Source organism: Natrix helvetica (assembly GCF_964273705.1).
Source record: "Natrix helvetica genome assembly, chromosome: Z".
Classification (NCBI taxonomy): Eukaryota; Metazoa; Chordata; class Lepidosauria; order Squamata; family Natricidae; genus Natrix; species Natrix helvetica.
In genome coordinates, this window is record NC_138554.1 from 35924335 (window position 1) to 36068513 (window position 144179).

The following is a 144179-nucleotide window of genomic DNA, read 5'->3' on the forward strand; positions in this document are numbered from 1 at the left end:
ACAGGAAGCCATAGATTTTATGCCTCTATATAAGCTACAAATCCTGGGAATGTGAAAAAAGGCAATGAAATGTCAGAATATTGTATTCAGTATGACCAACATTATATACTGAAGGACACTGATGGTATTAACAGGGAGTATGGATTCCAGCAGTAATTCCAGTTAGGTTCTCTAGATGGACAGACATTGTTCATTATTTCAGGTACATTAATCTGAGCTTATCTTTTCCCCCAGACTCTGCAGTTTAGAATCTGAACTTCATAATGTAAAGAGACAGTGCCTTTAGACAATCATAAATCTTACTTGGGAATGAAATAAATGAATCCTCAGTTTAATAGACTAATGAAAAGAAAAGTGTGTTAAAGTAGAATGTCTATTAAATGTCAATGGGGTTGCCACTTGCATAAAATAGCAAAAAGATTTTTAGGGGTGTGTATGTATAAAATGAGATTTAATATATGGTATTTTACCTAAAATTTGGGAAAGGATTTTACATATGCACAGAAACCTATAGCGTATTGAAGGAGTTAGTCTATTTCAGTTGAATTTTTTTAAGTGTTTACTCCATACTTTAAAATTGCATTATTAAATAATCAATTGGCTGTCCTGACTTTAAAAGCGGTCTTTTTAAAAATAAAACAACATAACAGTAATTAGGACAGTCCTGCAGTTTTACAATTGTAGACTACAATTTTATGATTCAGCTCTTAACTGTACACAATTCAAAAGCAAAGTCAGTAAAGTCTTCAGGTTCAGTTCTCTGTACTGGCTGCTAATTCTTGTTTGTTATTTACCAGGCCATCTTCCACACTAGATCATAATTTCTTTGTCAAATTGTCTGGTTCATTCCTTTAGCTTTGATATGTTGGTGATTCACAATTCCCAGAAACCCAAGATAGAATTGCCAATGCTAAGAATTGCAGATATTTCCCAAGATCATAGATTATTCCTGTATCTTATTCCTGAATTTTATTCAATATTGCTCTAAAGCACAAATCAATCAGAAAAATCACTTTAGTTATTTCCTTTTCTTTGGTTAAAGCTGATACAAACTGCCTTGCAAATCGAATCCAAAATAAAATTATTCTGAACTGAACAAACATATTGATGATCTGCAAAGATACATGCAAATGGGATAATGTAAATAAAGTTAACCCCTAAAACAATGGTAGTGCTAAATAAACTTGAAAGACAGTTTCTAGCATTCTTCTTTTCAGAGATTCAAAAGAGATTCAAAAGGTTGCCACACCATGTGAGGATGGGCTATATTGAAAAGCAGTTTGCTGTTTGAGAGAAAAGAAATATTTCTCCCTAATGCTACGAATCCATCCTACAAAATGTTTCTAGGTAGCAAAAATGTTGATTTCAAGGAAGACGTTTTTAAATACTTATGTTCTGAAGACTAGTGTATTTTCAAAGGAAGTCATTGCTGAAAAGGAAAGAGCTGTTTGTTCCTTTGAGGATCTTGTAATCGCTCTCTAGAGATAAATCACACATAGCAACAAGCAGGGTTTAAAGCAGTTTTCATTGTTGTCTTTTTACATTATCCACCCATGGGGTTTTGTTGGTGAAATACAGTGCCTTCTTTGCAGCAAGAATTTATGATATGATTATCTATCTCCGGTATCTTCCTTTGGCTGGGCAGTTGGAATGACCTCCACATCTTCTGGAAATAAATATTCCTGGCATATACCCCTGGAATTCTTCACTTATCCGTTCACTTTACGCCCATCTGCTTTCCTGCTACAATAAGGCAGAAGGGCTTGAGGAAGAGAACAACTGACCTAAAATCTTCTAACCAGGTTGGTTCCGGCAGTCACTACTGGTTTGCTCATGACTGCGCCGTGTGCGCACACGTGCTTGATGCGCATACATGCACAGTGCAATAAAAATTGTTCTGTGCAGAAGCAAAAAACAAGATGGCAGCGCCTCCTGCACCGCCCAGAAAACCGGTTCAGGGGCGTGGCAGGCCTGAGTAGCTGCCAGTTCCAGCGATCCAGGCCGCCAAACCACTGCCATTCTGCCAAACCTGTCTGAACTGGTAGGAATCCACTACTGCATCTAACAGTCTTCCATGCTTAAAGGAAAACTAGAAGTCATGTTTCTCAGGTTCTAATCCAGTAGCTGGACTACTACAATAAAGTGATTCTCAGATGGATCATTTAATTTTAACTGAAGACACAAGTGATCAGACTTAAATTATTGTATTTTAGATACTTCAGGCAAATCCCTGTTTCCCTGAAAATAAGACCTCCCTGGATAATAAGTCCAATTGGGCTTTTGAGCACTAAAATAAGCCCTCCTCTGAAAATAAGCCCTCTCTGAAAATATTGCAGCAGAGGAGCAGCCATGAGGTGACCACACTCTCTGCCTCCTGCACCTCAAAAATAATAATACCTTCCCAAACATAAGGCCAAGTGCTTATTTCAGGGGTCAAAGGAAGATAAGACCCTTTCTTATTTTTGAGGAAGTACGGTACCTCATATTTGCAAACACTGGGAATACTTACCAAATTTAAGACTCCTGATAATCATTCCTGTTAGCATTACTCAAATGATACACAAGCGAACATCTACTTAAATTATTGTATTTTAGATACTTCAGGCAAATCCCTGTTTCCCTGAAAATAAGACCTCCCTGGATAATAAGTCCAATTGGGCTTTTGAGCACTAAAATAAGCCCTCCTCTGAAAATAAGCACTCTCTGAAAATATTGCAGCAGAGGTGACCACACTCTCTGCCTCCTGCACCTCAAAAATAATAATACCTTCCCAAACATAAGGCCAAGTGCTTATTTCAGGGGTCATCTACATGACATCTACATGTTTGGGAAGGACATCTGTTGGGGGGAAACCTTCACATTAGCAGTCATGGGAGGTTTGCTTTTTGTACAAATCATAACTCTTGCACTATCACCCAACATCATGCGCACATGGTTGCATACAAAGTTTTTCCTTTTGTAAAGAAATACGCTAAAACTATGGATATCTCTAGGAGATGGTATAATTTAAATTATGTTGAATGTAGTTTTAAAATAAGCATTATGCATTTCTATGTCAATTGATACTTCTAATAGAAAAGACACTAAAATAATACCTGTAATGATTTGTTAAATATTGTGCAGAAAGAAAGTAAAAATCTTTGCATTTGTGTTAGGAAGAATGTCTACCTTATTTTGTGTAGAAATATATATGACCTTTTTCCGTGCCGTTGTAACTTTGAATGATCAGTAAATGAACTGTCGAGGACTACCTGTATTAACTTTGGTGATAAACCAAGGATATGGAAAAACAGTATTTTCTGCACAGTATTTTCTATCCAACTAGTTCCTAGAATTATTTCATTTGGAGATTGTTTCACACCCTATATCAGGAGTGTCCAAACTTGGGAACTTTAAGACTTGTGGACTTCAACTCAATTGCAATTGTTATATTTGTTGATTATACTTTTGATGAAAGCTGGATTTCATTTCTCTCTATTCAATAATACAATCAAAGATAGAGAAAAAGGTCAACATGAAATTGAGAAACAAAAAATATGGGTCTGTCAAAAAGAGAGATGCCTATTTCAGGTTGTTGCAAGTCCAGACTTTTTTTGAAGAGCAAGGAACACGACAAGCATTTCAATTTCAGAAAGTTTCCCATGATAGGTACATTAAGATTATAAAAGGAAGTTGTAATGGCAAAATGTTTAGGACCCCTGCTCTAGAGAAATAGGACTTAAGGACCAGTGGTGGGTTGCCAATTTTTTTACTACTGGTTTGGGCGCTTTTATATATTCTGTACGGGTATTCAATATGAGAGTCAGAGGCGTTTAACGGAACGGCTTATTCACCACTGCTTCAGAACGAATACAACAAACTGGGTTGACAGTTTATTTAAACCCACAGCTGTCAACCTGTTAACCAATAGGAACACAGCTTAACGTTAACCAGTAGAAACACAGCTTAACCCATGCTTAACCAATGTATGTCCAAAGCTGTGCTGATTGACAGCTGGGACATAACACTACTTTTCCCCCCGTAACGCGCATGCGTAATCTGAGAGATACACCGGCCTGCGCCGGGTCCTCTCTGAACGCCGTACCAGGAACCCTGGCCTTGGTGCTGAAAGTGTATGAGTTGGAGCTGTCAATGGAAAAGGTATCGTCTGTGGTTGAGAGTCCAGCTCATGTTGTTGAGACGACTCAGCCGGATCTTCAGTTGTGAGCAGTGCGGCGTTACGATTCTGTCGGTCGGCAGCAGGGTATGCGGTAGCACATTCACCGGTGTTTGGGTCTTCGTTTCCGCACCACTTGTGGTTTCTCGGCGGTGCATCTGATCTACGTGTCTCCGCCAAACCTGACCATTGCTTAGTAGGACCCTGTAAGAGCTGGGTCCTGTTACCTCTATTATTGTCCCTGGCACCCATTTAGGAGACCCCCCAAAATTCTGGGCAAAGTCCAAAACATTGTTATGGAACTACTGCTGTGTGGCCATTATTAAGGGGCTTTTACTAGTGGCGTAATTAGGGTGCAATCTATCCAAAGTTGTTTGCAGTCTCCTTCCCATGAGGATTTCTGCGGGCGTTTTGTTGTTCAATGGGCACTGGGTAGTGTGCTGCCTAAAAACATAGCTATTTTATCCTGCAAGCTTCCTGTCTCCATCCTCCTCAACGCTTCCTTGACTGATCTGACCGCCCGTTCAGCACAGCCATTGCTTGCTGGGTGGTATGGAGCTGTTAGAGCCTGCCTAATGCCCAAGAAGGCTAAGAATGTTTGAAATATGGCTGCTGTCCATTGTGGTCCATTATCCGTGACCACAATGTCTGGCAGCCCATGGCATGCAAATAATTTCTTTAAGGCACTGATCGTGGCTTCTGTCGTAGTTGAGCCCATTGGTATTACTTCAATCCATTTGGACAAGGCATCCACTACCACTAATATCATGGTTCCTTGTATTGGGCCGGCAATGTCTAGATGTAATCTAGACCAAGGGGAAGAAGAAGTCTCCCATAACCGAGGCTCCGCTTTAGGTGGAGCAGATCGTGTAGCCTGACATTGAGGACACTGGCTCACGCATGTCTGAATGGCCTCGTCCATCCTCGGCCACCAGACTGCGCTACCGGCCAACGCTTTCATGTGTACAATGCCCGGGTGTCCCTCATGTAATCTTGTCAATACTCGGTTTCAAAGAGCTTGTGGCACGGCTGCCCCATAACACACACCTATGAAGGGTGGACAGTTCTGTTCGTCTATGATAATACGGCTGTAATTCTTCCTTTATGATTTCTGCTGGCCACCCTCTTCGTATATAGTCAATAACCCGAGATAGCACCTCACCCAAATTAGAGCTAGCTGCAATGTCCGTCGCTGTGAGTGGTAATTCCTCAATGGCTAGGACTGTGGACATAGGAGCGGGGTCTGTAACCGGTATGGGCAAGGGGCAGCGACTTAACGCGTCAGCATGTCCCAAGTCTTTACCTGGCTGGTGTTCTAGTCGGTATGAATAAGATGCCAGGAATTCTGACCAGCGTAACATTCTTGGTGAAAGTATCTGGGGCATTTGTCGGTCACCTGCCAGAGTGCCCAGTAGTGGTTTATGGTTGGTGACCAACAAGAACTGGCGGCCGTACAAATACTCATGGAATTGTTTGACTCCCACCACAGCCGCCAGTGCCTCCTTATTGATTTGCCCATAATTACGTTCGGTACTCGATAGGGTGCACGAGAAGTAAGCTATAGCACCAACGCCATAAGGTGAAGCGTCACACGTCAGTGTTAGAGGCAGTCGCTCGTTATACTGCACGAGGACCGCCGATGAAGTGAGTGCCTTAACCTTAGCGAAAGCTGCAGCTTCCTTCTCGCCCCAATGCCAGGTAGCAGCACCATCCAGCAGACGGTGTAGGGGCTCAGCCACGGAAGCCTTATGCGGTAGGAAAACTGCGTGAAAGTTCAGTAGCCCAAGGAATGCTTGAAGCTCACTTTTTGATTTAGGGGTAGGGGCATTGTGGATACTCCACCTTAGACTTGGTGGGATGAATGCCCTTAGCATCAATGCGGAACCCTAGGAAATCAACTGATGGTACTCCCAGGTGACATTTACTCTTTTTTAGACGTAGTCCAGCATTCCTGAATCTCTGTAACACTGCCCTCAATTTGTGGATTAGGTCTGCCCCATCTCTTGCTGCCACTAACACGTCGTCAAAATAAGGGACTACCCCGTTCAGACCATGGAGTAGCCTCTCCATTAGGCATTGGAAAATTCCCGGGGCAACACAGATTCCGAATTGAAGCCTCCGGCAGCGGAATGCCCCCTTATGGGTCACAATTGTCTGTGCATTGGCGGTTGCCTCATCCACAGGCAATTGTTGATAAGCCTGTGCCATGTCTAACTTAGCGAAGATCTGTCCCTGTCCCAGGGAATGCAGCAAGTGCTGCACCACTGGTACAGGGTACGGGTTAGATTGTAGGGCTCTATTTAATGTATTTTTGTAGTCCGCGCAGATCCTAATGGACCCATCTGCCTTTACAGGGATTACAATCGGGGTATCCCATTGTGAATAATCTACAGGTTCCAGGATCCCTTGGCGGACCAATTTATCCAATTCTGCCTCCACTTTAGCTTTAAGAGCAAATGGTACCCTCCTAGCCTTCAATCTAACTGGGGTTACCTGTGGATCTAAATTAAGTGTAATAGGGGTAACCTTATATTTACCCAATGTCCCATCAAACACATCGTCATATTCTCTTGTGAGCTTGTCAAAGTCATCATCAACAGAAGAAGCGTGAATGCCAGTAATATTCAAACCCAATGGTTCAAACCACTCAGTACCCAGCAGGCTAGCCAAGGGGTTGGCAATGACAATGAGTGGTAAATTGCCTTCAAACTTTTTGTACTCTACCAACACCGACATCTTTCCCATTACTGGAATGAAGTTCCCTTGGTAATCTCGCAATCTGCAACTGCAATGAGAAAGAGATTCTTTAGATAGGTTAGGTAATATGTGTTTGAGAGTGTGCCAGGAGACCATTGTTTTGGCAGAACCAGTAGCAATGTAAGGTAGAATCTTTTTCCTTTCACTGCTTCCTCTCTAGCGGACTGCACCTCCCAATTGTCTGGAGGCTGGTCATCCACAGAAACGGCGCAGGATGCCTTGTTTCTTCCCGGTTACCAGGCAGTCTTCCTTTCTCAGAAACTGTTCCTTGCGGTGTTGGGGTTGGGCGAGGAAGCTCGGCAAACTTTAGCTAAATGGCCCTTTTTTTGACAGCGCCTGCACACAACGTCTTTGAATCGGCAGTTTGACTGGTAATGATTGCCTCCACAGCTGAGACAACCCTCCTGAGGCCGTCTGACCGATCTAGTTTTGAGGCAGTCAATTTCTTCAGGGCTCATGTCTCTTTCTTCCTTTGGGCTGCTTTGCTTGTTAACAGCAGCCGATTTCAGTACTGAGGAGCTGGCAGCCCAGTAACGCTGAATCTGAACTGTCGACTTCTCAGCCATTTTGGCGGCCTTGGCTTCGTCAACGGCTATCTGGAGGTTGATTTCAGAATGCGCTAATAACCATCGCTGCAGGTGCAAGTCCCTGATTCCACACACAAACTGTTCCAGCAAAGCATCCTCTAATACAGGGAACTCGCAATTAATCGCTTCTCTGCGAAGCGTAGCCATATATTGACTAATGGATTCTCCCTCTTTTTGTAAACATTGCCGAAAGGCATGCCTTCTTGTAATCTTTGACTGGGCTGGAGCGTAATGACCCTTTAATTTAGACAAAAGGAGCTCCCACGGAACTGTATTTACAGACATTGGGGCTGACAGCGCTCTGGCTGTCCCAAACATTTCTGTCCTGCAAGCACTCAGGAAATAACCTTTTTTTCTGTCTCCCGATACTTCAGCCAGTTTATTTAACCCACAGCTGTCAACCTGTTAACCAATAAGAACGTTAACCAGTAGAAACACAACTTAATCCATGCTTAACCAATGTATGTCCAAAGCTGTGCTGATTGACAGCTGGGACATAACAGGCACAGTTTGTCAAACTGGGAGCAACCCACCTCTGTTAGGGCTACATTTGGTGAACTATATATATACTCATGGATGTGCTAAACAAGATGCCTGAGAAGAGGTAAAGCACTCACTGCAGTTTGTAAGTGCAAAATCAGTGAACAGTTATTTGATAAACTGGTGGGTGAAATGAGCATCACCTCATTTGGAAAATATGAGCATTACTTTAAAAAATATTATTTTCCTGTATACGTTTGCTGCATATTCCTCTGACATTACCTGTACAACAGTTTTCTCTATTATAATAATCAAATGAGAGAAACTAAAAAAACTGGCAATTCCAACATCACTGCTTATGTTGAAAGTCAGCTGTCATAAAACCTATTCAGAATTCCTCAATATATTCCATAAAAACAAAATGAACATGCTTATTTTATAAAACAATGAGTTCTACATAGAATAGTTTAGAGCAAGGGGTGTCAAACTCAAGTCATCATGGCAGCATCACGTGACGTATCAGGACTTTTGTCCCCTTCGCTAAACAGGGCCTGGCTAGCACATGACACATTCAGCCCATGGGGCAGGAGATTAACAGCCATGGTTTAGAGCAATGATTCCAGGCTTCGGATGATTTGGATGTGGGGAAATAATAAGTTGTGTATTAATATTCAAAAATATGTAAATTCATATAAATTAATATTTCCCAATCTTACTCTTGGAAATCTGATTAACCTAGGCATTCAGCATGTCTGAAAGAGCATACAGGTAGTCCTTGACTTACAACAATTCATTTAGTGACCGGCACTGGAAAATTAACATGATCATTTTTTACATAACTGCTGTAGCATCCCCATGGTTACATTAAGGCAGGACATAAAGCGAGATTTTGGACATCCCAGTGAACATGAAATGGGGTCAGACTAGAGGATCTCCTGGAGGACCCATTTATCTCTTCTAGTTATACATTTACTGAGTCTTGAAGTAAAACAGGAAGTTTGAACTCAGGAAAATTGAATGTCAAACTACAACATCTGTGTAGATCAGGTCAGCTTGCGAGTCAAACGTTATAGCTTAACCACATGTCAGAATGAAACTGGTGTTTTCTGCATGCCAACTGCAGCCTAGACATGAAAGGGCAGCACAATATAATCTGTTTAGCCAATAGAAATGTTTTAAGATATTTCCGTGTTAGCTGTTTTGAGGAAGTTAGTAAGAACACGCTTCTCCCTAAGAACCTCGCTCAGACGTCAAATGGGGGTTTACACTGTCTGAGTCATTTGGCCAACTAAAGCTATTTCTTGATCTCACAGTCCAAATCTCCTGATTTTCTGCAACATGATCAAAACTCAGACACTTAGCAACTATCTCATATTTATGACAGTTAGTGCCCTATGATCATGTAATCACTTTGTCACCTGACATGCAGTCAATGGGGAAGGCAGATTTACTTAACAACCATGCTATTAACTTAATAACTGCAGTGATTCACTTAATAACTGTGGCAATAAAGGTCAGAAAATGGGGCAAAACTCACTTTAAAATATCTAACTTTGCAAATAAATTTTGTGATTGTAACTGCATTCTGTTCTCTGTTTCTGGACAGCAACATAATTTCTCCCAGCAGGAAAAAAATTGAAATTGAAATTACTTATTATTGTTGTTACACCAGAATGTCTCTTATGTATGGGACTGTATTTTAAGGGCACAAGACATAACCCATATACATATACATATATACATACCTACATACCTACATACACATACATACACATACACACACAAATAATTTCTTTAACACACATGTTCGGTTCTTATCTTAAGAACTTGATGTTATCTCAAAATTAGAATTGAGTTTTTAAAAGGTTTGATGAAGGAATACGCAAATAGGTGCTAGCCGCCATTCTTTATTGCGCATGCGTTTTCCAAATCTCTCTGTGTGGCTTCCTCCCTTTTTCTCATTTCCAGCTCGACTTGTAGGGGAAGCTGGCGCGTGGCTTTGTGGTCGGCAGGGAGAGGGTTAAAACCATCGAGCTGGATCTGTCAAGCAAAGCGGAGGCGGGGGACAGGATAGACTCGAGGGGTGCTTTCCTGTGCTTGAACCCGCCACTGCCTACACACAGGCACGGGAGTGCCTCTTTCGTTCCCGGGCCTGCGGTTGGCGAAGGCGTGCAAACCCCGCTTGGATCCCTGCAGTGAGAATGAATCGGTGAGATTCCGCGGACAGATCCAGCCGTGTGGAGACCGATTTATGGGGAGAAGGACGGGCATTCTTAAGAACATCCATTTCTGGGGAGGGGTGGGGGGGACGCCTGTAAGAAGGGCAGCTTCATCCACTCCACCCACCGCCTCCATTCACTCTTCATCTGTCTCCTAGAGTAGTTCGCAGCGGGGAGGATCTGCTGTGGAAAGTCCTGTCTATATTTCTTTTACGGCTTTTTCTTCTTTATTTTATCTATTTCTGAGACTAGAGCACGATTGATATTGAGCACGATCCATTACTTATACTTGTGTAGTATGGTGGGCAGTGTTGGCTATTACCTGTTTCTTCTAGGTTGTAGCTATAACGCATACCAAAAAAATACAAATACTTATTTCTTTGTAAGGATATCAGTGCCGTTCATAGAAATGTTTGATTTAATTCTTCCAATCTCTTTTCTCATTAGCCATTTAAAAATTAATTTATCTTGTGGCGTTTATTTTATATATTTGCATATCAAACTTTTATTAATTTTATAAATAATTCAAGGAGGAGGATACCCCCTTATCCTATTTTCCCCACAATAACAACCCTGTGAGGTGGATTGGGATAAGATGGGGTGATTGCCTCAATGTCATTCAGCCAGCTTTCATGCCTAAAACAAGACTAAAATTAAGGGTTTCCCAGTTTCTGGTCTGGTGTCTTAACCACTAGATCAAACTTATTGACAAATGCCTCTGTTTGTTTAGGTAACTTTTTATAGAGAGAAGGAAAGCACTGAAGTCAGGTCAGGACTGTTTGTCTGTCTTAACAAATGCTGAATGCTCCAAGAGCAGAATGATGGAATATGAATTATATAAATAATAACAGCATTAAATATTAATCTAATGGGGAACAATATTCTGGACTGTCAGGTACACATTTTTCTATTTGAACATTTTGAAATGCAAAAAAAAAAAAAAGTTGAACTTCTAATATCTCTAACAATACAGTATCATGTCAGAATAAAAAAAAAAATCTGTAGAGATATAACCATCAAACAAAGTGGTGCCAAATGAATGGTAACAGTGCAATATTCCAGAGGCTAGAATTGCAGATTCTTTAAGAGAACACAATTTTCAATATATTTTCAAAAGAAATCCAAAATATCTTTCTTTTAAAAAGTACATTTGTTCCAACACATAATAAAAAAAATACTTTTCTAAAATTTTGATTGAAACATTGTGGCAACATAACAGGGCAATATCAAAACTTCTTTGGAAGTGATTTCCTGATTTCCTCTACTTAAATTGCAGAATTTAATTATAGTAAGTGCATTTATAATTAATTTAGTATCAGAAGACATATTAATGCAATCAGCTGCTCCTATTAATTACATTTTTATATTCTCAGGCAACAAAGTTGATAAGTACTTTCCCCCTTTTTTTCGTCCTAGGGAAAACTGCACAGAAACCCTATAGGTTTACTTAAAAAGAAAGCCTATCCAATCATTTAGAGGATTTTATTTTCAGATGGAGTAAAAACCTAGGTGGCATATCAGACTGTCTGAATTACAACTCCAAACCTCCATCATCATTGGTCATGCTGCTGGAAGCACCTTTTTGGCAAAATTGGACCACAAGTACCTTACCCTTGCTGTCAGGCAAGCGAAGGACAGTAGCCTATAGAAATGATCAGGATCCAGAAGAGGCTAGCATATGATTTTTATGCAGCCACAGTTTCTTTATTTTGTGTATATTTAAAATGATACAATGATTTTGAAACCTGTCATTTTGAAAGAAGAAAAGTGAGTTGAATGAAGGATGAACCACTTCAGATTAATACAACTACATTTCACTGGCTTGGCTCCAGACTTAGTCATGCTTAGAATAAATTTATTAGACCCAAGAAAACACCTCAGTCATGGATCCCACTGATTTTCAACGAGCCTACTCTAGGCACGGCTAAATCTGGATCCAATCAGTAAAAACAAATAATCAGGGCCATTTATATTGATACCAATCATCCTGTTTTAATTTAAAGAACTTTCATCCTCAAAAAGAGAATATTCTGAACAAATGGCATCAACATATTTTAAAAAATAAACCATCTAGATTGTGTTTATGTGAATTACAGAGAAGATACGAATAAAATATATATTTTAAACTGCATATATATTATGTTATTTCCTTTCCACCCAAATTACTTAGATTTTGGCAGGATTTGTGTCCTTTTTCTTTCTCTTTTTTTGAAATTCTGTTTTTCTCCCCAGCAGGTTCTGAGGGCAAAGTTATATCCCAGGATATCAGAGATGTTTATCAAGATTTAGAAGAAAGCAAACATCCAGAAATTCACAACTGCTAACTCAGTTCAGAGGTGGAAGGTGTCTTTTGAGGTAGAGCACTTTAGCCTCCTGCCAGAGGAGCTGGCCTGAAGAGTGTCAAGTCAGGGTCTTCTTTTTCCTAGCACCACCACTTTCGCAAGACTGGCAACCATGGGGGAAAAGTCCCACACTTGCCCTTACTGTGGGAAAGGTTTCCGGCGAAACTCACACCTTACTCGCCATTTAGCTACCCACTCTGGACTGCAGCGCCCTTTAGGTGGGAAACGCCTGGGACAGCAAGTGCCAGAGGAAGACCGTCCCTTCAGCTGCAGCTACTGTGGGAAGACTTTTGCCCGCAGTGCCCACCTGGCCCGGCATCAGGAAACCCATTCTGGGGAGCGACCCTACAAGTGTACCTATTGTGGCAAAGCCTTTGGCCGCAATTCCCACTTGACCCGCCACCACAGCACTCACACTGGAGAGCGCCCCTATGAATGTGGTGTCTGCGGTAAAGCTTTCACCCGTAGTGCTCATGTCACTCGCCATCAAGGAACTCACACCGGAGAACGTCCTTTCCGCTGCACACGTTGTGGCAAGTGCTTCACCCGTAGTGCCCATCTCCAGCGCCATCAGGGCATCCACAGTGGGGACAAGCCCTTCTCGTGCAGAGACTGTGGAAAGGGGTTCACACGTTATGCACACCTTGAGCGTCACCGTGCTACACATTCAGGAGAGAAACCCTTCAAATGTGCCAGCTGTGGTAAAGGGTTTGGGGCTGCCTCTCACCTTGTAAGACACCAGAAAACTCATAAAGTTTAACGGCTGGGTTTTGTGCCTGCTGCAATCCAAACAAATATGAGAATTGGCCAGTATGAAGTACTTGGACTTACCCTTTAACTTTATATCTCTTTTCTCCATTCTAAAATCTACTTTTAGAAGGAAATGAGTTCAACCCACTCAACAATATTTACACCTGGTCTGCAGACAAATTGAGGTACTTTGAGCTTTTGCCACTTCAGTTCAGTAGCACCCATAGCAAAAACAATTTTAGATAGTAAAACAGCAAATTTTTCTAATTTTTTTCCTTTGGGGGAAAAAAAAATCTCAGAGCTGCCAGTCACTCATGGTTTTGTTTACTCAGTTATATAAATAAATGCTGTATTTAATTCCACCTTTTCTGGTAAGAAAGATGCCAGACTTATGCATTTATGGCTCCCTGGCAGGTATTTCAAAATCCTCTGCCTTGTCCTCCAGCATTATCTACGTTATGCAGTTATGATGTAAATGTGACAATCTGAATCAACAGAAGTATCTTTTTGCAATTCCCTTGGAATGTAATTGGAGAAATTATTTCATCAGCTTTGGATTTTGATCCTGTGGCCTGATCATATTGTTATTAGAACTATGTGCCATGCTCACCTAAGAGACTAGCATTGGAATAGGGAGTTATTGTGCCTGCATCTTAAGCTCCTCAGTAGCCTGTAGCATCAGAAGGAAATGTTATTGAATCTGAAGAGATTTGTCTATCTCTTCCATGCCTCTCAAGACTTTGAGGCTTGATTTACATTCATCTAACTACAAGTGGTGCCTACAACACCATATTGCAGTATAGTTTATTCATAGACAACATAGCCATATCATCTTTCAGAGATAACGCAACTTATTTTTCCCTTCCTTTGAACTGTTTCATTTAATAGCATGTTGGAGCTCCTATGCAGGCTCTGTTATTGATTTTCTTTTTAATATTATTCTTTGGAAGGGAGGAAGTTATTGCCTTTGGATTTTATTTCTAATTATTTTTCTCTGTTTTTGCAAATTTTGGTATTGTGACATGCTGATAACTTCCCACTTATTTCTCAGTAGCCCCATTTGGGTTACATATCCATCATAAATGTACATGGGTTTACCAGAAATATTGATAGTTATTCATGTCTAGTACTAGATTTTTTTTTGTGGGAGAAACAAGGAATAGACCAAGACTTTTATCAAGTGAAACTACAATGTGAAACTGCAAATATTTCAAGTCTTTTCCATTGGGAGTATATGAGTTCTTACATCTTGTCTTGCATCTCCCAATCCTCCAGCTTTAGTGAATTTGAACAATTTTTTCTTTTTTTATAAATAATAATAGCTAGCAGAGTTACACTGATATTTTTTTTTTACCTAACAACAGTGTGTTCTAGTGTAGGTAAATAAATTAGACGCAAATTCAACAAATCGTTGAAAAATGTGCTTTAATTTTTTGTTTATTTAAATTTGTTCATATTTTTTAATGGAGAAAGAAGATTTTAAATAATTGCTGTCTCAATAGAAAGGGAACTGTAGAAGAAATGTATGAAGACAGCTGGAACCTTTAGCAGAAATTTAAAGTATAACTTTGAATGTCCTGCTGTTCTGAAGTGCATCAGAAAACCAGCCGAGGCAGCAGGTAGTTTTTTTAGCTGGAATTCCAGATAAACTATGGTTACCCAAACTTTTTCTGTTTTGATCCTTCTGGGGGAACTTGCTAAGTTATCACAGCAATTTATTGTCTGTTGCTGATTCTCGTCTGCATCCTGATCTGTGGGATTCCCAGAATGTTTAGAAGCTCTGATCATGCAAGAACCTGATGATTTTCTTACATCAAGGATGCTTGTACAGAGTGTTCACCATGCCAATGATTTAAGTTATATATGACATTTGGACCTGGAAACAGCTATAGGCCACTTGCTTCTGTTGTATGGACTGGTAATAACGTGGGCTGTTTGAAACCAGAGAAACTCAGCAGTAAGACTGCAGTTGTGCAGCAAAACTGTCAAAAAGGATTTTCAAAAAAGAAATGAACAAATAATGGATAGGAATAATTGGAAATAAGAACTAATTACAACTTGCAAAATATGTATGATTTTACTTGAATGCCAAATAAGCAGGACTTTTAGCCTAAGGGAATTGTATTTGAAGGAGCCTTATAAAATATATGGTCAACTATTCTGAATTCATTCTAGTTACCAGATGGAGGAACCATTTCCTGTATATTCCAGCACTTCTTTGACGATTATCTTGATCCGGCATTGAAAAAAAAACATTTTTTGAAAGAATATTAAGAATTAACTGTGACTGCCATTCTTCCATGCTCTTGCAAATCTCGTTATTTTCATCTTAAATTCCATATACACTGCCTGTAATACACCAGTTTTTTCTTCCAGAATATGAAGAACAAGCGGCAGTACGTTTTCTTTGGCTTTCTATGATTTGAAAGCTGCATTAAGTTGGACATTTGTTTTTCTTTCTTTCAAGATGTTAGAATGCTGTAGAAATGCTGAACCCACAAACACTACTTTATTTGCATAGTATTCTGTATTGTAAAAATTTGTGATTGTTGGCTGCTTTTTAGCATTCCAGGAGGCAGCGCTTGCTGAACTGTTCTTGAGATATTCTCCCTTAACTCCACCTAAGACATGGAAAGACTTTGGGGAACACCACAAATATGTTTTTTCAAGAGGCAACTGGACTTTCTTGTTTTTCTTTGAAGACGTTTTCTCTTCTCATCCAAGAAGCTTCTTTAACTTTGGAGAATTTTTTTTTTTTTTTGCTAAAGTTGAGGCTGGTCAGTTTGAAGAATATAAGTCAAGAATTTCCAGTCTTGTTCTAGTAAATGACAACTATATATATATATATATATATATATATATATATATATATATATATATATATATATATATATATATATATATATATATATATATTCCAATTGGGATTCAAATTATTATTTTTTGTTGATAGCTCCTATTAAGCTACTGTAATATGCCTGGATTTACATATTGCAGTAAGTCATTTTAGCTGTTTTGTTTATTCGGGGGAGATAAACATGTTGCATGAAGCCAACCATTGTGATTTGTAAATTATGGCTTATAGCGTAATATGTGCAAATCTTGTCAGGTATAGTTCAGTAAAGCATTGTTAAACAACTATGGCGTAATGGAGTCTGTGAGGGAAGCCATTGCCTCCCACTAAACATTGAGCTTATTAATGGAATAGAAAGTTACTTACATACAGTATAATTCAATGTGATCATAGGGAGCTTTTATCCTCTTCCTTTTGTTTTTTCTAGAACTGCATAGAAGAATCCCAGCCTCTATCTGTCAAAATGTGATTGTGTCCACTTTATGTTTTAGAACCTTATCATTAGCAGGGCAAGTTTGTCACAACTGTCCCAAATCCCATGGCTTTCGGTGGCACTAAAATCCTCTTCCCAATCAGATATTCTTCAAATAGTGTTGTCTTATACTCATGTAATCCACCATTTTGCAACGATTATACAGGCTGCAAGACTCAGCACAACCTGGAGAGTATTTACTGAGAATAGCTGAACTGGAAGAACTTTTTAACAGACCAGTTACTATCATTATTCCATTAAATCCTTTTCCTGATAATGCTTAGCCATCTCCCATATTATGGATGCAGATTTCTGCTATTAAAAAAACTAGTTGTTAATACTTTAGTCAGCATATTGATGGCACAGAAAATAAATATTTAACAACGATTTCATTACTACCAATTAGGTGAGGCAGTCAAGTGAGATATTATGCCACTACAATTTGTGATTTTGGTGCCAGCTTCTCCATTGACTCTGTTTATCAGAAGCTCCCTGTGAAGTGTGCAAATGGCAATCACATGACAGCAGGTTGCGACGATTGTAAATGCCAACTGGTAGCAAAGCACCTGGATCTCAATCATGTCACCATGGGGACATTGCAATGGGCATAAGTGCAAGGACTGGTCATAATGCTACTTTTTCATGCCATTATATATCTAAACATGAGTCATTAAGTGAGGTCGGTCCGTACTGTCATGCTATTCCTGAGCATAAATGAAAATACACCTATAAGGAAGAAAACCAGTGCCATGCTCATATCTTTGAAGTCAGAAAAAAGCCAAGTTGGAGAGTAAAAGAGCACCAATGGGAAAAATGACTTTATAAAAACAAGCAGCCTCTTCATTCCCTAGTCTGCCCTAAAAGATATGTTACCTGTCTTGAAAAAAATGTGATGAATTTTTGTTATATAATCAAGTTGTCTAATACCGAAAGGAGAAAGAGATAGGGATGTTTGAACTTGGCTGGTATTATGGAGATGTTTGAAAAAAAGAAGACATGAAGACTATTGATCTGGTGTTTACTAATCTGTCTTTAAACATTTTTCATGTGTATACTGTGTTTTTCCCATTCATAGTAGTATGAATGCCATATTTTTGAGAAAACAAAATAGTATTATTTCAAATAAGGGGTACAATCTAGAGAAAACAATCAGCCAAGGACCAACAGATGTCAATGGAAATTAAAAATAGAGATAAGGGAGTTACAGGGCAGATATAACAGAAAGAAGTGGGCTGAATTGGTCACTTGGTGATTTCCTGCCTCCCCAAGATAAAAATAGAAAATGATTGAGGAATGTGGGTGACAAAAGAAGGTTATAAAATATTTTCTTTTTTGAAATGAATGAAATAGAGGATTTATTTAGAGTGTAGTATGAATATTTTTATGTAAAAGAATACACAAAATTGGAAGTTGATTATTCCTATGTATATAATAGACCAGGATAAGCAGCCCGATACTTTCAGATATTATTGGCAGAAGTTGATAGGAATTGATAGTTAAAACATCTGGAAAGTTCTTGTTACCCAAATGCATTTCTGTACTTTGAATGCTGTCATCTTTTTGGTAGAAGTTAAGCCTTTTTAGTTAGGAATTGTGAATTGTTTGTTGATATGCAGGGTTTCAGTTTGCAAATAATCAGAAACAAATATTCTGCAATGTTGATCTTTTGCATTGATTCTTCTGTATGTAAGTTTAGGTATTTTGTACAAAAATAAGAAAAGGTTTCAAGACTGTTTTAATGTGAACTCTTGGGATCCAGTAACTTCATGGAATTGGGCGTCTTGTCTCTGAATACATAACCTTAAAATTTCTCAGTAACTTTCTGAAGCCAAGCAATACAATTCCATGTCTTCAGTTATAAATGATGCTTTTTATGTGTGTGTGTGGGGGTGTTTTAAAAAAATACATGCATGGATTTCAGGTTTTCCCAATATTTCCAATTTTTATCTGGAAAGAAACAACTTTGTTTTCCTTCAATTCTTCCAAACTTTTGGCAATATTGCAAAACACTGGTACATATGTCATTCTACACAATATTTATATTTACATAGCATACCAAGATTAGGTACTGGATTATAATCAATTTTCTGGATATGTGTAATATGCCGAACTATGAAATAGCCCAATAAGGCTAGGCTCATCCAATACATTAATTTTAAAAAAATCCAATCAATGATCTGGTATAGCAGATTGCATTTGGTCTCAGGTTTATCTAATCAGTGACTGATCATAAGATAAATTACAAACCAAAAGTGACATTCTAAAAAGCTCTATACAGATTTTTTTTTAATAATGTATGAGAGTGTTGTAAGACTCGTTTTTAGGATTACATGTTTTTTTCCCCTTCTATAATTTTAAACAAGTGAGGTGAGTTTATGCTGCCTTCCAGCAAGATCTAAACAAAAGCAAAGATTAATTTCCACCAGATGGCCATCTGTATTGTATCTGTATCTCTGTATAATGGAGATGTGTTCTTCCCACTATCCTCATTATTTCAATTCTGGGCAGTAGCTTCAGTTAGTTATAGTTCGTGATAACGATTCCCAACTAGAATAGCCAACTACCGGTATATATTGCCAGGAAAAAAGAATGCATCATCAAAAGAAAGACATGGATATAGACGATTAAAATCCAATACTGTAGGAATGCAATGGATTCTGAGTGAAATGAGAGGTGATGGGAAAAGCTGATCTGGTTCATCCACTGCACTTAATCACATAAAAACACTTTTCAGAGTGAGATGGACAACATATAAACTTAGTAAATTTTTAAAAAAATGTATCAAGCTTTTCACCCAACAGTTCTTCAAGCTTGAAAGCTGGCAGTAGAGATTCAAGGAGACAGATGTTTGATAAAACATTTTTATTACAGATACTAAAAAGGCAATAATAGAATAATCAGTAACTGCCAGCTGCATACTACAAGTCATATGTATTCCCAAAGTCCAAAGGGTAGGTTTCATCTCAACGGAAGGGATGGAATGCGTCTCTTCATTGATGTTCATCCACTGACTTTATGTTCCTGTCTGATATTGGGATCTTGACCTCTGATCTTGATGATTCTGGTCCTCACAGTTTGTTTAGTTTCAGTTTAGTATATTCAATCAAATTTAGCTTGCAGATCCTGGTTTTTGTAGCTTGATATATCATGTAAAGCGCTAATTGTGATCTGTTCAATAAAATGTGGCTAAGCATACCATGTCTGAGCAAAGTGTGTGACTGTAGTCAATGACCAAGTGACTTATGCCTACTCACTATGTTGCCTTGGGAAAGTTAATCAGCAGCCTTCATGCTTAGATTACTGTTCTTTCTGGATGGTTGTGATTAACCTGGACTTCTGAATAGAGTTGAGGAGGAAATCTTGTTTCCCAATGTTTCTGAACTTAAATTTCCGGTATTATTCAACTCTATAGTTTAAGATGCTGGCAGGATTTTTTTTTTTTTTAATAGTTGTATTCCGTAGCTCAAGCTTCTGGCCTCCTACAGTGCAGAACTGCCCCTGTAGATCCATTTTAATTAGAAGATTGTCCATTCTAAAATAACTCTTCTATCTTTCCAATTTGGGATAGGTTTTTTTTTAAACCATCAAGTTTTGTTACATTTTAATATTAGCATACTAACTGGTCTCTTTAAAATAAATATCTATGTATGTGTTAAGGTTATAGTAAACCATACTTCCTTTCCTGTATTCTTTTCTTTTTAGGAAAGAACAGGACAGGAGACATAACATCCTCCTGGAAAACATCTATAGACTTGTTTATATGCGGGACCTCAACTAATTGATTCCATGCTTGTCTGCTTTTTCTTAGACTTTTCCACTGAAATATTGTCACTTTCACATGAACGTTCTGTAGGTTCTTAAGAACTTTAGTTATACCATAACTCAGATATTTAGGGTGCAAATAGTTCCAAATGCAGACCTTGACGTATAAAAAATGTCTCTGGTAACAGGTAACAATCAGGAATCTGCTTAAATTACTAGAAACCCAATGAATGATTACTGTGATGAACAAATTGCATTCCATTAATGTTTTCCAACATAACTGGTTGGATATATATGTAGCAGTAAGCCAGAATTTGATTTTATCTCTTTTTTTTTAACTGAATGAACTATACTTTGCAACTTATAGTTTATTGCTGAGTGTTGTATATATACCCAGCCATTTTGGCTTATTTAATTTACCATGATTAAAAGAAACCACAGGATTGCAATGGCTGTACTTTCCACTCCAATATATAAATATATATACACATTTCATTGTTGTACAGCTTTAAAGCATTGCACATAATATACGTTAGCATTTTTGAACCTAGTGCCTTCTTGATATATTGGAGTGTATATATATTTCCCAACCTGAGCTGTTTTGTTGGTTTTGACAAAGTTGAGAAACATTTAGATTTTTAACTGTTTTAACCCCAAACAGTTAAAAGTCTAAATGTTTCTCAACTTTGGCAAGTCTAGGATGTGTGGATTTCAACTTCCAGAATTCCCCTGCCAACTGAAGTACAGTATACACATTTTAATTAGAGTTAACAAGTTTGAGAAACACTGATCTAAGACATTTAGAAGGTCAATGAAATTAGGCTGTGGTCTCCTCAAATAAGATGAAATAGTTGCCAAAAGATATGTATAGCCCAGACCATGTAACTGCTTATTTGCTAGTAACTAGTGGCCATCTTTGCTTCAGTGAAGAGAGTTTTATCTTATGGAAAAATGCAGGCACCTGCACTGCTGGAGAAGCAGTAGTCACAAGGCAAACACTAAAGATAAAACTGATCCCTTCTTCCTCTCTGTGGCTTGTGAAAATCTACAGAGATGTATTTAAGGTCCATTCTATAGATGAAATGGAGCAGGATCATAGAATGGATTACATCAGGGATGTCAAGCTCAATTTCATTTGTGGGCCATATCAGGGTTGGGTTTGACCTCAGGGGGGCCAGGCGCAGGGGACATGGCCAACTCAACGTTACTCGTGTCAGGGGGTGCCTATAGTGATCCAAACGCTCTGCCAATGAAAATGGGCTCCCCGGATCCCATTCTCCCAAAATGGTTGTGATGGCCTCCTGAAAATCTCTGCCAGCAAAAATGGAGCTCGGGAGGGCTGCCTGCAGTCTTCCCAAGCTCCAGTTTTGCTGACAGAGGCACCATGGGCCAATCCTTTGGTATTTCCAAGAAAAGCCCTGTGGGCCAGATCTAAGCACCCTGTGGGTCAGATCAGGCCCTGTGGGCCTTGAATTTGACACCCCTGGATTACGTCAATTCAAACTGGGTGGCGCAATCCAGTTGTGAACATTCTATATTAAAAATAATCATGCACATATGCAAACTTTTATGCATTTTAAAAGTCCAGAAGGAAAGAATACTTATCCATCTCTGCTAGATGTTTTTCTGTTTGTGTGTATGTGCATTTGAAACAGCTAACACCATTTTCATTTTCTATCAATTCTGTCTTCTCCCTGTCTCCATTATTGATATATACTGCTTTAGTGTAAATCAAATTTCATTCTGCAGGCACTGGTTGTGGACAGTGGTGGGTTGCAAATCCCATTCCAAGTAGTACAGTTGGAACGAAGCCGGCAGTATCTTCATGGATGCGTGCATGCAGCGCGCGCATACGTTCAAGCGCCTCTGTGATGCGCCAGCTGCTCTGTGGAGCGTTACGCAGGTGCTGTACGTGCCACGTGCCTGCGCAGAAGTGCAGAAACCTTTAAACACCAGTAAGGAGCATGGGCGGGTGGGTGGACCCTCCGGAGCACCGTACTGGAACGGTATCCGGTGCTCCGGGCTGGCTCCGGTATGCCTGTACCGGGGCGTACTGCCTGCAACCCACCACTGGTTGTGGACTAATATTCTCTTGTCTTTAGTTCTTTGTATATTCTTTCACATTACTGATTCATTTCCCATGGTAGTTATTTTCTTAAACCATGATAGTTGGTAAGGAGCATATAACAGGAAAAACTGAAGCTAAGGGGCAAAGGTTATCCTGCGACATTATAGCTTGGGACAACTTTTTGGGCTAGGAAGAAAAGTTTTGTTCATAATGTTTGGTCTGAATGCACTCAGCTACGGTACATTTTGAATAATTTGTTGTTAATAAACCACTTTGTTTTTGTCATGATTGTTCCCATCCTAAACATATTTTTCTGAAATATGATTAGGTTTTGATAGCATCGATTTTCAAGCAAACCCGATTTAAGACTGACTTTTTTTCAGTTGCAAGCTTATGATTTCATGATAGTATTTGGTCTGTCTGCAAATGAAGTTGTGTTGTTTTTTTGACTAAGAAATAGTCACGGAAAATGTATTTCATTTGACATAAGGTTGTAGCAATGGGGAATGATCATTGAGGGACACATCTACCCTCTTCTTAATTTGGAACCAACCTGGGAGTAGCTTCATTAGGCCAAAGTTTCCCAAGGTGGTATCAGTTCATTTAAAGCTGGAGAGCACCAAGCCTAGAAAGATACCTCTGTGGCTTTCTTCCACATTATAAATTAATTTGGGGCTTGCTGAGGCTTGGGTGCAGTCTAGAGCAATAATGGCTAACCTTTTTGTTATCGCATGCCAAAAGCACACACACATGACAGTGCACATGTGCGTACCCACACCCATAATGCAATGTGCATGTGACACCCCCTGCACCCCTGTGCATGCACGCATGACCTACCCCCCGCACTCCCCGGCCCCTCCGCACATGTGCACTGCATCCCACCACAGCCCATTTTGAGCCTAGCAGTCCTCCCTGAAGCCTCCTAGGATCAAAAATGGTGTTGGGGAGCATCGCCCCCCTGCACTCCCCTCCCTGCACATGCGCACATGACTCCTGCCTCCCTGCACATGTGGACACATCTGCATGCACCCTGCCCCCACGCATGTGCAGCAAAGATCCTGAGAGCTGAGCTGGGGTGACGGTTCATGTGCCTGCAGAGAGAGCTCCACGTGCCACCTGTAGCATACGTGCCATAGGTTCCCCATCTCAGGTCTAGAGGGTAAGAGTAAATTTGTTTTGTTTGTATATTGCTTTGAGGTAGGATTAGACTTGAATTTATTTGGCAGACTGTTTGGATTGTTTGTATTTTCTCTTTGTTTGTAATAATGCCAAGGGATACAATTTGACAACAATTGTAAATGGTGTTGCCATATAGCAAAACTGATATCTGGGTTTCTCAATACTTTAGTTTTCCTGAAATTGCCTTTGGTATCTTTCTCTGTTTTCCTATTATCTGTCTTTTCTCTGTATGAAATAAATAATTTTTAAAGAGGTTCTGAATGTCTTTTTTTAAACCTAATCCATCTGTGATGGCTGTGACTATTTTTACAGGAATTGGGGACATTTCTAAAATGAAAATGGAATATAACACACAGCACTCCTCCTCACAGGTGGGTAAATAAGAAAGTAAAACATTTATATTCTAAGCTGATATCTAATTTCTTCAGATTTGGAGTCTGATACATGGAGTTGGCATTCAAATAGATCCTGACTTGGATCCTAAAACTCTCAATTTTTATTTTTACATTTATAGTATTTAATAAAAAATTCCCACAGCCAAAGCTCTCTCGGCAATAAGCAGTTTAAAAAATTGCAAATCCAATAAAATATATGAGATCACTACAACTAAAAAAGGGCCCAAGGAATTATAATTAAAATCAATAGATTCATAATTGGTCTCATAGTAATAAATATATCAAATATATTAAAGAATCCCAAACGCAACAGAATAAGTGTTCAAGAGATGTTGCCATAGCAAGACTTCCTTGCTAATATTCCATCAAGAATATAGATTATTTTTTAATGGAATATGTCAGTAAAGACAGATCTTGGAAAACAAAAGAAAACTGAAACATCAGAAAACCCATCTGCCTTTCTCATATTAATTGTATTTCTCAGAGGAACAAACCGATGAAATAAATCGAAATGGAATGTGATGTTGCCTGAATTTAATAAATAAAAAGTGATGGTACAGTTATTGTATGGCCTTTTCTGCCTCTCAGCAACTGGACAATTTATCAAAGAACTTGGCTCCTGCATGCAAGCATACCTTACTCCTATCACATCCACATTTTAATCAACTTTTGAAGCTGGATCATCCAAGTACAAATTGCTTCCTGGAACCCCAAGAAATGAATGCTTTTTGTTGGAGTGACCCACAACCCTTAAAACTTGGTTAAAGTGTAGGGAATGAATAAACAACCCAGCCCCATTCGATTAACAGATAATTGATCGATCATGTTCTACCGATGTAACAAATGACTTTATTGCCTCATTTGCACACACACCCCAAAACGCAACCTTTTGCATTTCGCTTCAAAGTTTGAACAGGCACCGCGCTGTGCAAAATAAGGTTTATCTCGTGTGTGTGTGTGTGTGTGTGTGAGACAGAGACAGAGAGAAAGCAACAATAGAGGCAGAGTTTTCTTCAACCCTTTCTATGGGATTTCACTCTCTTCTTGGGGGGGGGGATCCCCAAGGCTGGGTGGAAGGCTTCTGGCCGGTTCCCCCTCTTTTTTTTTTTCTGGGCTTGTTCCGCGTGCAAGGCAGAGGCGATGCTGCTAGAGGGCTCTGGCCATTGTCAAGAGAGAGAGAGAGAGAGAGAGAGAGAGAGAGAGAGAGTGAGAGCGCAAAGCGGCTGTTCTTTTCTTTGGCTGCCGCCACCGTTGCTGCTGCTGCTACTGCAACGCCTGCTGCCGCTGACGATTTTGGGGGCTGAACTTCCCAGGTCAGAACCAGAGAGAGCGAGTCCTGTTGTTGCTGTTTCTTCTTCTGCTTTCGTAGCAGCCGCCCGGAATCGACCCAGCCCGAGAGCCAGCAAGCCGCTGTACCAAATCGGGAAACGCGGAGTCTCGCCTTTATTTATTCTTCATTTGATAGGCAAGATTCTGAAGTCGGCAGCTCGGGGACTCAGAGTCGTTTTTAGGTAACTCGAGGTGATTGGGAGTGGGCACTGGCCAAAGTCCAGCCAGGCAACTTCCTCGGTGAGGCGGGAGGGAGGAGGGGGGGGGGGGAAACCTATCACTAACGAGAGGAGGCAAAGCGTGGCACTTTCTTCGGCGCCTCTTTCAAACAACAGTTGTGTCTCTCTCACCCCCCCCCCCCCCCATTACTTGCTGCTGTGAAATAGACTCACAATCAAGAGGCCTGGATTAAGAGGGCAAAGCAGTAAGAGCAACAACGCTTCCAGAACTGGAGAATGGCAGTTCTTAAGGATGAGTGCATGAGTAGGGAAATTCAGTTGGTGGAGTTTTCCTCCTAACAGCTCTTCCTGGGCCAGGAAAAGCTTCACCTGTTGAATTTCCAGACAATCTTAACAGTGCTAGGAAGTACAGCAAGACAGGTAAGTAGGACTGTTGTAGGATTGGCACAGACTACAATTCCCAATATCCCTGGTCATCAGTAATGTTGACTGGGGTTGATTGGCATTGCAATCCAACAACTAGTGGAGGGCACTTTATGGAGCCAGCAAACCAATGGCTAACTAGTGTGAAATCAGAATTGTTAGTACTGTGGCTGAAAGGCCCATCATTATAGGCCAACAGACTTAGTTTTGGCTTCTGAGCAGGGAAAATTATTCTTTCAGAGGCCAGAGCCTTCTGCAGAAGTGAATGATGTATTTTGCTGAGATACAGTGGGCCCTTCTGGACCCATGCCAGAGACCTGTCTACAGGGACATTGTGCAGGACAATTTTGGGACTCTACTGTCACTAGGTAAGGACTTTTATTTTTCTTTCTTTTCTTTTTAAATTATAATATTGAGGCTAATTTGAACTGAGAATCCCAAAACAAATTAGCATAATTACATTAGTTTTTTTGCTTTCAGAAAATGTTAAGCCTTTGAATTATTCATCAAGCAGGACAGATTCTGTAACATGGAAAATTGCATTATACTATGTTCACAAATGTCTCTGAATATTTATATAATTTCATAGCTTCTGGATCATTTCAAACATTCTTGTAGAATTTAATAGAATTCTGTGAGTTAGCCACCAAATGTCAGGAACTGGCAAAAACGGTTAGCACCTCCTGTTTGTGTCATCTTCTGTGTCACTGCTCAGATTTGAATGTGCCGAGAAGGTGTCTTAAGTTATACCATTAGCAGAGGGGAGAGGTATTTTTAAATAATCCTGATCCAGTTCTTCCACAGAGCCTGGGATAGGCAGTACAACTAAAAAATAAACCTGCAGCCTGGTAAAGTATCCACTACCTTCCTTAGAATAACACAGCATGAATGGCTGTTACTTCCCCACCACCACTGCTCGCTTCACTCTCTTTCTTTTGGCAGACGGAGGAACCATGAATACAAATTCACAGCCAGGCGGGCCTGAGGGTATGCAGAAGCAAGTCCAAGGGCGGCCTGAGGGCTCTGCCTATGGGGGACAGCCTTCAGCTGGGCAGCCGAGTGAAGAGGCAGGGAAAGGATGGGTGAAGCCACCTCTTCTTCCTCCAGTGACAAAACACAATGCCACCATCCCACCCCATGGAATTCATATGGGGCCTGGTCCCAGCCTGTGCATCCAGTGTGGAGAGAGCCTTGCCCAGACTCAGCATAGCCTTGTCCAGACTCCGCAGAGCCTTGGCCAGATCCAGCAGAGTCTTTCCCACACTCAGCAGAGCCTTGCCCAGCCTAAGAGATCTCTCTTCTCTGCTGATAAGCAATACCCCTGCTCCGATTGTGGGAAAAGCTTTGGCGTCAGCTCCCACCTTACGATTCATCGGAGAACTCACACTGGTGAAAAGCCCTACGAGTGCAATGACTGTGGAAAAAGTTTTAGCCAGAGCTCCACACTTGTCCTCCACCGTCGCATCCATACAGGAGAGAAGCCGTACAAGTGCACCGATTGTGGAAAGAGCTTTTCTGTTAGTTCCCATCTGACTAAACACCAACGAATCCACACAGGAGAGAAACCGTATGAGTGCCAGGTGTGTGGAAAAAGGTTCAGCCAGAGCTCCACCCTCATTCTTCACCAGAGGATCCATACAGGGGAAAGGCCTTATAAATGTGATGAATGTGGCAAGACCTTCAGTGTCAGCTCACACCTCACCATCCACCAGAGAATCCACACAGGAGAGAAACCATTCCGTTGCATGGAATGCGGGAAGAGTTTCCGACAAAGGTCTGGTCTTAGCACTCATCAGAAAACTCACATGATGCTTATGAGACCTTATAAGTGCCCACCTTAGAAAGTTGGACCCATAAGCCTATCTGCAAGTATCAACAAAATTCTCCATCACACACAGACACACACACACACACACACACACACACACACACACACACACACACACAAAATAACAGTTGGAAGGGACCTTGGAGGTCTTCTAGTCCAACCCCCTGCTTAGGCAGGAAACCCGACACCACTTCAGACAAATGGTTATCCAACATCTTAAAAAACTAACAGTGTCAGAGCATTCACAACTTCTAGAAGCAAGTTGTTCCCCTGATTAACTGTTCTGTCAGGAAATTTCACCTTAGTTCTAGGTTGCTTCTCTCCTTGATTAATTTCTACCCATTGCTTCTTGTCCTGCCCTCAGGTGCTTTGGAGAATAGCTAGATTCCCTCTTCTTTGTGGCAACCCTTGAGATATAGCAACACTGCTATCATGTCACCCTGAGTCCTTCTTTTCATTAAACTAGATATAGCCAATTCCAGTAACCATTCTTTATATGTGTTAGCCTCCAATCCCCTAATCATCTTTGTTGCTCTTCTCTGCACTCTTTCTAGAATCTCAACATCTCTTTTACATCGTGGTGACCAAAACTGGATGCAGTATTCCAATTGTGGCCTTACCAAGGCATTATAAAGTGGTATTAACACTTCTCATGATCTTAACACAGAAAGAGAGTTTTAAAAAATCAATACAGAGAAGCAAATTGACCACATAATTTCGCACTGAAAAGGCAGACTTCAGAAACTCAATTTCTTATACAAGTCTTATACAAATAAACATATTTTGCCTTAACTTTACTTTTGCTTTGTGATAGACACACTGCTGGATAGTGTGGAATTTTGATATGACACTTGAGCAAGTGAAAAGTAAAGTTCTCAACTGAATAAAGATCCAGAATTTACATCTATATGCAAGAACAAGGATGAATCAGGCCTGCTTGGAAGTTATATTACTCGATTAAATCCCTGCTCTTTGATATGCCTCTACAAATCCAGCTTCCCAGCATAGATGGTTGGTCTTTTCCCTGATACATTCTGCTCCATGAAGAGACTGTGGTTGGCGAAATAATCTTACTGAAACTTATGGGAAGCTTAGGATAATTGTGTTGCGAGGATGCTGCCCATCAGCCCACAAAAAAGTTACAGAGTTACAGGTATGTATCTTCAAAAAGGTACTTCAATTTCCACAATATTGAATATTGAATTTACCAAGTAGACCTACCACTTCCAATGTTAGTTTTTTGGAGAATGTCTGAAACGTGATTACACATCCTGATACACCAAACAGACAGTACTGGTAACGTGAAATCATCCTCTCATCATTTGTTCTCCTTCCTTGGGCAATGGCAAAATAATTCTTAAAGATTCACAAAGTATTTTAAAAGTGAAAGAACACACAAAAAAGGAGTGGGAAATGTGAATACCAGCAACTCCTGATCTCTTCACATCAGTGCTCTGCTATTTTGTAAACAGTTCCTTTAACCTAGTTGTTTCCCATTTCTACTATCATTTTTAAATGGCTGTTACTGTAATTGTTAGCTATTTTCTCTGTTGTATGACTGTGAGCCTCATTTGGGCCTGTGGTGTTAATTTGGAAGTGGGATAGCAATTTAATCAGTCATAATTAATAACTTCTTTCTGAAATGTTTGAAGGAGATACCATCTCCCCGGTTTACTGCCCCCTCCCCAATACATTTCCTCTGCATTTTAATTTAAAAGAGAAGAAGAGGATGTAGGCTAAAACTACAGAGCAAGACATTTCCTGAGATCTGGTCTGCCCTTTTGAAAAACCCAGAACTACAGGATATCAAAGCAGTACTTCCTGTGCTTATTCTGCTCCTCCTGATTTATCTTCAGTTTTTTTGCTTCAGCTAAGTGGCATTCTGAATAGAAAGAATATTGAACATGCCTACATTTATTTAGGGTTAAATGGGATCTCTGAATCTGTTTGCAAAGCCTGTCTCTTAACTGCATGAACCACATATAAATCATCTTTTGTCAACATCATGCGGACAAAATTATTTCTTCCATGTGTCTCCAAAACAGTAATAGCTGAAAATTACAGCAATCAAAATTCAACATATGTGGAAATCATCTGTTTGCATAAGTGCTACTATCAGAACTAGCAAAACTAAAGAATTAGAGAAAGTCCATTCTTGCTTTGTTTTGTGTGATAACCTGTTGTACCATTTTTGTAGCTTTAGAAGCTTTAGCAGCCATTTGTATTTCTTCATCAATAAATCTCTCGCTACAGTCTGAACCTGTGTATGACTTCACTGAAATATAATTAAATTTCAAAGAATTGCATGAAAGCATTTTGTAGGCTTATTTTTAAATGATTGCCGGCAGAAGTATTTTTTTTTTTTTAAATAAGATTTGTATCTGGATTTTCTAGCCGAAGCAGTTAGCAATCGAATATAACAAATAGACCCAACTGAAAAAAATAGAATATGATTGCAAACATAATTATAGTACTGCATTGAATTTGCTTCCTCATCTGAAACAAAATATTTAGAACAAATAATTAAAAAAATGCCTTCTCAAGAAGTTCTCTTTAATTGCAAAAACAAAAGGACTTTGCACTGATTATTCTGTGAGCGATATTTCATAAAGCAGCTCATAACTTCCTGCTTTTTGTAGCCATCTAGTAAATCTGGATTTTTGCAGATAAGACACAATTGAGATGAGAACTATAATTGCTGTTTTTCATTACTTAAAAGTCTTTCCCTCCTTGTAATGAAGGAGACAAATCTTATCTTGGTATATATTAAATATAACTTTTCTTATTTCTCTTCATAGAACAAAACCGACTCTAATAATTGTGGTGTGTAGTTTTAATAATTTGTGTGTTGGGACAGCTCCTTTTTCTAATAAATGTATTGTGGGTGGGGAGATAAGAACATGTGATTGTGTCACTTTAAACTCCCCAAAAGATAAAAAATGCATCCCTTTCATATGTTTTGAATTATAACACAATCACCTTCAGTCATTAATGGTAAGAGTTCATCGAAATTTTAATCCAAAACTTTAGGAATTCACAAAATAATCTCTCCCGGTGAAAGTAGAAACATTGTTATTAACTCTAATATAAACACTAGTTAATATGACCTATTTCAAAGCAATTGGGTGGGTGGGGGGAGGTATCCAACCTGGATGGTTGAGGAATTCTGGGAATTGAAGTCCACAAGTCTTAAAGTGGCCCAAGTTGGATACTTCTGCTATAGGAGAACAAACTAATCATTGTCAAAGTCCTTGGTTATAGGTGCACAATACACACACGCACACACACACTAAATTTTTTCTCTGGAATAACTTGTTTTTTAATCTCTGGAATAACTTGTTTTTTAAAAAACAGACAAGTTCTCATGTTATCAGTTTTCATGTTATCAGTTGACCATGTCAATTTCCACAGTAGTCTGCAGCCTGTGTCCAGAATCTCAGTTTGGGAAATGATAAAATATTTATTACTTGTTGATCTCAGTTTAATTACCAAATTAACCCAAAAGGAAGACTACTGAATTTAAGATTACCCATCTCCCTAAAATATAAATTTGCCAGAAAAACATAGTGTGTCCCTATTACAGTATTTTCAGTGCATCTATGGTGACATTTCATTTTTAAAGATAAATTATTGCATAAAGATAAAAAAAAATATATTCAGATGAATACAAAACTGCAATTCTCCCATCAGATAGTTTGTAATTTTCTTTCCCCATGGATGTGGCATTATTACAAATACTATTTTCCTCCCTTTAAAAATAGCACAACAGTTCTTTTTGAATTTAATATTGTCTATTCACACAAGTTTCCTGATGAAATTCATGGGATATGTAAAAAATTTCAAGCAATGGCAAAACCAAAAAACCCCAACAATTTTCAGGAAAAGAATGGCTGGGAAAGAATAACAGAAAGACAGCTGGTACCTTGACTTTTCTGGGAGATCTTATGGCTGTGATGCTCCAAATATTAATTCTACAGCATAGATTAAAAACAATTAAACGTCAGGAGGAGGTGAGTTCAATGCTAGGTAGAGGCAGATGTAGGGTCTCCTGCTTGGGCAGTGGGTTGGACTAGATGACCTGCAATGTCCCTTCCAATTCTGTTAATCTGATAACCAAAATTCAAAAACTCTTTTGGCTGAAGGAATGTGGAAGATCTATTTCAACAATATCAGCCAAACAAACAGGAATACTTTAAAGAAAAAGGGGGAGGAGAAAGAATTACCTAAGTTCCATTGAACAAAAAAAGGTAAAATTTCTACGTAGTTGTATTGTAAAAATTAGCTATTTTAGTAGCTATGGAAATTGAGCTGTAAAACCATCTAATTTTCTAAGAAACTGTCATTCTTGTTTCTTTGTGGTGCCATAGCCCTAGGTGAAATTCTATAGAAATTAATGTAAATCACATTTTATTTATTGCCAAGTTACACAGAGCCACAATATATCAGATTATAAATAAGTAAAAGTGGCTGACTTTTGAAAAAAGACTGGCAATATGCAATTCCTATTTGAAAACTTTATTTAAAAGTTTGATAAAATGATAATGATTGTAGAAAATGTTTCGATATATCTAACCATATATTAATCAGACTCACAAAAGGAATGTAATTTGAAAGCAGTAGATTTGCTGAAAAGAAATAAGGAATCTACAGGCCTAATGCTTGCAGACTTAGAACTAACTTGAGTTGATTTGACCCCTCTTTGAAGTTCAAGCCTACATTCCTTCACAACATCAAAAATCTGACTGAGTAGACGGGATAAATTGCTTTTCCCTATGAAAATCAAAGGTGATTAATGGATGGATTTATCACATTTAACTGCAAAATAATTTCATCTGGACTTTTGGGGGACCAATTTTGGAAATTGGACCTATTATATTTAACCAGAGAAAAATTGATAAGAAATGATATTAAGAAATAAAGATAGATATTTGATCCAGAATGAATCATGGCTATCTTCTGGAGTGATTTGGGATATATAAGTTCGTGTAGTAAATTTTCTACAAATTGATTACAATAACAGTTTGTTAACAGAGGTTTTGAAATTTTAATCTGTTACAGCTATGTGTTACAACTATGCTATTATTTCAGAATGCTTAATATTAGTAAAGTATTAGTAAAAACAGATTTTAAGTTCAAATGTTTTATTTGCTTAGCCATTTTCTTAAACAATGTCTTCATCTTGTTCTGTGATTGAATGATCTCCTTGTAGGTAAGACTAGAATTTCTTCATCAGTAAGTATCTCAAATAGTCTTCAATGAATGGATGGCTGGTTCATACAAATATGGCCCACTAGCTGGATACCCGTGCTTCGCAACAAAACTATATGATCGGGCAATGCAGGAGAAATCCGGTTCAATCCGTTGGTTCAGTGGTGGTTGGTGATTAAAACACATAAGGAAATATCACTCCACCTGACTTGTGTCCGGAAGCAGTGCTATAGGTGGTAGGCGCAGAAATTTTGGTGAGGTACCAAAGTTTAGTACTGTAAGGAGCCCCAGACTGCTCCTGAGTGAAGGAGTGGGATGCTTGCCAGTTTGAACTGAGGTAACGGAATTTGAGACAACTGGCAGTTGGAACAGAGTTTTTTTCAGGTGGCGAGGGGGAGTAGAACTCCTTAACATCAGGGTGTATCAATTACTGTATAAAAATACTAATGATCTGATTATCATTTCAAAAAATGCTTTCTTCGCTAGCACCTAGAAGACAAGAGGAACATATGTGCCAAATTTCAAGTTTGTAGGCTTTACGATTCTGGAGATTTTGTGATGAGTGAATGGTACTTGGCTTATAGATAGATAGACGGATGTATGTATGTATGTATGTATGTATGGATAGATAGATGATAGACAGACAGACAGACAGAATAACGGAGTTGGAAGGGACCATTACCCTCTATTCAAGCAGGAAACCCTATAACATGGTTGTCAAACTCCCGGCCCAGGGGCCAGATATGTCACATACTGGCCATGCCTATGCCCAGTTTAGCGAAGGGGGGGGGGGAAAGTCCCAATACGTCACATGACAATGTGATGACATAAGTTTGACACCCCTGCTCTATAAAATTTCAGATAAATGATTGTCCAACCTCTTCTTAAAAACCTCTAAATTAATTTAGAATTTCAGATTATTTCATGGTCGCACATTTGTTTTTTAAAAGTGTAGCTGAATATATTTCTGATTCAGCCATGAAAAATTCCTAAGTATAATCTAGTGAAGACACCATTTGGGGAAAGATGTATTAGCTGCAATAAAGTATCTAAAATAAAATCGGTATTCTACACATGGGGTGCCTGAATCTATATAATTCAGAGAACTACAGGTTGGTCAACCACATCTTAACTTACTGTGCAAGCCCAACCAGAATAGTTAATTATTTGTTGTGTCATATAAGCATAGACCATTGGATTAACTGAAAAACTATTTGTGCGGTTGTGCTATCAGTTCTTTGAACAAATTAAGAGTTTTTATTCAAGAAGACTAACGGTGGCTCAGTGGCTAAGACGCTGAGCTTGTCAATCCGAAAGGTGGGCAATATGGCAGTGCAAATCCCTAGTGCCACGTAATGGAGTGAGCTCCCATTATTGGTCCCAGCTTCTACCAACCTAGCAGTTCGAAAGCATGTAAAAAATGCAAGTAGAAAAATAGGAACCACTTTGGTGGGAAGGTAACAGCGTTCCATGCGTCTTCGGCATTTAGTCATGCCGGCCATATGACCACAGAGACATCTCCAGACAGCGCTGGCTCTTCGGCTTTGAAACGGAGATGAGCACTGCCCCTTAGAGTTGGGAACATCTAGCATATATGTGCAAGGGGAACTTTTATCTTTTATTCAAAAAGCAAATGAACAAGCTCAAATTATCCTAATTTGGATACATTATGATAAGACCCAGTTCCCTTAGGAAAGTCGTAAGGCTTGGGCAGAGAGAAGAAAAGCGGATGACCAGGAGAATGGATGGACTTGGTTACAATTGGGGGAGGGTGAGAGAGACAGACTTTGGAAGCCATCACCCTGAAGAGGTAGAGTTGACTGTTAGCAACAATATGACATTAACAGTCAAAATAGCTATGAGTGTATGTGTGTATCCATATATTAAAGGTGAAGTTTAGAACTTTTTTTTTTCAAATGTAACTTGCAATTCTTTCTGTAAAACCATTATTACCTTCGAGTAAATACCAAACGTCCGGGGAAGCGAAAGAAACCTTTATTGTATCTATGGAGATGCTAAAACCGCATAGGTCTAGAAATAAATCTGCCATTTGCTTAGGAAATTTCTCTTTTAAAAATTCAAGTTTTTTTTTAAAATGCTCCCTTTTGCTTTAATGCTTTGGAAATGGGCACACGGGTCGGTGACGCCTTGCAAGGGAAACCACGTCAGTAAATAAATAGAATCCGCTCGCTCGACAGTTCCCAATTTTGCAGATTGAGAAAGGCGATTTGTTCTCTGATTTTCCTGGAAATATATTTATGGAGAGCAGCAAGGGTTAAAACCATAGATCAATTCAGGTTCCCCTTTCTTGCCTGTAGCTAGAGCGGTTAGCTCTTCCGATTCTGGGCTAGAAATGATTCAATTCCTGTCGTTTCTTCTTGCAGTCCCGCCCTAAATAATTTCTAACGCAGATTCTGAGCGTCGCGAAATCCGATCTCTCCTTGTGTTTGGAGTTGGGAGGTAACAAAATCAAGCCATCTTTGAGCGGAGAAATGAGGTCAGAAGCTGAGCGTTCGGAGGAGTGGCCAGGTGTAAAATAGCAAAGAGGGACAGGAAAGCTTTCCCATCTTGTGCATGGAAGTATACTAGTGCGGTGCACGGAGCATACACTCTGCGCACTCAAGGATGGATAAAAAAATTTAAGAACAGAGGATGCAGGGCCGTCGGATCTATTATAGCGGAGAAAAATCACCCTGTATTGAGGATGCTTTAATGCGGGATTTCTCAACCTCAAAATCTTCAAGGCTCAGAATTCACCAGCGCCAACACTGATTTGGGGGATTCTCTTCATGAGGTCAACACATCATAAAGTTTTTAAGGTTGAGAAACCCTGATTTAACAAGAAACTCTTATCTCTCCATCACACCCCAGAAACACTTGCCATTCATCAGCTACAGTATTTCACTTAAAAATACCAGATCTGTTTTCAGAACCTTTAAGTTGTGGCCAGGAAATCAAGCTTTTTTTTTAATGTTGTTGAGTGAGTGCAAGAGTGTATTTTATCCCATCATTACTATTTTATTTTATTTTATTTTATTTATTTATAATTGAATTTATATTGCCGCCTATTCGCTCGTGGCGACTCAAAGTGGCTTACAAAGTATAAACCCCCATTTAAAACAGTAGAATAATAAAAAGACTCCAATAAATTAATATAATAAAATCACCTCCACGACAGCAGATCACATGAACCATTTAATGGGTTCCATCCCGCTCTGGATTCCCCAGGCCCACTGGCAGAACCAGGTCTTCAATGCCTTCGGAAAGAGAATTAGAGTGGGGGCCATTCTAATCTCTGTGGGAATGATGTTCCAGAGAGGGAGCCACCACAGAGAAGGCCCTTCTTCTGGATCCCACCAGATGTATCTCCCTGGGGGATGGGATCTGCAGCATCCCCTGCCTCCCCGCTCTAATGGATCAGGTAGATGTGATTGGCAAAAGATGGTCCCTCAGATAACTTGGTCCCAAGCCATGAAGGGCTTTAAAGGTGACAACCAGCACCTTGAATTGCACCCAGAAGCAAATTGGCAGCCAATGCAGCTCCCACAGGAGAGGTGATACATGTGCACACCAGGGTCTGTACAAAACCATGTGGGCCACCGCATTTTGCACCAACTGGAACTTCCGGATGCTCTTCAAGGGCAGCCCCATGTATTGAAGGTAAATTGAAGGTAGCTTTCCTTTCTCTCAAAGGAAATTAAGGCACAGCTTTGAGGGCAACGATGAGGCCCAGGGCAGGTTTATGTCCAAATCCTATGACTATCACTAAGTGTTGTATCTTATGATTTATCTATTTTTACGATGACTATGATCATGACTTATCACTTACAGCTTTTATATACACTGAGAGTTTATGCACCAAAGAGAAGCTCCTTGTATGTCCAATCGCACTTGGCCAACAAAGAATTATATTCTATTCAGATGTCCTCTGTTTAATCTATTAACTGCCACAGCTGTTAGAACTGCCTTCATCATGTTCATCCCAGATTGGGACCAGATAAGTTTCTGGATGCAAAGATGTACCGTATGCAACTTCCCCAATGAGATGGTAGCTTGCCATCAGTTGAGCAGCCAGGAGCCTGCGTTGTTTTGGGGAATACAGGGCTAAATTAAGTACAAGTATTCCTTGACCTACAGCAATTTGGTTAGTGATCATTCAAAGATACAACAGCACTGAAAAAGTGACTTGTGACTCTTTTTCACACTTATGACCATTGGAGCATCCCCATGGTCAACTGACTCATATTTATGATGGTTTCAGTGTTCCAGAGTCATATGATCACCTTTTGCTACCTTCTGACAAGCAAAATCAATAGGGAAGCCAGATTCACTTTACAACTCTGTTACTAAACAACTGAAGTGGTTCACTTAACAACTGTGGGGAGAAAAGTTGTAAAACAGGAGAAACTTACTTAACAACTGTTTACTTCTGATTCCATTTTGGTAAAGTTCAGGGAGTGATATGAAACCTTCCAGTCTTGTGGTGCTTTCATCTTGACCCATTTGTGAAACTTTATGTGAGATACTTCATCCATCCTAGCCCTTTGGTGATTTCTTGACACTAATATTTTCTTTTAAAGATAATCCACAAAGTAAGGTATTTTTTTTAAAATGAAATATCCATGAAGTATCCAAATTATAAATCCATTTGTAGGTAACACTTCATCTGTAAATACGTAACTCATCCTTATCCATACCTTCATTTAGGCCCAGCCTTTTATGCCACTGGAAATGCAGAGTCTCTGCTTTGATGGAAGGATATTATACAACCCTCCTTTTCTTTGGTAAGGTAATTTGAATTCTAAGTTTTTGAACTTGGGAAATATTATAATGCTATTTTGGGTGATTCTTAATCCATATTGGTTTGGAAGCCTAGCTGTAGTGGAATGTGTTAAAAGGAAAGTCATATCTTTAAAAGAAAGACATAACTAAAGTAACCAACTATTTCTGGATATTCTCCCCTATGTATTCCTCTGGAGAGATAATGTATCTCGGGGCAATTCCTCACCCTACTTTTTTGTTTAGCTATTTTTGCTTTAAGATGTCCATAAAGTTTTGAAATGACTTTTTGTTCCATCCTCACAACAGTGGTTGTTAACTGATAATGATCAATTGATGTGCTATGTTGACTAGTTAAAGAAGGAATTATTGCATTGCCATTGTCTTTCTCATGTATCTCAAAGGTTCTCAGATGGTATAGTGTTGTGACCCCTCTAAAATAATAAATGGTTTTATGTGGCAAACTCTCTCCACCCCAGCAATTAAAAAAATACAGAATTTCAGGCTGCATTCTGATAGATCTGTCTGGACAAGCCACTGTTGTATATTCAGGCAGTGATCCTGAACTAAATGTGCCAGCCAGTATATCTAATCTGGATTACTATCCAAACTTATTCCCTGGACATTTAGAAGCTTTTTACCTTCTTTCTGGAGTGTGTTATAGCCTGCTGCTGAGTCTGGTCTAGGCAGTTTGAGCATTGAATCTCTTCTACTTCTTGGATGAAGGTGATACCTGCTCAGGATGCCTGGAATGGGTGCACAGGCTCTGTGCTAGAAATCAGCATAGCCATCCTCGCCATTTTTTAGGCACAAAATGGGCGTTGGTCCTTACCTGATATGGTCATTTTCTGATAGAGTAGAGACAGCAGCCAGACTGGGTATGCTCCGTCCATTAACCAATCGGACCAAGTCTACACTTATGATGTCATCGGGCCCTTGTGGCTCCTCCCCAGTTTCAAATGAAGGAAAACTATAGACTCAAGTGAGAATTGTGAGCAAAAAGTGAAAGTCCATAGTCACTGTATCTCTCTCTCTCTCCTCCGCACAAGGAATCCCCTCGCGTGACCCATACCAGGGCGGGGCTGGCTGCTGTCTCTACCAGAAAATGAGTGTATCAGGTAAGGACCAACTCCCATTTTCCTGTTATCGTAGAGACAGACTGGGACGTACCAAAGACTGGACTGTCCACTAGGGTGGGAAATTGTAAAAAAGGTCCGTTAGGGCACAAGCACTTGTTGCAGCACCCTGTGCCCAAAGGCCGCATCAGCCAACGCATACTTGTTCAACTTCTTCTCTGGAAAACTTCTTCCAAGGTGGCTTGAGTGGATCAAGCCGCAGATGTCGCAGCGCTGCATGTAGAGTGAGCTGTAATGTTTGCAGGGACCTGTATGGATTGAAGTTCATAAGACAGTTTAATACAGGCTCTTATCCAGCGCCCCAGACTAGACGATGAAGCCTTGGTACCCAAGGAGGCCTGGCGAAAGGAGATGAAGAGAGCTTCCGAGTGGCGGAACGAGGCGGTGCGGTCGATGTAGATCTTGAGGGCATGATGTACGTCAAGAGTGTGTCACTTGTGCTCCCTCTCGTGACGGGGAGACGGACAGAAATCAGGTAAGATCAACTCCTGACCTCGGTGGAAACAGCTATTGACCTTCAGTATGAATGTTGGGTCCAGTCTTAGGACAACCTGGTCTGGATGGAACATACACAAGTCATGCCTGACTGAAAGAGCAGCCAAATCAGAAATACGTCTGGCTGAGGTTACAGCTACCAAAAGCAGCGTTTTGAAAGACAACAGTTTCAAAGAAGTGGATCTCATAGGTTCAAAAGGCGTGGAAGTCAAAGCCTCTAGGACATGAGGTAAGTCCCAAGTCGGATATCTATGTATAGCAGGGGGACGCAGGTTGGACGCTCCACGGAGAAATCTCTGGATCAAGAGGTAAGAAGGTAGACGTTCGGATGCCAGGCCGTCCAGAACAGAGGCCAGGGCGGCCACCTGTCAGCATAGCATGTTAGGGGTAAGTCCCTGATCAAGCCCCCTCTGCAGGAAGTCCAGTATCTGAGGAATGGATGCCCTAAGTGGGTCAACAGTCTGGTTGGAACACCACAGAGCAAAAGTATGCCTCGTGGCGTCATAAATGTGGTTAGTAGAGCTTCTGCATGATGCCTGAATGGTAGCAATGATGTTGAGGGAAATGTTATCGGCTGTTAAGGCTTGCCGCTCAATCGCCATGCGGTTAATTGCAGCCACTCGGGGTCGGGATGACAAACTGATCCTTGGTGTAGAGACAGGAGAGACCGTGGGATGTGCCATGGGGTGGAGATTGACAGAGACACTAAGTCGGCATACCAAGGCCGGTGTGGCCAATTCAGCACTAGCAGCAACAGCTCTGCCTCCTGCTCCAGCACTTTTTGAATTACCCTCTAAACAAAGGGAAGGGGAGGAAATGTGTACAGCAGACCCCTGGGCCACTGGCATCTACTCCTTCTGCCATGGGGTCCATGAAAGTTGAGTAATACCTGGGTACTTGGTTGTTGTCTGCCGTCGCGAACAGGTCTAGGACTGGGTTGCCGAATCGTAGTGTCAGTTGATGGAAGAGGTACGGATGGATGCTCCACTCCGCCTGATCTATCGTCGTCCGGCTCAGCCAGTCTGCTTGAACATTGGAGACCCCTGAGATGTGTTCTGCCCTGAGAGATGACAGGTGAGATTCTGCCCACTGGCACAACAGGTTGGATTCCTACATCAGTGACCAGGAACGAGTTCCCCCCTGTCTGTTTATGTGTGCCTTGGTCGTGGTATTGTCCGTGAGGACTAATATGTGTTGGGCCTGAACTCTGTGGTGAAAGTATCTGAGGGCAAGGCGAACCGCCCACAATTCTAGCCAATTTATGCTGTTTTGGCTCTCTTCGAGGGACCACTGACCCTGAGCTACTAGGTCCTGCATGTGTGCCCCCATCCTGTCAGACTTCGTAAGTGTGGTCCCATCGTAAGTGTGAGACAGCATGGCTCCCTGAACAAGGTCCCTTGCAAAATCGCCGGAGACTGCCACCATTTGAGAAAGTGTAATACCTGTCTGGGAAGGGGGACCCTGAGAAGAGAGCTGCCCCTGTCAGCCTTTTGATGTGGAAGCATGACCCATTGAAGGCTCCTGCTATGAAACCTGGCCCATGGGACAATCCCGAAGCAGGATACCATCTTGCCCAAGACTTGGGAGAGAAGAAGAAGGGATGCCTTGCGTAGACGTAGCACGTTCCTGACAAGTTCCCTCAGACTGAGAATGCGGTTGTTAGATAGGAACACCCTCTCCACGATGGTGTCTATCAAGACCCCGAGATGGAGAAGGCGAGTGCTGGGAACAAGGTGACTCTTTTTGAGATTCACCCCAAACCTGTGAATCCACAAGGTGTGAATGGTGAGGGCGAGATCTCTTTCTGCCTGAACCGGAGACCTGGACAACAAGAGGATGTCATCCAGGTAACAGAATCTGAACTGGGGATGACCTGATGTGGGTGGCCAGTGCTGCCAGTACTTTTGTGAATACCCTGGGGGCAGAGGATAGACCAAATGGAAGAGCTCAGTACTGGAAGTGCCTTCCCCCCATAGGAGAAGCGGACATATTTTCAGTGGTCTATGAAGATGGGGATATGAAGGTAAGCTTCGGTCAAGTCTACCGACATGAGGAAGTCGCCTTTCCTGACCGCCTGGAGAATGGTGTGCAGAGAATGCATTTTGAACCGCCGATAGACAATGTGGCAGTTCAATGTTTTTGGATCTAAAATTGCTCTCCACCCCCGGAATTCTTTGGTACCACAAACAGGCGGGAATAAAAACCCTGCCCTTCCCGATGGGGAGGAACCAGTTGGATGGCCCGGATCTCCAAGGTGCTGAATGGCCTGTTCCATCAGTGCCCTTTTCCGAGGACACTGAGAGACCGGGCATGGCATGAAGTGTTCCTGGGGGATGGAGGGGAACTCTAGCATGAGACCAAATTTGACAGTTTTGAGTACCCAATTGTCTGTTGTGGTCTCCTCCCAGCGGTGGGCAAAGAACGCCAGGTGGCCTCCGATCAGAAAGGAGTCCAGATAGTCATTTCCTACATGAAAAATGGCGGTTGTCTCCTCCATGGTAAGATTTCTTGGAGGGGAAACGCTGTGTGTTTCTATTGGACCTGTCCTGGTGAGATCCCTGTCTGGGAGTGTAGGATTGGCATTGTGGATGGGAGAAGGAAGGTCCCTTGTCTGCCGGTCGAAAGGGCGACCTCCTATAGAAGGGAGCGGGCCGACTGTCCTGTTTCTTGTAGATGGATGAAAGGACCTTGCACTTGTGTTTAGATTCCGTGAGGTACGGGTCTAAGGGATTACCAAATAATTGGGTGCCACTGAATGGGGAGGCTGCTAGGCGCCACTTGGTCTGGACATCCGCCTGCCATAGCTTGAGCCAAAGCAGACGCCTGGCCATGACCGAAGAGGCCAGGGCTTTAGAAGCTAATCTAGTAGCATTAAGGGAAAAATCACCTGCAAATTCAACCGCTGCCCTGATCTTGTTGAGATCCTTATGTGACCTAGTGTCAATAGGAGCAATGTGCTCCTGAAGCTGTTCAATCCAAACCATGGCTGCCCTGGAGAAAAAGAAAGTGGCCGTAGAGGCCTTAACAGCCCAGGCCCCAGCCTGAAAGTTTTTGACTAAGGTTTGATCTGACCTTTTCTCCTCAGGTTTGACAACCTCCTCAGGGGCTCCAGAGACCACAGTAGGTGAAGACAGGGCTGCAACCGGTGTGTCCACTGGGGGAGTCTCAAAGAACTTGGTGAGGTCTGGTGCAATTTTGTAGAGACGTTTGTCAAGGTTGGTCGGCTGTGGGCCCGTTCCTGGAGACTCCCACTGCTTCTGGATGAGGTTCAAGAATATCTTGAGAACAGGGATCACCTCTTTCTCCACCATGGGTTCGGTGAAGGTGGTACTGGAACCCCCAGTTGAAGCCGGTTCTGCCGGTTTATCCTGTGAAATAGGAGCTGAAGCAGAAGATGGTAAGTTAGCAGCTTTAATGGTCTTAAGTAGAAGGGACTTAAAAGGATCAGTTTTGAATAATCCAGTAAAGGCAGGGGTATCTCGGGTGACCACCTCATCATCAGACAGGTCTGAGTCCCACAGGTTATCTTGCTCCCTGCCAATTGAGGCCTGAGAAGTAGAGGCAGAGGGATCAGGTTGCTGACCCGCAGCAGAAGATTTATGCTTATGGCCATGTGATGGAGCAGGTTGGGGTTGCTTTTGTAGGCCAGCAATCATGACCTGTTTAATGGTTTCAGCAATGATGGTTGCCATCTCAGCAGGAGAGATATACATGGTGTGGGGGCACCCCGAGCCATGTGTAACCGGGAGGGAAGCCTGTGTGCTCCCTATTGAGTGTGCTCAATAGGTGTGCTCCCTATTGAGAGGGACATCAAAGAAATTGCCTCTGTTGTCAGGTTCCATCGAAGACGAGGACTCCGAAGAAGACAATTCCCCTTCTGAATAGGCCAGAGGGGGTCAGGGCCCATGGGAGGCAAAACAGTGGAGCTGGGGACGCCACTTGGTGATCCTCAGAGGGAGGGAGGGAGGGCTGGGCAGTTACACTATGTTGTTGTTTTGGGGCCCTCTGAAATTCTTTCTCGAGGGCCTTCTGCCTGCGCTCTTCTGCCTTGGTAGTCGCTTTAGAGACCTTGGGGTTTACTCCTGAGGAAGGGGCCTCTTTGGCTTGCCTCTTCCTGATGCTCTTTTCCCCTGTTGGCCCTGCCTCCTAATCCTGCATTCGTATCCACAGCTCGATCAACCATTTCTCCAAACATAATTCAACACCCCAGTAAGATAGGCAACGGTTTCACCCGTTTGCTGGCCAGGCGCTCCTGATCTGGTCCACCTGGGGTGATCCCGCGCTGCTGGGCACTCCAAATGGCTGCTGTAGAGTTTGTGCCCTTTTTAAAGCATCCAAAATGGCTGACATTTTTCCTCTGAGGCTTTTCCAACCCGCAAAATGGCCCCTGATACTAAGTATGGTCAGTCGATCTGCAGAATGGCCACCGGTCTCGCCTGGAACCGCTGCGCGTGGAACGGCTGGTTGCACGTCCCTTCGAGTGCCCAGAATCAAGGAGCGCTGCGGGGAAACAGCCATGGAGCCATAGCTCGTGAGCTGGCCAATCTGATTGCAAGGCAGGCTTCCTGAGTGAACTCGTGGCCGCAGGCAATCAGACGGCTGAGGAGAGGCAGCCAGAGATCAGTTTCAAATTTCCCTCCAATTTGTAGAATAAAGGATTATTTAAGGAACCAATTTAAAGGAACAACAAAAGTTTTTTGAAAAAATTCACCAATTAAAGATATAATTAAATAATTTGGAGGAGAGATCAATTCTCACAGCCAGTCCAGGTTGGACTGAAAACTGGGGAGGAGCCACAAGGGCCCGATGACATCATAAGTGTAGACTGTGATTGGTTAATGGACGGAGCATACCCAGTCTGGCTGCTGTCTCTACGATAACAGGAAAATGGCCACACCCACCCTGGCCATGCTCCCCTCCCCAGGCCTCCCAAGGTCAAACACAACCTTGATGCAGCTCTCAATGAAATCGAGTTTGACACCCCTGATTTAAATTAATTAAATATTTTTTTTTAAAAAAAAAGTAAAATAGCTGGAGATAAACTGCAGATATCATCAGGCACATCAGTGTTCAGAACAATCATATTGCAGGTCCTCTGTGTGTAAACTGATGATATTTTTCAAGTCCAAAATACTTTACCACTTGTTGGCAAACAGAACTGTTTTAGTGCCAGCTGTCATCATTGCAAATATGCCACTCTCCCTTTGTCAATCATCTTCCTTGGTTCTCAACTACAATGTCTAAAGTTCTACCACCTTTTGGGTACAAGCCGCCTTGCACATAAGACCAACTATATCTAGTGGTTTTTTTCTTGCTTGAGATAAATTCACTGAAATGCAATACTGTAGCATTTTATTCGTAACATCTTATTCATGAATAATAGAAATTGCACTGCTTGTGACTAAGCATGATCCAATCGACTGAATCAGAACATATTTTGAAAGTTAACCCTGTGACTGCATTTATACATTGACCTCGCTATTTAAATAAATCACTATTGTTGGATTTATACATATGGTTAAGCCAAATCTTATCTGATCTGTGATCTCTTTCCCCTCCCCAGCTCCACTGGTCATGCAAGAAGAGAATATTTTTTTTGTTTTTCAATTCCACCAGTTTGTGAACCAGTGGTTGAAATAATCTGGAAATCGATTCTACATCTGACGGATACTTCAGTTGAGAAAAATATCATTATCTCAGTAATTGGATTAGCAGAAGCTTAATTTGGTGAGTGATTTAATCCATTTTCTTGGTCTGCGCAATGCTGAGAGCCATAAACTAACCATTTGACTCTGTCTGCTAGATCAGGTCTGCATTAGAGAGCCCATTCTGTTCAAACTTATCATATAGGTAGTTCTTAATTACCATTCAGCAAGCATTTGAAGTTACAGCAGCATTAAATGAATAGCACTTATGCCCAATGGCTGAAATTATGGCCCTTGCAACACCTCCACAGCAGAGGTGGGCTGCGTCCGGTTAGGCTGAACTGGTAGTGATATTTTGGCCTGGGTTGCAGAACTGGCAGCGACCCAGGCTGGCCACGCCCCTGAACCAGTTTCCCATTCGCCGTTGCTGGCATGTTACAGTGCACAGTTCACTGTAAATTTTTCTGCACATGTGTGAAGAACCGGTTGCAACCCACCTCTGCTCCACAGTCAATGATAAAAATTTGGTCACTTCGAATCCCGCTACACTTATGACTGTAGGGGCACTTCAACTCACCCCTGCCACTTACCTCTCCCTGATCTCTGTTCTATTGGCTCCTGTGTACAGTGGTATTCTTTGGCAGCAGGGGCAGTGCAGTAGAGGTCTGAGACTGCTAAAATCCCCTAGCCCCATGATGGCAAACCAATGGTACACGTGCCTGAAGTGGCACATTGAGCCATGTTGCCTGGCACGTGCGGCATCGCCCATTCCTCTTCTGTGTTTCTGGCCCCCATGCTCACGCAATGATCACCTGGCTTTTGTGCGTGCGACAAAAATGGAAGAGCTGGTATTCCATTTTCCAGCATGGGCATGCGCACAAGCAAGTTGATCGTAGCGCGTGCATGCCAGTAACTGGAAGACTAGCTGGCCACTGCGCATACGCTCATTGGAAACCGGAAGTTCATTTTCCCGGCTCATGCATGCCCCCTGGGCAGCTTCTCTTCTGGGTTGGGTCCCAGAGGAGTGTGTGTACATGCTCCCTTTTCAGCACTCGGTGCCGAAAAGGTTTGCCATCCCTGCCCTAGCCTCTACTTTAACACCAGTACAAGTACCACCACTGATGCCAAGTGATACCAACATGCAAGGTGTCCATAAGGACAGCAATGGGAGGAGAGATAGACAGGTGTGGGGAGTTCAAAAGGAGGCAGTTCCTTCTTGCTGAGGCTCAGGGCTGGGAAGGGCTATTCATGAATGCTTTGGTTCAGGTTGGATCCTTACTTAATGGCAGTTGGCTTTGACTAACAATAGCAATTGATTTCTGTCACTAAGTGATATGGTTATGTAATGTCACGCTTTACAGCTACATTGTTTAGCAATGGAAATTGTGGTCCTAATTACTGTTGTTTATCAAGGACTATCTGTATTACAGCAAAAGCTGTTCTTAAGCCTTTCAGTGAACTAGTTATGCATGTGTACAAATCCAGAACATGTGGCTATTTGCAGGCTATGTTTTTATCTAACATTAGCACTAAGTGAATTTATCTGCCTTTGCTTTCATAAGATTCCTTTTGTTTTGCTGTTACTTTTGTAACTTCAGATACCTCAAGTTGACACACCATGCTGAGCCATGTTTAAGTTTGTTTTGGGTGTAGCGCTGTCTGTAAATCAGGCCACAGTTTTGTAACCATGGTTTGTGAATCAACATTATATAGGCCACAAGTTCTGTGCAGTAAATTATGGTTAAAAGTAGGGGTATGCAACACTTTTCAAGTCCAATGATTCTGACTGGATGTGACCTCTTTCACTTATAATTTGAGCTAGTTCTAATGCTCTGAAAATATTTCAGCATCTCTGAAATTATCAGCTCAACTGCTTCCTACTCAGAAAAAGGATGCTTTGAAATCAAATTTGAAATGTTTGCAACTCTCTAGTTAAAATGCTTGGTGCAATCTCTGAACCACTGTCTTGTTGTAACAGATGCCAGGAGAAAATGTGGGCTACAAGCCGCCTTTGTCAGAAAGTTGTTATCAAGAGGAGAACCTGAGCAGGTGGTGGCTGAGGGACCTCCTCTGAAGCTGGAGCACGATAGAGTGGGAGCTGGCAACTTCACACTGGTACCTCCTGCCAAACTGAGCCCTGTCTCCTCAAGCAAGGGCCAGCAACCATACAAGTGCATGGAGTATGGGAAGGGCTTTGGCCAGAGTTCACACTTGATGACCACCTGAGGGCACACTCAGGAGAGAAACCTTACCCCAGTGTACAGACTGCCCCAAGGCCTTCACACAGTTGTCAAACCTGCAGCAGCATCAGTGAATGCACACAGTGGAGCATCCCTGTGCCTGTGATTTCTGTGGCAAATGCTTCTCCTGGAATTCTAACCTGGCTCAACACTGGTGCCTCCATATGGGGCCAAAAGCTTTATGCTTGCATACACAATGCGGCAAACATTTTTGTGAGACTGCTCGGCTTCTGGAGCACTCAGCACTTGCTCCCAGTATTGGAAACGCGTCGGCTGCAGGTCTCACCTGATCCACCCCCAGCGCCTCCCACGATGATCAGAAGCATTCTGTTGGCATCCATTGCGGCAAACGGTTCTGTAACGGCAGTCAGCTCCTGGTGCATTAGAGCAGCCGTATGCCTGCCACAGTGTCAGAAATGCTTCAGCCGCAGCTGTCACTTACCCTACTGCCGGTGCCTCCACGCTGCCATTATGGAAAGACAGAGAGGAGGAGGGTTGAAGGGCTCCTCTTTCCACTTACTCCACTCTACTCCCTGCAAGTAGGCTTTACCAATTAGTGGAAAAGCCTGGTCAAATTGGGGAAGATGCTTTGTAAGCATTTCCCTTTTATTCCTTAATCACTGGAACTGTGGAACCTGCAGGCAATTTCTAGTTAACCATAAGCTTTACAAGCTTTACCTTGCTTGTTGGATAACAAGCCACCCTCAGGAAGAATAAATTCAGTAGTCCGTTTTTCCCTTTCCAATGCTGTTTCCTGGTGCAAACTATAGCCTGCAAGTAATAACCCAAGGGGAAAAACTTTCTAGAGCAGCCATATTATTTGAGTGCTTGCACAAGTTTCCGTACTTTGCAGCTGGCAGCTTTGGAGTCCTGGGAGCAGGTCTTGAGTTAGTGAGGCAGCTAATCCACACTTGTTAAGACACAAGTTGAAAAAAGGGGAATTCTGATCTTAACAATGCTTCAGGGAATCTAAAGAACAGCCTACTCTGTTAGCAAGCTGAGCCTGTTCATTGTACAGTGTGGAAGGAGATATACCAATGCACAGAAGGGACTGAACTATGACATTTGTTAAATTCTGAAAAAGCTGCAGGAAGAAAAATGCCATTCTTGTTGCAAATCCTATAGTGTGGTCTCTGGGCAAGGTCCTCTTATGTTACATAGGCAGGAGCAGTGATGGCAAACCTTTCCAGCACCAAATGCCAAAGAGGGAATGCTTTGTGTGCATGCATTGCGCGTGTGCACGTACTCTTCTGGGATGCAACCTGGAATAGGAGCTGCCCAGAGGGCATGCGCATGCCAGAAAATGAACTTTCCAGTGCGCGCATGCACACCAGCCAGCAAATCTTCTGGTTACTGCCATGCATGCGCACATGCCAATCAGCTAGTCAGTGCGCATGCATGTGCTGGAAAACGGAAGACCAGCTGTTCCACTTTCCGGCACTGCTGCACTCACAAAGGTCAACTGATCATCGCAAGCGCATGGACGCCTGAACACAGAAAAGAAATGGGTGCCGCCACACATGCTAGGCAATGTGGATCCATGTGCCACTTTGGGCACGCGTGCCATAGGTTTGCCATCATGGGGCTAGAGAGTTGGCAGAGGTAGTGATTTCCATAGTTGTGGTCAAGGCCCTGGGGAAGAACTGAGCACTTGTATGCTTGGAGGAAATACCCAGAGAAGCATGGATCTTCTCTGTAAAGCTGATATTTCCTTTGACAAGGGACATGACTTGAGAGATTTTTAACACCAACCAGCCATAACACAGTTTTAAATAGTAAGTAAAGGGTACTTAAGATGAAAACAATATGCAGTCCTTCTTGACTTTTGATCAAATGTTCTGCATACAGGACGTCTGTAGGGCAGCGACCTGGTCCTCACTCTCCCCATTCATCAGACATTATAAGCTGGACACATTTGCCTCAGCTGAGGTGGCTTTTGGCAAAAAGGTACTCTAGAAAGTGCATACAAACCTGGGGACTCGGGACCAGAATACAGTCCATCCTTAGGACAAGCCAGTATGTCACATACATTGGATTCTCACATCAACACATCGGAGAAAGGGCATTGGTTTTACCTGACACGCGCCTTCTCTATGAGTTGACATGATAATCCAACCCCACTCCAGCTACCGTCTGGTCCTGAGTCCAGGGGTGGAACGGGACAACAAGGATAAGGAGTATGAGAAATCATTGGCTATGTCTTCATTAAACTGGGAGTTAGCCAGGAGAGGTGTGATAGAAAAAAGGTTAATAGATTCAGTCTCTAAAAGAAAGAAGGCGGAGTCAAACCCCCAAAACTTTAACCTTAGGCTGTCTACTGTTGACCTCGCCCCTTTCCTAAGAGGTCTTTAAGGGGCACGCATAAGCACATCAACGTGCCTACCGTCCCTGTCCTAATATTCCCTTTTATTCGTATTCATTTCATGGATTCACAATCATGTCTATACTTACAGGATATCTGTTATCTAATTCATGCTTGACAAAATAAATAAATATTAAAAGGAAAAAAAAATACTGATATGGGCAGCCATGGAGTGGCTGCCTGCTAAAGCAATAGCTCACCCAACCCACTTTCTGCCAGTGTGTAGATATGCAGTTAGACCGAATGGGTTTGCTTTGTTCTTGCATAAATCATTCCCAAGTAAAGGAGGATGGGCTGAAAAATGGGGGGAGAGGGTGGGATTATTTTCACTAGGGTTTCTTTTGGGGGTGGGTTTATATTAGGTTCAGCCCCCCAAAAAGGCTAGGGCTTATTTTCTGGGTAGATTGTATTTTTGGGGAAACACGGTATTACTATGCAGTAGTATAAGTCAAAAGAGTAATATACATCTGATGTTTGACTTTGATTTTTTAACATTGTTTTAATTATTCATGATGTTCCATTGGCCGGGAATAATAAACACTGCAAGTATCATGTTTAACATCCCTTTGCAGTGTTTTAAGAACTAATATTATTTGCAGTTTTCATGTCTGACAAATATACAGTATTTTTCGGAGTATAAGATGCACTGGAGTATAAGACACAACTTAATTTTGGGGAGTAAAAGAAGAAAAAATGTTTCTGCCTCTGCCTAACAGCATCTATCAGTATTAATCTGGCTAGCATCCTTACAGCCAACATCGGGTGGAATATCCCCAATCAGATGTTCCAGGCTGCAGGGATTGCCACACACCATCACCGCCTCTGTGCCTTGCATTTTTGGGTGGTTCCAGGCGGCAGGGATCCTCACTTCCACTCGGATTTTGATAACGAACTTTTTATCCATTTAAAACAAACACTATCACCTTATGCATATTTAACTGAAGAGGGAGGGGTGGGGTATGATTTTCATGGGGGCAGAAAAGGGACTTTCCACTGATTGCAAAAACGTTGTGTGCGGTGGGCATTGCAGACTCACCTTCTATTTTCTCATGGCCAGATCCGCCACCTGAAATGTCTTCATTTCACATCCACTGCCTTCTGCACGTGCCGTTTTTACAATCACGGAGGGAATTTTGGTGCCGCCACCCGAAAAAACTTTCCTTCCCGATACCAAAAACCTGGCGTGTGGAAGGCTGCTTTGGCTCCTGCCACCGAGTGTGGGCTTTGCATCAGGAGGGGTTTCCCCCCCACACTGTTCCCATTACCAAGTTTCCTGTTAGGAGAACCGCACGGATCACTCCCCTGACAGCTGACTTGCAAGGATTGCTTGATCCTCCCATTCCATGCTCTCTTCCCTCCCCCACACCTGAGCTTCCCTCTGAGCTCTGCCCCGTCATGCGTGGACAAAGGCAAAGCAGCCGGCAACAGGGGAGAGGGGGGAAAGCACAGGATGGGGGGGGGTTTCCTCCATGGCATAGGCAGCTCCGCTCAACCTGATGGAGCCCAGCAGTGGCAGCTTCCCCATCCAGGTGGAGCACAATCAGAAGTGGAGGCAGTTCACCGTCGCTCAAACGGCTGTCATGATAATAAAGCTGTCCTATTGTATGAATATGTAGGGAAGAGAGTGGTGGATCTTCAACTAGATGTGCAGAAGGCAGCGAATCGGAACCAAAGGCGTTCCAGGCAGTGGAGATCATGGCAAGTGCCTTACACCACCTGCAGTGCCTGCTTTGCCAAACGAGTCCCGACCCCCACGCTTCCCGGGGCCGCTTCGGGAAGCAGCAAAGGTGTAGGTGCTGGGAAGCCCGGCAACGTGTTTATGGAATGGCTGTGTCCAGAAGGACTAAAGTGCTGCGTCTCGTATCGGGCTTGCTGCAAGAAAGCCAGGCTTTCAATGCCTACGGTTATACGTAGAAAGATGGGGCATCTTGGGAGTGGAGCCTTCAGTGCCAAGTCCCTCTTCTGCCCCCATGAAAATCATACCCCACTCCACCCCAGCCTTCCAGTTAAAAACGCATAGGGTGTTAGGGTTTGTTTTAAATGGATAAAAAGCTTGTTATCAAAATCCAAGTGGAAGTGAGGATTCCTGCCTCCTGGAACCACTCGAAAATGCGACGTGCGGATTGGGATGGGGTGGGGCCACATTCGGAGTATAAGACACACCCAGATTTTCACCCTCTTTTGGGGTAAAAAGATGTGTCTTATACTCCAAAAAATATTGTTTTGGCTAAAAACATTGGAGCTCCCCCAGAGTCGCTGCGAATGTGGTAGTTTTCAATATAAGAGAAAAGCAAAATAATAATATTAACGTATGACATGCTTAATTGGATTGGTGGTGGAATGATGGCTGTTAGATATTAGCATATATCGCAGCAAGTCTCCTCTCTGGTCCACCGCTACGGCGGGAAACAGGTATCATTCTGATTGGTCGAGAGGCGTACCCGATTCCTATAAAAGGGGAACCCTTCGGCCACAGAGCAAGCTGGATCACTATTACTACTAATAAAGAGCTGATAAGTCACTACGTGTCCGGAGTCTGTTCTCTCGTTGCCCGAATCTAACATTGGTGACGAAGGTGGGATCGAGAGACAGATAGGACGAAGAAAGCTACTTCAGGATCCCAGGATTCGATCCAGCCCAGGAATTTGGCAGAAATTCCGGCAGCCATCTCAGGACACCGCAGCGCGGCAAATTCAAACGAAGAGAAGATGGCGATGCACACTCCCCCCGCTCCATTCGACCCGATGAACGACGAATGGGAGGCATACATGATTCGTTTCGAGTGTTTTCTCAAAGCGAACGAATACACGGGGATAACTGATGCCCGAAAAAAGAATATCTTCCTCAGCTACTGTGGGCGAGATGTTTTCAACACGGCCAGAGACCTCTCCGAGCCTACTCCGATACAAGCGGTATCATGGACGGCGTTGCAACAGACTCTACAGACTCATTACGCGCCAAAACCTTCCCGCCACGTTTGCCGCCAGGAATTCAACACGCGGAACCAGAAGGCGGGAGAATCAATCAACCAATATGTTGCAGCTCTACGTAAAGCAGCGACTCATTGCGAGTTCAGGGATCTGGACGAGCAAATCCTGGCAAGACTTGTGTGTGGGTTAAAGGACATTTCGCTACAAAAAAGACTATTGGCCAATCCGAATTTAACCCTCCAAATAGCACTCAACGAAGCAAGAGCATCCGAGTCAGCGGAAAGATCGTCGGAAACAATACAACGCGGGTTCAACGTAAGCCAGCCAGCACCCAGACACACCAGAGTCCACTACGAGGACACCGATCCAGACTACGAGGATCCCGAGTTCGAGGACAGTCACCTGATGCGGAGCAGTCACATGAGGCCTGGGGGGAGACCCGGATTCCGTTTGCCGCCCTGCGCAAGCTGTGGAGGGAATCACCCCCGGTCTACCTGTCGGTTCAGGAACGTTGTTTGTTCACACTGCAACAAACTTGGGCACATCGCACGAGTGTGCCGGAGCGAAGTCCCTGCCTCCCCACGGCAGCCTCCAATGTACCGCCAACAGAAGCCCAACCCAGGGGCTTGGCGAAATCAAAAAGGGCGCCCAGAGAGAAATCCACAAGTGTTTACCCAGAGAGAAAATTCCCAAAGAGCTGAAAGGGCATATTCCCAGAGAGATTACACACAAAGAGAGCGTTCTACCAAGACGCTCAACGAGAGTTTTGTCAGGATACTGATGCTGAGATAGAGTTGACCCAGAGAGAGGAATTGCGAACCTATCTCACCACAATAAGTCAGGTCCGCACCAAGCGGCCTAAAAAGCTGAAAGTCACAGTCCTCTTGGAGGGCTCTCCTTGCGAGCTGGAAGTTGACACAGGATCATCCTTGACGATCATTTCATGGGCCTCCATGAAAAAGGCTATCCCTAGCCTCAAAAAGAGCCAACTACGCGCACCAGACATCCTGCTACGAGACTACCAGGGGAACCGAGTCCCCATCGTGGGCCAAGGCACGTTCCAAATTCGCTTCAAGGACATCGTAGCCCAGCTGCCCGTGACCATCACCAGCGCTCCGTTACAGAACCTTCTAGGACTAGATTGGTTTGAAGCCTTGGGTTTAGAAGTCACTGGGATCAATGCCGTGGAGAACAGCAGCGCTGAACAGATTTTTAAGGAGTTCGAGGATGTGTTCAGCCCCGGTCTCGGTAAGTATGTGGGTAAACCAATATCATTCAATTTAGACCCTAAAGTGGCGCCAATCCGACAAACCGAGACGAGTGCCTTTTGCACTCCGCCCAAAAATAGATAAAGAGATCGATAAGTTAGTAGAGCAAGGAATCCTTGAGCCGGTGGATCACGCGCGCTGGGAAACTCCCATTGTGACCCCAGTTAAACCAGACGGGTCAGTACGCATCTGCGCGGACTATAAATGCACAATTAATGTCGCGGTACAACAAAGCGCATATCCTGTGCCAGTAGTACAACACTTATTGCATTCGTTGGGGCCAGGAAAGATATTTGCTAAATTAGACATGGCACAAGCTTACCAGCAGTTGCCCGTGGATAGCGCCACAGCGGAGGCCCAAACTATAGTGACGCATAGAGGAGCATTCAAATGCAACCGGCTACAATTCGGTGTGAGTATTGCTCCAGGTCTGTTCCAGAGCGTCATGGAACGGCTTTTGCAAGGGATACCGGGAGTCGTCCCCTATTTCAACGACATCTTGGTGTCCGCTGCAAACGAGGAGCAACTATTAAAAAGAGTCAGAACTGTTTTGGCCAGAATCAGAGAAAAGGGCCTCCGCCTCAAAAAGGAGAAATGCCAAATTAACGTTCCTAGCGTAGAATTCCTGGGATATAGAATCGATGGTCAGGGAATACACCCCACTTCAAAGAAAATTAAGGCGATCCAGGACGCCCCCACACCACGAAATCAGACCGAGTTGCAGGCTTTCCTCGGACTACTTAACTTCTACAGCGTTTTTCTGAGACAGAAGGCGACCGTTGCTGAGCCATTACATCGACTACTCCAGAGGAACTCAACATGGAGATGGGGACGATCCGAAGCAGCAGCTTTTGCCGCAGTAAAGCGCCTGCTCACCACCGACTCGCTGCTCGTGCAATACAGCCAGACGCTACCGCTGGTATTGACCTGCGACGCATCCCCATTCGGAGTCGGCGCAGTCCTTAGCCACAGGATGCCAAACGGGAACGAAGCACCCATCGCTTTCTACTCCAGGACTCTTTCATCGGCCGAGAGGAATTACAGCCAGATGGACAGAGAAGCGTTAGCTGCTGTAGCTGGAGTAAAACGTTTCCACGAATACCTCTACGGCCGCGATTTTGAACTGATTACAGATCATAAACCGCTGTTGGGACTTTTGGCGGGAAACCGCCCCACACCAGTCTCCCTTTCTCCACGCATGACCAGGTGGACTGTTTTCCTGGCCGCGTATTCATACAAGCTAATTCATCGACCGGGCTCCACTCTAGGACATGCAGACGCACTTAGCCGTTGCCCACTTCCGGATCTCTTGCCAGACCCCACTCCCGAGGTACCGGTGTTGTTAATTGACTGTTTGGACTCAGGACCGGTTTCTTCCTGCGACGTTGCCAGATTCTCTGCTAAGGACAATATAATAAAGCAAGTCCAAACCTGGGTTTGGAGGGGGTGGCCGAAAGGGAACGTGGGCCCGGAATTCAAGCTATTTTGGGGGAAACGAGATGAGCTTTCAGTGTTGCAAGGTTGTTTATTGTGGGGGGATCGAGTTGTTATTCCTTATGCGTTACGTAGAAATGTATTAGAAGCGTTACATGTGGGGCATCCGGGGATCGTTAGAATGAAGGCATTAGCAAGAAGTTACGTTTGGTGGCCCAACATGGACAAAGAAATAGAGGAATGGGTGGCCACTTGTGATCCATGCCAGGAATCGAGACCCGCACCCCCGGAAGCGCCCGCCACAGAATGGGAGAAGCCTAAAGCACTCTGGTCGCGAATACACATCAATTTCGCAGGGCCAGTCCAAGGTCAGACTTTCCTTATAGTTGTGGACGCATACTCCAAATGGCTAGAAGTAGTCCTAATGACTTCAACCACGGCAGAGGCAGTCATTAAGGTTCTACGGCGACTTTTCGCCACTCATGGCCTGCCCGACCTCCTGGTCTCCGATAATGGGCCCCAATTCACGGCCATGCAATTTGAAATGTACTTAGCAGGTCAGGGAATTCGGCATGCCCTCGTCGCGCCATTCCATCCGGCATCAAACGGACAGGCGGAGAGAATGGTGCGATCCGCAAAAGAGGCCCTCGCTAGGATGGGTCCAGGTGATTGGCAATCACGCATTGACCATTACCTCCTAATTCAGCATATTACCCCCAGCGCAACGACGGGTAGGAGCCCCGCTGAACTACTCATGGGCCGCCGTCTACGGTCTCATCTGGACCATCTTCACCCAAATTACTCTGCCACATCGCCCCCAGACTCAACAAGCAAAATTCGGAATTTTAGCATAAGGGATTCAGTATACGCCCACAACTATGCAGGGGGAACATTGTGGATGCCGGTAAGGGTCATTGGCATCACGGGTCCACGATCATATTTGCTAGAGCTTGAAGATGGACGAAATTGGAAAAGGCACATCGATCAACTACGAGGTCGCCTGACACACTCAGACCTACGGGCTGCAGACGAAAATTATCGGCCAGCACAAAGTCAGCCATCTGAGAACCCCAACACAGAATCAGGACACCAGCGAGCCCAGGGTAGAACAAGAGGTCGAAGGCAGAACCGAACAACGCCAAAGCAACGAAAACCAGCAGACCCCCGAACGCGAAACAGAAAAAGCAACCGATCCTGAAACCACTCCTGATCAACCAGAACTACGGCGTTCCACCCGTGTAAGGCAAACACCCACTTATCTTAAGGACTATGTAACTAACCGGAATGCTCCGTCTAAGAGGGGAGGGGTGTTAGATATTAGCATATATCGCAACAAGTCTCCTCTCTGGTCCGCCGCTACGGCGGGAAACAGGTATCGTTCTGATTGGTCGAGAGGCGTACCCGATTCCTATAAAAGGGGAACCCTCCGGCCACAGAGCAAGCTGGATCACTATTACTACTAATAAAGAGCTGATAAGTCACTACGTGTCCGGAGTCTGTTCTCTCGTTGCCCGAATCTAACAATGGCAATAATAATGGCTAACGTGGGAACACAAAAGGAGCGAACTTTTAAGACATCTTCTTTAATAATTACCATTACAAATCACAGTGTCCCATATTTACGCCTTTTAATATATTTATATTCTAATATAAATTAAAACAAAATGTGCAGTTACTTTGGTAAGCAGAAGGAAAATGAGACTATAACAATAAAGATGTGGACATCAGGAGCAAAGTTTTTAGAGGTTAGCTTTGACTGCTGGGGGTAAAATAACTGCATCACAATTGCAGGGTATCTCTAGCGCAGGCAAAGCATCATATTCTAACTTTTGCTTTTTTATGGCTTTGATGATTTCCCTTGGCTTTCTCAGGCAGCTTATCACTTCCTCATTTCTGATTTTGTCAACCCAACATAATACGTAACAGCTGTATAGAATTTGGAAAATGTTTTGAGACTGAAATTGTAAATATGTAATTTAACCACTAGAGGGCACTGGGAATTGGAGTGTATACACAAACTGCATTTGGAAGCAGAAAATAACAGTCAAGACCTGTATGTTTTAAACTTTGTAACTTTAAAATGTGTGGACCTCAGCCAGCATATCAGCAAAGGAATTCTGGGTGTTAAAATCCACTCATCTTAAAGTTGCCAAGTTTGAAAAACAATGGTCAAAACTAAAGCTAGATTTAGCTTTTAGATCCTTCATTGACAATTTAATGAAGAACTACTTTTTGCTCGGTTTTTGCCTTTCCCAGTCCCAGGAGCACTCTACAGGCCTCCCACACCCTCTGCATGCTCCCCCTTTTTTTTGCAAAAAAGCAGGCCCATTTCTCGCCTCCCAAACCCCCCACATTGTATTTTCCCCCTCCCCTACACCCAGGAGCACTTTGCAGGCCTCTCAAAGTCTCTGCACACCCCTTTTTCACAAAAGCGGGGCGTGCAGAGGATTTGGGAGGCCTGCAGAGTGCTCCTGGGGGCAGGGGAGGGCAAAAAAGTTTTTTTTTCAATTTATCTCTTCGAAATCTTGATGTGTCTTATACTCCAGTGTGACTTATAGTCCGAAAAATGGTAAGTAAGTACTGATGAGCCCATAGTGGAATAAATCCTGTTCAGCTGCTCTACACATAGGGTGCCTCAATCTTTCTCCATCCTACTATATGAAACACTGCTTGTCATGGACCTCATACCTTACCCAATGAAAAGAGTAGCAAATTAAGAGTTCATCAAATCCGGAATACAAGGAGACCAGTGGGTGAGCAGATGCTTCTTGAAAGCTCCTTAAGAAGGTAGAAAACTTTTATCTGTTCCTAAAATTACAGCACAGGTATATGCACCGCCATACCCTCTGTGAACACCAAAGATTCATTTACCTGTTTAATATTCATTGACAAATCCTCCATGAATTTGTTAAAACAGCAAAAATTAAGTCTACTACATCTATTCTGCAAAATGAAGACGGCCAGTAGATGGCAGCAAAATTGCAGAACATTGTTCATATATTTGCCCATAGTACAGTAATCCTCAATTTATGCATGACTGCAGTGTGTACTTCTGCTCCTCTAATTATGATTTTTTTTTGCTGGAAATTGGCATTTACTCCTGGTTTTCAGCCAAAAAATGCCAATTGTGGACAATGGATTTGATTAACCACAGAATTCACTAAAACCATAATGTTCACCATGTGACTGTTGTATCCACTTAATGATTGCCACAAAAATAATCATAAAATTGGATGTGGTCATGTGGTTACTTAATGACCAGCACGCCTTACAACTGCAATTCTGGTTTCAATTATGGATGCATATCAAGGACTATACTGGTTGTCTCAATGAGTGCATCCTAGGTCTAGAAGCTGTAGTAGCTCTAGAAATGGCTTTTCAGTAAATATAATCTCAGCAATTGTAGGAAATGAAATATCAGGATTGCTCAGCTCAGTGTACATATGTAACTAAAGATAAGATGCATTCATTCCCATTCCTATTCTTTAGAAGTTAACTTCTGAAGAAAGTATGGAGATTCTCGGTCATCCAGGTCATGGTTGTCTCAAAGGTGGTTTTTCAGTAGGCAACTGGACTTTCTTGTTTGTTTTTTCTTTGAAGACATTTTGCTTTTCATCCAAGAAGCTTCTTCAGCTCTGATTGGATGGTTGAAATGGAAGGATTTCTATTCCTTACAGACAGCTGGTCATTTGCATTCTTTTAAAAAATCGTTGAGACCACTTGGAGGTTTATATGTATCCTCAGGATCACTGAAGTAGCATCACTACCAGATGGATTCATAACTGGCTGACCAACCGCACTCAACGTGTAGTCCTCAATGGAACAGCACCTACATGGAGGGAAGTATGCTGTGGGGTACACCAAGGCTATGTTTTAGGCCCAGTACTCTTCAACATCTTCAACCACAATTTGGATAAGGGGATAGATGGAGAACTTATCAAATGTGCAGTTGACACCAAGCTGAGAGGAATAGCCAACACTCCAGAAGATAGCTTAAGATACAGAGGGATCTTGACAGACTTGAACATTGGATGCTATCTAACAAAAAGAAATTCAATGGTGAAAAAAGTAAGGTTCTACATTTAGGCAAGAAAAATCAAATGCAAAGATATAGGTGGTACCGGGCTTAACATTAGTAACAGTGAGAGAGCGGACAATCACTTAAATATGAGCCAGCAGTGTGCAGCAGCTGCCAAACAAGCCAACACAGTTCTAGACTGCAGTAACAGGGATAGAATCAAGATCACGTGAAGTGTTAATACCACTTTATAATTACTAGTAAGGCCACACTTGGAATACCACATCTAGTTTTGGGCACTGTGATGTAAAAAGATGTTGAGACTCTAGAAAGAGTGCTGAGAAGAACAACAAAGATGATCAGGGGACTAGAGGCAAAACATGTTAAAGAATGGCAGCTGGAATTGGGCATATCTAGTTTAATGAAAATAAGGACTAGGGTTGACATGATAGCAGTGTTCTAATATCTCAGGGGTTGCCTACGCATTTTGAATGCTCCAACACTGAAAATTTTAAAGAAGAGATTGGATAACCATTTGTCTGAAATGGTATAGGGTTTCCTGTCTGAGCAGGGGGTTAGACTAGAAGCTCTCGAAGGTCACTTCCAACCTATTCCATTCTATTCTATTTCTCTTCTCTTTTCATTTTCTTTTCCATCCCATTTCATTTCACAAACAGTCCTCAACCTATGATCACAGTTGAGCTCAAAACTTCCATTGCTAAGCAGGGAAGTTGTAAAGTGAGTTTTGCCCCATTTTATGATCTTTTTTTAAATCTCAGTTGTTAAGTGAATCACTGCTGTTTCTAAATGAATTATGCAGTGATTTGTCATTAAGTGAATCTAGCTTCCCCATTGGTTTTGCTTGATGGAAGCCAATGTAGGGGGTTCAAATAGTGATCACATGTCCCCAGGACAGAGCAACTGTCACAAATACATGTCAGTTGCCAGTAGCCTGAATTTTAATCACATCACCATGGGAATGCTGCAATGGTCATAAGTGTAAAAACTGATCATAAATTACTTTTTCAGTGCCATTGTAATTTTGAATAGTCATTAAATGAATGGTTGTTAAGTTGAGTAGTACCTGCATATGTGCTATAGAATTATTTCCCCCCTCAAATATGCAATACTTGTCTTTATTAGGCAGCTATTCCTGGTTCTGATCATTATCTATTGAATTGCTTCCTGTTTGGCTTAAAGCAGGGGCGTCCAAACTTGAGAACTTTTAAGACTTGTGGACTTCAACTCCCAAAATTCCCCAGCCAGCATAGCTGGCTGGGGAATTCTGGAAATTGAAGTCCACAAGTCTTAAAAGTTCCCAAGTTTGGACACCCCTGGCTTAAAGCATACATTAAAAATCCTGTGAGATTTCAGGTGGACATAAGAAGTAAGGTATGGTTGCAAGTTTATTTTCTGGTTTTAGTGGCATGATCCTACGTATATACATTTCTACTCAAAATTCCCACAGAATTCAATGGAGGCTATCAAGTATCAAATGTCAGCTTAAAACTGTCTCTAGTAATCTTTTGGCAATGGTTAGCTGATCTCAAAATGCTAAACAGGGTCAAAACTGATTAATATTTGGCTGGGACATTATCAAGAAAACCAAGAAGTGTAGCCTAAGCTGAAAAATTGAAAACTATTATTTAAGGAGTCAGTGACAAACACTTTTGTAGAATTTCCCTTTTTTTCCAAATAATTTTAATGAAGACTATAATTACAATAATAAAAACTGATACAAACTAAAAGAAAGATTGCAAAATAAAAAGGAGTAAGAGATGCAAAGGGAAAAAATAGGAATGGCATACAAATAGAAAGAAAAATAAGAACATAATAAAGAAAAAAGAGAAATATATAAATAAGTTACTTCCAACCTTCATCACAACAATTATAAACAATTTTATTAACTTATCATCTTTTCTTAAAATATAACAAAGGATCTTTTCTTCCCAAATCCCATCTTTTTCTGTAAGCAAATCCATAAAGCACCATCAGTTCAGTCCTGGTGTTAGCCAAAGTCTATTAAAGGTTACCAGAAATAAGAACATATCTATGTTAAGCTTGAGCAAATAAACCAACATTATGGTTTCCTTTTACTTCTTACAATCTTAATCTTTAGTTCAAATAATGTCATCAAATTTGATTTCATTTCTTCTTTGTCCTAATAAGATTCTTCAAAGCTTTAACAAGTCTCTTTTGTAAAACCAATATTTAAAAAATGATCAGGTTGCTCTCATGGTTTATTCTTTGCATGTTCTTTTTAATTATTAAAACATCAGTCAGTTTCTTTCATATGTCCAATGTATCATCTTTTTTCCATTTCATTCATGTAGTATGTCATTTTAAGTCCATTTTCAATTCAGTCTTTGTCTTATCAGATAAAACTTGTTATTCTTTGATAACATCTTTTAGAGCTAGTCTAATGATAGAGACAGATATCGTTGATATTAATAATAACTTCTTTTTTGCATTTACATTTTTATTCGTTTATAAGAATATAAAATACAAGAGATAAAACTAATGAGAAATTAGGGGAGGAGAAAAGCGAAAAGGAGAAAGTATGAAGTAGAAAGGGAAAGGGGGGAAGGCATTGATTTCTGACTCTTTAGCACAGTAGAAGATAATAATATTACACCCTCAGCTTTTTACTTTTACACAGTAATATATACTAGCCATTTCTACAACAACAAGCATATCTAATCAGCAAAACCAAAACCAGTTTCATTTTTCCGATCACAAGCACAAATTGAGCAGTTTCCAAATAGAAACAATTATGTTCATTTCTTTGAATAAAGAAATGAATTAAACGATCTCTATTTTTTCTTGCTGTGGGAAATAATATATATTTCTGTTTACACTTATTAATCCTTATAGATTATTATCATTTACATTAACAGAATTTAGTACACTCTTACAGATTCTTTAACTAAAATCAATAAATTCTAATACACCTTTTTTGGCTCCTATTAACATTCATATTTTCAAATTCACTTTCAATAATATTTTACAATTACTCTAGCATCTTATATGAACAAAAGCATTTTCAAACCCACAAACACAAAACTACATTAGAGTTTTCTTTCTTTAATTCAATATATCAGACTGGAAAAATCCATCCTAACTCTGACTAACTCATTAAATTGTTGAATCACGGTGTCTCTGATGCAGTAATAGACAGTGCAGTCTCTAGTGCAGTAATAGACAGATCCCTTTGGGGGATCCAAAGAATTTTCAAGCAAGTGGGGGGAATCCAAAGGGTTTTCCAGCAAGTGTAGGGGGATGCAAATGGTTTTCTAGCTTGGACCAAGACAACTGGAGGGAGAAACAAACCCCAGAGAGGAAACTCAACATGAACACTTTCTCCCTCCCTCCCTCTCTCTTTCTCCCTTCCCTTCCTCCAATTGGCTGGTGGCCAACTGTCTCCTGAACCCAAAAGCTCAGGGTGAGCAGTATTTCACTGAATGGCCCTTGACAAGGGTTCTGGGACTAAAGAGGCTGTGGCCCATTTGCCAGGGTGAACAGCTAGGGTCATTTCAACAGAGCAGAAATGATAGGGGGCGGAACCCTGGGGACACACAAGGGGTGGCGAAGGGTACGAGGCGAACAGTCCTAGACCCTTCCACAAACAACTAGGCCAATTACATCCTGTATGGAGTCAGAGATAAAGGCTAAAAGGTTAAGAACAACAAGCTAATTCAGAGTATGGAGAGTTTACCGTGGGAAAATAGAACAGAATGTTTTGCAAAGCAATGCCTTCTCACAAAAGCTATAGCTTCTGAGAAAAGCTATAGCTGTTTTTCTTCAAGCACAATATTGGGCTCCATGCACCCCCACTAAAGTTCTTACAGCAGACTTGCTTAACCCCCATACGCAGGATAAGGAAGAGGAAAAAGAGCAAAGAGCCAGGGAAACAGTTAAAGAACCTGCTAAAAAATGGAAGTCCACTCAGAAAAACAGTCCTTCCCCAGACAAGGCAATGAGAGGGGGTGTATTAATGGAGAAGTTTCACTGGAAGCCAGTAAAGCATCTTCCCCCACAATTTCAACAATCACATCGCTCATTACAAACCCAACAGATTGCTCTTTGAATCCATATGAATAGACTTAATTATGGATGTTGGAATATCAAGAATGCTATACTAAATTCCCTAAGCCAGATTCTTCACTCTCACAGGGGTCTGGTTGATCTCTGTGCTGTGGAGTGGAATTCCTCTTTTTGTGGACTTCCTTGATTTTAAGCAGGCCTTTGGTTCAATATCCAGGGATACCCTCTGGGAGAAATTAAAACGCACTATTATCGATAAACGCCTCCTTTTCCTCACACAGAAATTGTATGCAAATTCTACCTTGAAAGTGAGTTGTAATCCTTAAGGGACTTTAACTGGCCCAGTAAGGATACAAAAAGAGGTAGGGCAGGGTTGCATCCTGTTCCCCTTTCTTTTTAACTTCCATATCAATCCCCTGATCAATCTCTTACAGAACCCTGATCTGCATCCTCCTAACCTAGCACAACACAAAATTCCAATTCTCCTATATACCGACAATGCTGCTATTATTTCACAAACTCCTGTAGGATTGAAGAGAGCAATTAGGGCAACACCTGCCATTGCAGACAAAACAAGTTGATCCTTAACTTTGATAAATCATTTTTTTTAGTTTTTGCTAAAAGACCTAGCCAATACTCTTGGAAAATAGAAGGACATAGTTTAATATCCAGGAAGGAAAAATCCCAAATTGGTTCTCTTTTTTTCTTTTGGTATAATATTAAATTTATTCAAAAAGAGTTAAAATACAAAACACCAAAATATTTAAAAGAAAAAAAGACAAAAGAATAAAAATACAATAAACAAGAAATTTTAAAAAGTGTATTTAAAAAAGTCTAATACATATACACATAATATCCACCTTAGTTGAATGCTGATGAATATAATACAACAATGTTAATTTTCCACCCCTTGAAAACAGACCAAAAGAATTTTCCTGAACATTTGGCCATTTGGAAGAAAGGTTTTAAAGGGTTTTGAGTGTTGAGGTCAAAGGCTGCTTGGAAAGAAGGTGGGTACCTTTACATTTTAACTTTAAAAGCCTAAGAGGTGAAAGAGAGTATGTGTCTCTCTGTGTGAATGCGCTTGGGGAGAAAAAAGCTCTTCTCTGCCACAACTGGGTCTTGCTCCCTCTGTGCCCTTCCCAGCCACAGAAAGGATCTGGTCTACCAACAGAGTGCAAGACCTCCTGTTAAGAAAGGGAGAGAGTGTGTGGGAAGGGGTTGAAAGGCAAGTGAGAGGTTCACTCTTGGGCAACTGGCTGAGCATCACTGAGAGCAGACCCTTATCCTGGAAAGGAGGTACCCATACTCTAAGTAATTTCGGCGGACAGAGTCCTCCAAGGCCATTTGTCTGAAAAACTAAGGGGTTGACTACAGGTTAGAAGGTACCGGTGGGAGTACCACAGGTTAGAAGCTTTTTAACCAGGCGGCTGTCAAAGAGAAGAGGGCAGTGCATGCCTGTGGGCTTGTGCAACAGCTGAATCCTCGCCTCCTGCTCCTTCTTCGGCTGCTGCACAAGCCCACATGGCGTGCGCTGCCCTCTTCTCTCTGACAGCCGCCTCGTTTCCAATGGAGGGGGTGGGGAATGCATGTGTTTTCCTCCCTCTGCATGGATTTCCCATCCCCTATTGGTAATGAGGTGGCTGTTGGCGGGACAAGCCTGGTGCGGACAGGCAGGAAAAGTGAGTGGCGACTGGGCGGGCGGGGGGGAGAGAGCAAGTGGCAAGCAATGGGAGGGACGTTCCAGTATGTGGCATCCAGAGGACATGTTAAATTTGAGCAAGAGGTACATGCGTACTGGGGCGTACTCCCTGAAACCCACCCCTGGAATGACCAGTGTGTATGTGTGTGTGTCTATGTCTTTTTGTGTTCTTGAGGTAATTGCAACTGTTAAATGTCTCTGATCCGTAGAAATATGGATTTTAAATTATTAGAAGAGTTAAAAGCATTGAAAAGAAAGAAAATGACTTCACTCAGTTTAGCCTAGCCACCTTGTACTTTTAAGAAAAGCCCAAGTTTATGAAGAAACATTTTAAGTTCATTTACAAGAAAAATTTTCATTTATCTTGCATTTATTGTACATTTAAATGGTTTCATCTGTCCATCCCTTTTCTGAAGCATGTGAATCCACGTTTTTCCCCAATCTGTTCTGCCCCCATATTGTTGAAACCACATTATCTGTTTAATAACTGTAGTACTGATGTGTTTTTCTTTTCAAACTCTGCCTGCAAGCCGTCTACCCACCCCCACTCTATTTCCCCATTTCTTATTCCCCTACAATGCATTTCCTCACCCACAAATGGGAGAGGGGACCCTGTTGTCATGTCTTTCAGCCCTGCACAGGTGACTCTGCAGCTTGTGAAAGCAGAGCACATGGATCCCAAATGCTGCCTTCAGAGGAAACCTTCCATTCATTGAACCTGGAATTGTGTTGGATCCAGCCCTCCACTTGAAAGCCGTCACAGCAACCAGAGTGAAGCAGACCTGCCCAAGCCTAACTTAACACCAAGCATTCCATCTGGCAGACGTGAAAGAAAGGGCCCTGAGATGGACAAGTAAAGACCAAAAGATTCTTTTCAATCCCCAGAAGAAAGCTGGAAAGACTATGGGGAGAGAGTGGAAATTCATTGTAAAGTTTTCTTTCTGTACTTCATTCATAATTGTAACTGATCAATTAAATGGATTCTTGGAGTGATTTTATTCAGGAATGGTTGTCACAGCAAGTTCTGAACACCTTGGACTTCTATCTGGTGGTAGGGAAATTTGTCCAGCATGTTTGTATTGCCTGCATTGTCAAAGTAGCTGCATACACATTCATACACAGAGAGACCCCCATTCAGAATTAGACTGAGATTATTCACTTACCTCCCCACAAAGTTTCTCCTAGGCTGATTTTTGCTCTGTGGCATTAAAGCCCAAGCAGTCATTCCCTGCTAATTGCATGGAGGTGGGGCAACCCCCCTCAGGCAATTCCCTTACTTGAAGAGATAGCAAAAGAGAGAGCTCCAAGCCCTGACTTTGACTCAAAAATGATGCTTCCCAGTAAAGCAGGATATGTTACACTGGTGGTTTCATTAGTGGGAATCCCAAAGCTCATTATGTGTAATTTTAAAAATACTAAATAGCCTAGATTGCACACTGGTTAACCTCAATTTGGACTCACAAATCCTGGATGCACAAAAGTAAGAGCGAGGGCAGGTTCAAGAACCATCCCTTTGAAATGGCAGCCTGTAGTTATTTAAAGGCAAAACCATGGCTGTGAAGAATTTTGGGACTTCTGCTTGCTTGAAACCTGTCTGGAAGTTCACAGAAAGTGATATCTGACATTTGAAATTAATTGGTATAGAAAAGGATACAGTAAATTTCTTTCCAGAACTTTTGCCCTGGCTGCTAGATCTTCATGGTTGAAAGCTCTCCTTTTGGGAGCCACTTAAGGAATTCTTATTCTGCTGCTGCTATCAATGTCTTCCTTTTTGCATCAGAAAAATTAAAAGCACCCATCAAGTCTCCCTGATCTGATCAATTTTTAACCTTTTTCCAGGAACATGTGTGTCCCACTCACATGTTTTGACAAAAACAGAGAAGGGATTGTAGGAAGTTAGCACCCATTCCTCTCCTAGAAGAATGAAATATCCTGGGAAATATTACAAAGGCAGAATATTATATTTCCCTGGATGAGAAATGGAGAAACGTGTTTTTAGGCAGGAAACAGACTCACTCTTAATAGCCCCTCCACCTTTGTCAATGGGCCATTAAGGCCTGAGTCAGTCTATTCTACATAACAAAGATCTACCCACTTCAAGCAGAGCCATTTCATTGCCCTTCATTGCACCACCCACCAAGTTTCAACCAAACTTAGCACACAGACAACCTACAAAGCTAGCTATGACCTCTCACAGCAATCAATCAGGATACTCTTCCTGTGCCCCAGGAAATTCAATAGTCCAGAGAGGGCATAAAACCCAGGGATTTTCAGCATCTCTGCCCTTTTTTTTCAAGATCTTCAAGGCATGTGATCCCCTTTTCACCAAAGAGTTCCAAGGCATGTGATCCTGTCCACCATTAAACCATCTTTCCAAACAGCCTCCATGTTTCCAGTGTCTTTTTCCCCACTTGGAACTGAACCCAGATGGACATTTGTTCCAACACTATCTTTCCTTCCAAAAAACAGATAAAATTGTTCCTCAACTAAATATATTTTTAATTGAACCATTTTCCATGCTTCTTCAAGTTTCTTGAAGAAGGAAAACCCATTTGCACTTATCTGCTCAGAGAGCTCTCTGATATTGTACAGGATTGAGATTCAGGAAGATGTATGAAGTTAACTCTGCTATTTCTGAGTCCATGTTTCTCTAAATCTTTTTCACAGATGTTGTTTCTGACTCCATATTTATTGCTTTGAAAACAAGTTCCTTCTGTGGGCTTAAAATATTTAGAGTCAGTTTCTTAAAATGTTTTCCAAAGTCTTTATGAGTTCATCAAACTTTTTAGAAAAAATTTCAGCTAAAAATTGCATGTTGCTAGACAGTTTCTTCTCTCCCCAAGTGTCGGTCTCCTCCTTCTCTCTGTAATTTGATATGTCAGTGACAGCAGACCTTTTGGGTACCAAGTGCCCAAACTGGAATGTGCGTGCATATGCACGCTGGCCAGCTGGTCTTGTGGTCATTTTCCGGCCTTTTGGGGGGCATTTTTGGGCTGTTTTTGGCCCAGAAAGCAGCCTGTTTTTTTACCGGTTGGTGGGGGTGTTTTTCAGCTGTTTTCCGGCGCGCCGGCGCTCATGAAGACCAGCTGAAAACCAGAAGAGCAACTGGCGATGGCGTGTGTGCCACAGAGAGGGCTCTCCATGCCATCTCTGGCACACGTGTCATGGGTTCGCCTTCATGGTGATACGTTGTTGCTCAGTGTAGTAGATAAGAGCAAAGAATACACAAAAAGAACAAAGAAGATACTTTCTGACTATTTTGATCCAAATACCTTTTGCAGGTTAATTAAATGCAGATTCTCTGCAGTGAATAGTCAATAATATATAATTCAAATATAAACACTTTCACCATTCAGAAGAACATGCCCTGCTTCCATACAGAAAAGCAGAAGTTGTTGAAGTCAGCCAAATAAATCAGAGGCAGAAAAAACAGATAAAATCTAGCAGGGGGTTGAAATAAAACAACATTCATCCAGTCAATTAACATTTAAGGATAAAGAACAAAAATAAAAGTTTAAAAGGGGAAATTAAAAGTCCTCAGCATATTTACAGAAACATTCTGCCTATAGGAAGAGATGTAAAAAGATTATTAACTTTCCAGTGCTTCCACAAGAAGCAGCAATCTTCAAGATTCCCCTTCCTGGGTGGGTCCACAGCCATCCAAAAGTCATCTTGGATCATTCCTAAATGCTTCCATTCAAATCCAGGGGGCAAGATTGCCAAAGAATCAGCTCTGGCAGCAAATGCAGCAGATTGTAAGAAGAAAAAAGTCCCTAACGCTTCAGAGCAACCATCTCAAGGAACAGTCCCAAACTTGTCCTCTTGAGAGTTCTGGATTTTCTTGGAGCTCTCCACTCAGTTGCACCGAGAGGGTTTAAATTAAAAAAAAAGATACTCAACGCTTCCTTATTTTAGCTTGCCTCCAGCAACCCTCTTCATTGTTGTTTAGCCATAAAAAAACCTCAAAAATGGCACAAGTCTTCAAAAAGGAGTAACAGGCTGTGACTAAAAAAGATCCCCTTTTAGCTAATAAAGGTAATAATCCCATAAAATGATTAAAAAGTGAAAGGCACAACATATTGTCCATTTGAAAAATAAATTCCAAAATGGCTGCTTTTTCAACCACAGTGTGATTGCAACTCCACCCGCCAACTGAATGGTTCAATAGTTATTCTGAAACACAACTCCCAAGGCTTCCTGCAGAATATACAGATCTTGGGGGTGATTCTAGGACTTTCCCCTAACCCTACAGGATCATATAAACTAAAGGAATGCCTGTTCCTTCTGTTAATAAATGGAAAAAAGCCACAGTCCAGATAAACAAGCTTTCCTGGGCTTATTATCATTCAGCCATCTCCATAGGAAGCCCATAATTAATTTCTGATCCCTTGTTTGAAAGTACCCTTCAGTATAACCTCTAACTGAATTTAGCTTTCGTTGTTTTGACCTAGTAGACTAATAAAAAAAATAGGTTGCCCATTTAACAGTGGTATTTGAGCCAGGGAACTGCCCACTTTGGAGCTCCAAAGATGCTCTCCACAGCAGACAGAGGTGGTCTCAAGAAGACACACCAGTGCACAGATCCTCACCAGTGTGCTTCCTTGTGCCTGGCTTTCTCTGTGCCACTGCCGGACACTGCAAGGCAAGCAGGGCAGAGGCTGGAGCTGGCAACATGCCAGCTGCAGCTTTCTAACTGTGATGTTGGCTGGCGGGAAGGCATAACCTTCCCCCTATCCCACCCCAGCTCTTTTCAGGTTATGGCTCTTCCATGGGGGGACGGACAGAGGACATTGCAGGGATTATGAGGTACCGCACATGCTCACCAAAGGCGTGATTGATAAGCAAGGGGGTGGCAGTGGTGGGGGCACACTAGCGGCCTCGGCAGACAGTGGTGCAGGAATCTTGGTGTAGAGAGGGGGGAGAAGAAATAGGAAAGAGAGAGAAGGGAATAAGTGTGTGTGTGTGTGTGTGTGTGTGAGAGAGAGAGAGAGAGGGAGGGAGGGAGGGAGGGAGGGAGGGAGGGAGAGGGAAGGGCCAAAAAGAAAAGAGGAAAGTTGAAATTAAGCCTTTTCAACTCTGGCAATAGCTGGACTGGCATTCTACCCATTGGGGGATGACTTGCTGCCTGGCCACAGGGTGCAGCGGCCTCTCACTCTCTCATGTTTGGTTAGTTATCCCCTGTGGCTAATTGTCCTGCACAGGATAGTTGCCAGGGAGATTTGTCTTGCGGGGAATCACCTGGCCCAAAACACTGGGAGATATGTGGTCAGGGAGTCAACAGCGAAGGGACACCCATGCAGTGGGTTGGGAGCCATGGTGGGTCAGCTGGGTTGAATTAGCTACATACCCTTAGTTTCATCCTAGATAATCACTACCTAATAATATTTGTGCCCACCTTCAGTTTCATCTTCCACAAGAAGGTATTGACATTTGATCTGATCCTGAAATTTCTGCCTCAGGCAGCTACCAAGAAGACTAGCTATCAATTTTTCCAGTCTCTATTAGTTACTTTCTGGACTACAATAATACTGGTTTCATAGATACTTTTATACCATGTTAAAGAAAGACATCTAAGCAAATATGAGTTGCAAGTGAAGGTAAACATCTGTACCAAATCAAAGTATGTATCCAAACTGGAAGCTGTAGATTGTTTATGACAGCACTGATTTCTCATCCTAAGGGTACATCAGAATCATAGTAAACAGTAAAACTGGGAGAAATAAGAATTTTGCAGAGTTAACTAAAATTCTCAGGATTGGGCCATATATAGCATGCAAGGGTCATCTCTGAACTGTGCACACTTTCCCCCTTATTCTTAGCAAAAGTTTAACAAAAGTTGAAGGACCTCCTGTTCTTTAAAACATTGTCTTCCACAGTCAGGTAACTAAGCAAGTAGAATTCAGCTGACATATATAGATAGCTACAGTTCTCACCCTTTGTCTTCTTTGTTTGATCAGGGCTGTCCATAGGGAGGGTTCAAAAAAGTCAACGTCTCAATGCATATCTCAAAAAAGGAGAGGGATTTGATTAGCTATGACTCCCACCTTCCTTTTTGACCCCCTTTCTAACATTCCTATTTGACTTCAAAGGAGCAAGGACTGTAGACAGATTGTCCCTGCTCCCCCGAGACTTCATGTGTAGAAAAACCTTATCTGGTAAGTTTTCCCAGGCTTGATTATCTACAAGTTGAATTTGAGTACTTGGTTGACAGATGGTTGTTATCTTCTCAATTTTCTATCATATGCCGCTCCCCTTTTAGTGAAGGGTTGGCATGTCTCCAAGCCTTCCACTGGGTTTTGATATCTGTTTATCAGTTAGAATTGTCTGGATCAGTTCCATAAAGAAAAGACAGAAAACCAGCAACTTGATGCTGTTTCCCGTACTAGTGTTGAATTATATATCTGAATGGATGTACCATAAGGTATCAGTGAGTGAATCTCATTCTAGCATTTCTCATCTTTTCCAGTCAAACTAATGTTTAGCTATGATTACAGAGTTTTCACTGTTCCACAGCTAAACCTTGAGACTTTCCATTATTCACATTGGAGCTTAAATTTCCTTTCTTTGGCGCTAGGAAAAAGAGGTTTTGAAAAATAAATAATTGAATGCTTCCCACCTTCAAATTCTTGCATTAGGACTGCCCCCCAATTCAATATTAAGTGCAGCAACATATAAAAACAAATAGATTAAAGTTTGGCCCACTTAACACGAAGTGATTAACAAAAAAAATGTTTCCAATTCTTGAAAGACTTTTTGGCTTTCAGAATCCAAGGAACCTTGTTAGGTTAAATATGTGATTGATTTTGTTTTTGTGGAACAAAAAAGTATAGAAGTATACACAGGCCAAAATACCTGGGAAGTTCTAGGGACCACCTTGTTTGTTGAAGATTATATCTATTTGAATGCAGGTACCTCCTCTTTTAATTTAATTTGGTTAAGTTGCCAAAATAAGTGAATTACCCAGTTGGCAGAATTAATAGATAAAATAACTTATTTGACTAGAAATAAGATTCTTTCATTACAGCAAATGTTTCTACCAAAAAGCAACATAAATTGTATCACAGTCCAAATAGGCTTCGTAATATGTACTTTTGTTCCTGCCTGGTAGGATTTTATCCATTATTCTTTAGGTGGTTACAGGAGTGCCATGATAATCAAGAGACTGAAATGTTAGAAAGGCTTTTTTTCTTTAACCGGATAACTCAACTCCAATCTTATTTGCCAGAACCCTTTGGTTAACTAGACAGATAATTGGGGCCACTTAACAGACTCTATAAAACTTCTATTCTGGAAACAGGGTGACTGTCACTATGATAGTTCAATGACACCTAAAAAAATCTTACAGGGTACCCTTTGCACCTTTTTCAATGTCTGTAGCTCTTTCTGGACTAAGTGAGATGTTGATCTAGATTTTGCATTACCAATGCCCGCTCTGTGTTCCACCAGGCACAAGTCTGGCTTGGTTTCCTCTAAAAACATTTCTGAGGTAGCTTTGTGTTTTAGAATGATCCTAGGACTTTTGTCTTGAAAAAATGTAACATAAGAATGTATGGTGTGGTTCAGATCACCAGCATGTACGCTAAAAGAAGTTCAATTACCATATTATTTTCGGAGTATGAGACACACTTTTTTCCCCTCAAAAGAGGCTGAAAATCTGGGTGAGTCTTATACACTGAATACAGCATTTTTGGCCTCCCAAAACCCTTCACCAAAATGGCTGTGCATAGCCTTTAGGCGGCTTTCAGAGTGCTCCTGGGGCTTGGGAGGGCAAAAATGGGCGAAAAATGGGCCGTTGGATATGAGAGATGGCTAGCTGCAGTTTTATGGCTCTTTGTTCTACCAGCCTCCCTAAGGATATTCCCAAAAGGGAAATTATCATGCGGAGAATTGTGGATGGTGAGCACTAATTGCCATCTCTTGCTTGGAGATTAATTAAAAAAAGCCTCCAGATATTTCTTAGTCTGGAGTGTAAATAAGTTCCAAGGGAGGACTTTTCGTACATGCTTCCCCTTTTACTCAAGTAGCAGTTGACTAATTAACTAAACTTGGATGCTGTTAAAAAGTTAACAACTTCTGTTGACAGCATCAGACAAACCAGGTGCATCCCTGGAGACCCCAGAGGCAGTTGGCCTTCAAGACTTGGACAGTTGCCATTGTGGATCCTCCTCTTTATAATTAGTACAGCTTTCAAAGCAAAACCACTATGCATTGCTGAGGCATGAAAACATGAGTTGATGCCTACTGGCATTCCTTTGTGAATAGGAGCCCCACATGCTCTTCCTAAAAGACCTGATGGGCTGGGCTGATATAACCGGGGAGAGGCAATTGCTTAAGTAACTAAGTGCCCATGCCAGGTAAGACCATTCTGAACATTACCAACACCTTTAATTGAACCCAAAAGCAAACTGCTAACGAATATAGCTTGTAGAGCTATATGCACTGATCTAGATAAGCGCGTAAATGCCCATGACCCACATTTTGTACTAGCTAAATATTCCAAATGATCTTCAAGGGTAGTCTTAGTAAAGCACATTCCAGTAATCCATGAAAGGGGTGATCAGGCATGAGTGATTGAGCTAGAACCGTATGATCCAGAATGGGCACAATTGGCACACAAGCTTAAGTCACTAATGCCATCTGCTCATCAAGGAGAAGTCATGAGTTCAGAAGGCCCCCCCCCATATCATGCACTGGCTCTAACTGGGGCAGTGCTCCTTTACCCAGAGCCGCTGAATCTTGCCAGAATGGAGCTGAAGCCTTTGTTCTCCATCCAGATATCAATAGACTCCAGGAAATGAGACAGGACATCACTTACTTTACCAAGAGGTGGAGATATACAGCTGGGTACCATCAGCATACTGATGATACTATACCCCAAACCTATAGATGACCGCATCCAGAAATTAAATAGGAGTAGAAAAAATACAGAATTCTATGGCACCCCACAATGTAAGGGTCAATGGCAAGATCTCTTAAGTAACTCAAGGCAGTAAATATACCTTATTCTCCTTCCTTCTATTTTGCCCACAATTACCTGTGAAGTGGGTGGGTTGAGTTGAGAGGGTGACTGATCCAAAAACACCCAGCCCACTTTCATGACTCAAAAGTCCCCTGGTTTTTAGGCCAGCATCTCAATCCATACACACCAAACTGTCTCTCCAATGTCCCAAAGGTTTAGAAACCCTGCTCCATACATTCATTCAACTGCCTTTTAAAGCCATCTGAGCAACTGGTCATCTCTACTGTAACATGCCACTAAAATCCATCAGCACACACGGGCTGGGGTTGGCTTTCATCCAAGATTTGAAATGGACCAGAGGTTATATGATGATGGTAAATCACAATTGGAAACTATATGTTTTACCTATACTGACTGCAATTACTGTTCTGTACAATATATGAAATGAAACCATGTAGCTTATTTGTACTTTCATGGGTTTGTCTATGGGACATGTGCCAAAAACCAGAATTGCAAAGCCAAGGGAGCTATAGGTAAATCCATCAGAAGTTGGTTAAAAAATCCTATCATTATGTTGCTTCCTGTTTGGTCAACAAAATAGATATAATAACAAGCTATGGTTAGTGGAATGTATGACGCAAGACATTTTTAATGGACTTGGCTGATGGTTGAAAGATCTTGGATTGCAAAGTAGGGGATGAATGGTCTGCAAAATAATATTTTCTGTATTCAGTAACATTTTATTATTGACATACTGCCTGACATAAATCTTCTGGTAATGGAGCAGATACTCAAATGTGTTTGTTTTATTTTACTATTATAATTATCTAAACAAAATCAAGATGCCTCCATTTGTTGAGTATGAAGCTAAGGGCACATTCTTCTCTGCCTGCTCAATCCATTGCTTCTATAACTAGCACTGAATCTGAATTTCTTTAAAAAAACACCCACCAACCTCCCCCTGTGAGGAACCAAAGAATGGCAAGCAGGTGGTGATATGACTGGCAGAACCCAATCTGTTCATTTGGAAAAAAGACAGATTGCATTTTTCCACCTGCATGGCAGGAGTGATTACCTAAAAAGAAGCTCTCGACTCTGTCAAGTAAGCGAGTTTTGATTCCACAGACATGCAAACATAAAACACTACTTAATGTCAATTAAGATATAAGATGTTTGTGATCTGCCCAATATCACTGAATTGCCAACAACACAAGCTGAGGTATATTGAGATCTGCAGTTTAACATATATATGGTTAGAAAACTTCTATTATTGATGTAGTCCAAATACTATATCTTATCACTGCCTTCCAGGATCTCAGGTCCCCAACCTCTGCTGTTTGATATCCCAATAAGTGGAATTCTTTTTTTTTCATGGTTTTCCATGCTGTAGAGATAGTCCTCAACTTACCACCACAATTGAGCCCAAAATGTTTGTGGCTAAGCAAGAGAGTTATTAAAATAGTTTTGTCCCGTATTACAACCTCTCTTGTCACAGTTGTTAAGTGAATCACTGCAGCTGTTAAGTTGGTAGTGCAGTTAGAAAATGAATTTGGCTTTCTTATTTGACTTTGTCAGTAGATCACAAAAGGCAACCATGTGAATCACTGTGAATGTCATAAAAAGAAACCAATAGCCAAATGTCCTAATTTTGATCACATGAATATGGAAATGCTACATCAATCCTAGGTATGAAAAAGCTCCTTGTTGCATTTCCAACATCAAATTTTGGTGGAACATGGCTTCAGTGTGGTCTCCAAGCAAAGAAAATGACTCCAGATTACTGAACGTGGTGATTTAAGACTCCTACTAAGTGACTTAAAACCAGACATTGGGAAACTGGTATCACTTCATCAAGCCCATCCATCACATTAACAATTTACTGAACAGTGAAGTAGTTACTAAATTTTGCTAAATTTACTAAGTTACTAGTTACTAAGGTTCTTGATAAATGACTATCAGACTTTGAAAACCTGGTATCACTGGATCATGTTCAACAATTTTGTTGAATTAACTAACTACAAAGGTTTTTAAATTGGATTTTGAATAAATGTGCAATTAATTGTTACAGTTTTGAATTTTACTGTTACTATCTTTATTCCTTCATGCAAATCACCCAGTCACATGACTCCCCCAGCCACGCCCATCAAGCCACGCCCACAGAACTGGTCGTAAAAAAAATTGAATTCCACCACTGGGTGGGGGGCACTGAGGATCAGTTTGTAGCACCAAGGGGACGGTGGACTGAAAAAGTTTGGGAACCACTGCGGTATAGGGTTTCCTGCCTAGGCAGGGGGTTGGACTAGAAGACCTCCAAGGTCCCTTCCAACTCTACTATTGTATTGTATTGATTATATCATAAGTCACTTTTTCAGTGCTGTTGTAACTTTAATGGTCATTATATGAATGATTGTAAATCGAAAACAACTAGCATGTGGCCTCAAAAAAAGCCAGTTTTAAGACTCCATCTACAGCAATTTCATCACAGTCTTACTACGCTAAAATTCAGACAGATTCACACACTGCTTTATCCTAGATAGAAAAAACAAAACAAAATGGAAAGGTGTCTTTCTCAGCAAAATAAAACCAAACTGTCTTCAAAATACAAGTCAGTAATACATTAGCTGCAAACAGAGAATATTGTGCTTCAAATAGAACAAAATATCTGTAGGTCAGGATTGAACTGAAAGGGTCCTTAGCTTGACTGTTTTCTTGCTCATCTGTAAGAAAACCAAGCTCAGAGAGCACCAAGGACCCCACAATATTGTGCTTATTTGTTGCTGTAGTCATATCTATGAACTGCTTCGTTGGAACAAGCCAAGTGTTCATGTAGTGTCCCATATTTCTGGGAGATTATATCCCACTCCAGCATCTGCTACTCAAGTGACATATTGTCATGTATTTGAAGATTCAGCCACCATTTCCCAGCATTAAGCTATTACATTGCCTTGGTATAGGTCAGCCTACTGGTCCAACAAGATTAATATGATCCACTCTTTCTGGAGAATCTTGTTTTGGATTCCAGTCATAGGGCATTCCCAGTCCTGCTAACACGTCATTTAACTGATAAGATCAGGGATTCAACTTATGACTCCCAGCATGCAAAGCAAATACTGTACCATTGCACTATAGGCAGACTAGAGAGCCATTGGACACACTCTCCATCTCTGCCCTTCTACAGCAGACTGCATGGTCTGCCCGTAGTGGCACTATCCCTTGTAGAATCTACAGTGGTAGCCTCGAAGACTTTGCCTTTCTAGTTTGCAAGATACCACAGCAGATATTTTCCCAGATTAAGGGACTCAAAGTAAGCCTTGATGCCACCTATCTCCATAAGCCTCAAGGGTTGGATCAAGCAGCAAAAAAGACCCAGATGTTCTAGACAGTATGAGGCTGCATGGAGGTTTCTGAAGTAGGATCTCCTTTCCAGGCTGTAACTGAGTTTTCCCCGGTAGCTTCTCCCTTCCAGGTTACCAGACGACTTTCTGCCTGGCTCGGATCTCCTGCCTTCCAACCACTGATGGTGCTCTCAGCAGTTGGCTCCCCTGCTTTCCAGGCCACAGGAGCAGGAATGATGCTTGCCTCGGCAGCAGGAGCAGCCGTGGTGGCAACATTTGGTTTCTCCTTCCAGTCAGCTGGGGAGGAGGATGTGACAAGAGCCCCGGGGGCATCTGATGGGCCCCCTTTCCAGGCAGTGTGAGTGGTCATGTGACGCTCCAGCAGAGTACGGTGAGAGAAGTATTTGTTGCAGATGCAGCACTGGAAGCGTTCAGGGCGGTGGGTGCGCATGTGTACATTGAGGGAACTCTTCTGGGTGAAGCGCTTGCAGCAGATGGAGCACTGGAAGGCGCGCACGCCAGTGTGGGTTACCATGTGCTTGAGCAGATAGTCCCGCAATGAGAAGGAACGCCAGCAAATGCTGCACTGATGGGGCTTCTCACCTAGAAAAGGAACAGCACAGAAGGCCAGTTGAGGGCCAAATTTTCATTTCTTAACAAAAAAGGTTGCTCTCCAATGGAGTGGGGGGGGGAGGGGAGAAACCAACTGACACCCTAACTGTAATGATCCCAAAGCATCCCCAGATTATAGAGGGAGACCTGTTAAAACTTTTGTTTGGTTTAATCACATCTATTTTTTTTTTACTTAGTCCCAGTGCAAAAGAAACACAAAAAAAGACGGATTTGTTCTTTCCAAGAATTTCACTGAAATTACTGCATTACTCTTGGGAACTTAGAAAAACAAAGATTCTCCTCATAGCTATAAAGAGCTGCTTTGTCTGTTTTGCAATGCAGAGATCCTTTCACTGAATAGAGTAACAAAGCAGGCACTGTAACTATCTCTAAGACAATGACCCACAACGTATACTGTACAGTATACAGGTTGTTCCTCTATCTATCATAATTCTGGAAGGCCCAGAATCTTGGATGTTGAGGGAAGTAGTTATTAAGTGAGATGCCACATGACCACTTTGGTCAACGACTGAAATCCAGACTCTCCCAGTTGTGCTCATTAAACAGCCATGTGTGTTTTAAGTGGAGTGCTAAGAAGAGGGTTTGGGTCTCCTGGTCACTGTGAGCTGGGAAGAGGGTTTGGGCCTCCCACCTCAGCTGGGAGGCTTGGGCACTCTCCCCGTCCTACTAGGGAGAACAAGCACAAGAATGATGGCATTTGCTAGTGTTTTTGCCATATTTGAGGTCCTTTCTTTTAGCATGTCAGAGAATTTATCCTCCCTGTATTGGGGGAGGGGGGAATATACCCATAAAATCCTTTGGTGCACTGGGGGAACAGATCACTGTAAAACGGCATGATGTTTTACAATGGCTAGCAATGTTCCCCCATTCTAAGGTTGCTGTGACTGCAAAAGATCATTTGGTCATCACATTGAGGACTACCTGTATTGCCATCAGGTAACTTGGCTGTTAAAAGGTACTAAATGGACAAATTTTCTTGGCAAGTGGTTGCCAGTGCTTGCTTCCTAGGACAGAGAGAGACTGGTTCAGGGACACCCATGTCTAATAGGTTTCCTCATTCTTCACCTATTAGATCAAATGGGCCCTCTTTGTTTGAACCAACCATAGTGGCTTATCTTAAAATCAAAACGAACTCCATCAACAGTAGTCACCAAAAGTTTGCCTAAAGTTAGTTAAAAATTAAATTAAATTACTACATTTAGCTGAAGTGGTGGAAAGGAGAAAATCAATTTAGGAAAGGGTTTTTAGCCAAACGTGTTTTATTTGGGACACATTCACTTTTTTTTTTAACTGTACCTATTCCCCTTTTGCCCCATCCCTATGTGGTTTGCTAATATGTTCCACAAAACCATGTCTGATGGCTCTCAATTTATGGAATTTCTACACAAAATAACTAGTACTGTTCGTTTGGTTTCCCTGAGACCCAAGCATTTAAATCCCCAGTACCAGTTTTCCAGCAGGATGTCAGTGGAGGAGAAAAATAGAAAGCACTGGCAGGAAAAGACATTGCAGCAATTGCAAGAAACCAGATTTTTATCACCCTGAAGCTTCTTGCATCAAGCTTCTTGCATTTCCTCCTTTCATTCAACCCTTTTCCTTAAAACGTTTATTATCAAAACAGCCAATCCTACTGTCTTTCCACGATCATTTGTATTTCAACAGTAAGAAAAAGATTTGAGTCAGGTGTGACTTGGCCAGTTTTAGTTTCTCATTTTTATTTCCTAACTTTTATCCATCTGCACATTATTATAGGCAGTCCTCAATTTACGACCACAATTGAACTCAAAATTTCTATTGCTTAGCAATATAGTTAAGTGAGTTTTGAACAATTGTTAAGTGAGTAACAGGGTCATTAAGTGAATCTAATTCACCACTGACTTTTGTTGTCAGGTCGTAAGTCATATGACCCCAGGACATCGCAACCATTATAAATATATGCCAGTTGCCAAGTGCACAAATTTTGATCATGCAACAAGGATGCGACAATAATCGTAACTGAAAATTGGTCATGAGTCATTTCTTTCAGTGCCATTATAACTTTGAATGGTCAGTAAAAGAATGGATCTAAGTCAAGGACTACCATATTTTTTGGAGTATAAGACACGCCAAGATTTTGAAGAGGCAAATTAAAAAAAGTTTTTGCACTCGGCAGATCTCCCAAAAATAGCCCGTTTTTCGCAAAAACGGGCCTTTTGTCAAAAAAGGGCATTCATAGCCTTTAGGAGGCTTATAATGTGCTTCTGGGGGGAGGGGCAAAAATGGCCCATTATTCGCTCATTTTTGCCCTCCCCAGGCTGCAGGAGCACTCTGGAAGCCTCCTAAAGGCTATGTGTGGCCATTTTTGCAAAGGGGGCGGGGTTTCAGGAGGCCAAAAACGCTGTATTCAGTATATAAGACGCACCCAGATTTTCAGCCTTTTTTTTTTGAGGGAAAAAGGTGCGTCTTATACTTCGAAAAATACGGTGCCTGTATTGGTATGAGTGTTTGTTTTTTTAAAACATCTGTGGCTCTATTTGTATTTCTGTGTGCATTTTTCCTAGCTGAACTTTTCTTGGAAATCAGCAGGAAATGTTCTTTCTTTCTAGTGCAATGTTTCTCATCCCGAGTAACATTAAGATTTGTGGATTTTAATTCTCAGAAATCTCCAGCCAGCGTATGCCTGCTGGTGAATTCTGGGAGTTAAAAGTCCACAAAAATTAGCTATCCAGGTTGAGAACCATTGCTCTAGTCTGGTCTCAGCTCCTTGTGTCTGCCTTCATTTACTATTCTCTCAAAATAGTAGGAAAAAAGTGACCTTGTTCAACCACCGAACAGTGATATTTTCTGAGGCTCAGCCTTGTTCTTCCCCAGCACTGACAACCCACCACCCCTGGCTTACTGATTTCATTACCAGAATGGATGAACATGTGTTTGGTGTAGTTCTTCCGAGAGCTGAATGTTTTCTGGCAGTGGCTACATTGATAGGAAGGTTCCAAGCAGCGGGACGTTCCTGGCTGTTGGCTCTGCTGCTCCCCACCATGAAGAGCACTGGCAACCATTGTGTTGGGGCTGAGCTGGACCATATTGCTGGCACCTGAGTCCTGCTGCTGCTGCTGCTGCTGCTGCTGCTGAATGCTGTAGAAGGTCTGGGCTACGCCACCAGGCTGGGGCAGGTGGAACTGGAAGATGCTGGTATTACTGGTGACGGTGCTGGTATTAGTGACTTCTGCCTTGAGCTCCCGCTGGATGCCGAGGGAGGAGACAAAGGTCAAGCCCTCAGGCCCATCACTGCTGCTTCGGGGTGGAAACCCAGGGTTGGAGCCACTTAGGTCTTGTTTGAATTCTCCTGTTAAGTTCCTCAGATTGGAAGCCTCTATGTTGCAATCAGGATGGAATTTATCTCTATCTCGAGAGGTGGAAACGGTAGCCTCTTCCCCACTTTCTTCTCCCTGCCAGGATGGGATGAAGGACTCGGAAAAGACATCCTGGTTTCCAAAGAAATCCTGACCTTCCGGGGTGGCATAATCCAAGTGAAGGCTCTCCTTCCGGTCAGCTCCACTGCTACCCCCAGGGTCCTTTGCCTGGTCACTGAAGTCAGCAGCAAAGGGGCCACTACCACTGCATTCAGCAAAGCAGCTCAGTTTGGCCTCTCTTTCTGCCTCCGACCCCTCTGGGCCTTCCCCACTGCCTTCCTCTTCGTCTTTGATGATCACCGGCATTGTCTCAGACAGCTGAAGCCTCACTGGCTGGCGCTGCTTGCGGCTATGGCAACTGGGGGCAGATTCAGTGGAGTGCAGGTAGGAACCTCCTGTATCTCCTTCACTTATGGACCCCTCGCAGGCAGCTGTCCTAGCTTCTCTGTGCTGGGAGGACAGCAAGTCTCGCAATTTATAACGCACCTCTGAGGCACAAAGCAGCTTTGGGGGTTCAAGGTGGGCAGAGTCAAGGTCACCTGGTCGCGAGAGGCTGCCAATGACCTCTTTGGGTTGTTGCTCCTGGGGCTTGCTGGGAAGAACTCTGGGAAGAGATAGGGGTACCGCTGGAGCAACAGAGGGGGGTTTCGGGCTGCGATTCTGAGAGATTATCTGGGTGCATTCGTCAATGACAGTCTTGATTTGCAAGATGGAAGCAGCGGTGAGGATCTGCAGAGCTTCAGACTGGGCTACGACCAGAGAGCCACTGTACATAAACTCCACTAGCTGACGCACTACCTGGCTGGGGACCACAGGGGGAACCTCAATCTCTGAATAGCCCAACAACAGTTTATCATGGAAAAAGGGGCTGCCAGCAGCCAGCACACACCGGTGAGCTCGCAGGGTGGCCTCCTGGATGTGCACTGTCACATCACAGAAATGACCGCCTAGACGTTGCCCATTCAGGGTCTCCAGAAGAGACTTGCTGAAGTTCTGCAAATGAATGTAATGGACAGCTTCGGCCATTCTGTCTTGTATCTCACACTGGAATCTTTACAGCTCTAGAGCCTTCAAAATATACTCTGCTTCACAAATAAGGATGGCAGTGAAAAGAATCTCTAATAGAAACCCTGCAACAACACTGGAGAGAAAGAAATGATTAGAGATGCCTCAGAGGCTAACATTAATTCAGCAATCATAAATCAAGGATAGGATGATAGCAATAGCATTTAGATTTATATACCACTTCGCAATGCTTTACAGCCCTATATAAACAGTTTATAGAGCCAGCATCTTACCCCCAATAATCTCGATCTTCATTTTACCAACCTCGGACAATCAGAAAAGAGACAGTATAGACTACAGTTGGATAGTGGGTGGTCAAGAGGTTCGTAAGGGACTCTTCCTGTTTCACACACTGTATAAGAGTCAAGGATGTGGAGGGAATTGTGTTAATTTATATATTATATTTATATTAAAATAGAATTAGCTTAGTTTGTGTTGTCCATGTGGTAAGGCTGATATGGTAAAACAGGATCTTGTTCTGTAATTATGGGCACAGCTTAATGCCTGAGACATTTTATCTGATCTTGAAAAGCTAAGCAATTAATATTTGGATGGCAGAAAAGTCCAGAATTATAGACTGGAATGAGAAATCAAAAGAACATTCCAGAAGAATGCAATATCAAGCAGCATTTGTATTTCTGCTAAGGCAAATGCATGAAGCCATCAGTCATTATTTCACTCAAAGAAGACTTTATTAACAGAGATAAATAGCTCATTGGCTTGTTGGTCACACATCTCTCACTGAGATTCTACATGCAGGAATTTCCAATTTTTGGGTGGGTGGGGAGGAATTGATGATTCTGTCTTCTGCAATGCAAAGAGGAAGTCCCAGCTTCCAACTTTAGCATCTCTAAATAAAAGAGACCAGGCAAGGAATAATGATAAAGTTGTCCAGACAGTCATTAACAAAAAAAAATCAATTTTGCTTTTTTCAATTCTAGTTTTGCTTTGATGGGACTTTGCTAGGTTGTTCTCTCATCAATGAGGCTTTGCAGAGAGAAAAGACAGAAAGGCATCAAACCTTGCCATAACCTTGAATATCAAGTGTGGTAGAAGTTTTCTTTTTTCTTTTTGAAAACGTACTATTTCATTGTGTATGCAAATTTAATAAACACCCTAGCATATATAAATCTATACCCCCAAATGCACACAGCAATAAAAATCTAAGAAGTTTGCAAACATTCATGTACTGTAAGTATGGATGAAAAGTAGGGCAAACACTGCAAAATAGTTACAATAAATAAATAATAAGTACAAACCTGCCTTCTCAAGCTTGCTATCTCCAGATGTATGAAGGCAATGCAACTATAAGAAAAACTAGCAGTCGTATTTCCAACACATATTGAGGACATCCAGACAAAACTGCAACATATAAAATCACAGTTTGTTTAAAAATACAGGCAACAAGACAATTACAGATAGAATTGTTACACAAATGTGAGAGAGTTAACTGAAATCTTATTGAGGTAAAACATTAACCTAACTAGAGAGGCTATTATGAGATGATTTCAAGTCCAGTAAAAATGAAGATGTCTTAAAAGTTAACCCCAGAAATTTTTTTGTGGTAACTACAGTGAATTGAAGGATACTTTACCGCCTACTTAAAAAGAAACTGATACTCTGCCTAATCTTGTCTATAGAAAAAAAGAGAGACAGTTTGCCAGGAAAGTCACCAGGAGTAACTCCAAAATGCTGGGTCTAATTAAAGTCCTGACTTATTTTTTTATGCACAGAAAGTTTCTATCTCTGGAAGCTGTGTTTGGGCCTTACTATCCTGCTCTAGCATGAGTGTGTGTGCGTGTGTGTGCGCACGCGCTTGTGTGCCAGGGGTGGTTTCCTGCCAGTTCTAAACCTTCTTCTATAGAAGAAGTAATCTACCTTGCTATTTAGAACCAGTTCCAGCTCCCCCCCTCGCCCGTCCGCACCACACTTGCCCCACCCGCCGCTCACTGATTGGCTGGCTCACCGATCGCCCCGCCCACCTCTAAGAGTCCTATCTAAACCTTAGTCTTAAAGCTATCAAGTTTGAACATCCCTGGTTTTTTTTTTTCTAAAGGGTTAGGGGTGCAAGGGTCTTGTAAGTTGACAGCTTTAAGATTTGCACACTTCAATGCCAGTGTTCCTGAGCCAACATGACTGGAGGAGGAATTCTGGGAGTTGAAGTCCACACGTCTTAAAGCTGTCAGGTTTGAACATCCCTGGGTTTTTTTTCCTAAAGGGTTAGCAAAGATCTTGTAACTTGACAGCTTTAAGACTTGCACACTTCAATGCCAGAGTTCCTGAGCCAACATGACTGGAGGAGGAATTCTGGGAGCTGAAGTCCACAAGTCTTAAAGTTGTCAAGTTTGAACATCCTGGGTTTTTTTTTCTAAAGGGTTAGGGGTGCAAGGATCTTGTAAGTTGACAGCTTTAAGACTTGCATACTTCAATGCCAGAGTTCCTGAGCCAACATGACTGGAGGAGGAATTCTGGGAGTTGAAGTCTACAAGTCTTAAAGCTGTCAAGTTTGAACACCCCTGGGGTTTTTTTTCTAAAGGGTTAGGGGTGCAAAGGTCTTGTAACTTGACAGCTTTAAGACCTGTCTGCTTCAAATGCCAGAGTTTCTGAGCCAACATTTTGGTTGCTAAGCAAGAACGTTGTTAAGTGAGTTTCACCAAATTTTAAAAGTTGACCACGCCCACCCATTCACATGACTGATAAAGCCACTCCCACTCGGTCAGATGGCTGGCAAGCCACTCCCAACCAGTCACATGGCCAGCAAGCCACTCCCACAAAGCAGGCCACACCTACAGAAGAGGTTCTAAAAAATTTTGAAAACCACCACTGGTGTGTGCATACACACACAAATAAAAAATTGACACTGGCACAAAATGGTCCTGAATCTTGGCCCCGCTCCCGAGCAAGTAATTAATAATAATGGGAGGAGTTATTGGATTTCCAGTGTTGGTTAGTGATTCAGTGGCTAAGACGTTGAGCTTGTTGATCAGAAAGGTCGGTGGTTCGAACCCCTAATGGGCAGGGGGTTGGACTAGATGACCTCCAAGGTACCTCCCAACTCGAGTCACTGTTAAAATATGCTCTTCGCAGACTAAGAGCTAAGCGCTTTCTTCTCATGATTGCACGAGCACCGGGACTGAGCTCTGCCTCCGATCCGCCTCAGGTCTCCAACCACAACAGCGAGCCTCTGAAGCTCTGCCGCGCCTAAGTCAAGGGAAGCCAGCCGTTCGGGATCCTGATCCCGCAGTACCTGTACCTGGGAACGGAACCGGCATGGGGCTTTGGGAACAAAGAGGCGTGGCGAGGACCCAGTGGGCGGGGCTTATGCTGGAGGTGGAGCCCCGCACACCTACCTTCCCGGTCTGCAGCGCGGACCATCCACTCCAACAGGCTTTCTACGACGACCTCCTTCCGCTTAATGTACGTCGCACCCTCCCGGCACTTCCGCACCGTGCCGTGTTGGCGGGGCGCGTATCCGTAGAGACAAAAAAGGGTAGAGTAGACTCCCTAATCTGAGAGTCTTCATTGTTGACTACAATTCCCAGCATCCATCAACACACACTAGTTGGGATCTATGGCCGTAAAAAAAAGGGAAGATAAGGCAGGCACCGCCTTAGGGCGGGGCTGCATAAAGCACAGATTCCGCTTTTCTTTGGCAAGAAGGACAGGAAAATGCAGATAACGCAGCAGGCGCTTCCTTTCTTCGCAAACGAGTATAAGCCGCCCCAGAAACTTTTGCCGCAATAATACTTAATCGGAGGGAAATGTTAGCCCACACTGGCTTTGAAGGCACCTGCCCATGCCAATCTTTCGGAATTTATCGCCCTCCAAATATATCGACTACTATTGCAATGATGAACTTGCCCGTGTTAGTGGCGGGAATTGTAAATTAACACCTGTGACGGGCATAATTTTGTGAAAGGGTGCAAAATTGGACCGACCCTCTAGATGGGGTTTCTTTTCCTGTCTCCGAGTTTGCGCAATATTATCTCAAACTGCAAACAGAATGGGGAGGGGGGGTAATTAAAATTATTTAAATAACTTCCCCAAAAGCAGAGAGAGAAAAAACCGTTCCTTTCTTGAAACTAAGAAGCTCCTCTCCCTTCCCCAGATTAAAATATGTTTTAATCTTAATATTAAAAGAGGCAGGATTATTTCCCAAAAGGAAAAATGGAGAAACATTCTGTTAAAGACAGAAAGTAGCCCCAGTATTTTTTAATAGCCTCAAGCAGAAGGCTCAAGTCTTTAGTGATGGCTACTTTGTACCTACTAAGAAAGACTCTGCTAATCTATCCATAAACAAAACGCCCTAAACCACAGCTCTTGTGGGATTAAGAATTTGGGATTAATCTCATGGGATTAAGAATTTACATTTCCCCACCCAAATTCTAAAGACAGGACATGATCTATAGGACACAATAGGATTGACCCATTGAAATAGTAAAAGAAACAAGGCTCGCTACATTGTGCAACCCCTGGACCATCTCAATCACAAAAATCCAGAAACCTATAAAGATCCATTCTTTCACTCAGCCATTTTGTCATCCATCCCAGAAACACTGCTGCTGTCACTGAAGTTTCTGGAAACCAAATAAACCTTTCCTTGCAGTCAGCCTCCATTTTAATTCCAGCGCAATTCTCCCGGCTTGGAATGGGAGCGGACTTTTTTCCCCATAAAACAAATCTCTAAAGAAGGGGAAACATTTTTTTTTAATTTCAAGCTACCGGATCAACTAAATAGAAAAATTCCAACATTGCGTGCTCCCTCCCATATTAAATTGGGGAAAACTTAAGACCCAAGCATTGATATCTACCATAGTTATTTGAACCGATAGTGTAACTTGGTAATCAGGCCAAGAATGCATTTATTTATTTATAAATACAGCCTTAGCCTGATTACCAAGGTGCACTATCGACCCAAATTCTCTTCATATGTTCAAACAGCAACCCTATCAAATAATTTAGATTGAGAAAGAGGGAAAAGCTATGTCAATCACCCCGAGCATTATCTTTTGGCTAGACAGCTGGCTATTTATTGGAAACTGGTGTGGAGAAGCCAATGTCACACAGCATCAAGAAAAAACAAAACTTTTATTTCCATACAGATCACCTCTGAGTTTCATGCCCAAGGAGCACCCAAGAAGTCAGACGCAATTATTTTTATGCAATTCATTGCAGGAAACTCTTGTATCTCAGATGTCAACCAACACAGTTCTGGACTCTCATTGGTTAAAACGCATGGAGTGTACTGGCGGGAGAAGTACGTGTTCTAATTGGTTGCCAGTTTGACAGCTGCCATATAAAAAGCTGTCAAACCGGAATTGTTCTGTTCTGTTGCTTCTGTTGTCATTAAACTTTTCTGGTTAACTTGCTTCTCGCCTCAGCTCGTGATTCTGTAGGAAGTTATCACCCAGCCCTCTCCCAGAAAAATGAAATATCCTAGGAAATATTGATAAGGCAGAATATTATATTTTCCTGGATGTGAAAAAGGGAGAAACACATTTTAAACACAGAGTAAATTCCTACAGCTTCCAGCCCATCCCCACTTTATCAATGGGCCATTAAGAAGGCCAAGCTAGTCCACTTTACATAATAAAGAGTTCAGCTCCAGGGGGATGGGTGTAGAGTTCAGTGTAAGAGACAATGAAGGCATGATAAGCCTTTACTCAACTGACCACATGGCATCTGAACTCAATCAAACCTGGATTCAAAACAGCCTAGAGGGTTGCCCCTGCATGGGTCCATGTGAGTCTGGCAACCAATCAGAATACATTTCTTACACAGGAACAGGAAACAGATAGGTGGGGCAGAACAGATTATAAAAATCCCTGCAAGCCCTTCTTCAGCCTGTAGGAAGTTATCACCCAGCCCTCTCCCAGAAAAATGAAATATCCTAGGAAATATTGATAAGGCAGAATATTATATTTTCCTGGATGTGAAAAAGGGAGAAACACATTTTAAACACAGAGTAAATTCCTACAGCTTCCAGCCCATCCCCACTTTATCAATGGGCCATTAAGAAGGCCAAGCTAGTCCACTTTACATAATAAAGAGTTCTCCCCTTCAGCTCCAGGGGGGATGGCAATGAAGGCAGGATAATATTGCCTTTTACTCAACTGACCACATGGCATCTAAACTCAATCAAACCTGGATTCAAAACAGCCTAGAGGGTTGCCCTTGCATGGGCCCATGTGAGTCTGGCAACCAATCAGAATACATTTCTTACACAGGAACAGGAAACAGATAGGTGGGGCAGAACAGATTATAAAAATCCCTGCAAGCCCTTCTTCAGCCCTTCTCTTCCCTTCTCTTCTCTTCTCCACCAACATTGAAGCATGTGATCACCTTTGCTGTTCAGGGATCAGGCCATGTGGTCCTGTCCACCATTAAAACCATCTTTCCAAGCAGCTTCCATGTCTCCAGTGTCTTTTTCCCCACTTGGAGCCGAACCCAGAAGGACATTTCTCCCAACAAGCCCTTCTCTTCCCTTCTCTTCTTCTCCACCAACATTGAAGCATGTGATCACCTTTTCTGTTCAGGACTCAGGCCATGTGGTCCTGTCCACCATTAAACCATCTTTGCAAGCAGCCTCCATGTCTCCAGTGTCTTTTTCCCCACTTGGAGCCGAACCCAGAAGGACATTTCTCCCAACAATTCCTTGTTCAAGAATACACAAAAGAAACAGAAGTAAGAGAATTACTGGTTGGTTTACATTTTTCACACAAAATAAAAGGTGGAAGCTTCTACTCTTTGGGAAAAAATTGGAGCGCTGTGCATCTGATTTAAAGTTTTAAAAACTATTCTATCTTAAAAAAAATAATGTAAGCTATCTCTAGCCCTTATTGAGTCTATCTCTGTTATCAAGATGCTTGGAAACTGCAAAATATTTCAGCCTGGTAAAGGTAGGCTTTTTTTTTAACCATACTGAATACAAGATTTATTTATTTATTTATCACATTAATATGGCTATTCACCTCACAGAAAGCAATCCTTTTGACATACAACAATCTATAAAACATTAATTATATAAAACTAAAATATTAAAAATGAAAAGCACTATAAAAATGTAAAATATATAAACAGCATGAGAAAGTAAAAAGAGATCAATCACAAAGGAACCTTTTAAGAATATTTCTGGTTTCTTGGGCCCCCCAGGCCTGGTGACACAAACGGATCTTAAGGTACTTCCAAAATGACAACAGGGTTGGGGCTAACCTGACTTTGGAAGAAGAATGTTACGTAGAGTATGTGCCATGACAGAGAAGCTGTCCCAAAACGTCTGTCCCTGGGAGTTGGTGCAGGTTCATGTACCCTGGTCCCATGCCATGAAAGACTTTAAAAGTTGAAACCAGCATCTTGATTGAATCCAGAAATTGTTGGAGAAATAATCAGATCCTCCATTTCCAAATGAGGAATATTGGTTTCTAAGTTAAATAACTGCTAAATAACAACAACAAAACAGAGCAAAATCTCAGAAAAAACCCCAAGAGTATTAAAATATAAGTAGGTTAATATGGATAAACAAATACATACAGTGTTCAACCTGCTTTGTTTTTATAGGAGATATGGGCATAATACTACTTTGCCATACTTGGCAGTAAAAGCGAAGCTTTCATTAAGTCAAAGTTGACCCGTATTTTTATTGGCTTGAAGAAGTCTGTTGTAATGTCAAACATTGCATGCTTAATCCTCATTTTGAGAAATCATGTTGTATTGCTTAATCTTTGTCTCCCCCCCCCCCCCCCCCCAAGAATTGACAAGAGGCAACTTTAGGGTTCTTTTCTGTGCATGATCCCTTGGAAGCTTTAAACAGATTATGGTTTAAAGAGAGTCGAATGCTGTGTTAAAAAACAGAAATAACAGGTGTTTCAGTATCAAGAGCTACCATTGCCAGATTACTTCAGACAGGTTTACCTAATCCTCTTGAAAGCAAGGGGAAAGAAGAGTCATTTAATTTTCTATTATGTTCCATAAGTATATTATCCTAGAGCAGGGCTGTCAAACTCCCGGCCCATGGGCCGGATGCATCATACGCTGGCCACACACAGTTTAGCGAAGGGGAAAAAAGTTCCAATATGTGATGATACCATGACGATGTCCCTTTGATAAACCTGTCCTACAGGTTAATTATAGGTTAATTAAAACAGCAGGTGATTCATAGATCCTATTGCCCACGTGGTAACTAAAGAGATGGTGCCAAAAGGTTTCTGATCAAAAACTTGTGCAAGTTTTTGAATTACTGAAGAAAATATCAAAATGCATGTATGAATAAAACAAGATACAACAATTAAGATGGATAAAGGCCATTGGTGTTTGCCCTTCTAATTCTGAGATGAGAAATTCAGATCAAAATCAGGAAAGAGTGATTTCTCTTTTGAAAAGTTTATCTTGATAATCACCAATTGTGCAAGCATAATAAATCTGTTTCAATATTTATCTGAATAAGATTAAAGGGGAATATAAATCAAAGCATATGTTCAAATAATTTTACAGTCCACTTGGCTCATTTCCAAAGCCCCTTGATATTGTAAGGAGAACATGTTACCCTTTTTCAATGCTAGAGCAAACATCTTCAGGTCATAAAATAGTGTGGAGGAAAACTAATTTGTATCAAAGGAAGAAGTGCATTGCCATTGTAAGGCTTTTACAAGTCTACACTAATCTGGTTAGCCTTTACCCATCTAATATCAACTTGAAATTAGCTATTTACTGTAGTTGATATTAGCTATTCAAAATAGACTACTATAGGTCAGAAAGAGACACTGGAAGAATTCCAAGAATGCTACTTTCATATTGTTAGGTTCAATAGAGAATTTTGAAGCCTGCCTAATTTTCTGTCTGTTCCATCTTACAGTAAAAAAGGATCAAGACATGGTTATCTTGAGTTGTCTCAATTTCAGTCTCTCAATCAATTGTGTAATTGTTTCTCCACGACCCTCCTAAATGGCTCTTTCATATAGTTCTCATGGTCCAAATTTCTTTACAATCCCACATACAAATGTATACTTCGCCCAAAATAGAGTCATAGCAGGGTCAAACACCTTCTGACGCTTTCAACCCACCAGGATCTTTTCTTCCCTCTGGCATGCCATCATCTGGTTGCATTACTGATGAGAACACCAGAAATACCTCCATGAGAAGAAGTGGGATTTCTTCTTTGCATGGTAAGTCATTAGAAGCTGGGTTCATGCAAGGAAGCTATATAGTGGAAAATTCAGAACAGGCCAGACAAAGTCCTTCTTAGCACACCAACTGTTTTGGAACCTTGAAATATTACAATGGTGGCCATCTATTTTGTTGACTTTAAAATGGAATTAATCAAATGCAGAGAGGTTAAGACTTGATGAGAGCTATCATGGGGGGTAGAAAACCCACATTTAAAATCAGAGGCTCTACCAGCACTCTCATATAGCAAAAACAAAGCAAAATTAACACATTGCCAATTATAAAAAAAAACAGATGCCCTAAGAATCAGTTTTTTTAGGTCTCGCCACCAGAAGCAACATATGTTCTATGCATTACTTCCAATTTTTATTTTCGGTTGAAAAACCACCTTTCCACACTCCATCTTCCTGAAGGCATTGGAAAGCAGTTTTCAAACTGCTCTGAGATAAGGTCATTCTGGAAGGTCAATGGGGACAGTTTTGCTTTCTCTTAAGTGATTTATGGAGAATCATTTACTAGTAATGATTGATGTTCTTGATTTTAGAGGCAACCCTGCCTGGACTTTTTCAAGCAGAATCTCTTCTAGTTTTTTTCTCCTCAGGTCTACTACTGACCCATCCAATAACAGGAAGCATTCAAAGGGGACACTTTTCTTCTGAGCAATCAATTCAGAAAAAGAATATCGCCATGAACAGTGAATTTGGTGAATGTTATCATTCTGAAACTATCATCCAAATGCATGAACAGGATACACGTTTGAGTAGTACAAAATTTTACAGTGTTTTCAGTGAAATAAGCAGTGACGTGCAGGCAGGGGAGGCAGGGGAGGCAGAGCCTCACCGCTCTCATCATAAAAAGAAAAAAAATGTAAAGGGGAAAAGGCGAGTGCTGAGGTGAGGCTTAAAAAAGCCTCTAAAAACGGGAGGACTGTGACAACTTTGATCTTTGCAAGCGTGCAAGCAAAATACCCCAGGATCACGGTGGCGGGGACAGCAACTCCTTCCGCTGCGCTGCGGAGAAGAGCCACGCTGTGCAGGAGGCTCCTCAGCGCTAGCCTCAGATCAGCACAAGCCGCGGTCCCCTTCATGTTGGCTCAAAAAGGAGGGGAATGGGACTGCGTGTGCAGGAGGCTCCCCAGCGCTAGCCTCAGATCAGCACGAGCCGCGGTCCCCTTCATGTTGGCTCAGGAAGGAGGGGAATGGGACCGTGTGTGCAGGAGGCTCCTCTGCACTAGCCTCAAATCAGTGCGAGCCGCGGTCCCATTTCCCTCCTTCCTGAGCCAACATGAAGGGGACCACGGCTCACGCTAATCTGAGGCTAGCGCTGAGGAGCCTCCTGCACATGCGGTCTCATTCCCCTTCTTCCTGAGCCAACATGAAGGGGACCGCGGATGGCACTAATCTGAGGCTAGCGCTGAGGAGCCTCTTGCACACACGGTCCCATTCCCCTCCTTCCTGAGCCAACATGAAGAGGACCACAGCTCGCGCTGATCTGAGGCTAGTGCTGAAGAGCCTCCTGCGCAGCGGAAGGAGTTGCTGTCCCCGCCACCATGATCCTGGGATATTTTGCTTGCAAAGATCAAAGTTGTCACAGTCCTCCCTTCATGATGATCATTTGATGACGTCAGTGCCTCACCAGCCATAAACCTCACCGCACGTCACTGGAAATAAGTAATTCTCTTCCACTATTTTTCCAAAAAGTCTTGCTGTAGCTATCAATCTAATTTTCTCCTCTCTCTTCTACCACCTGTCTCCTTTTTGGACCTGCTGTCCAAACTGCTTCTCAGCTTCTCCCCCCAGCCAAGTGAACTTTCAGCTCTTTATAACATATTGACTCAAAAAACATATACTGTAGAAGAGCCCAATTTTGGTTAGAAGTGCGAATATATTTGATATGCATTCTCCACTATATGCCTGCTTACTCTCGTGTAAACCCTTTCTCTCTAAAGAATGTAAATGATGATATCCGTTAGACTCGTGGCAGTTTTATGGGTCAGGTTTTTCCACATCTTCTGATCTTGCACTACTTCTTTGAGTTTTTCTTTGCTGAGGTTGGTGTCCGTTTTGATGGTGTCCAGCAGCCTGATTTCCTTTTACTGCTAGGTTTTCCAAACATTATTGCTTTTCAGTCCTTATTTGCTAGTCAACTTTCCTATCCAATCATGAATGTAAATACTTACAATAATTCTCTTCCTGCTAATTATCCCATTGCTGGATGGAGGATTTCAAAGGGCAGGAGATGGGGGCAGCTCTACAAACACGTTTATCATGAGTTCAGTTCTATAAACCTTTACTGTTTGGATTCACCTGGTTGTTTGGAATTGCATCTTTCTAATGCTATAAAGCAGAGAAACCTGAAGTAAAATCATAAGCACTGTTGTGGTCACATGATTTTCACGTAATAATCATTTTACTTAACAACCAATTATCAAAACCAATCTTGGTTACTAAACAAAGACTAATATTAATATATCTTTTACCTCTATTTTCAACAATCCAAGTTACCTAAATGTTACCATGTTAATAATTTTAATTAATAATGTACTCATTTCATTGTTTTGAAATAATGAATCAAGATTCATAACAAAATAATAAAAAGAAAAAAGAGCATGTCTTACAGGAAAAAAATCCTCTCTCTATTCCTACAATCTCTACCTCTGTTTAGCTACCAACACATTTTAAAAGAAGCAGACATTATGATCTCCGGAACTTTTAAAATATATTGCTCACTGAGCTTTCGTTAGCCACGGTTAACATCATCAGAGTGTAAAAGCCATGAAAGCGATACCTGCCTTTATATAATGTTAATCAATTTGGCCATTGCGCCCCTGATAGGCCCTCCACCCGACTCCCACCTGTGATTAGCTTTGTCGTTTTTACATCAGCATTTTAATTGATGCTCCTATTCTTTCCTCCCTTATCAAACACAGCTTGGGCTGTTCCTGTCCAGGAAATAAATAAATAAATATATTAGGCATACCAGGGGTTGTAACACAAATTTGTTGGCCCTAGCCAACAAACGAACACCACCCACCACCCAAGCCGTTAAAATACAAAACAACAATGCACACACAGCCTGCACCAATCAGCACCAATCTACCAATCATGATACAACCACACAACCAATCATTCCACTTACTGAAACAAAGCCAGCACCCCATCCCCTCCCACCAAGACTTACAGAAAGACGGCAGCTCCGATCACATTTTAAGCCCACAGCTTGAAGATGGCAGGTGAGATCCTGCCGAAACGTTGCAAAGACAATCTCAACCTTACACGGGAAAAGACCCGAATACAACAAAACCAGCATATATATATATATAACAAAAATTTATTGGTTTTTTTATATTTTACAAAGGGAAAAGATAAGGGAAAAGTTACAAATTTTGGCAACTGCGAAATACGGTAGGTGCACCCCCCCTCCAAACTCATAGTATACTTTTGCATAAAATTCAATATTAAGTAATAACATATAGTCAGTGTGGTAAATTCAATTGGTAGTTTCGATCAGTTTATATCAGGTGACTTTTCTTACTCATTTGTGTGATCTGAGCTTTCTTGTTGTCGCCCCATCTCCCCCCGCTGGCAGAGCTCCGGCCCCTCCCGTGTCTTGTATGTCTGTTGAGGAGTCATCTGGTTTTTCTAGGAGTAGTTTATTTTTCTCCATAAAGGCCTGCGCCTCTATGGGTGTATTAATCCTAACTCTTGTCTCCTCCCAGAATATTAACATACCTTCAGGCATCAACCATCTAAACCACACCCCCTTCTGGTATAATTTATTCGCCAATTGCGAATAATGTTTTCTTTTTTCCCTCACTTTCTTGGGGATCTGTTTCAGGATGGTTATCTCCTTATCTTTGTATGTCAAGACTTGCCCCCTTTGTGCATTCAGAATTTCATCTCTTGTACTTTTCCTAAGAAATTTAATGTGTACCTCCCTGGGAACATTGTGTGTTCTAGCATAAGCTGAGTTCACTCTATAAGCCAGGTCTATTTCCCACCCCGTCTGTTGTTTCTCCTTCTGGATATACTCAGCCAGAATGTTTGTCATAATGTCCCTTATATTTTCATCATCTGTCTCCATCACGTTTTGGAATCTAAGATAAAAAGACATTCTCTCAAACTCTATTTTCATTTGTTGGGTGTCAAGTTCTTTGTTTCCCTTCTGCACACCCTCTATCCCCCCCTCATCTCAGCCGCCCCATCCTCCAAAAGATCCAGTCTCTGTGAGTTCTTATTAATTTTATCCTGGTTCTCTTTAATTTCTTCTTTCATCTCCTTCAGTTGTCTCTTTATTTCCTCTTGTCCCTGTAGAATTTGTTGAAACATTTGATGAAACTCCAGGTCCGTAGATTTAGGTTGCTTTAAAGCTGTTAACGTTGATTGTGTGCTAGGACTGGAGGTTGCAGTTGTCGGGGCAGAGGCAGCAAAGCCTGACTTTCCAGGAGGTGGTCTTTTAGATACCATTGTTTATGAAATAAAGAGTCCAGTCAGTATAGAGAAGGATCAGTCAGAAGAGTAGAACAGCCAAGAGAGTCCAGGAGACAAAGGGTCCAGGCAGAGGGGAATTTTCAATCACCCTGGCAGATGAGCAAAAGTTTTTCACTCCAAGGAGTTCAAAGGCAAACAGTCAACAAGAGAGTTATCCAAGTAGCACGGAGACAAAGACCGGAAGCCTGAAGTTTGAAAGGTGGAGTCAAGTTTCACATTTCATAAAGACAACGGAAGTGTGCCATCTTGCCCTGCCAGCTTCGGGTTTCGAGGCAACAAATAAAGTTTTCAAAGTTCAAAATTCCCAAAGCTTCCAGATCTCATTATTTTATAAGTTTAAGTCCGAAAATCCACTTAGTTAGGGTGTGGCATCTTTGGTTTGGCTCTCCCCCTCCTCCTTCCCTTGGCGCTGAGAGCACACTTGTTTCCAGTCGCTTGTCCGAGGGGGGGGGAAATCCCCCTCCCCTCCAGCCGCGCCTCTCCATGTCAAACCGAAAAAAAAGTTTGCACAACTGAAAAGTTTTTAAGTTGGTAATGGGGATGAAGGAAGTCTACGCCTCACCGCTCCGCCGTTGCATCCTTCAGTTTTCTTTTTCTCCGCACAGCCTCTCAGCGAAGACGCCGGAGCGTCTCCCCTTCGTGCTCCTCGGTGCCTGGAGCAAAGTGGGGGCCCCCCACCAGCCGCCGCCGATCCAGGGGTCCCCCCGCCATGCCGCTCCTCCAGCAGAACGCCTCTGCGGGGCATCCTGTGCCCCCCAAGGGGTGGGGAGCCCACCGGGGATGCGCGGGGCGAGCAGTCCCTGCCCGTCGCCATCAGCTCCCGGAACAGGAAGTCCAAAAACATATTTATGTATAGATTTATATTTGACTCACAGAATATATGATCAGCTTCTGAGTGCCGCACTGTATGGACTTTGTAACACTTGCAACATGGTTTTTCAAGATACTATTTCACTGGTTAACTAACGTGGGTTTTCTTGTATTTTAATTAGCCTTATTTCTCTTTTTCTTTCAAAAGTATTTCAAATGTATTCCTTTCAAATAATTTGCCACAAGCATTCATCTTCAAGAAGAATGTAAAAAAGTTCTTTTCTTTTAGTGTTTGATGCATTGTAAATAAAATACATTTGCTTTATTTCGTTGAACAAAACAACTATTTGACCCCAGTATTGGAAAAAGCACTGTCAATATCTACTCATTCTGATGCTTTTCTCTTGTAAATGTTTCTTTTACTTTTATTCAGAATACAATCCTCTTTTTATTCAGAATACAATGTGATTTTCAATTCTTATGCTGACATGTTATTGGATTTCACAAAAAACTTTTCCTAATCCAACCAGCGCTTACTTTTAAGTCTATTTTTTGCCTAAACTATAAAAAGAAGTGTTAGTCTATATTCCACGTTCTTTCTCTTGTAAAAGGGAATCCTTCCAGTATACCAAGGCATGAACCTAGAGCGACATTTCACCATAATCTATATAATGAAAGTAAAAGTATATGCCGCCCTACTGACAGTATATTTTTGGCATCAGTTTGACAACATTGAAGTAATATAAAGTCTGCACCCATTGCTGTTTAATTTGACATGATAATTGTTGGAATAGCTTATAATATGCTCTTTGGAAATGAAATTTTACAATTATATTTTGGGTGCTGTTATTCTTTCCTGGATTCAGGGGTATTGCACTTGATCATCCATGCTCTTGACATTTCATCAATTGCAATCTACATGGGGCTGCTTTTGAATGTTATCCAGAAGCTTAAACTGGGGTAATATGCAGCCATTTGGATTATGATGTCAGCATCTAGATTTGTCTATGTAACTTTGATACTCCAAGAGTTGCACTGCCTGCCTGTTGACTTCTTGGTGAAATTCAAGGGTCTGGTTTTTACTATTATAGCTTTGCATGGCTCAGGGTCTGATTATCTCCAAGATCACTTCCCCTGGAATGAATCTGCCCCTGGAATGTAAGATCTGAAGAGCAGTCCTGCTACATAAGTTTCATTTTCAAGACACCATAGTTTGGTTTTCTCAGTAGTGTCACTCCTTCTGTGGAATATTTTGTCCCCTTGTACATTGACCACCAGTTTCCTAATGAGCTTCCATAGAGAAATGAAAAACTGCTTTAGGAGACAGTACGCAGGGAATTTCAAATTTGGAGTCTGTCCCCATGTGCTGTGCAGTTACACTTTAGACATTGTTTGTTTGTTGTTTTTCTAAATCTTTCTTCCTTATGCCACTTAGAACATTTTGGGGTGGTGTGATAGAAATGTCCCTAATGAATAACTAAAAAAACATTTTAACCTTTTAAAAGGGTTTAAAATTAAAGCATAAAGATTTTAGCAATAAAGGACTATAAGACAAATGCACATAGTCCTCATCTTACAGCCATTTATTTAGTGATCACTCAAAGTTATAAAATCTCTGAAAAAAATCCCTAGATCATATCTTTCAATGATCCTGGAGTACTGGGAAACTATTCAATGACTGGAAAAGGGCTGATATGTTTCCTATCTTCAAAAAAGAAAAAAAATGGATCTAGGAAACTACACACGTATCAGCCTGACATTACTACTTATGAAGATTCTGGAAAAGATAATCAAGTAATGAATCTGCAAACACTGGGAGGCAACTAATGTCATAACCAGAAGCCAACATGGGTTTGTGATAAACAGATCATCCCAGATAAATCTTATTGCATTCGTTGGCAATATGCCAACGAAGTGAACTAGTGAAATGCTGTCCATATAATTTACTTTGACTTTAATAAAGCATTTGATAAAGTAGACCACAACTTACTACTTTATAAGATAGAAAAGTGTGGGTTAAACAGTATTCAATACAGATGAATTCATAACTAGCCGACCAACTGCACTCAATATATAATCCTTAATGGCACTATGTCTACATGGAAGAAAGTATGCAGTGGGCTACCCCAAGTCTCAGGCCTAGTACTTTTCAATATCTTTATCAATGATTTAGACCACGGGATAGTAAGGGAACCCATCACATTTGCAGATGACACCAAGCTGGCAGGAATAGCCAATATTCCAGAAGATAGGGTAAAAAGATACAGAAGAATCTTGAGAGACTTGAACACTGGGCCCCATATAACAAAATGAAATTCAATGGTGAAAAAAGCAGGGTTCTACATTTAGACAGGAAAAACCAATGCACAGGTATAGAATAGGTAGTACCTGGCTCAATAGTAGTAACTGAGGAGAACCTTTGTCCCAGTAGACAATCACTTAAATATGAACCAGCAGTGTGCTGCAGCTGCCAAAAAGCTAGGACAGTTCTAGGCTGCCTTAACAGAGAGATAGAATCAAGATTACATGAAGCGCAAGTACTCCTCAATTTACAGCAGTTCACTTAGTGACCATTTGAAGTTACAACAGCATTGAAAAAAGTGACATTTTTTCACAATGATTATTGCAACATCCCCATGATCACATGATTTACATTTGGATGCTTAACAAAGAATTCACATTTATGGTGGCTGCAGTTTCCTGGGGTCATGTGACCAACTTTTGCAACCTTCTGCAAAGAAGTCAACAGGGAAGCCAGATTCATTTAACAATCATGTTACTAACTTAATAACTGCAGTGATTCACTTAACAAATGTGGAAAGAAAAATTGTACACACTTAACAAATACATTTAACAAATCAGTCACTTAGCAATATCAATTTTGGGCTCAACTGTGGTTGTAAGTTGAGGATTACCGGTATGAGTACCACTTTATAATGCCTTGATTAGACCACACTTCAAATATTGCATCCAGTTTTGATTTGTCTGAAATGGTAATGAAAGGTCGTAAAATTGGGTACAGCTTACTTAACAACCACCTTGTTTATCAATGGAAATTCTGTTCCAAGCGTGTACTACTTAAAGATCACATGTGTTTTGCAAAATATATTGTTTGAATTAGTATTGACAAATAACAGAGAGCAAAACCAGTTGGAACCCACAACGGCTTTGCTTTTTGTCAAGTGGAGAAGGAACTGGATGAACTTTTTTGCAATGTTGTGCTTGAAATGCATTCAAGTTTTTTGGAAAGATGTGGACAAGGAAAACTATTATGAAGGTGAATTGTTAAGATCCCCATTAATTAACCAGGACATTTTCATTCAGGCTTTGTTTTAACCCTCAGGTGAGTAGACCCACGCTATCCTCAGCAAAGAACTAGACATGAATCCAAGAAAGCATTTGATGAGGGTTAAAATTTACTGGCAGGCACCCAAGGACATTTCTGCAAGGGAGGAGGAGGAGGGGGAGGAGCAAAGGCTCTCCCTTCATTGCTATTTATTTTTCATTCTACACAACTGCCAGCGTGTGCCTGTTGCTTCCAGAGTGTTGGATCTCACCAGTGTGTAGACATGCTTCACTTTTATACAATTTTGCTGGGAGTTTTGATCCTTGTCCCTCTCCTGGCCAATATTTTTTTGCCTTATCTTTGGCTGGACATACGCTTCTTTTTCTCTCTCTTGTGGACGGCATACAAGTCCCAAAAGTGTTTGCAGCGTAATCCACCATTTACCTTCCTGGACTCTTTTTTGCATAAGGTCCTGAAACATCCAGAGAAGCCTTTCATTCTCTTTGAAGATGAAATTTATTCCTATCATGACATTGACAGACTTAGCAACCAAATGGCTAGAGTGCTGAAGGGCTATGTGAGGCTGAAAGAAGGGGAAACCATGGCTGTTTTCTTGAAGAATATCCCTGCCTATATCTGGATCTGGATGGGCTTGGAGAAGATTGGCTGCACCATGGCATGCATCAATTATAACATCCGATTAAAATCTTTGTTGCATGTGTTGAAAGCCTGCAATGCCAAAGTGCTTCTGACAACCCCAGGTGAGCTAAACCAAACATTTATGTCTATTGGTAATGAAATGTATATTTTCACTATGGATCAGAGGCTGTTTGATTTCAGATCTCTCAAGAGGAGTGAATCACAGTGATCTTTGACCTTCATGTTTGCTTTAATGAGCAAGCTCTTTGTATTATACACATATATCTGACTGAGCAGTTTCATTTGTTTCCTGATTCTGTAAAGTTGTAAAAAAAAGATTCCCATCTGAAGTATAGTCAAAGGTCTACAACTCAGTTTCTGCTAGTTTCAAAATTTCTAGGGATTCTAGAAATTGAATTCTCCTTACCGTCTGAGTTAATTCACTTTACCTAGAATATACTCCATCTCAGTTTTGTGGCAGAAAAGATAGCAGATGAAGAAGTTTTCTCTTTTACTCTGGTTTTGATCTGACTTCACCACCTATTTGTTTACTTCCAAGTTTTGGGCAGTGTGCTGCTGAATTCAAAACCTTAGTTAGCTATCAAAATATTTGCTCTTTTTCAAAAGAATGATTCAATAACTTAAAACTTGTTTTTTCCCCTTATTTTATATATATTTTTTCTTCATGGGGGAAAACAGTGAAGTTCCTGGAAAGAAAAAAAATATTGTGAAAGCAATTTAGAAAACATTTTTGCCTGAAAAGAAAAGAGAGCAATTTAATATTTCAACTGAATGCCAAAAGAAAGTAGAAATGAATGTAACAGAAAGAAAGAACACTAATAATGTTTTGCAATCTTATCTGAATAGACCATTGCCACAACAATGTATCTTTTCCTATTTGCAAGAAGCTATAATCCAAACATGTCCGGACAACATTTTTCTCTTGTCAAATTCTTTTCATCTCCTGCCTGAGGGGAGACAAGGAAGTCCTCAGGGGGATACTTATGCAACAGTGCATCAGTGCTCCAACTGTATAGACCCTTGCTATTGCTTCTGTTGGTCAGATGAGCTGATGTATTTCTGGCTGGGCAGGAATATCTCAAACTTTGGATGAAGCAATTTTCCTTTTTAATCCATGATGTTTGGAAAGCCAATTTCCTAACAGTGAGAACCACCACTCACCCACTCCCAGGTCTCTGGACTTATGCTTCTAATTTCTAGAGAGATGAAGCTATTACCTTGTTACAGTGCAAGGGGTTGCAATTTTTGTTTTGTTTTTGCTTAATAAAAAAGTAAATTATTCTTGCAGTGACAAGATGCAAAATACCCCGCTTTTCTTTTTCTTTTTGATAGGTGAATGGCCCTGATGTGAGGTCCCTTATGCAATGTCCCTGCAGCAGATAACTATTACATCATATATATTCATATATACTCTTGTTAGAATTAGGACTCTTCCTCATGGTCATATTAGCTTTCATTCCTGCAGTCCTTGAATAAGGAGATAAGTATGCTGACATAAAGGGTACTGCCCTGCTCAGGGGTTTCCACAGGCACCAACAAAATGAAATGATGGGTGCGAGTAAAGAGACTCTGAGGGATCCTTGGTGCTCTCAGAGCTTGGTTGTTGTTGGTTTTTTTGCAAATATTTCATTAGCCAAACTAGGTAACATCATCAGTGCTACTAAGCAATATGGATGGCATTCATGATGTTATCCAGTTTGGGTAATAAAGCATCTGCTTTATTACAACCAAGCTTAAGGAGCATCAGGGACCTCTCATTTGAACTCTAGCTACAAATATTCTCTTTTATTGGTACCATTTATGGGCATCAAACACTTCAGAAAGCACGCAAATGGGAAAAAATTGCTTGCAGGCACACTTCCACTATTAGCGCTGATGAAGTTACTTAGTTTGGGTAATGAAATGTTTACAAGAAAACAGCCAAGCTCAGAGAGCACCAAAGATTTAAACTCCGAGCTACAAATATTCTCTTTACTGATTCCTCTTACATCTATTGGGTACATGTTCAAAAAGGACAGAGTTTTGATCATTCCATCACATCCACTATTTTAATGTTGTGAGTCCTATCTCTGACCCTGTTCTGCCTCAGCGATAAGTCAGGCAACTGATACTACACTTCAGACCTGAATCTGGAATAATCCATATTATTGGACCATTGGTCAATTGCCTTGTCTGCATTTCCTTCCTATTCCACATTACCTGCCAGTGGAAAAAACAACCAACAACCATTTGATGAAGTAATTTGAGTGACTTTGGACCAATACTAAGGACTCCACTCAGCTTTCTCCCTTAGCATTATCTGAAATGCTTCCATCTAGGCAGTTTTGAAATGGCCCAAAGCAAATGTCAGAATTCGCTAGTCAAAAAAGTGTCCTCACGCAAGGCTTTGGGTGAATAGTCTGGAGTAAGCGAGTAGCACTTTCTCTGCAGATTGTGTTCAACTTCTTTGATAGGCACAGCAGAAGCTGTGCCACTTCAAGGAGCAACAGTCCTTGGTGTAATATAAGTTCCTTCCACAACAATAACTTGTAGACACAACTCTCATGTCTATGATATGAACTTTGTGGCTAATAAAGTGTGTTATCCTTATAGGTCAGAAAATGAATATTCTGAAAATGGTGGGCTGTGATGGGATGTTGCTGCTTTAAGGGATTTCAGTCTGATGCTGCTGTCAATCTTATTGACAGGAAGTCAACAGATATTTCCAAATTCTCAATTTGGTCTGTCTTGACAAGACTTGGGTTCAGGTGCAAAATATGACATGGCTAGATAATTTTTGTGTATGTGAAATAATAAGATAGAGCCACTTAAAACAGTTAATTGACACCAATCAACATGATTGCCCGCTCCTTCTTTATAATGGGATTCTTTAGCCTAGCCTTCCCATATTTTGATAGACTCTTGTCTTGCATTTTTCATTCTTGAAGTTGGGTAATGCTGTTCGTTGAGAAAGCTAGCATCTCTTCCCTGAGAAAGTATGGTTTTCAACTTTTCCTCAGATCCATTCATGTTCCAACACATCCTTCCCACACTCCAAAGTAACTTCAGCTTTGGAGATCAAAGTTGAAGGATGATACAACCTTAAGGATTAGTTCAGGAATGCATACCTACTCTTCCTCTAAATACAGGGGCCTGTTTTGTTTCTTCACAAATATTATACTACTATACTTGGGTATAGTGATAAGCTGCTGCCAAACTAGTCAGGTCTGGTCACCTCCCTGAGAGTGTGTGGGTGGTGATAGTACTGCTATGTTACAAAATATATTACAGGTGGCAGATGCATATTTGAGGTTCCTGCAACATTTGGTTGCCCAAATCATTGCCTAAGTACTAGAAGGGCAGATCTTCTGAATGACTATAAATATCTAATGTAAAAAAGCTCTGAAAACGTCCTTAATTTTAGACATATTTTAAAATAATTCAAAATATAGCAACATAAAATAAAAACTGATCTGTCTAATGCTTTTAATGCAAAATTTATCTGGTTGTTGGAGAGCAAAAAACACTTTGGAGGAATGTTTTCTTTACTTTGCCATCACTTAGAGTTATTTCTGGATCTTAAGTACTGGGAACCTCTGCAATTACATTGACCAGAGATAATGGATTTATTGAAGTGGTGGAATTATATTTCTTGAATACTGCCATATAATCCTAATATTGTAAGAATGGAAATAGGAAAATGAACATTCCTACAGTTCAGAAAGTTAATTATAATTAATTCTAGTGGAATGGAAGGGCATCCATAATTAAATAAACCAATAGAGTTGATAATGTCCTTAAAAACCTTTAAGTCTTGATTCTAATTCAGTGAAACATTACAGGAAACCTGTGTGAAAAAGAGGCCTGAATCTCCTAACTCATAAAACTGCAAGAGTGATTCAGTCAATAAGCAATTAGACATTGTAATATATAGAAAAGCAATTCAAAAAGATTTGCTTTAACCTATAACCAACAACTAAAATCAAGAATTTGCCCATGATTCATTCATGAGCTATAAATTAACAAATTCAACTCAAGCGGAATTTTAATTTATTATTGCTTGCCTATGTGCAGAATAATGTAGTTAGCAAAATAAGGGTAGGAAATAAGATCCAGTCAAAGCTATACCTTCATTCTTCTTTTCAGATTTTAAAAATGCCATTGAAGATGTTCTGCCTGATTTAAAGGATGAAGGGTTACAAGTTTTCTATCTCAGTGATGATTCCCCCTCTGATGGTGTACAGGCATTACTTGGACAGATTAAACTGAGCTCAGATGAACCCGTGCCTGCTTCCTACAGAGCCAATATCACAATTGATTCTATATCTGTGTACATTTTTACTTCTGGAACCACAGGTAAGGAGAAACAATTTTGGAATGTGCTAAATGTCTGAATGACTAAAGAAAAAGTCTAGGAATCTCTGAATATCTCTCCATTTGAAGACTGGATGGTCCATATTCAAGAAGAATGAAGCAGTTGTGCATTATGTCAAGTGAAAAATAGCATTACCTTAATTTAGGACTTGGCAATCTGCAGTGCAGGACCATATCTGAAACTCTTTTTTGCAGCTTTTGAAATAACCTCTACCTACTTGCTTTCTGCCATTCTGAGATAGGAAACATACAAAAACATGACTTCAAATAGGCTTAGTATAATGTAATTTATTTAAAATCTACCTGAAAAATATCCCTCTCAAGATAAGAGAAATTCTCTGCTAGAAAATCACAATCATCATCATCAACAGACTGTAGCCTCGAGTTACCCACAAAATCTTAAATTACTATATAGATGACAAGTTAATTAAAGCATTATCAAATCTCCTTTCAGCTAAGCTTGACCCTTGGTGATTGTATGGAACCTTGCTGTTGTTTTCTTAGCAACTTACAGAAGTAGTTTGCCAGCATCTTTTTGTCACATTCCAAGTTTCGTTTACAGCTCTGGTGGTCTCCCATTCATTTCAATTAGTAATTAGGACTTATGCATTTTAGCTTTTTGGAACAGCAAGATTGAATAGGTGCTGCTCCATAGCTAGAGTGTTCCTTATGCTCCCTTCCTTTTCTCTTAAGGACTACCAAAAGCTGCTATCATCAACCAAATGAAGCTGCTCATGGTATCCAAGATATTCAACTTCTGTGACATCAATGCCAAGGATATTATCTACACTCCGTTGCCACTATACCATTCAGCTGCGCTTCTTGTTGGAATTGGAGGATGCATAGATGTTGGTATGTACCACCTATGCATCAATAAGTACATGAACACTGTGAAAGTAAAACAGGTAGGGGGAGAGAAAGGAAGAGAGTTAGAATACATGAATAGTTTGTTTAACTTATTAAAAAAAATGATTTGTAAGTTGTTTTGACTCAGAAATCTCTGATTACTGGATTGTCTAAACATGGATAATGAAAAAGAAAGAAATATGGTGTACACTTTTCATTTCATATACCTAAATATGGAATTAATTAACAAATATAGTCCAAATAGTAAAAATGGTCAAAACAGCATCAAAAATGAAGGACGCCACTCACATTCTGGATCATCCCAATCAGGCTTCTTCTAGAAGTATTTAGACTACAAATTCCCAGAATCTGCAAACTAAATATCTCATCCCACAATTTGAAAAAAAAAAATGAAGAAAAAGAGAGAGGGAGAGAATTTAAATATGACAAAAATGTGCCTTTAGGAAAACACGATGAGTCATTTGTTCAAAGTGATCAACAGACAAACACACAGGATTTGATTTTTCAAAAGTATTCTTTAGTGGCCATATTTTATTTGAAAAAAATAACAGCTGTCAGATCTGCAAAATGCTTATCACCCCTTCAACCCACACTGATTTTCTAATGAAAACAATCTTCCATTTGGAATTCATTCTTCAAGATACTGTTTTTAGCACTCAGTCAAGGAAATGATGGCTTTTCACAGGCCTAAGATATAAGAGAAACTCCAAATCCCATACTTTAATTTAATTTGATGGTATTTAAGTCTGTTGTTCCACTTGTTCCACTTTTTGATTGGAACATATTTTTTCTGTTGCTTCATTATACTATGACATACAACCTTATTTGTTTTGTTTTTTTCATAAGGAGCTACATGTGTTTTAGGGTCGAAGTTCTCTGTTTCAAATTTCTGGAATGACTGCAGGCGATATCAGGTTTCTGTAATCCAATATGTGGGCGAAACAATGCGCTATTTATGTAATGCGCCAAAGGTAATCAGAAAAGGCATATAAGTAAAGTAATAAATAGATTAATGAATAAATATATTTGGTGAGTGGGATAGGAAGAAGAAGAGATGAAGAATTTCAAAGAGTGAAAATGAATAATTCTGCCATTTTCCTTGTACCTTGGGAATATAACTTTATTTTGCATACATAAATACTCCATTTACATAATAACTTCTGCATTCATACATTCCTGAAAACCCTGCCCTTTCTAATCTCACACTTGGAAATTAGGCTTTAAACTACCTCCAATGACCTCAGTAGATATTTATTTTGAAAACCTATTGTGTCTGTTGTTTGTTTTGAGGGAACAATCTTTCAGTCTCCAATAGCACCTTTGTTCAAAAATGCCCCTCCAGCTACTTTGAGGCCTTGACATTTCTTCCTTGATCACAATGGAGTCTCTTTTAAAATAACATAGTACTTTATACCTGCAGGTTTTTTTTTTGGGGGGGGGGGTTAGCACTCAGGGATAAGGGTTAGTCCTCAGGAGGGGAGGAGAACCTATGCAGCTATGAGCTTAAAGGAGTATATTTACAATTTTGCCTAAGAAAATATCTTCTTTGCAGTCAGCTGCTGGTTTGAAAGAAGAGGGAGAGGTAGTGTTCAAATTGTGATATAAGTCATGATGGTTGTAAACCGAGTCACTATATGACTGGGCTTGATTTTATGACCTTTTCCATAGCATTGCTAAGCAAATGCTGGGGTCATTAAGTGAATATTGCAATTATTAAACCCATGGTTTGCTTTAGGGCAGATTTTGCAAGAAACTGGCAGTAAACCTTGATTTCTGGCAAAAATGTTGTAAATCATGGTCATGTAACCATGGTATACTGCAAACAGCCATAAATATGAACTAATAGGTTAGTGCCCAAAATTTGGTCATATGACCAGGGGGTGCAGATAATAAGTAGCTTTTGGGGAGTCTGTTGTAACTTAAAATGGTCACTAAACAACTGGTTGTACGTGGAGGACAATCTGTATTTTCTTTTGGCTCAGACTAAAAAATGTAGGGGGCAGGAGAATGGGCGAGGTCTTAAAGAATGGTTTGAACTTGGTGGGAATCTAATAGAAAGCACAGAATTTCTCATAGGCTGCATTCAAACTGCAGGCAAAAGATTTTCCGGTCTTGATCTATGTCCACCAAAGATCACTGCAACCATTCCAGCCAGTTTAGAATTAGGGTGTGCAATATGCATGTGCAAAAAGTATACTATCAAAGTCACCTAATATGTGCATGTTTTTCCTATGCACCCTTACCTACCGTAATGTAGCAATCTAGCCAAGATATTTTAGGAATAAAAAAAATAATGTTTAACTCCTATTTAGCATAGATGACAAAGAAAGTATATATTTATAAATGTTATTGAATGTTGTAAAGATTCTCTTGCTAATCCTTCTCTTGCAGAAGGACAATGATCGTGATCATAGTGTGAGACTGGCCCTAGGCAATGGCATGAGGAAAGAGGTCTGGAAAGAATTTCTGTGTCGATTTGGATGCCTGAAGATCTATGAATTCTATGGAGCTACAGAAGGCAATCTTGGCTTTATTAACTACATTGGGAAAGTTGGAGCTATAGGAAGGATTAGCTACCTCTATAAGGTAATGAAATTAAACTGGGATGTTGCAGACATATTAATGAGAATCTAGGAGTTGACGGATTAAAACACAATCCCAGTTACTATTGCAGCACCTTCAATTTAGAATTATTGCTTGAACTTTGATTCTTATAATTCAAGTCTGCTTGAAGATTATAGGAATTGTTTTGTCCGGAAAAGTGATATATTAGTTTTCTGATGTTAGATCTGGCTGAACCCACCTTTTCAATATCTATATCAGTGTTTCTTGGTAAGTTTAAGATGGATGGACTGATTGGAGAATTCTGGGAGTTGAAGTCTACCCATCTTAAAACTGCCAAGGTTAAGAAACATGTATGTATGTGTGTGGATGCTAAAATAAGCTCTTAGTTTTAAATGGACAAAGTATTGTTTGAAATGCAATATACGTGAGATACATGTTACGAAGAGAATATCAGTCTTGACAACTGAAGTATTCCCAGTATGGGGCCATCTTACTATGTGATGAAATAGTACTGTTGAGCATAATCAGAATCTAGAGCAGTGGTTCCCAACCTTTTTTTGGCATTGTCCCACCTAGGCAACTCTAAAATCCTGGTGCCCTCCCCTCATGACCTATAATTCTTACTTTACTCAAAAAGTGAACTCTACTCATGTGGAGGAAGCCTAAAAGGCCATTAATTTGGTTTAAACAAGGTTCAAATTGCCCCCATTAAAAATCAAATTGCTGCCCTGTGGGCCGTGGGCCCCACATTGGGAACCGCTGATCTAGAGGCTGTCATATTTATACACAACTAAATATAACCATCTCTTTTTCCAATTATCTCTTATTTTTGGCAGGCACATTTGTTTGTTTATATTTCATATAACTAAACCACCCATCTCCCTTTAAGGGGGACTCTTTATGTTAATAAATTAGTTTAATCTCTATAAATAATAGTGATTTTGTAATAGCCCCAAATTCCCAACAACCCTGTAGCAGTATATCAGCTTCCAGGACTGAAGTCAAGCATATTTGAAGCACAACTAAATAATTGGGATAATATATTATACCGCATAATAATAGTTAACATTTGTTTACACTGAAATGTGTTACTGGCCCTCCATAACCACTATAACAATTCTGTAAAGGATACGATATTATTATTTCAGACAAATTGATAACAAACATGAAAAAGGAAGATGAGATTTGAATCAAACACCTTGTGATTAGCTGGAGGTCTTTGAGATAATATTATAGATCCATCAATTATGATTTCCTATTCTGCATTCCTCTATCATTCTGGATGTTGGTTACATCTTCCAGTTTTTTTATCATCAGCAGATTTGATAAGCAGCGCATGAATTTGGTTAATCCAATCATTCATAAAAAGATTGATTAATATTGGCCCAAAACAGAACCCAGTAGGACCCTACCGCTTTCTGCTCTTTACATGCAAATATGAATGCTGAATCTCTGAAGTTAAGAAGACTCTGGATTGGTCTCATTCTATCATTCTGGATGTTGGTTACATCTTCCAGTTCTTTTATCATCAGCAGATTTGATAAGCAGCTCATAGTTAATCCAATCATTCATAAAAAGATTGACTAACATTGGCCCAAAACAGAACCCAGTAGGACCCTACCGCTTTCTGCTCTTTACATGCAAGTATGAATGCTGAATCTCTGACGTTAAGAAGTCAGGTAAATATGTAGAGAACATTCTCTTTATTTTCTTTTATGAAGACATAGGACAATCATTTGTCTGAAATAATGTAGGGTTTCTTGGTTGAGGGTTCAAGGTCCCTTCCAATTCTGTTGTTCTGTTCTGTTATTTATCTGCCAATGTAATTGCTTTATCAAAGAAGAGACGATATTTGTTCTACCTGACCTATTCTGAGAAATATCATGTTGATTTCTAGCAATCCTGACATTGTTTTCAAAATGCTTACAAAAGCCCTGTTTTATCATCTGCTCTGACAACTATTTAGATATTAATGTTAGGTCACTGGTTAATGATTATTGGAATCCTTTTTCTTGAAGGGGGTGACAGAGCTCCTCTGGCGTCTTTGCAGTCCAAGGCTTTTTGCAAGTGGTTAGTCATTGCCTTTATCCTACACTTGAAAGACAATAACAGTCTGAAGTTATCCCCTTGATTTCCCTTGTTAAGGAGTAGGTCAAGTATTAAAGAACTCTCTCTTTTTAAAACTGGCCTTTCTAAAATTCATGGCATGTATTTGACAGAATTAAAACAGATGTTGAAAAGATTTAAAAGTTTATATCATAGTCATGCCATTCTTTTTTGAAGCTTCAGTTATCTGCTTTAAATCTTTAAAACCTGACTGTCCTTTTAAATTTTTTAACTTTAAATTGTGTTTTTTACAATTGGGGTATTTTAATGGTGATTTTTAACTGTCTAAATGTGATGTAATTTGTTACCTCCTCCGTGCATGTATGTCTTTGTATATATGTATGTTTATGTGTTTGAACATATGTTTTATGTTTTATATGCTCCATTGTACGCCGCCCCGAGTCCTGTCTGGAAAGGGAGCGGCTAATAAATTCAAATTTATTAATTTATTATTATTATTATTATCTACCACTTGTGACTGATTTGATTATCTATGGTAGATTTCAAGTAAGCTACCCGCTCTGTAAGGTTATTTTAACTCATATGTTACCATCAGGAAGTGTAATCATAAAATCAAATGTTCTACCACTGGAATTTATCCACCATATTTCTGTGATCCTTGTTATATCATATTTGATTTTGTGCCTCATGACATTCAGCTCGTTTTGCTTGTTACCTATAGAGTACTTTGTTCTTTTGTATAGAGATATTTGAGACAATTCGGTAGACTCCCTATGTTCAATTTCCTTTTTCCTTTCCCCCTTTATTAAAATAATCACTTTGTTTTGCTTTCCTATTGTGTTTAGTTTATTACTTGCCACTGTATTACTCACCCATCACCTTATTACTCCTTCTCCCTTTAGTTTAGTTTGAAACCCTTCTGATCAGGTTAGCCAGTTGTTTTCCAAAAACATATCATATTTTTTGCACTGTATGATGCACTGGACCATAAGATGCACCTACCTTTTGGTGAGGAAAACAACAACAATAAAATAATCTGCTTCCCAGCATCCATTGGTATTCATCTGGCTAGAGTCCTTGCAGCAAAACAGTAAACAGCCTGGTCAGCTTCAGCACATTATTGCAGTCTGATTTAGCATGAGCAGCTGATTGGCAGTTGGATCGGCCTCCCAGAATACTGCCTGTTAGCTGTTCCAGCTATGAGGATCACTGCCGCCCATTGCCGCTGCCTTTTGTTGCTTCCGTGCATCCCATTTTCGGTCTCTGCATTCCCCGTGTTTGGCCTCTGCATACCCTATTTTCAGCCTCCGCACACCCAGACATACTCTGCATGTTCCGTTTTAAGTCCATTCCAGGTGGTGGGGGCTGCTACTGCTGCCTATCACCACCACCACCAATTGCTGTCGCCATCTATCGCTGGCGGCATGGCTGCAATATGCGAAAGCAGTGGTGATCGTGACATGATGCATCCAGCCCATGGGAGTTTGACAGCCCTGCTTTAGAGGGAAAGTAGAAGATGGAAATTAATTGAATATTCTGAATGACGATCTCCTTTTTCTTTTCTTTTCCTGATAGTATCACAGTTTCACAAGATGTAGGAAACAGTGTAAACCCAACTTTTGGGGGAAAACATGTTTTGCCTAATCAAGGAAAATACTCCATCTTGGATGCCTTAGATTCAGCCAAAAATTGCTTATTCTCCAAATACACTTTCTTGAAAGATCTGGTGGGATAAAGATAAAAGTAATCTGATTTTTGTCAGTTAGGACTTTGTCTAAAATGTTTACATAGCAGTTGCTTAATGGAAAGCAAACTCTTAATGCAGTAAAAATACCTCAGCAAGTGGTTAATGTATTAGACACTCTAGACCGCATCAGGATTGTGGTTGACTTCAGGGGGGCCAGGTGGGTGTGGCTGCGGTGGCCATGGTTGTGGTGACTATGGCCATGGTGGGCATTGCCAGCTCCCATTGATGCTGTGTTCGCTCTCCTTGGCCAGGTTGCTCATGGTGTGTACGGGAGGGTAAAGTATGTGGGTCAGAGGGAGGCCCACTCCCTCTCCTTGTGAGGAGACCCGGCTTTGTAACCACACCATCCTCAGTGATAGGATGGGAAACCACCAGGGGATGGCAAAAGGCAACAGGGCTGTTAGTGGCTGTGCTAAGGCAGAATTTACCTCAGACCCTCACTCCCTCTCATTATTATCTTCTTCCTTCCTTCCTTTTCCCCTTTTCTTCTTTTTTTCCTTTCATCTTCATTCTCTTTTCTTTCTTTCTCCTTCCCCTCTTACCTTCTTTTTCCTTCCTGGCTCTCTTCCCTTTTTATTTGTCTACTTTGAGACCCCACCTCCACCCCCATACCCAGGGCAGCCACAACCCTCCACTATCTTGATTTCCAGCTCTGTTCTCCATTGCTGTGTGGAGGACAAATAAATTAGGGCAGCAATGGTGAACCTTTTTTGGCTCGCGTGCCATAAGTGAGGGGAGCGCAGAGGGGGGCGTGTGTGGGCATGCTGCACCCGTAATGCAATGTGCGACACCCCCCAGTGCGCATGTGCACACTACAGGTGCGACCACCCATTTTTGCATGCTTTTTTCGCCCTCCCCAGGCTCCAGAGGCTTTATAGGAGCCTGGGGGGGGGCAGGAACCTTCAGGACGCTTCCCTGAAGCCTCCGGAGCAATCAAAATGAACCTCTGAGCAAACTAGAATCACTTCAGGTTTGCTCGGATGGTCGTTTGAGCGCTCCGAAGGCTTCAGGGACCTTCAGGATGCTTCCCTGAAGCCTCCGGAGCAGTCAAAATGAACCTCCAAGCAAACCAGAAGTCACTTCTGGTTTGCTTGGAAGGTCTTTGAGTGCTCCGAAGGCTTCAGGGACCTTCAGGACGCTTCCCTAAAACCTCCGGAACAGTCAGAATGAACCTCTGAGCAAACCAGAAGTCACTTCTGGTTTGCTCGGAGGATCGTTTTGAGTGCTCCGAAGGCTTCAGGGACCTTCAGGACGCTTCCCTGAAGCCTCCGGAGCAGTCAAAATGAACCTCCGAGCAAACCGGAAGTAACTTCCGGTTTGCTCGGAGGATCGTTTTGAGCGCTCCGAAGGCTTCAGGGACCTTTAGGACGCTTCCCTGAAGCCTCCGGAGCAGTCAAAATGAACCTACGAGCAAACCGGAAGTAACTTCTGGTTTGCTCGGAGGATCGTTTTGAGCGCTCCGAAGGCTTCAGGGACCTTCAGGATGCTTCCCTGAAGCCTCCTGAGCAGTCAAAATGAACCTCCGAGCAAACCGGAAGTATATTTGCATTTTCAAGTAATCAGAGAGATGGGCAAATTTCTGAGAAACAACCCCCTTCCCTGCAATTTTAGGTTGCAAGGAAAGATTATGGTGGAAGAGGATATACAATTGGACTACGTACTAGATAATAGTGACATCATCTGGCCAATGCATACATGTAGGGAGGGGGGGGAAAATGAATTGTTCTGCTGGTATAGTAAAATGGTTGTCTTGCGGATCCTTGATAATCTATGTCATCCACAATGATACATGTAAAAAAAGAGAAAAGGCTTCAAATTTATTGATCAGCAGTAGGTGGTACAATCTCTTGTTCTCTGATCCTTGCACACCAGAAAAACCAAACAATGTTTTTTCACTACTACAAAATTTCAAAAGACTCTCAGTGGACAAACCAGTTCTCATTCCAGACTACCCTTGTATTGAGTTCAGATGAAGTTGCACAGTGCTATAGACAAACTGTAGCTGCAAATGCTCTCTTTTCAAAGCTTTTGAGAGTGTTTGAAGGTCCAGTTGGTCTGAGCTGTCAGGAAGGATGATGTGATAAGGACTATATCTCAGGCCTCTATTATCCCTGTTACCCACTTATATTAATTTTAATTTTTGGATAAAAGTACGGAATATCATTATCCTATCATTTAGCAGGCATCAAATTTGAAGCATTTGTTCAAGGGGCACCCAAAGACTTGTGGGGTTCTTTGTGACCTACTGCTGGAGTTGCTTAGAATTTCTGCCTTGTGGCTCTTACCAATTTCTGTCTATTCTGCTTCAGAAGGTGACAAAATTTGAACTAATTCAATATGATATTGACCAGGATGAGGTTGTGCGGAATGAAAAAGGATACTGTGTCCCGGTGGCCCCAGGTATGTTAATAAAAATTATATTTGGCAATGAATTGGACTTTACAAAAGCAAAGTTATGGGCTATTTCCAATGATGAAATGGGTTTTCCTCTCTGTGCCAGTGGTCAGACCTTTGGGGGTTAAATCTTTGGTTGTCTCCATGCCACATATGAGTTTTCCACAGACTAGTCACTCGTCACAGCAGTGAATGAGTTGCAAGTTCAGTTTCATGGGAATGGTTACGTGAAACATCTGGAGAAATCTGATTCCTTCTACCTCCCAGCTCTTGGGATACCAACATGAAGGCTGCATTTCATGTCTGGGAAAAGCGATTAAAATATGATATTCTGGAGATTTAGATGTAAATTTATTGATAAATTTACAAAGCTCAGTTTATTTTTTTAATGGAGGAAAAATGGAATTTACATGTTGTGGATTTAAGCAGTGGAGAGAGAAGCCCTTGTTGCTAATCAGAAAATGATCAGCTGAGTCTGTGCTCAATTATTGGCTTAGACAGGGAGTGTTTTGATTTGTCATACGTTCTCTACAAGCATTGCAAATATATAAACAACCTTGTGCACATCGAGTTGATTTTCAATAGCTACAACAACCAAAACAGCCCAGATCAGTACCATATCTCTTTTTTCCATGTGAAGACTGATATTGTAGAAATTGGTTATGTTAGACTGAGATGGCAAAAATCAGAAGGAAACTGATGTCTGAGTTTACCTTGTGGGTTCTACATAAGATAAACAGGTAAACTTTGTGCAAAACAATTAATAGACATGTCTGCTGTTGAGACTCAAAACAAGGACAAGTTATGTCAGAGCATTTTAATTTCCCAGGATGCTCTGTGCATCCAATGAAGTGAGTTAAACTCACAATTACAAAAGTTGCTACCAGACCTAAAGTGACAGAAAGTGATTTAAGTGACAGAAAGACTGATTATCCAGCAAAGCCTTGGCTGCTTTTTAGCAATGTGTTTGTAACTAGCATTACTCTTGAGCTTGAGTTTTCAATACAAAAGCCCCAGGCCAGTTGTGCACATTAGAATGTATCCTAATTTTTCCCCCTATGCAGCACATATGTTCACTTGGCCGTAACCTCAAATATTTCCGTGTGATAAATATAGAACTATTAAATGTATGGGAAATAAAAATGCTATTAAAATGTAAATTAAATTGTCTTATTTTGTTTTCTTGATCCCCACAAAGGGTCAAGTGTAGTTCAGTCCCCCCACTCCAATTGTACACTATTCATTTGTTAATATGACACACGTGGTGACTACTAACCTGGATGGATTTAAAAGAAGAATTGAATACATTTATAATGTCTCTATTGCTCTTTCATTTTTCATGCCTTTAGTCACTGAAAAATGAATGACCTTATGGATTTTTTCCTTCACTACGGTTGGGGCAGAGAGCGAAAAATACAAGGCATCCCCTTTGTCTCCTTTGTGAGGACTGAGTATTACTGCTTTTACCACTGCAATGATTCATTTAACAAGTGTGGCAAGAAAGATCGTAAAATGAGGCAAAATATTTTATCAAATCTCTCACTTAGCAACAGAAATATTTGGGTTCAACTGTGGTCGTAAATTGAAGAGGTTTAGAGTTCACAAGTTTAACTAAGAGAATCAAGTAAGAGCTATCCTTTTAATAGAAAGGGTTGCATCAATCAATTAGAAAAAAGTTTCGTAAGTTTTGAGCTGTCAACAAGAAGGCTACATTAAGTTCACCTTTCTAGAACTATGCTTTCCTCCACATAAAAGCAATTGCTTGAATGTAATTTATTACTTTTGAGAATTAGAAATATTTTTCACATACATATATTATAGGTCGAATTAATATGGCAAAGCTGTTTTTATTAACTTACCAAATTGAATAAATAAATAAATCTTTAATTGTTTTATTTAAATTTTAAAAAATAGAATGTTTTCTGGAAAATCCAAATGGAAATAAGTGGAAATAATGTGCTTGCTCGAGAATGAATATTAATTGATTAATTGATTCCTAACTGCAGGTGAAACAGGTTTGCTAGTAGGCAAGATCACACAGAAGACTCCATTCTATGGCTATGCAGGAGATATTGAGAAAACAAAGAAGAAGATTATCCAGAATGTCCTAGAGAAAGGAGACAGGTACTTTAATAGCGGTGACCTCATGATTCAAGACCACGATGGATTTATATATTTCCAGGACCGAGTGGGAGATACTTTCCGGTGAGTCCCACAGACACTAAAGGTTGATATCCATTCCCTGCTTGCTCCCACCTTTTTAGTATTTTTATAAATAAATCAAGATGGTGGACATACCTAAAACATCTTCCTTTTCCTTTCCCCCCCACAACAACCCTGTGAGGAGGATTGGACTGAAAGAGAATGGCTGGCTTAAAGTGACCCAGATGATTTTCATAGTTAAAGCAGGTTTATAATGTATGGACTCCTGATTTTTGGCCTGGTGCCTTAACTTCTAGACTCTAAAACTGACCATTTTACCTCTTTTGGGCAAAAAAGACAGTGCTGATTGTCTGCTACTTTTTTATTCTGTCATATATTAAAGCTTCTATTCCAACTGGCCAGTGTGTGTTTTGCCTAGGAATAAGCAGCTAAAGACAGCAATGGGCAATCTTTTGACTGCAGAATCTGCATTCCATATATCTGAATATGATGTGAGAAAACTAACTGGACAGAGTCACATTATATATTCCTTCCTTCCTTCCTTCCTTCCTTCCTTCCTTCCTTCCTTCCTTCCTTCCTTCCTTCCTTCCTTCCTTCCTTCCTTCCTTCTTCCTTCCTTCCTTCCTTCTTTCCACCCTTTCATTTTATTTTGTGTGCACATGTATGTGTGCTATACCCATGTAGAATTTTAGTGAAAAATAAGCAAAAAGCTTCCAAAAACCAAACTTCAGGTCAATGTGGCCTCCAGATTTAGAAAGGCAAAGGAATATAGTAGCTTGAGCATTTCAAACAGGGAAAATAAATCAAGAACTGACCATTTTACCTCTTTTGGGCAAACAAGACAGTGCTGATTGTCTGCTACTTTTTTATTCTGTCATATATTAAAGCTTCTATTCCAACTGGCCAGTGTGTGTTTTGCCTAGGAATAAGCAGCTAAAGACAGCAATGGGCAATCTTTTGACTGCAGAATCTGCATTCCATATATCTGAATATGATGTGAGAAAACTAACTGGACAGTCACATTATATATTCCTTCCTTCCTTCCTTCCTTCCTTCCTTCCTTCCTTCCTTCCTTCCTTCCTTCCTTCCTTCCTTCCTTCCTTCCTTTCTTTCTTCTTTCCACCCTTTCATTTTATTTTGTGTGCACATGTATGTGTGCTATACCCATGTAGAATTTTAGTGAAAAATAAGCAAAAAGCTTCCAAAAACCAAACTTCAGGTCAATGTGGCCTCCAGATTTAGAAAGGCAAAGGAATATAGTAGCTTGAGCATTTCAAACAGGGAAAATAAATCAAGAAATAACTTGTGAAGCAGGAAGTCTCCAGTTTGAATCTGCTATAAATAGGGGCCGCTATTATGAGGGAACACAGAAAGGGCTTCATCTAAGGTTTACAATCATGCTTTAGTAATAAACAAAGGTTTTTTTGGGGGAAATTCAGTTATAAAAAGAACAAATCGTGGTTAATAACCTCTTTCACTATTTTATAGATGGAAAGGAGAGAATGTGGCTACTACAGAAGTTGAGACAATTCTTGTTATGCTGGAATTTATTCAAGAAGCAAATGTATATGGAGTATCTGTGCCAGGTAGATTGAAATATATTGTTTAAGAAATCTATGTTTAGTGTCTGTAAAAGAATAATGCCCAGAATCATACCAGGCATAGCATGACCTATCAGTTACAATTCTTAGGGACATTGCCCCCATTGCAAATATTGGATAAGTGTTGTTTTCTTTAATAATAATTGTGAACTCAAGTATTTTGAAATGGTTTATAACATATGCTAGTAAAAAAAGTAATTTGTTGTAAAAAGCTGACTACTTAAAAACTGAAGCTAAAAATTAGAGCATATTTTAATAACATTAACTTAATGTCTAACAACAACAACAAAAAAATAACCAACTGCCTGAATAAGGCAGATTTTTGGGATGGTGGTGGCAGTAGTGGGCTATAGAATAGATTTCCTAAGCATGGAGGATACAAGTTTAAAGGTTTAAAGATAAAAAAATATTCAGAAAGGAGACTGTATGGATGTTACATTTTGGCAGAATAATTATGAATGAATATCTATGTTTCTGGGGGGTGGGTGTATTTAAATATACCAACACCTGATAAGATTTCAAAGTTTGATGTCTTGGTTCTTGTTTTTATTTTCAAAGGGAGACAGAAATAGAAGTTGCTACTTTAAGCATTGTTACCAATCTTTTCCTGTTGTTTTACATTTTATTATAATTCATAGTAGTTGCAGGAAAATAAACGTGCAGGGTTGTATTTGGTAGCCAGATTTTAGAGAACATTTAAAATGGTGTGTGTGTGTGTGTGTGTGTGTGTGTTATTTTTGCAATTTGTTTTGCTAAAAATCACATTTGACCTGAATGATCAGTTTAGATATTGTCCTTTCCAATTGCGTCAAGATCTATAAAGAAAACATTTGAACCAGCTTTTTACATGGACAAATCAGTTAAATATTAATTTGGGGTAATTTAGTTATTGAAACATTGATACTACCTTGAACTTTATGCAAGATTTTTTCTCAATCAAATGTGGTCATACTTACTGGATGGTAGTTGTTATCCTGCACAATTCATATTAGAACAGGTATATTATATTAGAGCAGGTATTAAATTCTTAGAACAGATATATTGAATTTGCAGTCCATGGGCCGTATTTTAGTTTTAGCATCTCAACAATACCTTTCAGAAAACTTGGAATGGAATTGCCAACATTATATAATTACAATTTCTGGCAGTGAGATTTTACAGACCCCCACCCCCACCCCAAATACAGCTTAGTGTGGACAGAAAGGGAAGTCTCCTGGGTGACAGTCTTCTTTTCACTTCAATTTCCTGCCTAGTTACCACAAAATGTCCCAAAATCACACTGCCAAAAGAAATTATTCTGGCAATGATTTTTGCAGAGAGATTTTTTTCTGTTTTCTGAGGTCTGGATTTTTTTAAGGACAGGCATATCTCCCAAAGGTTTTGCTCACATTCACTCTTTTTTCTTTTTCTAAAAAAGCCATTCACTTTATTCAATGCTCTTTTAACTTCAAACAGTTGCTAAACAAATTGCCATAACTTGAGGACTTCCTGTAGTACAGTAAAATAAACAAATCGGCTTACTTTTATAGCTATCCATTATATCCATGCAGTTTTAGATGCTTATTTTATAGTTTGCACTATTTTACATGACACCAGAGCAAAGTATTTGTGTAAGTATTTATTTCTTCATTTTATAATGAATTGGCTACTACTAATTCTCTAATGAGGGGTTCTGGAATTCACATGAGAAAAACATTTGGAAGGCAAAAGGTTAAGCCAACACTTTTTCTCTTGCTATTCCTCCAGTGCAAACCTGTGTCTTTCTATTTCCTGTGCGCTACTTGGAAAATCTAAGCATGGATTAAATTCAGCCTATTAGCCTCGACACTGAGTTGAAAAAAGTCTTGGCCACATCTCCCTTGTCCTCCGGAAGCCAGATTTTTAACTCAGTCTAGCCGAAATGAGATGTATTCAAGACTTTCTTCAACTCAGTCTGTTTAAATTGGCTTTAAAATTAGATTTGCAGTCATCTTGGATTCTCCAATTGGATTTATGGCAATGTATATATGGAGTTGGGAGTTCGCAGGTTAGCCACAAGTGAGTGCACAGGTTTTCCCCGGCTCGCTGGAAAGAACAGCCACCACCATTTTCATTTGGACTGATTTTTATAGCTCCTAAGGATTTTTGAGTTGTGAAGCTTAAGTGGCTGGAGACTTTGCCCGACCTTTGGGCTAGTCTCCATTGGCGGTAGGGAGGCAGTTGCTAGCGTGAAGAGAGCCAGTTCGCTGCTGCCGCATGACGTTTCTCCCTTACTCATTGCTTCCACGATTTAAATTGTGTGCCTGGGAATTCATACCCTTTGCTTCTGACGTTACTGTTAACTTGGCACCGAGAGACCTGATCGCTATGCATGCGCCGGCTCTTGCCGCAATACCTGGTGGAGCTGTTTGGAGTCGGAGGTGCCTTTTCAGCTCGCCCTCAGTTCCCCAGCAATTTCCGAGCTGCTTTCCCACCTGCTTCATCACGGTCTTCTGCAGTCTTTCCATGCTGAGTATTGTGGCACTTCCAAGGACGTTTACAGCCCTTGTGGAGGCTTATCCTTTGGCAGCAGTCCTCACAGAGTTTGCCTTCAGCCCAGTGTTTGTTGAGCACTCCAAGATGGTGGATTGCTTGATCTCAGGCAGTAGTGGTACAGCACAGCCATCCCCCAGCCAATCACCCTCCACTGAGGCTTCCAGCTGAAGAACTGGTAGGGTCATCACAAGGGGCTCTTCCACCAGGGCCAAAGCCAGCAAAGCCAGCAAATCTAAGTCTTGCTCCGAGAGATCGGTGGCTGATAGGGGAGCGGAAGGGAGGCACAGGGCCTTGCCAACGCAGGCCTCCAGGGCCATTGAAGGATTGTTAGAGAGTCTAACCTCCCCACTTCACTGGTAGATGAAAGGGGATCCGCGGGCTTAAGGGCTTTTTCTCCCCCTATATTAGAAGTCAACAGGTCTTTATCACCATACAATGCCTGGCACCAGGGGCTTTCTGTGGCTGATATTGGCCTAGGGCCTGATCTTCCAGCCTGCATATCAGCAGCAGGTCTAGACCCTCCTCCCAGGGTGACACGTTCTGCCCCTGAGGCTACTTTCATCCCCACTGCAGCAGGGCTCCGTTCAGAGGATGGTCACGGTCTGGTTCTCCACAGGGAGCTTAGGGACCTAATTTCCATTGCCATATCTCAGGGGCTGAATTCTGAGATCAAATGTAGGGGACAAGTGTTCCATCCAAGGAGCACTCTTAGGGCCCAATCAGGTCCAGCTGGGGATCCAGCTTCTCCGCAACATTCCTTACACAGCAAGGTTTCGCTGTTGGGAGATGAGGAGATAGGGGAGCAGGAGATGTCAGAGGATGAGGGTTTGGCCCCCGACAGGTCTTCATTCTCAGGCCTATTCCGCACAGCCTTATTTAAGTTATTCTTGTACAAGGCCAAGGCCACTGTGAACATGGGGACATTGGAGGCCCCAGGTGGGACCAGCCTAGGGTTGCAGCCACTGAGTGTCTGTTTTCCAAATTAGCTCCCAAGCAAGAACTGCCTCTCCAGAACTCTTTTTGGATGTAATGCAGAGGCAATGGACCCAACTAAGGTCCTTCCCCCACCTCCCCACAACACAGATAGGAAGCTTTATGGATCAGGGCCAGAATTAGAAGGTCTGCTCCAAGTTCCCTCAGTGAACGCTCCTTTTGCCGCCTTAGCTTCACCCACGATCATCCTTCGGAGGTGTCAGAGGGACTTTGGATAGATGATTGCAAGACAGAGATGACTTTCTTGCTGAGGTGATCCCAGGTGGTAACCTTATGAGTCTTGAGGAAAGTCATCGCACAACTATGGCTGCATCTTTCTTTAATCAGACTTCTTTAGTATGGCTCCATCAATTGCAGGCCAGGATTTTGCCAGAGGATGTTTGCCTCCACCAGGATATTAACAAACTAGTGGCAGCCGTGGAATATTCCTTGGATACGATGCTCAATGCAAAAGTTCGCTTCTAGAGCCTTGGCTTCCAAAGTTTCTTCCCATCATCTGTTGTGGCTACGTCACTGGCAGGCGGACATGTGCTCTAAGTGGCACCTCGCTTCCACTCCTTTCAAAGGGGGAAGCTGTTTGGGGATGCCCTAGACCCCATATTGACAAGGATAAGTGCAAGGTCCTGCCCTCTTTACACCGACAGGCAGATTGCAGATCATAACCTTATTTTCGTAGGCAGTCCTTTCAGCCACCTGAACATTCCTTCAATTACCAGCCATACCACCGGCCCTATTCTCAGGGATCGGATTGATCCCAGGATAGATCAGGGTTGCAAGACAGAGGTAGACAGCAGCAGTTCCATCAGCAGCATTCCTTTTGAGGATTGGGCAATAGGCCCTTCTGTCAATTTAAGTGACTCCTCAGTTCATACTTCCATTGGCAGTCGGCTTCTACACTTCACCAGCCAATGGGAGTCGATCACATCAGATGCCTGGGTTCTTCAGACTGTGAGTCTGGAGAGTTCCTCTTCAGGCCCCCAGACAATTTATCAGGTGTCCTACCCCTGCTTGTCAGGTCAAAAGGGGTCTCATGAAAACCGAGATCCAACATCTGTTGAATATCAGAGCCATCGAGCCAGTTCTATTGGATCAGGAGGGATTAGGTTTTTACTCAATCCTCTTCTTAGTTCCCAAGAGCTCATTGGTGGTAGTGGTGGAGAGCAATCCTAGACTTAAAGAGGTTCAACATCCACCTGACGTACAAATGATTCAGGATGCAGTCCCTTCAAGCCATCTTGGGATGCATCCACCAAGGGGACCTACTAACATCTATAGACATCAAGGAAGCTTATCTCTATGTTTCAATAAGATCATCTCACTGGAGGATCCTGAGATTTTGTTTTGCTGGCTGGCACTACCAGTATTGAGCCCTGCTGTTCGGCCTGTCATCAGCACCCAGGACTTTCACCAAATTGCTTGCGGCAGTAGTGGCGCACCTCAGGTCAGTTCCAGTGAGGTTACAATGCTACCTTGATGACATTTTAATTTAGTCAAAATGAAGGCATACCAGGACCTCCAGACCACGATCCAGGTTCTTCAACAACATGGGTTCATGGTCAATTTCAACAAGACTCATTTGCTCCCTTGTACCAGTCTTCTGCATTTGGAAGCTCTAATAAATACAATCATGTGTGAGGTCTCCCTGTCCCAGGAATGACGCTTCAGCATCAGATTGATGATAGGCCAGTTACAGAGGTGACAGTCAACATCCCTTCAGGGGTTCCTGCTGCCGTATCAATGAACTGATGATGGCAGTTTCAACCTGCAGGTACGAATTCCAACATGGGTCCTATGCTTGCAGCAGTGGTGGACATCCTCTGCCATTCACAAGGGCTGTCTCTTCAGGGAGCTGGGTCACAGTCACATCTGACGCCAGCCTCTGTGGGTGGGGACCTCACTCCCAGAATCGGGTGGCCCAAGGACGGTGGAGCCAACAGGAGCTCGCCAACAACATCAATTGGCTAGAGCTCTGAGCGATACGACTAGCAGTTCAACAGTTCCAACCATTAGTAACATGCCACCATGTACTCATCCTCACTGACAATGTGGGCACAAAGGCCCACATCAACTGCCAGGGGGGCACTCACTCCAGATCAGTCAGGATCAAGGAGGACAGACTGGGTCAGTGGGCAGAGACTCATATCCTATCCATCAGAGTGGAGCACATATCCAGGGTGGCCAATGTCCAAGCAGGCTATCTAAATAGGTCGACCATGGACCATTCGGAATGGCGACTGCACCTGGATTTGTTCCAGGAGCTCTCCAGGTGCTTTGGCCGGCCAATGATGGACTTGTTTGGCCACCCAATGAACACTCAGCTCCCAAGATGTTTTGCCAGATTTCCAACTCATGGAATGGAGGGGGTGAATGCTCTTCTTTGCCCATGGCCTAGGGAACTCCTATATGCCTTTCCTCCTCTCCCGTTCATTCTGAGGGTCGTGCAGAAGATCCCAGCGGAAAAGGCAGAGGTACTTCTTGTGGCCCCACACTGGCCCAGATAAACATGGTATGCCGACCTTGTCAATCTGTCCATTTCTTGACCATGGCGGATTCCCGACAACAGGATAGTCCTTAGCCAGGGGGCCCTTCTACATCCAGAGCCTCAGTAGTTGCAATTAGCCATTTGGCACTTGAAGAGGATATCCTGAAATGGGCTAATTTCTCTGGGAAGTTATTTGGACTATTCAGGTTGCCAGACGTCCTTCTACCACCAGAATATATGATGCTACATGGGTGGCCTTCAACAGGTGGTGCCACAGACAGAAAATAGAACCACAGTTGGCTTCAGTCCCACAGGTTTCTGAATTTCTCCAAGTCGGCTTGGACAGAGGATTAGCACCTTCCCCCCTGTGGAGGCAGGTTGCAGCGTTGTCCATGGTTCTTGAGTCAGTGGCGGAACATACCTCCGTTCAACATCCCATGACCCGTAGTTTCCTCAAGGGGGCTTCAAACCTTAGTACCCCTGTTGTCCATTGTTATCCAACTTGGGACCTGTCCCTCATTCTGCAAGCCCTCACATCTTTGCCATTTGAGCCATTGAGGTCCATCAGTCTTCAGCTGTTGACCTTGAAGGTAGTCTTCCTCGTCACTATTACCTTGGCGAGGAGAGTGTCGGAGCTGGCTTCCCTATCAGTCAGAGAGGACCTCTGCGTTTTTCATTCGGGCAGAGTTGTTTTACGGTTGGGCCCTTCATTCATCCTGAAAGTCAACTCCTGCTTCCATTGTGGCCAAGAAGTCGTACTTCAAAATTTTTGTCCTACACCGTCCCATCCACTGGAATGGAAATGGAATGTGCTTGATGTCTGGAGGGCTCTCTGCCGCTACATTAAATGCACAGCATCTTTCCGGAAGTCAGGGTCCCTCTTCTTCTCCTTTCAGCCAGCCACGATGGGCCATAGGGTCACTCATTCCACCATCAGATGTTGGATCAAGGCTTGCATCTCTTTGGCCTACGAGCAGCAATCTTGGCCATTGCCTACCATGTTTTCCCCGGAAATACAACATGTCCTGAAACTAAAGCCTTGCCACATTTTTCAGGTTGGCAAAAATATAAGCCCCTGGACAACCCCCCCTCTGGCGAGGCAGAGCACTGATCACCAACCTAGCGATATCCCGAAGGTGCCAAGCTGCAGGAGCTGGGGGGCAGAAGAAAGGCACTCATATTGCATGTGCCAACCCACGGGAGCTGGGGAATGGGCAGAGTGCCACATGGCTTGGTGCCTTAGGGATACTCCTTAGGTCAGTGAATGGTGCTCTGCCTGGTTGGAGAGGGGGTTTACCAGGTGGCTGCTTGTGAGCATGGTCACCTCATGCCTGCTTCGCCCCTGAGGCTGTGCCTGACTCTTTGGGAGCCCACTCGCAAGGGAGCAGCTACCTGGCAGTTGCCCCCCTCCAGCCAGGCAGAACACCACTCCCCAACCTAGCGGTATTCCGAAGGTGCCAAGCAATGTGAGTGCTTTTCTTCTGCCCCCCAGCTCCTGGTCAGTGAATGGTGCTCTGCCTAGTTGGAGAGGGGGTTTGCCGGGTGGCTGCTCGTGAGCATGGTAACCTCATGGCTGCTTTGCCCCTGAGGCTGTGTCCGGCTCTTCGGGAGCCCGGTCGCAAGGGAGCAGCCACCCAGCAACCCCAAAACAATAAGCCATCCCCCCATAATAAGCCCAGGGCCATATTTCGTGGGTCAAAAAAATATAAGACCCTGTTGTATTTTTGGGGAAACATGGCAGACGCATCACCGCTCATTCTACCTGAAGTGTGGCTACTTTGGCTGCCTGGACCATGCAAGCCTCGGTGGAGGAGATTTGCAGGGCAGCGACACAGTCCTCATTAAAAGTGGACAAGTTTGCCTCAGCCAAGGCGTTCTTCGAGTGACATGTATTGAAAAGGGTTCACTCGGTCTCCGGAACCCTGAACCAGGACTCTTCCCACCCATGTGATTCTTAGCTTGGGTATATCCCATGTTGGATTCTCCAAGCAGCGCACAGGAGAAAGTCTGTTGGCTTACCTGAATGGCTGTTCTCTGTGCGCTGGGGGAGAATCCAATCCCGCCCTGTATCCGGATGCTCCAGATGTGTGGCGGATCTATCTTCAACACATATTTACCCTCATATTGAATATCTTCTTACAGCTGCATCCCATTAAAAACTGGCTTATGGAGGACCACAGAGGCATGGCCAAGACTTTTTTCAACTCAGTCTCGAGGCTAATAGGCTAAATGGGTTAACATGCTTGGATTCTCCTGCAGCACACAAAGAATAGCCATTCAGGTAAGCCAACAGACTTTCTGAAGAGGCATTTGACCATTCTGATATTTTCTAGGGCATGAAGGAAAGATTGGGATGGCAGCAATACGATTAAAGGAAGGAGAATCCTTTGATGGAAAGCAGTTATATGAACACACCAATAATTACCTGCCGAACTATGCTATACCTCACTTTATTCGCATCCAGGTGAGACTCTTCCCTGTTCCCTTGTTGTTTTACTGATAAGTTGATATAATGTAAATAAACTTTGATGGGATTTATAATAATCAAAAAACAGAAAGCTAGAATTCATGAGTGAGAGGAGGTTTTGATCCTGCTACCACCTTGGTTGGCTCTGTGTTATCTATTATTATTATTTTTATTGTTGTTGTTATTATTATTATTATTATTATTATTATTATTATTATTATTATTATTATTATTATTATTATTATTATACTACAATTGTATCACAGCAGCCAGTTGTTTCGCTGGATTTGGCATTGATTACTAGTCGGGCCACACCCAGGGGCCTAGGACGTCGTAACGTATTTTCGTAATATACGTGCAGATCCAAGCAGTGCAGCTTTTTGCATTTGACTGATGGTGATTTTGTCAAGTTTTAACTGTTTTAAATGTAATTCCAGTGCTTTTGGAATAACACCCAGTGTGCCAATTACCACTGGAATTACCACTACTGGTTTGTGCCATAATCGTTGAATTTCAATTTTTAGGTCCTGGTATTTCGCGATTTTTTCATGTTCCTTCTCATCGACCCTGCTATCACCTGGTATTGCGATGTCTATGATTGCAACCTTATTTTTCTCAACCAGTGTGATGTCTGGTGTGTTATGTGCCAGTATTTTGTCCGTTTGTATACGAAAACCCCATAGGATCTTGACCATCTGATTTTCGGTGACTTTTTCAGGCCTATGTTCCCACCAGTTTGTTGTTGTTTTAATATTATAATTTTTGCACAAATTCCAGTGGATCATTTGTGCTACTGAATTGTGCCGCAATTTATAATCAGTCTGTGCAATTTTTTTACAGCAGCTGAGTATGTGGTCAACAGTTTCATCAACTTCTTTGCAGAGTCTGCATTTGGCATCATCAGAGGATTTTTCGATTTTGGCCTTAATGGCATTTGTTCGGATAGCTTGTTCTTGTGCAGCCAGGATTAGTGACTCTGTTTCTTTCTTTAATGTACCTGTTGTTAACCATAACCAAGTTTTTTCACTGTCCACTTTATCTTTTATTTTTTCAGAAATTGACCATGCAATGCTTTGTTCTGCCAACTCTCCATTCTTGATTTTATCACATCTTTTCTGTATTCTTGTTTCGTCTGTTGAGCCTTCAGCAGATTTTTATTCTTTATTTCGATTAATAGATGTTCTTGACTTTCTTTTAGATAATCAGCCAGTGCAGGTTTTTTCTTCTTCAACTATTTGCTTCACTTGTAATAATCCTCTGCCACCTGATTTTCGGGGCAGGTATAGTCTATCAGTGTCACCGTGTGGATGTAAATTGTAGTGCATTGTTATTAGTTTCCTGGTTTTTCCATCCAAAATGTCCAAATCAGCTTGGGTCCAGTTAACTATACCAGCTGTGTATATTATAACTGGCATTGCCCAGGTATTTATGGCCTTGATTATATTTCCACCATTTAATTTAGATTTCAAAATTTTCCTAATTCTGTTGGTGTAGTCTCTTCTGACAATAGTTTTACTTCTCCATGTTTGATGTTATCCAACTGCAGAATGCCTAAGTATTTGTAGGCTTCATTTTTGTTGCATTTAATTAGTTGGCCATTGGGCATTTCAATTCCCTCACATGCAGTGGTTTTGCCCCTTTTTATGGATACAGTGACGTATTTTTCCATGCCAAACTGCATTGAAATATCGGTGCTGAATACTCGGACTGTGTTTGTCAGTGATTGGATTTCTATTTCTGACCATAGAGTTTCAAATCATCCATATATAATAAATGTGAAATTTTTTCAGCTTCTTTGGCTGTTTGGTAGCCTAATTTCATTTTTTTTAAGATTACTGATAGCGGGATCATCGCGATGATGAAGAGAAGAGGTGAAAGTGAATCACCCTGGAAAATTCCTTGCTTGATATTAACCATTCCGTAGTTCTCATTCTCTACTGCCAACTCAGTTCTCCATTGTTTCATCGCCTTTTCAGTGAAGGATGTAATATTTTTGCTAATGCCAGTTGTTTCTAAGCATTTTATGATCCAACTATGTGGCAATGAGTCGAATGCCTTTTTATAATCAATTCAGACCATATTCAAGTTCATTTTTCTGTTCTTACAATTTTCTAATATCATTTTATCAATCAGGATAAATTATTATTATTATTATTATTATTATTATTATTATTATTATTATTATTATTATTACTACTATTACTATTACTATTACTATTACTATTACTATTACTATTACTATTACTATTACTATTACTATTACCATTACCATTACCATTACCATTATTAGTATTCTTTTACAAACATACAAAATACACACACACAAAAATTTAGATGTACACTACATTTACACAATACAGTACGAACAGGAACTTCCTGCTCTTTGTAATAGCAATTACAAAATGATACCATTCTCCTTATGTTATTTCCCCTTCTAGTATATTTCATTTGGATTTCAACATTTTTAACCTTCTTGTTTTACTCATCTATCTACTATATTGGGTGATTACCTCTAATAAGTTTAAACTCTCTTGAATGCATGTATATATGTTAATTCTTCTTAACTACTATTTTTGGGCTTTATGGACTGCCTTCATTGATCCTTGTTTCTTTCCTGGAGCCACCTATATCATTTATCCCATATCAGCTAATATTATGTTTCTTCTTTTCCCTGGATTTCTTTTGTTAATTTGTCAACTTTGGCACAGTCCATAACCTTTCTTATTATTTCATCTTCGTTTGGAATTAATTTGTTTTTCCATTTATGAGCGAAGGCAATCCTTGCTGCCATAATTATATGTAAAATCAAATACTGGATTTCTTTTTTATATTTCGCAGTCATTATTCCTAGTAGAAAAACTTCTGGTTTCCAATCTATTTTGACTCCTCTTATTGCCTCTTTCCAATTTTTAATCCTTTTCCAATAAATGTTTAATACGTGTTTCTCAAACGTGGCATCTAGATGTGGGAACTTCAACTTCCAAAATTGTGAGTTGCTGAATGGGGAATTCTGGGAATTGAAGTCCACACATCTTAAATTTGTCAAGACCATGTGGCACATTACTGTTTCCTCTAGCAGCCTCTTGGCATTTTCCAGCTTCTTCTGCCTAAGGCAGCCTCTTCCTCTGCCTTCTTATAAAGCTGATATTTGTTTCAATTAATTATCAAGGTGAGTGATGGAATCAGTGGTGGGATACGGGCATAAAGGTGCCTGCAGGGAGCACCATGTACCATTTCGGTATGCTGCTCAGGAGGGCCCACCCACCCTCCTTACCTGTATTTGAGCCGATGGGGGCTTTCACGCATGCCCACGGAGCTGGAGCATCACAGGTGGTAAGCACGCATGAACGCGTTGCACACGTGCACATGTTGGATGCCGTCCCTATTGCAGCATACTGATTGCAACGGGATTCGGAACCCACCATTGGATGGAATTCACTCTATTGCAGCAAAATGTGCCTGAATGAGGCAAAATATATATACCGGTAAGGTGGCATAGCTATTATTAAATTAGCAGTTTTATTGGAAGGATAATTACATTCTTAATTACATATCAATATTTATGTTGTTCTTAAAGGGTTGTGCTATTTTTTAATGACGATGATATGCTTGCTGCCTGCACTAGTAAAATGAACATATTCCATCTTATTCACCAATCTGGTGCAAATGAAATTCTCTTCATCCATTCCATCATTCACCACCATATAACTGATGGGAACTCTGGAAAAAGTGCAGCATGTATTTTACAGTAATAGTATCTTCTTCCAATGCTTTTAATTCTGCCATCTTTTGTGTGCTTTAGGAGAGCAGTGGAATTATTGATTGATTTGCTCCTTTTCACCACAGGAGGCCTTAGAGATCACAGGGACTTTCAAGCAGTGCAAAACCCGGTTGGGGAAGGAAAAATTTGACCCTATCACCATCACCGAGCCCCTATTTTTCTTGGACAATTCAGAAAAGAACTTTGTGCCACTGACTTTGGAGATCTACCATTCTATCACAGAGAAGAAGCGGAAACTCTGAAAGGGACTTCAAAGGACAACACATCATCATTCTTTTGTGGGATAGCAACCCAGGAATACAGCTTACTGTTTCTTGACTGTAGCCTAAGAGTAGAGTAATTGTCTTGGATTTTTAAAAAAAATTTCCAGGCATCTGTCAAATTAAAGATACCTGAAACAGGCATCTTGCATACCAAACTTGAGAACATTTAGAAAAGTTAATTTTATTTGTATTCTTTTTCTTTCTCCTAATAAAGAGTCTTTCTGTGTCCTCATGAACTGTTTGTTCTGCAGCAGAGGGAGGTAAATATGTATATGCATTACAATATGTATGAAATGGACACCCTGTGTCGCAGCAGTATGGCAGGCATTGTGTTCCACTTAAGTGCTTGATTTCGCATAACAAAGTCTGTGTACTTTTCCTGTGAAGGGTAACTGGAATTCATCTTACAGGAAGTTTCATACCCTTCAGTACAAATACACAGATCTTCTGTTCCATTTTTTTCTTGTGACACACGCCATTGAGTTATCGTTATCTATGCAAAAATTAAAAGTCTAATAGAGCCAAAGGGAAAGTGGGGAAGCTGAGGTTTATTTTAAAAAATCAGAATTGATGTGATTATTTCTCATGGCCAATTTTTAAAATTATTGCAAGGAATCATTTTATGTCAGTTAAAAAAAAATCTGTCATCATTTAAAGCCAGTAAACAGCTTCCAGTCTTAGAAATTTATTTTTGATTTTATCTCTTGAATCTGTAGTTCATTATATAGGGAGGAAATGTAGTATATTCTTTTAGCTTACCTATGATAGAGAAAACCTTAACTAGAGGATAATAGAATAAATAAAATTCCTGCATTTAGTAAGGTTTGTGTATTCATTCATAGAATCCAATTCAAAAGACCAAGTTCAATGTGGTCAGACAGAAGACAATGGCTGGAAACCATACTTCATTCTACAATAGTACCTGTGGCCATTCAGTTTTTCGGGGTGGGTGGGGGTGGGATTAACATTTACAGATTCCCAGTCCTGTAGCCCTGAGATGTGTGGACCTGTGAGGCCTAAAACCAAGAATAATAGATAGTAATACTTCTAAACCTGTTAGATCTGGGCAACGAGAGAACAGACTGCAGACACGAAGTGACTTAACAGCTCTTTATTAGTAGTAGTAGTGATCCAGCTTGCTCTGTGGCCGGAGGGTTCCCCTTTTATAGGAATCGGGTACGCCTCTCGACCAATCAGAGCGATACCTGTTTCCCGCCGTAGCGGTGGACCAGAGAGGAGACTTGCCACGATATATGTTAATATCTAACACCCCTCCCCTCTTAGACGGCACATTGCGGTTTGTTACATAGTCTCTAAGGTACGTTGGTGTTTGCCTTATGCGGGTGGAACGTCGCAGTTTGGGTTGATCGGAAGTAGTTGCAGGATCGGTTGCTTTCTCTGTTTCGCGTTCGGGAGTCTGTAGGCTTTCGTTGCTTTGGCATTCAGGGATCTGCTGGCTTTCGTTGCGTTGGCGTTGTTCTGTTTCGCGTTCGACCTCTTGTTCTGTCCTGGGCTCGCAGGTGTCGTAGTTCTCTGTGTTGGGGCTCTCTAGTGGCTGACTCTGTATTGGCAGGTAGCTCTCGTTCTCGGTTCGAAGGTCTGAGTGCGCCAGGCGACCTCGTAGTTGATCGATGTGCCTTTTCCAGTTTCGCCCGTCTTCCAGTTCTAGCAGATACGATCGTGGACCCGTGATGCCAATGACCTTTGCCGGCATCCACAATGTTCCCCCTGCATAGTTGTGGGCGTATACCGAATCCCCTATGCTAAAACTCCGAATTTTGCTTGTGGAGTCTGGGGGTGCTGTGGCAGAGTAATTTGGGTGAAGACGGTCCAGGTGAGACCGTAGACGGCAGCCCATGAGTAGTTCAGCTCCTACCCATCGTAGTGCTGGGGGTAATGTGTTGAATTAATAGGTAATGGTCAATGCGTGTTTGCCAATCACCTGGACCCATCCTAGCGAGGGCCTCTTTTGCGGATCAAACCATTCTTTCCGCCTGTCCGTTTGATGCCGGATGGAATGGCGCGACGAGGGCATGCCGAATCCCCTGACCTGCTAAATACGTTTCGAATTGCATGGCCGTGAACTGGGGCCCATTATCGGAGACCAGGAGGTCGGGCAGGCCATGAGTGGCGAAAAGTCGCCGTAGAACCTTAATGACTGCCTCTGCCGTGGTTGAAGTCATTAGGACTACTTCTAGCCATTTGGAGTATGCATCCACAACTATGAGGAAGGTCTGACCTTGAACTGGCCCTGCGAAGTCGATGTGTATTCTCGACCAGGGTGCTTTAGGCTTTTCCCATTCTGTGGCGGGCGCTTCCGGGGGTGCTGGCCTCGATTCCTGGCATGGATTGCAAGTGGCCACCCATTCCTCTATCTCTTTGTCCATGTTTGGCCACCAAACGTAACTTCTTGCTAACGCCTTCATCCTCACAATCCCCGTATGACCAACATGTAATGCATCTAACACATTTCTACGTAACGCATAAGGAATAACAACTCGATCCCCCCACAATAAACAACCTTGTAACACTGAGAGTTCATCCCGTTTTGACCAAAACACTTTGAATTCCGGGCCCACGTTTCCCTTCGGCCACCCCCTCCAAACCCAAGTTTGAACTTGCTTTATTATATTGTCTTTAGAAGAGAACCTCGCAACGTCGCAGGACGAAACCGGTCCTGAGTCCAAAGAGTCAATGAGCAGCACCGGTACTTCGGGAGTGGGGTCTGGCAAAATGTCCGGTAGTGGGCAACGGCTGAGTGCGTCTGCGTGTCCTAGAGTGGAGCCCGGTCGATGTATCAGCTTGTATGAATATGCAGCCAGGAAAACAGTCCACCTGGTCATGCGTGGAGAAAGGGAGACTGGTGTGGGGCGGTTTCCCGCCAAGAGTCCCAACAGCGGTTTGTGATCCGTAATCAACTCGAAATCGCGCCCATAGAGGTATTCATGAAAACGTTTAACTCCAGCGACAGCGGCTAACGCTTCCCTGTCCATCTGGCTGTAATTCCTCTCGGCTGATGAAAGAGTCCTGGAGTAAAAGGCGATGGGTGCTTCGTTCTCGTTGGGCATCCTGTGGCTGAGGACTGCGCCGACGCCGAATGGGGATGCATCGCAGGTCAATACCAGTGGGAGCGTTTTAGGAAAACTGTATTGAACTAGTAGCGAGTCGGTTGTGAGTAGGCACTTTACTGCGTTGAAAGCTGCTGCCTCGGATCGTCCCCATCTCCATGTTGTGTTTCTCTGGAGTAGTCGATGTAATGGTTCAGCAACGGTCGCCTTCTGTCTCAGAAAAACGCTGTAGAAGTTAAGTAGTCCGAGGAAGGCCTGCAACTCGGTCTGATTTCGTGGTGTGGGGGCGTCCTGGATCACCTTAATTTTCTTTGAAGTGGGGCGTATTCCCTGACCATCGATTCTATATCCCAGGAATTCTACGCTAGGCACGTTAATTTGGCATTTCCCCTTTTTGAGGCGGAGGCCCTTTTCTCTGATTCTGGCCAAAACAGTTCTGACTCTTTTTACTAGTTGCTCCTCGTTTGCAGCGGACACCAAGATGTCGTCGAAATAGGGGACGACTCCCGGTATCCCTTGCAAAAGCCGCTCCATGACGCTCTGGGACAGACCTGGAGCAATACTCACACCAAATTATAGCCGGTTGCATTTGAATGCTCCTCTATGCGTCACTATAGTTTGGGCCTCCGCTGTGGCGCTATCCACAGGCAGTTGCTGGTAAGCTTGTGCCATGTCTAATTTAGCAAATATTTTTCCTGGCCCCAACGAGTGCAATAAGTATTGTACTACTGTCACAGGATATGCGCTTTGTTGAAGCGTGACATTAATTGTGCATTTATAGTCCGTGCAGATGCGGACTGACCCATCTGGCTTAACTGGGGTCACAATGGGAGTTTCCCAGTGCACGTGATCCACCGGCTCAACGATTCCTTGCTCTACTAACTTATCTATCTCCTTATCTATTTTTGGGCGGAGTGCAAAAGGCACTCGTCTTGGTTTAAGTCGGATTGGCGCCACTTTGGGGTCTAAATTGAATGAGATTGGTTTACCCACATACTTACCAAGATCGGGGCTGAACACATCCTCGAACTCCTTAAAAATCTGCTCAGCGCTGCTGTTCTCCACGGCGCTAATCCCGGTGACTTCTAGCCCCAAGGCTTCAAACCAATCCAGTCCAAGAAGGTTCTGTAATGGTGCGCTGGCGATGGTCACGGGCAGCTGGGCTACGATGTCCTTGAAACGGATCTGGAACGTGCCTTGGCTGACGACGGGGACTCGGTTCCCCTGGTAGTCTCGTAGCAGGATGTCTGGAGCGCGTAGTTGGCTCTTTTTGAGGCTAGGGATAGCCTGTTTCATGGATGCCCATGAAATGATCGTCAGGGACGATCCTGTGTCAACTTCCAGCTCGCAAGGTGAGCCCTCCAAGAGGACTGTGACTTTCAGCTTTTTAGGCCACTTGGTGCGGACCTGACTTATTGTTGTGAGATACGTTCGCAACTCCTCTCTCTGGGTCAACTCTATCTCAGCATCTGTATCCTGAAAATACTCTCGTTGAGCGTCTTGATAGAACGCTCTCTCAGCTCTTTGTGTATAATCTCTCTGGGAATACGCTCGCTCAGCTCTTTGGGGATTTTCTCTCTGGGTAAACACTTGTGGATTTCTCTCTGGGCGCCCTTTTTGGTTTCGCCAAGCCCCTGGGTTGGGCTTCTGTTGGCGGTACGTAGGTGGCTGCCGTGAGGCAGGGACTCCGCTCCGGCACACTCGTGCGATGTGCCCAAGTTTGTTGCAGAGTGAACAAACAACGTTCCTGAACCGACAGGTAGACCGGGGGGTGATTCCCTCCGCAGCTTGCGCAGGGCGGCAAACAGAATCCGGGTCTCCCCCCAGGCCTCATGTGACTGCTCCGCATCAGGTGACTGTCCTCGAACTCGGGATCCTCGTAGTCGGGGTTGGTGTCCTCGTAGTGGACTCTGGTTTGTCTGGGTGCTGGCTGGCTTATGTTGAATCCGCGTTGTATACTTTCCGATGATCTTTCCGCTGACTCAGATGCCCTTGCTTCGTTTAGCGCTATTTGTAGGGTTAAATTTGGATTGGCCAACAGCCTTTTTTGTAGCGAAATGTCCCTTATCCCACAAACAAATTGCGCCAGGATATGCTCGTCCAGATCCCTGAACTCGCAGTTAGTTGATGCCTTACGTAGGGCTGCAACATATTGGTTGATTGATTCTCCCGCCTTCTGGTTCCGCGTGTTGAATTCCTGGCGGCAAATGTGGCGGGAAGGTTTTGGCGCGTAATGAGTCTGTAGGGTCTGTTGCAACGCCGTCCATGATACCGCTTGTATCGGAGTAGGCGCGGTGAGGTCTCTGCCCGTGTTGAAGACTTCTTTTCCACAGTAGCCAAGGAAGATGTTTTTCTTTCGGGCGTCGGTTATCCCCGTGTATTCGTTCACTTCGAGAAAACACTCGAAACGAATCATGAATGCCTCCCATTCGTCGTTCGCTGGGTCGAATGGAGCGGGGGGAGTGTGCATCGCCATCTTCTCTCGTTTGAATTTGCCGCGCTGCGGTGTCCTGAGATGGCTGCCGGAATTTCTGCCGAATTCCTGGGCTGGATCGAATCTGGAGATTCTGAAGTAGCGTTCTTCGTCCTATCTGTCTCTCGATCCCACCTTCGTCGCCAATGTTAGATCTGGGCAACGAGAGAACAGACTGCGGACACGAAGTGACTTAACAGCTCTTTATTAGTAGTAGTAGTGATCCAGCTTGCTCTGTGGCCGGAGGGTTCCCCTTTTATAGGAATCGGGTACGCCTCTCGACCAATCAGAGCGATACCTGTTTCCCGCCATAGCGGCGGACCAGAGAGGAGACTTGCCACGATATATGTTAATATCTAACAAAACCAGTGATAAAATTCAGAATTTTTTGCTACTGGTTCTGTTTGTGTGGCTTGGTGAGTGTGGCAGGGGAAGGATGCTGCAAAATCCTCATTCCCTCCCGACTCTGGGGCCATCCAGAGGTAGTATTTGCCAGTTCTCTGAACTACTCAAAATTTCCGCTACTGGTTCTCCAGAACCTGTCAGAACCTGCTGAATTTCACCCCTGTTCTAAACCAAATTCTTTATTGTTTTAAACTCATAGACAAAATCTTGACAGATTGAGCTCTCCAATATCTGCACTTCCAGTATACTTTGTTTAATATAAAGGAGGAGGTATCTTATAATACCATTCGTTTTGATGAACTTTTAAAGCTGCAAAACTCATTTTATCTCCCTTCTCCATTATATTAGCAATTGTGGACTAGCAATGGAATCTGTCCCTCTTTATAATCTGTTGTTGCTGAGGGCCACAGTCTAGCCTTATTTGGCAACTGGCAATACAAACTACTGCTACTTGGCTGATACTAGCTTGAGAAAGCTATGTATTTCAGGCTAAAACATTAAATATATAGGTATCCCTAGGATATAAATGGTCATTTAATGATTGTTCGAAGGTATGAATGCACCCTAAATATGTATTTATAATAGAGGTTAAAATTGTGGGTTTTTTTTTCAATTTTATTCTCCAAGTTAAAATGGAGAAAAAAGAAAACACATATACGAAGGCATTAAAATATATATACATATTGTTTCCCCTAGTTAAATACTGATAAGTATGTCCCCCGCCTTTACAAAACAGACCTACAAAAGTTACTTTGTACTTCTTTTTTTTTTACAAAGTTTTGAATTATGACCCTAATGAACAGGCTCCATTAGGCCACACCTCGAGGCCTATGTACATGCCAATAATAGATAAGGAAAAGGTTTATGTTGATTCATAGCATTTTGAGATGTACTTGTTTGCTGGGCTTTAGCATTTCCAATAGCTGTAATTGAGCTATTTTGAAAGTCTCATGATTTGTTGGGCTGAATTCCCACTAATTATGTACACAGAGCTCCTACATTCTCATGCTATTAGGGTTAGAGCCACCTGAATCTTACAGGGCATTTTATTTTATATGGTGGGTTCTAGAAGACTCAGTCTGTGGATCTCAGAAGATGACATTTTTAAATTGAAAGTATCTAAAGGACACTGACTGATCATTCTTATCAACTAGTCAGCTAGGAGTACAGATAGTCCCTCAAATTAGACAGAAAATCAAAATTGTGGGATTGATATCACTTCTTTTGCATGTAAAGTTGCAACATTCATTCTCTGGCACTTGGAAATAGAGCTGAGAAAACTAAGCAAACAGGAAATAAAACTTATAGTAAAATACTTTAAATGGACATTGCTAACGTGCAGTTTCCTCTGAGATCTCAGCAACTAATTGGTGCTTCATAGAAATCAATCAACTTGGGTAGTTTTTACAAGTATTTCAGGTGTTTTTGAGTCACAATTTCCATTATTCTTCCTTAGCATTGGTTGGAATCTGTGCAGATTGTATTGTGGTGGGCTTCAGTAAGCAAGAACCAGACCAGCATAGCTGTAACAGCATTTATTGTCTCAAAACCTGAACTGAGGAACAGCAGGCAAATGCCTGTAAATTAAATGCCTGTAATACTCTGGGTCCACAGGGTCTTAACCAATCATAATGCTTGAAAAAATCAAAATAAAGGAAAACCCCGCCCAAATATGAATGTTCAAAGTTTCTCTTCAAATGGAATGAGACTGTTCTCCTCATACCCCTCGCTGCCCCCCCTTTTTGCCCCCAGGGTTCCCCCCGCAGACATTCACCTCTACCATTTCTCCTCTGCTGAAAGGACCCTAGCTGACGAAGGGTCTGGGACTAAAGAGGCTGGGTCCCAATGGCCGGCATGAACAGCTAGGGTCCTTTCAGTGGAGGAGAAATGGGAGAGGTGAATGGCTGGGAGCAGAACCCTGGGGGCGAAAAAGGGATGGCGAGGGGTACGAGAACAGTCCTACACCCCACCCTTCAAAACGGAGCTAGCAGTGAGGGTTATCTTAAAGGTTAGTTTCACTGTAGCAAGACTTACCCAACTATATACATACAGTACATAACAGATTGAAATCTGAAAACGTACTCCCTCATCTAAGTTATATGATTAACTCCATCTGAACATTTTGTACTCCAGGACAAAACTTTGGAATCTCGCTCCCTCCCCCTCTTAAAAATAAGCAGCCTTTTTACACAGTTGATTTGTGATTTTTTTTGAAACTATTGGTTTTTTCAACAAAGCAATTTAAAATATTTGTTAAAATTCAATAGTGTAAACAGAAATTTGAATCCTATGGTTTAAAGTATAATACAGATAAATATTTTAGTTGTTAATATAATGTAATATATATGTTCAATCATGTCCAATTGTCAGAGACTTCTCGGACAAGTCTGTGTAGTTTTCATGGCAAAGTTTTTCAGAGGTGGTTTGCTGTTGCCTGCTTCTTAGGGTGAAGAGAATAACTGTTCCAAAGTCATTCAGTTGGCTTTGTGCCTAAGGCAGGACTAGAATATAATAATTTCCTAGTTTCTGCCTGGATGCTTTAACCACTATACGAAACTGGCTCTTGGTTAATATATGATATAGGACTGAAATGATCCCTAACCACTGAGCATGCTGGCAGCGACTAATAGGTGGTAGAATCCAATAATATTTGGAGAAGTATAGGTTCCCCACGTCTATCTTTCAGGAGCCTTACTTTATCATTAAACAGTTTTCCACAATATTGTAACCTCCAAATGTGTTGGGTCAACTCTCAGAATTCCTGTCAATGATATTGGGAATTATAAGTGTTGCAGCCCATATAGCTAGCCACCACTAGATTGCAGAGAACTGCTGTAGTATAAAGTGGCCCACTATAAATAGCAGCTTAAAAGAGGAGCTGATGATTGCAAGATCCTTTGCCAAACTAGTTGAGTAAGCCTTATTCATGCATACACCTTTCCTTTATTTGTATTGTAGAATGCATCAGTCTCTACTTTCTTGATTAAATTGTGTCTTAAATGTTTGTTCTGCAAAGACCAGTGACCTTCCAGATTGCTAATTTTCATTCAGCATCAACTGTGTCAACAACTTTTTTTCCTCCGGACTTTGAGATATAAATTATGGGCAAGGACAAAAGGTAGGCAGCAATGTGTATAAATACAGCCTGTTGCTGAAAATCAAACACCTGGATTATAGATGAGGAAGTTTAGCAACAGAATAGGAAGGTAAGGAACAAATGCCATGCTGAGATTACAGAGCTATAGCATGTCATTCAAATTTTATTGGTTGGGGAACAAAGGTTTCTTCATTTAAGCCTTGAGAAACTGGGTGGAATGTGAGAATGACATCTTTTTGATTATTCATGATTTCTCTTCTCTTTGCCTCCCACAAAACAGAGCTTGGATAGATCATGCAATAGATTGGATTCTGATCTACTTCTTCCAAGGTACCAAGGCTAAATTCCTACCATGCTGGATCTATACACAGCTGTGCTTGGGCTTTTGATTCTTCTGCCCATGGTGGGCAGATTTTTCTTCCCTTATTTTTGGTTGGATCTGAAAATCATTATTGCCTACCTACTAGTGGGATGTCGATGCCACAGATACATGCATGACACTCCCCCTATCACTCTCCTAGAAATATTTTTGGCCAGAGTTAAGAAGTATTCAGACAAACCCTTGATTCTCTTTGAAGATGAGGTTTATTCCTACCGAGACATTGATAGACACAGCAATCAGATAGCCAGAGTATTGAAGGACTATGTGGGGCTGAAAGAAGAGGATACCATGGCTGTTTTCTTCAAGACCATCCCTGCCTATCTCTCAGTTTTTATTGGCTTATCAAAGATTGGCTGTACCATGGCATGTATCAATTATAACATACGACTCAAATCTCTGATACATGCGCTGAAAACTTGCAAGGCTAAAGTTCTTCTATCAACTCCAGGTGAGAGAATCATGTAGGAAATACTTCCATAGAAAATAGTAATATGTCATAACTACTGGTCCTTACTCTTCTTTTTGAATTGCACCTAAATATATTTTTTTCAACCCAGGGGTGGGTGGGCAAAGTGTTACCACAATTTTGGATTTTGCATTGGTAAAGTAAGTTTGGCATATGCAAAATAATTTCTTTTATATCAGTATTCTGTCAGTACTGGATGGATTGATACTATGAATTTATGTAATAGGGAAGCATTCTCTCAGAGTACACCTCTTGGTTTATTAAAAGTCATATTTACATTTCTCTATTAATAATCTCTCAATAGTTCCACTAACTTTAAATGTGTTTGAACCTCTTTCTTCTTTTTCTCTTGCCTAGTACTATGACATAAATTGTCTTCTGAGATCAGGATGGTAAATCCATAAGAACTGCAAAGACCTGTGTAGAGTAGCATCTTACTTCCATAGTTTTTGTGAGTCTCATAAGTGAAATAGGCAACTATTTAAATTTAAATAAATGAGTGGACCAGTATTGTAGTGCTCTTTTGGATACTAGTATTCAGATGTAGTATGACAGAAGTGTCTTTGGGGCAGTACTTTGAGACAAATGTCTAGGGTCTTTACCACACTTTGAAGTAAGGAGGTAATTTGCATTGCTATTTAATGAATATCCTAATTCTGGGCCTCTTTGATAAATCTGGATAATCCAGAGCTGTGTAGCTATACAACAATATTCAGATTTATATTACTTGCAGGCTCCCTATAGATGTGTAAATGAGCATTGATGCTGAGAGGGGAGGAGGGGGAGAAAGAGGGAGGAAGGGAGATATCTTTGTGTGTGTGTGTGTGTGTGTGTGTGAGAGAGAGAGAGAGAGAGAGATCGTCCACTAATTTGTCATTTTACATTGTTTTAAAGCATTTATTAATCTTATGTATAGGGTAATAATTCATAAAATTATATACATGAGTTTATACATAAATTTTTTTCCCTGGGAGTTATGAACAATCAAGGAAGATTGTGATTGTGGTTGGAAGCAATTTGATAAGTGAAGGTTTATTAGCAACTGGCCCTATTTAGCAAAGGAGTAAATTTCTACTTCTACTGCATTTGTGCTATGTCTTCCAGTGCATCTGGATTGAGAAATAAAAGATTTATCTCATTCTGATCCTAGAAGAAAAGTAATCATTTTCTGAATGGCTTTCCATGATAATTTTACAGGAGACCTGGAGATTTTCACATTAGACATGACATGGGATATTTCTGCATGAAATGGTGCCATTCCTACAGTGACTTCATCCTATCTTTGTTCTCATTCTTCTTTTATGATTTCAAATGAAGTATAATTTAAGTATAAGTGACCTTCTTGGGCTTCCTAGTAATAATATTCAGCACCATTTTTCTGAACAACCACCTGAAATGGGATTTGGGGATAATGTTTTACAGCCAAATTTTTCGAGGCTGTATCATTAGAAGGTATCATCACTGGTCTGTTGCTTGGCACTTTACTCTGATTCTAAAGTATATGGATTTTATTTTATCATGTATAATCCCACTGCTATTTGGACCAACACAATATTTTACAAAACCTGTTTAATCTCATTGTTATTGATGATGGTATTTTATTCTCAGTGATTTGGAACCATTTTTATGCTAGCTGGACTAGAACATTATTATTCCAATTCTTGCCTTTTTTTCCTTTGTATTATATCTTCAACATGATCTTCATGGTGTTAAAGTTACGTAGCAAGTTTTACACTTCCCCCAAAATTGATATTTCTATCTATCTATGACATATGAAAATACACTGTTCTCAGTGAAACATAGCTCCAAAAGCAATATTCTTTTCATACATTTTTCCTGATTAATTTAAAGGAAACAGTTGTATATTATAAGTATTGTAAGATAACTATCTTACTTTATTATCAGATTTTGAATTGATAGAACATTAGTTTGCCATGGCTCAATGGTGTATATGTTCAGCTTGGCTATAATAATATATTGAATGTAGCCATTAAAATGCCCAAAGAACTATATCACAACGTTAGAAAAATAAATGTATTCAAGACTTGCAGCAAATGGAATATTGATATACTCTATATTATTTATTAACACCTGAATTAAATATTTTTCAACAAAGAAGCATGCAAAAGACATTCTTTTTTATTTCTTTTAAATAAAATAATATTCCAGACTGGCTTCTTTTTCCATTCCTCTTTCTTGCTTTCTCGCTTGCTTGCTAGGCCTAGCACACAGATTATATGTCCATCCAGTTTCATATAATAAAATAATCAGGACAAATGGACTATATTATTCATTTTTGCTTAGTGTTTCTAAGAATGCAAAATTAGAGTGCTACTCTTTACATTGTCTTTGCAGAAACTCTGCCATGTTTTTCCTTTGTTCTAGTGTTTATGGAAGAGGCTCAAAAAGATATTTTTCCAAAAATAAAGCAGTAAATTCAATCAAATATTTTTTTCTTTCCTTTTTCAAGATTTAAAAGATGCCATTGAAGATGTCCTGCCTACTTTAAATGATGAAGGGATATGTGTTTTCTATCTGAGTGATGATTCCCCAACTGAAGGTGTAGAGCCACTACTCAAACGGATCAAATTAAGTTCTGCTGAATCAGTGCCCTTTTCCTTCAGAGCCAATGTAACACCTAAATCTGTATGTCTATATATTTTCACCTCTGGGACCACAGGTGAGGAGCATAAAAGGTGGAGTGGTTGCTGGGGGACCTAGAAGGCTAACATATGCTGTTGGCTGGAAAGACTCTCTATTGACTTCTTCTTGTATGATTGCATAGTTTTTATGATATGCATAGCCTAGTTCAGGGTTAGGTAATAAGTAACAAGGTTAGGTAAGAGGTCATTTTCTTTTGTGTCTGCAAAGTTTCCTGCTCACCTGACATCATCATCATGTCCACCTGACCACTTTATATCATCATCATCATCATCATCATCATCATCATCATCATGTCATCTGATGATGCTGTTGAATGGATATTGGCATGCTGTAAAGCTTTAGTTCATTGATCTGTGCTTTTTTTTGGGCTAGCGAGTGCTTTTGAAATATCAAAGTCATATAATTCCTATGTCTGGCATGGAATCAAGCATACAGTCATGAAACCGATTGTAAATTATCATTTCTTGCCTTTTCTCCAAATTCATTGCATCCTTTATTTTTTTCTCACTTTTCACTTTCCTCCAGGACTCCCCA

General features: G+C 41.5%; 5 protein-coding genes and 1 long non-coding RNA gene across 19 annotated transcripts in view; 5 read left to right on the forward strand and 1 right to left on the reverse strand.

Moving 5' to 3' along the window:
- Window positions 1-9956: 9956 nt before the first annotated feature.
- On the forward strand, window positions 9957-23874 carry LOC309401683 (uncharacterized protein). Of its 5 annotated transcripts, XR_014176781.1 has the most exons (3): window positions 9957-10189; window positions 12435-13476; window positions 16573-23874. XR_014176781.1 is itself a non-coding variant. In XM_081970812.1 (2 exons), the coding sequence occupies exon 2, from the start codon at window positions 12654-12656 to the stop codon at window positions 13299-13301; it is 648 nt and encodes a 215-aa protein (XP_081826938.1). In that variant the 5' UTR covers window positions 9957-10189; window positions 12432-12653; the 3' UTR covers window positions 13302-16135. The 5 variants fall into 5 exon arrangements, 4 of the variants coding, with proteins under 4 accessions (XP_081826938.1, XP_081826937.1, XP_081826939.1 ...); XM_081970812.1 differs by lacking the exon at window positions 16573-23874 and having other exon boundaries at window positions 12432-16135; XM_081970811.1 differs by lacking the exon at window positions 16573-23874 and having other exon boundaries at window positions 12435-16135.
- Window positions 23875-24936: 1062 nt separating this feature from the next.
- LOC309382041 (zinc finger protein CKR1-like) lies at window positions 24937-30475 on the forward strand. Of its 6 annotated transcripts, XM_081933487.1 has the most exons (5): window positions 24937-24959; window positions 25391-25532; window positions 26195-26320; window positions 26895-27726; window positions 28335-30474. In XM_081933487.1, exons 3-5 carry the CDS (start codon window positions 26218-26220, stop codon window positions 28411-28413), a joined length of 1014 nt encoding a protein of 337 aa, XP_081789613.1. In that variant the 5' UTR covers window positions 24937-24959; window positions 25391-25532; window positions 26195-26217; the 3' UTR covers window positions 28414-30474. The 6 variants fall into 6 exon arrangements, with proteins under 6 accessions (XP_081789613.1, XP_081789614.1, XP_081789618.1 ...); XM_081933488.1 differs by lacking the exons at window positions 24937-24959; window positions 25391-25532 and adding an exon at window positions 25223-25334 and having other exon boundaries at window positions 26193-26320; window positions 28335-30475; XM_081933492.1 differs by lacking the exon at window positions 24937-24959 and having other exon boundaries at window positions 25341-25532.
- A 4871-nt stretch (window positions 30476-35346) lies between these two features.
- LOC309401099 lies at window positions 35347-67234 on the forward strand. Of its 4 annotated transcripts, XR_014176755.1 has the most exons (6): window positions 35347-35485; window positions 37696-37772; window positions 45015-45125; window positions 47022-47692; window positions 64260-64349; window positions 65673-67234. It is a non-coding gene; the product is annotated as an uncharacterized lncRNA (long non-coding RNA). The 4 variants fall into 4 exon arrangements; XR_014176754.1 differs by having other exon boundaries at window positions 64260-67234; XR_014176757.1 differs by lacking the exon at window positions 47022-47692.
- An 8634-nt stretch (window positions 67235-75868) lies between these two features.
- Window positions 75869-85881, reverse strand: ZBTB45 (zinc finger and BTB domain containing 45). Of its 2 annotated transcripts, XM_081933228.1 has the most exons (4): window positions 85776-85881; window positions 83685-83787; window positions 80859-82501; window positions 75869-77938 (listed from the first exon to the last, which is right to left on the reverse strand). In XM_081933228.1, the coding sequence occupies exons 3-4, from the start codon at window positions 82384-82386 to the stop codon at window positions 77376-77378; spliced, it is 2091 nt and encodes a 696-aa protein (XP_081789354.1). In that variant the 5' UTR covers window positions 82387-82501; window positions 83685-83787; window positions 85776-85881; the 3' UTR covers window positions 75869-77375. The 2 variants fall into 2 exon arrangements, with proteins under 2 accessions (XP_081789354.1, XP_081789355.1); XM_081933229.1 differs by lacking the exons at window positions 83685-83787; window positions 85776-85881 and adding an exon at window positions 82659-83086.
- A 14516-nt stretch (window positions 85882-100397) lies between these two features.
- On the forward strand, window positions 100398-131318 carry LOC309400936 (long-chain fatty acid transport protein 2-like). Its single transcript, XM_081969710.1, has 10 exons — window positions 100398-100934; window positions 104959-105168; window positions 105880-106038; window positions 106900-107024; window positions 108445-108639; window positions 114742-114832; window positions 116833-117031; window positions 118478-118575; window positions 126913-127043; window positions 130893-131318. Exons 1-10 carry the CDS (start codon window positions 100457-100459, stop codon window positions 131067-131069), a joined length of 1863 nt encoding a protein of 620 aa, XP_081825836.1. The 5' UTR covers window positions 100398-100456; the 3' UTR covers window positions 131070-131318.
- An 8841-nt stretch (window positions 131319-140159) lies between these two features.
- LOC309400937 (long-chain fatty acid transport protein 2-like) overlaps window positions 140160-144179 on the forward strand; it is a 17478-nt gene continuing 13458 nt past the window's right edge. The window contains exons 1-4 of the mRNA XM_081969711.1: window positions 140160-140242; window positions 140414-140963; window positions 143452-143661; window positions 144171-144179. The exon at window positions 144171-144179 is cut by the window's right edge and continues 147 nt beyond it. Coding sequence (XP_081825837.1) covers window positions 140486-140963; window positions 143452-143661; window positions 144171-144179 — 697 coding nt within the window. The 5' untranslated portion in view covers window positions 140160-140242; window positions 140414-140485. The remainder of the gene's footprint in view (window positions 140243-140413; window positions 140964-143451; window positions 143662-144170) is intronic.

Excerpts from the sequence above, each read along its gene's own strand:
- LOC309400936 (XM_081969710.1), top strand. The coding sequence starts at position 100,457 with ATGCTTCACTTTTATACAATTTTGCTGGGAGTTTTGATCCTTGTCCCT. Across the intron at positions 108,640-114,741 it reads GGATTAGCTACCTCTATAAG|AAGGTGACAAAATTTGAACT; the intron begins GTAATGAAATTA and ends ATTCTGCTTCAG. Across the intron at positions 118,576-126,912 it reads ATATGGAGTATCTGTGCCAG|GGCATGAAGGAAAGATTGGG; the intron begins GTAGATTGAAAT and ends GATATTTTCTAG.
- LOC309382041 (XM_081933487.1), top strand. The coding sequence starts at position 26,218 with ATGATGTATTTTGCTGAGATACAGTGGGCCCTTCTGGACCCATGCCAG. Across the intron at positions 26,321-26,894 it reads TGGGACTCTACTGTCACTAG|ACGGAGGAACCATGAATACA; the intron begins GTAAGGACTTTT and ends TTCTTTTGGCAG. Across the intron at positions 27,727-28,334 it reads GGGAAGAGTTTCCGACAAAG|AATCTCAACATCTCTTTTAC; the intron begins GTCTGGTCTTAG and ends CACTCTTTCTAG.
- ZBTB45 (XM_081933228.1), bottom strand. The coding sequence starts at position 82,386 with ATGGCCGAAGCTGTCCATTACATTCATTTGCAGAACTTCAGCAAGTCT. Across the intron at positions 77,939-80,858 it reads ACACATGTTCATCCATTCTG|GTGAGAAGCCCCATCAGTGC; the intron begins GTAATGAAATCA and ends TTCCTTTTCTAG.
- LOC309401683 (XM_081970812.1), top strand. The coding sequence starts at position 12,654 with ATGGGGGAAAAGTCCCACACTTGCCCTTACTGTGGGAAAGGTTTCCGG.